A 144,179-nucleotide genomic window follows, 5' to 3' on the forward strand; every position below is an offset into this window, starting at 1 on the left:
CAATATCAAGTCATTCGGTTTCCTTGGTTATGTTAATTTTAACGAGTGTTAGCTGTACTTCTATACTGGTATTATCCTGGTATTACTTGCTCTTAAACATGTTAAATCGAGTTTAGCTCTAATACCGCCACATTATGTAGACTTAGGATTGTTCATTTGAACTTTGTACATGCAAGTATTTTGCACCAATCTTAGTTTGAATTGCACGTTACAGCGTAAAGTCATTTTATACGGGCACATTGACTTAAAGACTGAATTATATACAGGACACGAAATTCCGGACTTTTGAGGGATGCGAATAACTAAGATTTGTTTGACGTTCTATGAGCTGATGGTCACTGTGCAGTGAGTGAAGGTGTTAATTTGAGGGATTTGTCAATGCTCGAGACTCACATTCTACCAATATATTACAAGTCGAAGGTCAAATGAGACGCCTGAAGCGCATGAGCAAAGTCAGCGCAACCTTTTTCCGCCGACAGAAGACGCGCCTCAAGCTAACAGCCAATATAATTGATAAGTAGACCTCAGGTGTCTAATATTGTTATATTCATTGTAACATGGCTTTTGAAGCAAACACGTCAAAATCGAAAGCTGCAGACGATCTAAACCTGTCACTCAGTACCAATATGAACGATAACTTTCATGAACTTCCCAATAATTCCACTCGACATAAGCTCTGCACAGCCAATATCAAGGGCGAATCCGATCCCAAAAAGTCCCGCCATAGGAGCTGATATGCGTGAGATGCAGATATCGGTTTGAGAAAAACGATAATATATCACAGAGACTTCAGGTGACATAGTGTCCGAAAATATTAAGTTCAACGGCTGTTGTCTGAAACATGTAAAATTTGTTTGAGAACAAGACAAACATAGCAAAAGATTATTTGAGAAAACGCCCAGGTTCCTTGGGGATTTGCTCAAAATTCGCTGGACATACAATCTTTGTTCTATCAACGTAAGGAATTTTGTCCATCAGTATCATGTTGAACACCATTGTATGGTGATAAATGTGAAGGACTCGAGGTAGCACGTCGTATTTGACAAACGACTGGCATCTGTCCTAGAAAGAGGCCGCCTTCACAATTAAAACCATGGGCATATGCTTCCCGTGACAGAGTGAGTGAGTGATCGAGTGTCTTTTTGCAATATTCCCTCATTATCACGGCGGGGGAAACCAAAGCATTGGCTTCACACATAACACCCAATGTGGGGAACCGAACCCGAGTCCTCTGCGTGACAAGCGAACGCTTAACCACCAAGCTACCCCACCGCTCCTTACCGTGGCAGAGGGAGAGGTTACATATATCTATGCGCATGACTAACAACTACGCTCTTTCGGGAAACAGTCAATCGGACACACCATACTGGTATTGATGCCAGCTAATGGTCAGCAATAGAAATGGAAGAGAAGGTTAACAGTCTTATCTTTAAATACAATTTGTTTACAGGACTTACCTGGAATTAGCATTATCTACAGCGCTTATCTGGAAATATATTTAGACTACAGGGCATACCTGGACATATTATTAGGCTTCAGGGCTCCACCTGGAAATACCATTTTTACTCCAGGGCGCGACCTGGAATATCATTTATCGACAGGGTGCAACCTGAACAATAATGACGCCTGTATTCACCTTGAAAGGGAATGGTGGTATAACTCAGCGGTTAATGTGTTCGATCGTCACGCGATAGAAACAGATTCCACCACATATGCATTGTATGGTATACATAACCCCGATTGTTAATGTTCACCATAACGACATTACAAGAATATTGCCTAAAGTAGCTTAAAAATCTTACTCACTCTCCCGCTCATCAGAAGTGTTCAATGACAGGCAATGACTAGTAAATGTCTCAAGAATTGTTTATTCTTTTAAGTTGATACATCATTTGTAATCCAGAAACCTGAAAGAGAAAAGATGAATTTGATTACTCTACTAATCTTATAAAAAGCTATATTTCATAGTATCCGATAGAATTACTGAAACAAAAAACGATGCAGCCATAATCATGGCCCAGCATCAGGAATGCATAAAAGTTTCGAACCCGGATTGCGCAAACCGAATTTAAGCTATTAAAGGAAAAGGGGAAGACTTCTGGCAGGATTATAGCTTAAGTATCTTTAGTGCCGCTGTCTTATTCAAACGTACATTGAAACGTTTCTATGTATGCTAATCATCAAACATGTTAAATAATAAATCAATGTAAATATCATCTTTGTGTTTGACGTGACAAACATGGTTGTGAATATCACTCACATAATCCTTGAATAAACCCTGTATTAATCCATCATCACCATCAATAATATTAATGCAAAGAACTCACCTCTAAGAACACTTTGCGTATGAGGCTACGTACAGATCCAAGTTCGTGCAGCGGGCCTTCTCAAAAAGACAGCTGCAAATAGCAAAGCGGTGTATTTGTGTATTGTTTGTACCTGAACATAAGTTAACCATCGTCAATACTTCACAGTCTTTGATGGGCATTTAGAAGTTGGAAGAACATGAATATATGACACATATGTCCTGTGTTCATGTTCAACCAATTTCTAAATGCCTATCAAATACTTCACAGGTTTCTATACACTGTGAAAAAATACCTTGTAGTGTTGTCACTATGTTCAACCAACGACTACAATCGTTTCATCAAGAGGGAAACCAACGGTTGGTCCGTCCAATGAGCGGTGAGATTAGATTGCGCAAACGGCAATTTTTCTAAGCTACCCACTGTTTTAATATCTGGTAACGACAGGGTTCGCACAGAATTTATGCACGGAGTAGGGTTCATTTACGTGAGATACCCACGGCCTCATGCCTTTGCTTGACATAAAATAAAAACCCGTCACTACCACACTATGTCGGTCGTAGTATTTACTGAAACTAGTGGAAAGTGGTGATTACATACCCGTGAATTTTTTAAAATGAATTCAAGGAAACCGAATCGAAATTAATTGCGGTTGATCAACAGTCATTAGTCTACGCTACGTATAAGTATGTTCCAACTGAAGTATTTGATGAGTAATTCTATTTGAATATTTTTTTCGGAAACTGAAGATCTTTGGGAAATCGGTTACTAGAGTTTGAATGTGAAGTTAGATATTTGCCTTTGTTGTGTATTCAATTTCAATATTTTAAAAGAAACGGAAAATATAAAAAGTGTACATTGTTATTTTGTAAATTTATTCTAAATGTTTGCAAATTCCCTAATTGGTGTAGTCTATGGGGAATGTGGCAGACATCCATTGTGTGTTTCTTGTCACACAAATTGTATCACATACAGGTTGAAATTAAGGACAATGCTCACTTACATATACCCCTAAGTGTTAAGACTGACACGTGACCATGCACAGCCTTATTAGAATTCTTATGTCATAAATCTTTTAATAATAATCCTACCGATTTGGTCTCGTGTTGATTTCCCAGAGGGTTGGAGCCACAGCAATATTTTTGAATACGTTTAGACAGAGACTTACTGACTGTGTTGAGCAGAAGTGGCATGGGAACTATCTAATAGGAAGTCGTTATACTCCTGCTCATGCTTGTAATGCACATTTACGACAGGGGTAAATTTACACTGTTTTAACCACAGTAAATTTAGAAAGACGTTTAATTGTTTGGAAGCTCATTTTACTTTTTGGGAATACAAAATGTTATGAAAGATATGTGTGTTATGAAAGATTTCGAGGCAAATATTTTTCATTGTCTATTTTAAGAAACATTACCAACTAATGCCATAATTGCATTACGTAATAAGGCGGTACTCTGTTTGAAGTGGGGTGGTGGAGTAGCATGATGGTTAAAGCCTTGGCTCGTCCCACCGAAGACCCGAGTTCGATTCTCCATATGGGTACAATGTGTGAAGCCCATTTTCCGGTGTCCTCCTCCTTGATATTGCTGGAATATTGCTAAAAGTGGCGTAAAACCATACTCACTCAATCACTGTTTGAAGTATCGCAACTGAAAACACTGTTAGAAAAATATTTACATAATCTCTTAATCCGTGGTGATACGATGTAATTGCTAGAAAAATATTTACACAATCTCTTAATCCGTGGTGATACGATGTAATTGCTAGAAAAATATTTACATAATCTCCTAATCCGTGGTGATACGATGTAATTGCAACCACCTGGAATACTAATTTTGTTTGTGCAGGGTGTATGAGTGAGGGTGCTACCGTATGAGCAGGGCTTGCTTATCCTGTTCGCGAACACGTGGAGTCATCACGAATTTCCAATGATCCATTCAAGTAAGTTTCACCGCTATTTTGCCTTTTACGCCCAATGTAATCTCCCTCCCTGGATAATCGAGAATGATTATTCTCTTGCGTTGACGTTATAAATTGAAATTTGATGTCTACTTTTATTAACTGAGAGTGAGTGAGATGGGTTTAACGCCGCTTTTAACATTATTCCAGTTATATCACGGCGTGTCAGCATGATGTGGGAGGAAAGCCCGAAGTTATGCAGGTCTCAGACGTTTGCCATTTCGGTGAAACCCACGAACACGGGTATGGTACTGACACATCTAGAAACATAATCGGGGCGAACCGGGATTCGACCCCACAATCATAGGTTTCTGGCGTGACGTAACAGCGAATCGCAGCGCCTTAGACGACTCGGCCACCCGTTCCCCCTATTGACTAAGAAGCAGAGAAGAGGACCATTGGATGATCTGATGTACAAAACTATCAATGAGTCAATCAACAACAATAATGATTTAATCCAATTGTGAAAAAACACACCATTTGATCCTTAGTAACAACGCCTCAAGCAAACAAATTCAATACTGCTGTAAACCGTCAGCGACTAATCCTAAAATTACTTTTGAAACTAGAGCACGAGCTTTTTAAAGACATGTGTTGATTCATAAAGATCCAAATCAACTTGATGACGTGAAAACTCATAAACGATTGTGCCAATGATTTAACGAAATGGTCTCTTACAAGTTCATGTAGTCCACGTGGTCGGAACCACACAGGTGTTCCACGTCAATTCCACAGTGTTTGGTGGCCATCTGGGAACAGAAGAACTGGTATATGGCAGAGGTACCGGGAGTTCCGGTTGTACCGGAAGAGGGTGTACACGTGCCATTATGTACAGCCTGAAGAGTAAGGTCCTGACAGTGGGCCTTGGAAAAGAGACACCTGGAAAGTAAAAAGTCAATGTGTGAATGTAGCAGTAGAAGTGGCGGTAGAGGATGCAGAATGACACCAGAAGCAGTGTCTGATCAATAGCAGTTCCTGTAGCAGTGACAGTAGCAGGTTGAAAGTTGTAAATGTAGAAATCGAAGCACAGGGTAAATTAGTTGCTTCTGAAGCAGTAATTGTTGAAGTGGTGGCAGTACATTAACGTCACATTAGCTGTATCCATGTGAGTGAGTGGATGTTGTCATTGTCAGTCAATATCCAGTCATATCACGGCAGCCAGTGAACAATCGCGTCTGGGCCCTACAGACAAGTGGATGAAATCACGGGAATTGAACTCCACAAGTGGGCTACTTTGAAACGTTGACGGTGCCTTACAACCCGATCAAATTTTAGTCGACTCTTACGAACAGGAATTGGGATCTACTGAGACCCGGAAGTCCCACATTGTGCACATGATCATAATGCACAACAACGGCATTCAGCAATGTATGTTTTACCTATTGTCATAGGTTTTGCCGTCGCTACCACACTCTGGGTGATGGGCAAATAAGGAACAGTCAGCGCGGTTGATAGCTCTGCATATGGTCCTGATAGGCGACGTCGTCTGGCTGTAGCAGGCTGGGGGTAAGACCAGTAGATAAATGGATAAACACACAGTACATTTATGGGAACATCATCGATCATCTAGTGTATCATATGGTCATTGTATTAATGCAAATGCTTTGCACCCATTGGCCGCCGTAGTTTCGTTTCAGAAGTGTCGTCACCATATCACTAACTCAGCACAGAATTTCTTTCCTTCAGGGGACATATAGGATTGGATGGCTCTTTCAGCGACTTGCCAGTCGAAAGTACACAAGACAATTTATGGTTGCGAACTGATCCAATGTATTTGTCAGAATGTAGATCAACGAGGATCAGAATATGATAATATTATATAAGGTTACCATGTCCTTCACATACAGCTGTGTGAAGCATCAGGTGGTCGTAAATTCTACTCAACGTGCAAACTTAAATAGCGGCTCACAATATTATTTCAAAATATACAGATTACTTTTGACGGCCTTTTCATGTTGTTTTTATACTTAATTAACCTGCCAAACGTCAGTGCTTGTGATATAAAAACAATACGCTGGGCAAATGTAACAGTGGGTTATGATAACCAAAACTGTATTAATAAATCATTGAAATTGCGATAAAAGGAGTAAAAAGCACCTCACCTACAAACACTGCGATAATTGAGAGTAACTTCAGCATCATGAACGTGAGGAAAGCTGCCCCAGTCTGGAATATGCAAAATGTATGACTTGGACAAGAACCGTGTACTTTCCCAGGTGGTAACCTTATCTGTGACCTACCTTGTAGGTGTGTCGGGACGGCATGTGCTTACTGTGGTGTCAATACAGATTTTCAGTGATCCATTTCTATAATTTTCACCGCCGATTGACTTCCATGCCCAGTGGAATCCGTTTCGGCGAATAATCGAAACATGTTATTCTCTCACGTTCACGTTTTATATTCAACAAAGGGCTGCCTACAGGCAAAGGATTACGCATGGCTTGCTTCACTTTCGCCATATCACAACGGTCTGTAAGCAGCGCCTGGCTCAAACCAACAATTGGCCGTTATTATGAGCCAGGTCCTGTGCCGTCCGCGAACGATTAAACAGGCAACACCTGATCTCATTAAGGTCGGATCTTAGTTCTCGCTACCGCTAAACACAGATACGACGACACACCATTACAGGTCACGTCACAATGTAAGTTCCCGGACTTTGACCTACAAATGAAATAAGTCGACATCAGCCTATTAGACGTTTTCACGAGCCTTTTGGAACTGACTTCAAACTGGCGACATCCATCCAGACAAAGCTTTGAATATTAGCGAATCAAATTTAAAAACCGAACAGGAAACTTCTGCAATGTCTAATAGATAGCCGAGATTGTATGTCATTACTTTTCACAGGCGAAGGAAAGTCTCTTCCGTTGCAAAGGATTATCCCTTTTGAAAGAAACAGTCGTACAATCCGTAACTGTCGTTAGGAATATCCCGTGTTAGCTATTTCGAGGTTGTATGATAAGAAAACACATTCCGACTGTCACTTTTACTATTTGGTAAGCGACATTCTGCTTGGCCGGATGAAAGGTCATTTTGACGTGACCTGTGATGGAATGTCCTCAGATCATTGTTTAGGCGGTAGCGAGAACGAGGATATGATTTTAACGAGATTAGGCAACGCATAGGGCTGGATTGTTGGGGAGTTTTGTAGGTTTTGCATGGATTTATTAATTTGTATTATTGATAAGGAATGTATCGCTTTTGGAAGCACCGACGCTCAGTTGTTCACTGATCAGAGTTGTGTCCCTTAGATATGCCAGAAACCATGGTCGTTTCCAAATAAATCTATGTATTATGCGTCAGTTCTCGTCGCGATATGGCTGAAATATTGCCGATGTGACGTTAAAGTGAAATTGGGTTTAACGTCGCGTCCAAGATTATTGCAGTCATATGGCGACGTGTGTGTGTGTGTGTGTGTGTGTGTGTGTGTGTGTGTGTGTCTGTGTGGCTGCTTGTACTAGTCCGGACTGATGCCGATTTATAGTGCTAGCTCACTGAGGTATCATGCCGCAGTTTAACATGAATACCCCACTCAGACTCAGTATATTGACTCTGAGCCGACCAGTCCTTGTTTTAGCCCCTTAATGCCGAGCGCCAGACAGGGTAACAACAAGTACCATCTTTTTAACGTCTTTTGGTATGACGCGGCCGGGGATCGAACCCCGACAGATCCTCCCTCAATATGTAACGTACGATTACTGTCACAGTGGGATGAATGACCAAGATACGAGACAGGGGGAACTAGGCACTACAACAGAACCGGCGTTATGTTTTCTATGGATGGGAGATAAGGGTAGCTGGTGTGAAACATGGCACTGTGCATTTTGATGCGGAACATATTCATCTGGGATTTAAGGAGGACATGTAAAACACGCTTATTTTAAAGTGGACAGAGTAGATGACAGGATTTCGTTGATATTTTGATGTTGTGATCCATAAATGGCCGAGTAGCTGTTGATAGACTTACACAGCATCTGGCGACATGGTGCCAAGCTGTCCGTAAGTTCACTCAGTTCAATATCGGACACAGGATCAGCTCGCCGGGTAAGTTTCTTGATTCCTTATATGTTAAATGACTTGATGGTTTGATTTCAAAACCTCCCTCAGTTTAGCAAAGTGCACCGATTTCGGGAGCAGATGCTGGTAATCATTTCGATTGAAGGTAACGCTCTATGCTGCCCTCGATCCCATTAAAAGTAGACAGTTCGTATTCTGAACCATCTAATTTGCGGGTCGAAATAAAAAACAATTGCAAAGAATAATGTTTAGTTCACTGGGGCCAATTTCTTCTCATTTTAGCTTTCCTGTATAAATTTGTGAATTCATGTCAAGTTTACTCCTATTCATTGTTTTTTTTATATTTTCATTGGTAGTGTTGATCGTGTTGGCGCACGAGGAACAGTTTCTGGATACACTCGCAATATGAATATTGGAACTTCAATCTGGCCGTATGCAGTTTTAAAGACATCACATGTTTAGGAGTTAAGGTATACGAATAACGCTCCCTGTCAGATCTCCGTTCACTTTAACGGGGTCATTTACTTTGACAGGTGTCAAATGGTCAGACATGTGTGTTTACATACAACGCAGACGTTGTTTTGTTTTTTGTTTATTGCGTTGATTGTAAACTGAAAATCAGGTGAAATAAATGCTTTGTTGATTATAATATAAAATCATGTCGTTGATATGAAACTATATGTCTTGTCTTAAAATCTCTAGTCAGTGCATCATATTTATTTGAGGCTAATTATGAGCGACGACTTATAACATAAATATCACAAGAGGCATTCTGTGTAATCCTCATTTCAGGATGTCAAGTGGGCTAGTTATTTATGTTATTATCTTTGGGTATCCTATGAGGTCATCAAGTAAAAATAGTGCCCATGTACCCCTTCTCCTCCGTGAGGGCCCGTGAAGATCCGGGATAGAATAAGTCTTCAGCAACCCATGCTTGCCGTAAAAGGCGACTATGCTTGTCGTAAGAGGCTACTAACGGGATCGGGTGGTCAGGCTCGCTGACTTGGTTGATGCATGTCATCGATCCCAATTGCGTGGATCGATGCTCATGATATTAATCACTGGATTGTCTGGTCCAGACTCGAATATTTACAGACCGCTGTCATATAGCTGGAATATTGCTGAGTGCGGCGTTAAACAACAAAACAACCAACCAACCAACCTCCGTGAGCGTAACAATGTCTAAGATGATATGCGGAAGGTATGTTCCCCGTGAAACACGACGCTCATACAATTTGGCCCTCACTCTTTAAAGAGTGCTGTATTGCGGAACAACATAGTTACTCAAAAGGAAGGGCAACATGAGCGTACGTATGATCAACGTGCTCTACAGGAACATCAGTTGTGATTTGTTCACAACTAATGTATTCAAACAATATCATCAATGAACGAGAAATGTCTGTTAAGAACTCCCTTAGTACGTCAGTCACGATACATTTATATTTACAATACGTCGTAATACATTTACATCAAGCACAAGACGTGAAAAGGGCCGACACGATAAACGTGACGGGAGAGATTTCCGAAGTTGTTCATGAACCTGTGCCGGTTACATGTATTAGTTATTATTGATCATTTGCCCGATCATTGAAGGGTTATTATAAAAATGTGTCAAACAGATGCTAAGATAAATTCGTAGATTGCTGTAGACTGTATATGTCGGTCTAGACACGGATGGAGACGAACTACGATAGTTTGGGTGTGCATGTCTAGGGTCTAAATGATAGAAAACAACGCTTGTTTATATATTCGTGCTGGTGAATTCCCAGGGTTTTCCCCCGGAATGTGGAAGTAGTCCGAAAGTGTTACTGTCATTTCAAAAATATAGTCTAGTCGTGAAAAACGTTTGGCCGTCAAACTGTGTCAGTCATACACTTACGAACGTCAATTTCGCAGTCATGTTACTAACGTCTCGTCAAATGGAAAAGCCTTGTATCGTGTAAACTTCACATTTATAACAAATATAACAACCCGAACCTTAGAGTACATTAATTCTCGTCATGCATCCATCTGGTGATACAACAAAATGCCATTTTCTGTACTTATTCATTCCTTGTAATTTGGCAAAATAATTACAACTTCTAAGATGGATTTTGCCCTTCCACACGATACCAATGTTAATATCATCGGCGACACCTCCTTTGATAAGAAATCAATTTTGTTTTTGGGGTGTTGTGATGTTTAGAAGCAGTTAGCAATGTGCAAGCCTTTTTCAAGTCTTTATCATTTGCGCTTTTGTGTGGGGGTGTGCGGATGTACACCACGTAACAAGGAGAAAGCTCAACGTTGATGCTTACAGTTTGTTACATTTGTGTTGGGTAATCTCACCAGGAATAGCTGTTTGTACTTTGAAACTATGATCACTTTATCCCATTATAAAGTAGAATTTCGAAGGAGGATGGCAACAAAATGTACAAAAACATCTCTAACGACAGAGGGGCGGTCGGGTAGCCTAGTGGTTAAAGCGTTCGCTCGTCACGCCGAAGACCCGGTATCGATTCCCGACATGGGTACAATGTGTGAAGCCCATTTCTGGTGTCCCCCGCCGTGATATTGCTGGAATATTGCTAAAAGCGGCGTAAAACCATACTCACTCACTTACTCTAACGACAGAAGTTGAAAAGTGATCATAATGCATGAAGTCGCGTTTTGCTTTTCTTTCTTCTGTGATTGTAGTAGCGATTTTGAATCACTTTGCATTAGAATTTAAGAAGTTCCAAATGATCAACAGAAAGACGTTGATTCATTATTACAGTTTTCTAAGTTTCTAAATTTCGGTTTGGTACATTTGAAATAAACATCCTAAATGCATTAACGTTTGACCGATCGATATCATGGATAGAAAGGGGCACTGACGAGGCTTCAAGTTTCTGCAAGATGTCCAGGATAAAAATGAATATATCTAAAAAAATGTTCCCTGGATCGTTTAAGTAATTGCCATTGAAATAACAGAATCGATATCAATTTGACCTTCATGACAATAGTTTTTCAACTTATTGTATAAGTTATGTATTTCTAACAAACAATATGAAGTCAGAGTAAGCTGCAGAATATTTATTCAATGTGATTGACATGATTTTTAACTGATTCCAATCATCAGGTTTCCTCGTGTCCGTTCACCACAATCCGGATATCGATTTTCCGTTGGCTGCACACTGGAAAAGAAAACATATTATTTCTGAAGTTTTGAACTGCATTTCAGTTATATCCTAGCATGTCAGCTTGATGTAGCTGGAATAGGGAAACAAGCACTAAGTGATGCAGGCCTCAGAGCAGGCACGGTGCTGACAAACCTAGAAACAAAATGTGGGCAAAGTCGCGGCGCCCTTGATCATTGGGCATTGGTAGATCTCAATAGCATTGTCGTCAGTAAACGTGGTTAAGATACTAACGTTGATTTGATGCGACCTGAAATAAAGTAAAAGTCCCTACAGTTGTCAAGATGACATTGTTTGATAAAATTAATGATAACTTTGACACCTTTAAGATGATACGTATATCTCTTCTTTTGTTCAGTATTCTTAAAATACAAAAAAAAACTGGAATGAACATGTGGGTTATCATTTCTTTCGGTAGATTATATCAAATTATACTCCTTGTCTTGTGGTTACACAAAATAACCTAACTTCACTACAGAGGTATCGAAGGTCAGTATATGATTCTTAGTATTAATTTAGATACCCATGGGTGTATTAGAGGTGGTTCATACCAGAGACCACAAAAGACGACTTGTGTGTCCAAATGATTGATTAGAAACCGAAAAGAACTAACATCATTCGTGACAGATATTCTCCGCATTCTTGACTATCCGTCGTTTTGTTACACTTTGATGGCCTTAAAGTATAAACAACATATTTTGTTCAATAGTTCCATGCATAATCTCCAACAGTATATGACCTTTGAAATTACCTCCAATAATAAATGTCTGTTTGAAATGTAAGTTTGTAGGTTTGCATTTGTAATTTGGATAACTTATGTGCAAGTGTTATCTAATGTATACGTGTAGTGTCTGATACATAAACGTTTCCATTTCTAGCGTCCAATCTGCTTGCAAGTGCCTCCATTGCGGCAACGTCTTTTATGACACCGACCTTGGCGAAAACAAGAGCAAAAGGTGCTTGTCATTAATATTACTGATTGTGTTAATTCATCTTACAACAGACTGCAGGTCCATAATATCAGTCACGGGCATGTTCATGCTCACTGGTAAAGTAATACCTTGGCCAGGGCATTGACGTATTTGTCTTGTCGTTGAGATTCATGTAAAGAGCATTAATTACATTTTCCTTCAATAATCATTTAAACATATTTTAATGACTACACTGTAAGTGGATTCCACCTCGACAGAACACATCTCCATTTATTACTGTTAGGTTGGTAAAATTAATACCTATATCGACACAACGCGCGCCCGCGTGCGTTAGTGCGTATAGTCGTTGAGAAGCATGTTAAATACAATTATTTAGATTTTCTCTTACTAATAATCTTTTTCATGGCATTTTTGTTATACATTATGAAAAAGGCAGTGTGTGTACATCCCTTTAGAAAGTACAACTAACCCACATTACAAAAGACGGCAAGACATTTCTTAGTATTTGCAATGTATATTTTAAATAGATGACAAATTGGAAGGTATTTGTTGATCAACTCATCTGATGGCCTACAGACATTAAATTCCAAACATCAAATATATATACATGTTTTCATTAATTGCGTTGCACAATCTCAAAAAGTATATGACCTTTGAAATTACCTTTCATAACATATGTCTGTTTGAAATGATCACCTTTCGTAATTTTACATATAAAATTGGGATAACTTGTTCAACAAACAGAAGTAAATATTTCTTCCATTACATTAGGAAGCAATGCCTAGAATGTTCATCACTTTTTTACATCTGTAAACTTTGGGGAATCAATATAGTTAATGGAAGAATGCCTGGGGGCAGTGAGGGGTGTTTTACGTTTATCGTTCACCTATTCTCAGTTTCTAAAACATGGACACGGACACTTACCTATTCTCCTTTTACATGTCCTGCCTCTAAATCCACGTCGGCATAAACATCTCCACCTGAAGCGTCCAATCTGCTTGCATTTGCCTCCATTGCGGCAACGTCTTCTATGACACCAGCCTTGGCGATAACAAGAGCAAAATTTGCTTACTTTCATATTACAGATTGTGTTATTTCAACTTACAACATACTGCAGTCGCGGGCATGTTCATGCTCACTGATAAAGTGATACCTTGGCTTGGGCACCGATGTATTTGTCTAGTCGTTCAATAATCATTTCAACATATTTTAATGACTACAGAGTAAAACAGTGGATTCCACTTCGACAGAACACGTGTTCACTTATTACCGTTCGGACGGCAAAATTAATTCATGTACTTCCACAACGTATTTTCTACGTGGATTCCTCCTTTTTTGGTAAAATGGAGGAAACGATAAATACATAAGAATTCCTGTTCTCTCAATCTGTATAATACTGTATTTCCACGTTGGAATACAATCACGGACATCTTTATATTTTAACCAAACTTCTATTTGGTAGTATGTACTTGTGAACACTGACGTGTGCGCGCGCGTGCGTGCGTGCGTGCGTGCGTGCGTGCGTGCGTGCGTGCGTTCGTGCGTGTGTGTGGGTGGGTGGTTGTTGAGAAGCGTGTTAATTGCAATTATTTAGATGTCCCATTGCCAATAATTAAAAATCTTTTTCATGACACCATTGATATCCACTATGAAAAATGCAGCGTGTTTACATCCCCTTGGAAAGTACAACTAACCCACAATACAAAAGACGGCAAGACATTTTTCATTATTTGCAATGTTTATTTTAAATAGATGAAACATTGTAAGGCATTTGTTGTTCAACTAATATTTTATGGCCTTCAAACATTAAATATTATACATTTTTTCATTAATTGCGTTGCATTATCTCAAACAGTATATGACCTTTGCAATTACCTCTAATAAAACATGTCTGTTTGAAATGATTTCCTTTTCTAAGTTTACATTTAAATTGGGATAACTTGTGTGCAAGTGTTATGTAATGTATACATGTAGCATTTTATATACACATTTTCATTCACACTGGATTGATGGTATGGCACTATTCGTATGTTTTGTCAGTCTCTGAATGTGTAATAATGATGATGACAGTACGAACTTACCTTACACAATCATAACGAAACTAATCGTATACAATTATGTTCAATATTTGACTAATCTCAACTTGTACATGCCATTTTGAAATGATCACCTATCCTCAGTTTATAAAACATGGACCCGAACACTTACCAACACTCTGCTGACATCTCCTGCCTCTGAATCCACGTCGACATAAACATCTCCATCTGAAGAGTCCAATCCGCTTGCAAATGCCTCCATTGAGGCAACGTCTTCTAGGACACCCACCTTGGCGAAAACAAGAGCAAAAGGTGCTTACATATGTAATGTATTCATGTAGCGTCTTTTAAACAATTTATTATTTACACTGTATTTTATGGCACTATTCGTATCTGTTTTGTCATTCATTGTATGTGGAATACATGATGATGAAAGTACGAACTTACCTTACACAATCATAACGGAACTTATTGTATAAAACAATGTTGAATTAATGGCTAATCTCAACTTGATCATGCCATCTTGAAATGATCACCTATTCTCAGTTTATTAAACATGGACCCGAACACTTACCTACTCTCCTTTTACATCTCCTGCCTCTGAATCCACGTCGACAAAAACATCTCCATCTCCAGCGTCCAATCTGCTTGCAAGTGCCTCCATTGCGGCAACGTCTTCTATGGCACCGACCTTGGCCTATAAAAGAGCAAAAGGTGTTTACATTACAGATTGTGTTAATTCAACTTACAGCATACTGCAGGTCCATAATATCAGTCAAGGGCATGTTCATGTGGTTGTTGAGAAGCGTGTTAATTGCAATTATTTAGATGTCCCATTGCCAATAATTAAAAATCTTTTTCATGACACCATTGATATCCACTATGAAAAATGCAGCGTGTTTACATCCCCTTGGAAAGTACAACTAACCCACAATACAAAAGACGGCAAGACATTTTTCATGATTTGCAATGTTTATTTTAAATAGATGAAACATTGTAAGGCATTTGTTGTTCAACTAATATTTTATGGCCTTCAAACATTAAATATTATACATTTTTTTCATTAATTGCGTTGCATTATCTCAAACAGTATATGACCTTTGCAATTACCTCTAATAAAACATGTCTGTTTGAAATGATTTCCTTTTCTAAGTTTACATTTAAATTGGGATAACTTGTGTGCAAGTGTTATGTAATGTATACATGTAGCATTTTATATACACATTTTTATTCACACTGGATTGATAGTATGGCACTATTCGTATCTGTTTTGTCAGTCTCTGAATGAGTAATAATGATGATGACAGTACGAACTTACCTTACACAATCATAACGAAACTAATCGTATACAACTATGTTCAATATTTGACTAATCTCAACTTGTACATGCCATTTTGAAATGATCACCTATCCTCAGTTTATAAAACATGGACCCGAACACTTACCAAAACTCTGCTGACATCTCCTGCCTCTGAATCCACGTCGACATAAGCATCTCCATCTGAAGAGTCCAATCCGCTTGCAAGTGCCTCCATTGCGGCAACGTCCTCTGGGACACCCACCTTGGCGAAAACAAGAGAAAAAGGTGCTTACATATGTAATGTATTCATGTAGCGTCTGTTAAACAATTTATTATTTACACTGAATTTTATGGCACTATTCGTATCTGTTTTGTCATTCATTGTATGTCGAATACATGATGATGAAAGTACGAACTTACCTTACACAATAATAATGCGTATCTGTTTTGTCAGTCTCTGAATGTGTAATACATGATGATGACAGTACGAACCTACCTTACACAATCATAACGAAACTAATCGTATACAACTATGTTCAATATTTGACTAATCTCAACTTGTACATGCCATTTTGAAATGATCACCTATTCTCAGTTTTTAAAACATGGACCCGGACACTTACCAACACCCTTCTGACATCTCCTGCCTCTGAATCCACGTCGACATAAGCATCTCCATCTGAAGAGTCCAATCCGCTTGCAAGTGCCTCCATTGCGGCAACGTCCTCTGGGACACCCACCTTGGCGAAAACAAGAGAAAAAGGTGCTTACATATGTAATGTATTCATGTAGCGTCTGTTAAACAATTTATTATTTACACTGAATTTTATGGCACTATTCGTATCTGTTTTGTCATTCATTGTATGTCGAATACATGATGATGAAAGTACGAACTTACCTTACACAATAATAATGCGTATCTGTTTTGTCAGTCTCTGAATGTGTAATACATGATGATGACAGTACGAACCTACCTTACACAATCATAACGAAACTAATCGTATACAACTATGTTCAATATTTGACTAATCTCAACTTGTACATGCCATTTTGAAATGATCACCTATTCTCAGTTTTTAAAACATGGACCCGGACACTTACCAACACCCTTCTGACATCTCCTGCCTCTGAATCCACGTCGACATAAGCATCTCCATCTGAAGAGTCCAATCCGCTTGCAAGTGCCTCCATTGCGGCAACGTCCTCTGGGACACCCACCTTGGCGAAAACAAGAGAAAAAGGTGCTTACATATGTAATGTATTCATGTAGCGTCTGTTAAACAATTTATTATTTACACTGAATTTTATGGCACTATTCGTATCTGTTTTGTCATTCATTGTATGTCGAATACATGATGATGAAAGTACGAACTTACCTTACACAATAATAATGCGTATCTGTTTTGTCAGTCTCTGAATGTGTAATACATGATGATGACAGTACGAACCTACCTTACACAATCATAACGAAACTAATCGTATACAACTATGTTCAATATTTGACTAATCTCAACTTGTACATGCCATTTTGAAATGATCACCTATTCTCAGTTTTTAAAACATGGACCCGGACACTTACCAACACCCTTCTGACATCTCCTGCCTCTGAATCCACGTCGACATAAGCATCTCCATCTGAAGAGTCCAATCCGCTTGCAAGTGCCTCCATTGCGGCAACGTCCTCTGGGACACCCACCTTGGCGAAAACAAGAGAAAAAGGTGCTTACATATGTAATGTATTCATGTAGCGTCTGTTAAACAATTTATTATTTACACTGAATTTTATGGCACTATTCGTATCTGTTTTGTCATTCATTGTATGTCGAATACATGATGATGAAAGTACGAACTTACCTTACACAATAATAATGCGTATCTGTTTTGTCAGTCTCTGAATGTGTAATACATGATGATGACAGTACGAACCTACCTTACACAATCATAACGAAACTAATCGTATACAACTATGTTCAATATTTGACTAATCTCAACTTGTACATGCCATTTTGAAATGATCACCTATTCTCAGTTTTTAAAACATGGACCCGGACACTTACCAACACCCTTCTGACATCTCCTGCCTCTGAATCCACGTCGACATAAGCATCTCCATCTGAAGAGTCCAATCCGCTTGCAAGTGCCTCCATTGCGGCAACGTCCTCTGGGACACCCACCTTGGCGAAAACAAGAGAAAAAGGTGCTTACATATGTAATGTATTCATGTAGCGTCTGTTAAACAATTTATTATTTACACTGAATTTTATGGCACTATTCGTATCTGTTTTGTCATTCATTGTATGTCGAATACATGATGATGAAAGTACGAACTTACCTTACACAATAATAATGCGTATCTGTTTTGTCAGTCTCTGAATGTGTAATACATGATGATGACAGTACGAACCTACCTTACACAATCATAACGAAACTAATCGTATACAACTATGTTCAATATTTGACTAATCTCAACTTGTACATGCCATTTTGAAATGATCACCTATTCTCAGTTTTTAAAACATGGACCCGGACACTTACCAACACCCTTCTGACATCTCCTGCCTCTGAATCCACGTCGACATAAGCATCTCCATCTGAAGAGTCCAATCCGCTTGCAAGTGCCTCCATTGCGGCAACGTCCTCTGGGACACCCACCTTGGCGAAAACAAGAGAAAAAGGTGCTTACATATGTAATGTATTCATGTAGCGTCTGTTAAACAATTTATTATTTACACTGAATTTTATGGCACTATTCGTATCTGTTTTGTCATTCATTGTATGTCGAATACATGATGATGAAAGTACGAACTTACCTTACACAATAATAATGCGTATCTGTTTTGTCAGTCTCTGAATGTGTAATACATGATGATGACAGTACGAACCTACCTTACACAATCATAACGAAACTAATCGTATACAACTATGTTCAATATTTGACTAATCTCAACTTGTACATGCCATTTTGAAATGATCACCTATTCTCAGTTTTTAAAACATGGACCCGGACACTTACCAACACCCTTCTGACATCTCCTGCCTCTGAATCCACGTCGACATAAGCATCTCCATCTGAAGAGTCCAATCCGCTTGCAAGTGCCTCCATTGCGGCAACGTCCTCTGGGACACCCACCTTGGCGAAAACAAGAGAAAAAGGTGCTTACATATGTAATGTATTCATGTAGCGTCTGTTAAACAATTTATTATTTACACTGAATTTTATGGCACTATTCGTATCTGTTTTGTCATTCATTGTATGTCGAATACATGATGATGAAAGTACGAACTTACCTTACACAATAATAATGCGTATCTGTTTTGTCAGTCTCTGAATGTGTAATACATGATGATGACAGTACGAACCTACCTTACACAATCATAACGAAACTAATCGTATACAACTATGTTCAATATTTGACTAATCTCAACTTGTACATGCCATTTTGAAATGATCACCTATTCTCAGTTTTTAAAACATGGACCCGGACACTTACCAACACCCTTCTGACATCTCCTGCCTCTGAATCCACGTCGACATAAGCATCTCCATCTGAAGAGTCCAATCCGCTTGCAAGTGCCTCCATTGCGGCAACGTCCTCTGGGACACCCACCTTGGCGAAAACAAGAGAAAAAGGTGCTTACATATGTAATGTATTCATGTAGCGTCTGTTAAACAATTTATTATTTACACTGAATTTTATGGCACTATTCGTATCTGTTTTGTCATTCATTGTATGTCGAATACATGATGATGAAAGTACGAACTTACCTTACACAATAATAATGCGTATCTGTTTTGTCAGTCTCTGAATGTGTAATACATGATGATGACAGTACGAACCTACCTTACACAATCATAACGAAACTAATCGTATACAACTATGTTCAATATTTGACTAATCTCAACTTGTACATGCCATTTTGAAATGATCACCTATTCTCAGTTTTTAAAACATGGACCCGGACACTTACCAACACCCTTCTGACATCTCCTGCCTCTGAATCCACGTCGACATAAGCATCTCCATCTGAAGAGTCCAATCCGCTTGCAAGTGCCTCCATTGCGGCAACGTCCTCTGGGACACCCACCTTGGCGAAAACAAGAGAAAAAGGTGCTTACATATGTAATGTATTCATGTAGCGTCTGTTAAACAATTTATTATTTACACTGAATTTTATGGCACTATTCGTATCTGTTTTGTCATTCATTGTATGTCGAATACATGATGATGAAAGTACGAACTTACCTTACACAATAATAATGCGTATCTGTTTTGTCAGTCTCTGAATGTGTAATACATGATGATGACAGTACGAACCTACCTTACACAATCATAACGAAACTAATCGTATACAACTATGTTCAATATTTGACTAATCTCAACTTGTACATGCCATTTTGAAATGATCACCTATTCTCAGTTTTTAAAACATGGACCCGGACACTTACCAACACCCTTCTGACATCTCCTGCCTCTGAATCCACGTCGACATAAGCATCTCCATCTGAAGAGTCCAATCCGCTTGCAAGCGCCTCCATTGCGGCAACGTCCTCTGGGACACCCACCTTGGCGAAAACAAGAGAAAAAGGTGCTTACATATGTAATGTATTCATGTAGCGTCTGTTAAACAATTTATTATTTACACTGAATTTTATGGCACTATTCGTATCTGTTTTGTCATTCATTGTATGTCGAATACATGATGATGAAAGTACGAACTTACCTTACACAATAATAATGCGTATCTGTTTTGTCAGTCTCTGAATGTGTAATACATGATGATGACAGTACGAACCTACCTTACACAATCATAACGAAACTAATCGTATACAACTATGTTCAATATTTGACTAATCTCAACTTGTACATGCCATTTTGAAATGATCACCTATTCTCAGTTTTTAAAACATGGACCCGGACACTTACCAACACCCTTCTGACATCTCCTGCCTCTAAATCCACGTCGACATAAGCATCTCCATCTGAAGAGTCCAATCCGCTTGCAAGTGCCTCCATTGCGGCAACGTCCTCTGGGACACCCACCTTGGCGAAAACAAGAGAAAAAGGTGCTTACATATGTAATGTATTCATGTAGCGTCTGTTAAACAATTTATTATTTACACTGAATTTTATGGCACTATTCGTATCTGTTTTGTCATTCATTGTATGTCGAATACATGATGATGAAAGTACGAACTTACCTTACACAATAATAATGCGTATCTGTTTTGTCAGTCTCTGAATGTGTAATACATGATGATGACAGTACGAACCTACCTTACACAATCATAACGAAACTAATCGTATACAACTATGTTCAATATTTGACTAATCTCAACTTGTACATGCCATTTTGAAATGATCACCTATTCTCAGTTTTTAAAACATGGACCCGGACACTTACCAACACCCTTCTGACATCTCCTGCCTCTGAATCCACGTCGACATAAGCATCTCCATCTGAAGAGTCCAATCCGCTTGCAAGTGCCTCCATTGCGGCAACGTCCTCTGGGACACCCACCTTGGCGAAAACAAGAGAAAAAGGTGCTTACATATGTAATGTATTCATGTAGCGTCTGTTAAACAATTTATTATTTACACTGAATTTTATGGCACTATTCGTATCTGTTTTGTCATTCATTGTATGTCGAATACATGATGATGAAAGTACGAACTTACCTTACACAATAATAATGCGTATCTGTTTTGTCAGTCTCTGAATGTGTAATACATGATGATGACAGTACGAACCTACCTTACACAATCATAACGAAACTAATCGTATACAACTATGTTCAATATTTGACTAATCTCAACTTGTACATGCCATTTTGAAATGATCACCTATTCTCAGTTTTTAAAACATGGACCCGGACACTTACCAACACCCTTCTGACATCTCCTGCCTCTGAATCCACGTCGACATAAGCATCTCCATCTGAAGAGTCCAATCCGCTTGCAAGTGCCTCCATTGCGGCAACGTCCTCTGGGACACCCACCTTGGCGAAAACAAGAGAAAAAGGTGCTTACATATGTAATGTATTCATGTAGCGTCTGTTAAACAATTTATTATTTACACTGAATTTTATGGCACTATTCGTATCTGTTTTGTCATTCATTGTATGTCGAATACATGATGATGAAAGTACGAACTTACCTTACACAATAATAATGCGTATCTGTTTTGTCAGTCTCTGAATGTGTAATACATGATGATGACAGTACGAACCTACCTTACACAATCATAACGAAACTAATCGTATACAACTATGTTCAATATTTGACTAATCTCAACTTGTACATGCCATTTTGAAATGATCACCTATTCTCAGTTTTTAAAACATGGACCCGGACACTTACCAACACCCTTCTGACATCTCCTGCCTCTGAATCCACGTCGACATAAGCATCTCCATCTGAAGAGTCCAATCCGCTTGCAAGTGCCTCCATTGCGGCAACGTCCTCTGGGACACCCACCTTGGCGAAAACAAGAGAAAAAGGTGCTTACATATGTAATGTATTCATGTAGCGTCTGTTAAACAATTTATTATTTACACTGAATTTTATGGCACTATTCGTATCTGTTTTGTCATTCATTGTATGTCGAATACATGATGATGAAAGTACGAACTTACCTTACACAATAATAATGCGTATCTGTTTTGTCAGTCTCTGAATGTGTAATACATGATGATGACAGTACGAACCTACCTTACACAATCATAACGAAACTAATCGTATACAACTATGTTCAATATTTGACTAATCTCAACTTGTACATGCCATTTTGAAATGATCACCTATTCTCAGTTTTTAAAACATGGACCCGGACACTTACCAACACCCTTCTGACATCTCCTGCCTCTGAATCCACGTCGACATAAGCATCTCCATCTGAAGAGTCCAATCCGCTTGCAAGTGCCTCCATTGCGGCAACGTCCTCTGGGACACCCACCTTGGCGAAAACAAGAGAAAAAGGTGCTTACATATGTAATGTATTCATGTAGCGTCTGTTAAACAATTTATTATTTACACTGAATTTTATGGCACTATTCGTATCTGTTTTGTCATTCATTGTATGTCGAATACATGATGATGAAAGTACGAACTTACCTTACACAATAATAATGCGTATCTGTTTTGTCAGTCTCTGAATGTGTAATACATGATGATGACAGTACGAACCTACCTTACACAATCATAACGAAACTAATCGTATACAACTATGTTCAATATTTGACTAATCTCAACTTGTACATGCCATTTTGAAATGATCACCTATTCTCAGTTTTTAAAACATGGACCCGGACACTTACCAACACCCTTCTGACATCTCCTGCCTCTGAATCCACGTCGACATAAGCATCTCCATCTGAAGAGTCCAATCCGCTTGCAAGTGCCTCCATTGCGGCAACGTCCTCTGGGACACCCACCTTGGCGAAAACAAGAGAAAAAGGTGCTTACATATGTAATGTATTCATGTAGCGTCTGTTAAACAATTTATTATTTACACTGAATTTTATGGCACTATTCGTATCTGTTTTGTCATTCATTGTATGTCGAATACATGATGATGAAAGTACGAACTTACCTTACACAATAATAACGGAACTAAGTGTATAGAACAATGTTGAGTATATGGCTAATCGCAACATGATCATGCCATTTTGAAATGATCACCTATTCTCAGTTTATTGAACATGGACACGGCCACTTACCTACTTTCCTTTTACATCTCCTGCCTCTAAATCCACGTCGACAAAAACATCTCCATTTCCGGCGTCCAGTCTGCTTGCAAGTGCCTCCATTGCGGCAACGTCTTTTATGACACCAACCTTGGCCTAAACAAGAGCAAATGGTGTTTACATTACAGATTGTGTTAATTCAACTTACAACATACTGCAGTTCCATAATATCAGTCACGGGCATGTTCATGCTCACTGATAAAGTAATACCTTGGATTGGGCACTGAAGTATTTGTCTAGTCGTTGAGATGCATGTAAAGAGAATTATTTCAATTGTCCTTCAATAATCATTTCAACATATTTTAATGACTACAGAGTAAAACAGTGGATTCCACCTGGACAAAACATATCTTGAGTTATTACCGTTGGGTCGGCAAAATTAATTCATGTACTGCCACAACGTATTTTCTACTTGGATTCCTCCTTTTTGGTAAAATGGAGGATACGATAAATACAAAGCAATTCCTGTTCTCTCAATCTGTAAAATACTGTGTTTCCACGTTGGAATACAATCACGGACATCTTCATATTTTAACCAAACTTCTATTTGGTAGTATGTTCTTGTGAACACTGACGTATGCGTTTCTATCTGTGTGTGTGTGTGTGTGTGTGTGTGTGTGTGTGTGTGTGTGTGTGTGTGTGTGTGTGTGTGTGTGTGTGTGTGTGTGTGTGTGTGTGTGTGTGTGTGTGTGTGTGTATGTGAGTGTGTGTGTGTGTGTTTCTTAAGAAGGATGTTAATTGCAATTATTTAGATGTCCCATTGCAAGTTATTAAAAATCTTTTTAATCACACCATTGATATCCATTATGAAAAATGCAGCTTGTGTACATCCCCATGGAAATTACAACTAACCCACATTACAAAAGACGGCAAGTCATTTTTCATGATTTGCAATGTTTATTTTAAATAGATGAAACATTGTAAGGTATTTGTTGTTCAACTCATTTGATGGGCTACAAACATTAAACATATACACATTTTTTTCAGTAATTGCGTTGCGTTATCTGAAACAGTATATGACCTTTAGAAATTACCTGTAATAAAACATGTCTGTTTAAAAGGATTTCCTTTTGTAAGTTTACATTTAAAATTGGGATAACTTGTGTGCAAGTGTTATGTAATGTATACATGTAGCGTCTTATAAACATATTTACTCACACTGGATTGATAGAATGGCACTATTCGCATCTGTTTTGTCAGTCTCTGAATGTGTAATACATGATGATCACAGTACGAACCTACCTTACACAATCATAACGAAACTAATCGTATACAACTATGTTCAATATTTGACTAATCTCAACTTGTACATGCCATTTTGAAATGATCACCTATTCTCAGTTTTTAAAACATGGACCCGGACACTTACCAACACCCTTCTGACATCTCCTGCCTCTGAATCCACGTCGACATAAGCATCTCCATCTGAAGAGTCCAATCCGCTTGCAAGTGCCTCCATTGCGGCAACGTCCTCTGGGACACCCACCTTGGCGAAAACAAGAGAAAAAGGTGCTTACATATGTAATGTATTCATGTAGCGTCTGTTAAACAATTTATTATTTACACTGAATTTTATGGCACTATTCGTATCTGTTTTGTCATTCATTGTATGTGGAATACATGATGATGAAAGTACGAACTTACCTTACACAATAATAACGGAACTAAGTGTATAGAACAATGTTGAGTATATGGCTAATCGCAACATGATCATGCCATTTTGAAATGATCACCTATTCTCAGTTTATTGAACATGGACACGGCCACTTACCTACTTTCCTTTTACATCTCCTGCCTCTAAATCCACGTCGACAAAAACATCTCCATTTCCGGCGTCCAATCTGCTTGCAAGTGCCTCCATTGCGGCAACGTCTTTTATGACACCGACCTTGGCCTAAACAAGAGCAAATGGTGTTTACATTACAGATTGTGTTAATTCAACTTACAACATACTGCAGTTCCATAATATCAGTCACGGGCATGTTCATGCTCACTGATAAAGTAATACCTTGGATTGGGCACTGAAGTATTTGTCTAGTCGTTGAGATGCATGTAAAGAGAATTATTTCAATTGTCCTTCAATAATCATTTCAACATATTTTAATGACTACAGAGTAAAACAGTGGATTCCACCTGGACAAAACCTATATTGACTTATGACCGTTAGGTCGGCAAAATTAATTCATGTACTGCCACAACGTATTTTCTACTTGGATTCCTCCTTTTTGGTAAAATGGAGGATACGATAAATAAAAAGCAATTCCTGTTCTCTCAATCTGTAAAATACTGTGTTTCCACGTTGGAATACAATCACGGACATCTTCATATTTTAACCAAACTTCTATTTGGTAGTATGTTCTTGTGAACACTGACGTATGCGTTTCTATCTGTGTGTGTGTGTGTGTGTGTGTGTGTGTGTTTGTGTGTGTGTGTGTGTGTGTGTGTGTGTGTGTGTGTGTGTGTGTGTGTGTGTGTGTGTGTGTGTGTGTGTGTGTGTGTGTGTGTGTGTGTGTGTGTGTGTGTGTTTCTTAAGAAGCATGTTAATTGCAATTATTAAGATGTCCAAATGCAAGTTATTAAAAATCTTTTAAATCACACCATTGATATCCATTATGAAAAATGCAGCGTGTGTACATCCCCATGGAAATTACAACTAACCCACATTACAAAAGACGGCAAGTCATTTTTCATGATTTGCAATGTTTATTTTAAATAGATGAAACATTGTAAGGTATTTGTTGTTCAACTCATTTGATGGGCTACAAACATTAAACATATACACATTTTTTTCAGTAATTGCGTTGCATTATCTGAAACAGTATATGACCTTTAGAAATTACCTGTAATAAAACATGTCTGTTTAAAAGGATTTCCTTTTGTAAGTTTACATTTAAAATTGGGATAACTTGTGTGCAAGTGTTATGTAATGTATACATGTAGCGTCTTATAAACATATTAATTCACACTGGATTGATAGAATGGCACTATTCGTATCTGTTTTGTCAGTCTCTGAATGTGTAATACATGATGATGACAGTACGAACCTACCTTACACAATCATAACGAAACTAATCGTATACAACTATGTTCAATATTTGACTAATCTCAACTTGTACATGCCATTTTGAAATGATCACCTATTCTCAGTTTTTAAAACATGGACCCGGACACTTACCAACACCCTTCTGACATCTCCTGCCTCTGAATCCACGTCGACATAAGCATCTCCATCTGAAGAGTCCAATCCGCTTGCAAGTGCCTCCATTGCGGCAACGTCTTCTGGGACACCCACCTTGGCGAAAACAAGAGAAAAAGGTGCTTACATATGTAATGTATTCATGTAGCGTCTGTTAAACAATGTATTATTTACACTGAATTTTATGGCACTATTCGTATCTGTTTTGTCATTCATTGTATGTGGAATACATGATGATGAAAGTACGAACTTACCTTACACAATCATAACGGAACTAAGTGTATAGAACAATGTTGAGTATATGGCTAATCGCAACATGATCATGCCATTTTGAAATGATTACCTATTCTCAGTTTATTGAACATGGACACGGCCACTTACCTACTTTCCTTTTACATCTCCTGCCTCTGAATCCACGTCGACATAAACATCTCCATTTCCGGCGTCCAATCTGCTTGCAAGTGCCTCCATTGCGGCAACGTCTTTTATGACACCAACCTTGGCCAAAACAAGAGAAAAGGGTGCTTACATATGTAATGTATTCATGTAGCGTCTGTTAAACAATGTATTATTTACACTGAATTGTATGGCACTATTCGTATCTGTTTTGTCATTCATTGTATGTGGAATTCGTGATGATGAAAGTACGAACTTACCTTACAAAACTATAACGGAACTAAGTGAAAAGAACAATGTTGAGTGTATGGCTAATCGCAACTTGAACATGCCATTTTGAAATGATCACCTGTTCTCAGTTTATTAAACATGGACACGGACACGTACCTACTCTCAAAGTGAAAGTCAAAAGAAGTTCATTGTACAAAAGGCCTCCGGCCCATATACATGGTAGAAGAAAGAGTTAGGCATATAGATACAATCATAAATGTTACACATTGGGATATACACGTTGTTTGATTAATTCATTTCTTTTGGCTAATGCATGCTTAATATAAAGCGAAAGATTCAATATATTTGATTCGTTCTTTGTCATCAGCATAACTACAAAGGCGTTTATCGGTGACATTGCTATTAAATAATCTTTTATATATTTCTTTCAGAGATCATTGCGAAATGGACAGACGAACACAAAAGGAATTTCATTTTCTATCTCTAGATTACACAATGGACAAATTTATTTCCTTTGTTCAATGGACAGTTTTCTTTCTTCATTTACAAATAGGTCTAGCAAACCAAGTCGATATTTAATTAATTGTTTTCTTAAGTTTTCTGTAGTGAGTACTGATAAATTTATTTCTGGTTGAAGTAAAGTCTTGAAAGTTTTGTAATATTCATAACATGAACTATCCTCTAAAGTGGAGTGCCATTCTTGGTAGAACATACTTATAGACCGATTCCGAAATTCATTAAGAAACAGATTTACATTTCAAACTGACTGACATAGCCATATAAAACCAAAACCATGCGAAAATAAAAGATTTCTAATATGCGATGTCCAAGTATTCTTACCCATGTTATCTAAATGTAGAAGCATGTTATAGGCTAATTTGGGGAGACGTTGTTCATACATATCAAGAATTGTAAACCAGTATTTTAAACATCTGATCTGAGAGTTAATATATAATGGGTATCTACCACATTCACCATAAACCATGCAATTTGGTGTAGAAGATCCGACACACAGAAACTTTTTACATGCTAATAAGTGAACCTTCTCTAAGCAGTCATAACGTTGAAATCCCCATACTTCAGAACCATACAATAAGATTGGTTGTATCTGGGTATCAAAAAGCTTAAAGAAGATCTTATCACATTTTTTTCCAATTCATTGTGTGTAAGAACCAGATTCCTAAATATGAGTAGTGATCTACTATATTGACTAACTGGCCATCGCAGACCATCTCTCTTTCGACGCTATTGGACCACCTTTTCTGAAGATCACAATTTTAGTTTTTTTCAAATTTACTGATAATTTCCATTCTTTCGTGTATGTACATAAAATATGTGATTGCCTTTGTAGACCAACAACAGTATCTGACACTAGAATGACATCATCTGCGAAAAGTAACATTAATATTTCTATCAAATCTGGAAACATTGGGATACCATGTTTACCACTGGCAGCTATTTCGTAATATAATTCATCAATGAAAAATGAAAATAAGATCGGACTCAAAATACAGCCTTGTCTTAGGCCCAAAGGACAATCAAAGAAATATGTTAAAGCTATCCCCACAACGAACACATGATCTCACATTAGAATACATTGATTTTAGAATAGTAAACATTTTCCCACGTAAACCAGCTTTTCGCAGACATGTCCATAGCTTAAAGCGATTGACAGAATCGAAAGCCTTTTTAAAATCTACAAATGCTTCATACAGTTTATGCTTATGCCGTGACAAGGTTTTTTGAATAAGTGCATAAAGTGTAAATACATGATCTTCGGTCGAATAACTTTTTCTGAAGCCAGCTTGAAATTCGGGAATTTTATCACGCATGGTCGCCAATTTGGAAATTCTATTGTTTAATATTGTAGTAAATACTTTTCCTAAAATGAGGGTTACTTACTTACTTATATTGGAGATTTTACGTGCCCTTTCCGACTGCAGCGTATTTCGCACACGGGCCCGGCCAGGCCATTTAATGTGTTTCCGAAAGAGGGAAAAAGTTGTTTGGCAATCCAGTAGGGGTGTTTTAGTGGTTGTTTATATAGAATTTTGGAAACTTTGAGATTTGGAAAAAATGCCAAGAGGGTTTGGGGGGCGAACTAAGGGACCTGAGTATGGAAGTTTGTTAGTTTGATTATGTGGTTTGGTTTTGGTAGTTTATTGGGGTTTTAAATGCGATTTATTAGTCCTGTTTTGATTAAGTATACGCCTAAGGCTTTGAATTTTTCTATTTTATGTTGTGGGTTCAGGATTGCTTCTAGAGTAAGAGCCTTATTTAGATTTAGGGTGGTTTGTAGTGTAGTTCGGTGTGTTAGGTAGTAGGTGCAGTGTATGAGTGTGTGTTCTGGGGTTTCTTGTTGTTTGCAATGTGCAATAGGGACATGAAGCCAATAAACAGGATAAGTGATTATTGTTTGATGAGTTCATAGCAGGCGGATGGGATGAAATAGCCCTGATCTCTGTTGATTGATGGCTTGTGGCGGCAAATGTGGACTGCTTCTGCTAGTTTTCTTTTAGTGAAATCGTGGAGGCTGATTTGCTGTCGGATTTAATGGTGGAGGTTTTATGCTCTTTCATTCTGGCGGGATGTTTCACCTACGTAAGATTGTCCACAGTTGCAGTTCACCCCATCCGCCTACTATGAACTCATCAAACAATAATCACTTATCCTGTTTATTGGCTTCATGTCCCTATTGGCTTCCACCTTTATGTTCTCTGTCCATCGTGTTGTGACAGCATCATCTCTTTGTTGTCAACACATACCAATGTTATCCCACTCATGTATGCAATTGGTGTTACTGTTATTCCTCTATTGTTAATCATCCACCTACTATATATATTCTGAACTATGTCCCTCATTCAGTCTTTCTTGACAACGGTATAAGGATCTATACCGAAACGTCGCTTTTCACAGTATTAAAGAAGTTGTTATCCATAAAATTGTGTATATCTTGACTTCAACATTTCGATAACTACATCATCAGGACCAGCTGCTTTTCCCTTCTTGAGGTGATTTATCGCATCTAATATTTCGTTTTCAACAATGGGTGAATCTAGCAGAACTTCATCAACATCTGTGTCGCATTCACTAAAATATTTTTTGCATATCATCAGTTGCCATAGTGAATATGGCATCATTTGAAAAAAACTTCTTAAAATGACCAAGCCACTATGTTATCTGTAGCAGAGGATCTATTCTTAAGAGATCGTACTTGTTTCCAGAACGAAGAAGGGTTGTAAATACACTTTTTGAGTTTGTCTTGTCTATGTCTACGCATAACAAGTTTGTAAATCCGACAGCAACTTTTATATTTATTCCTACTTTCGCAATATTTCTTTCTGTCAAGACTATAGTACGGGCAGTCCTAAATCTTCGTAGTGCTCTGCGGGCGTTACGCCTTGCAATTCTACATCCAGTATTAAAAGTTTTAGATTTATACATGTTCAGTTTTAATTCTTTTCTCACACAAGCTGCTGAAACTTACCAACACTCTTCCGACATCTCCTGCCTCTGAATCCACGTCGACATAAACATCTCCATCTGAAGAGTCCGATCTGCTTGCAAGTGCCTCCATTGCGGCAAAGTCTTCTACGACACCGACCTTGGCGAAAACAAGAGCAAAAGGTGCTTGTCATAAATATTACTTATTGTGTTAATTCAATAGACTGCATTCATGCATTATTTAGATTTTCCTTCAATAATTGTAATCATTTCTGCATATTTTGAATGACCACAGTGTAAAACAGTGGATTCAACCTCGACAGAACACATTTCTATATATTACCATAAGGTCGGCAATATTAATACCTGGACTACCTCTACGTATTTTCTACTTGGATTCCTCCTTTGTTGATAACATTGAGGAAACGCTGAATACATCGCAATTCCTGTTTTCTCAATCTGTATAATACTGTATTTCCAAGTTGGAATATCATCACGGACATGTTCATATATTAACCAAACTTCTGTTTTGTAGTATTTTGGTGTGAACACTGACGTGTGTGTGTGTGTGTGCGTTCGTGCGTGTTGTCGTTGAGGGCCTACAAACATTAAATATATACATTTTTTTCATTAATTGCGTTGTATTTTCTCAAACAGTATGACCTTTGAAATTACCTCTAATAAATTATGTCTGTTTGAAAGGATTTCCTTTTGTAAGTTTTCATTTCAAATTGGGATAACTTGTGTGCAAGTGTGATGTAATGTGTACATGTAGTGTCTTATAAACACATATTTTATTCACACTGGATTGATAGTATGGCACTATTCGTATCTGTTTTGTCAGTCTCTGAATGTGTAATACATGATGATGACAGTACGAACTTACCTTACACAATTATAATGAAACTAATCGTACACAGCTATGTTCAATATTTGACTAATCTCAACTTGTACATGCCATTTTGAAATGATCACCTTTTCTCAGTTTCTAAAACATGGACACGGACACTTACCTACTTTCCTTTTACATGTCCTGCCACCGAATCCACGTCGACACAAACATCTCCATTTCGAGCGTCCAATCTGCCTGCAAGTGCCTCCATTACGGCAACGTCTTCTATGACACCGACCTTGGCGAAAACAAGAGAAAAAGGTGCTTGTCATTAATATTACTGATTGTGTTAATTCAACTTACAACAGGCTGCAGGTACATAATATCAGTCACAGGCTTGTCCATGCTCACTGATAAAGTAATACCTTGGCTTGGACACTGACGTATTTGTCTAGTCGATGGAATGTATGTAAAGAGCATTATATAGATATTCCTTCAATACTTTCAATCATTTCAGCATAGTTTAATGACTACAGTGTAAAAGAGTGGATTCCACCTCGACAGAACACATTTCTATATATTACCGTTAGGTCGGCAAAATTAATACCTGAACTACGACAACGTATTTTCTACGTGGATTACTCCTTTGTTGATAAAATGGAATAAACGCTGAATACATAGCAATTCCTGTTTTCTCAATATGTATAATACTGTATTTCCAAGTTGGAATACAACCACGGACATGTTCATATTGTAGCCAAACTTCTGTTTGGTAGTAATTTGGTGTGAACACTGACGTGTGTGTGTGTGTGTTCGTGCGTGTTATCGTTGAGGGCCTACAAACATTAAATATATACATTTTTTCATTAATTGCGGTGTATTATCTCAAACAGTATATAACTTTTGAAATTACCTCTAATAAAACATATCTCTTTGAAATGATTTCCTTTTGTAAGTTTACATTTCAAATTGGGATAACTTGTGTGCAAGTGTGATGTAATGTGTACATGTAGTGTCTTATAAACACATATTTTATTCACACTGGATTGATAGTATGGCACTATTCGTATCTGTTTTGTCAGTCTCTGAATGTGTAATACATGATGATGACAGTACGAACTTACCTTACACAATTATAATGAAACTAATCGTACACAGCTATGTTCAATATTTGACTAATCTCAACTTGTACATGCCATTTTGAAATGATCACCTTTTCTCAGTTTCTAAAACATGGACACGGACACTTACCTACTTTCCTTTTACATGTCCTGCCACCGAATCCACGTCGACACAAACATCTCCATTTCGAGCGTCCAATCTGCCTGCAAGTGCCTCCATTACGGCAACGTCTTCTATGACACCGACCTTGGCGAAAACAAGAGAAGAAGGTGCTTGTCATTAATATTACTGATTGTGTTAATTCAACTTACAACAGGCTGCAGGTACATAATATCAGTCACAGGCTTGTCCATGCTCACTGATAAAGTAATACCTTGGCTTGGACACTGACGTATTTGTCTAGTCGATGGAATGTATGTAAAGAGCATTATATAGATATTCCTTCAATACTTTCAATCATTTCAGCATAGTTTAATGACTACAGTGTAAAAGAGTGGATTCCACCTCGACAGAACACATTTCTATATATTACCGTTAGGTCGGCAAAATTAATACCTGAACTACGACAACGTATTTTCTACTTGGATTCCTCCTTTGTTGATAAAATGGAATAAACGCTGAATACATAGCAATTCCTGTTTTCTCAATATGTATAATACTGTATTTCCAAGTTGGAATACAACCACGGACATGTTCATATTGTAGCCAAACTTCTGTTTGGTAGTAATTTGGTGTGAACACTGACGTGTGTGTGTGTGTGTTCGTTCGTGCGTGTTATCGTTGAGGGCCTACAAACATTAAATATATACATTTTTTCATTAATTGCGGTGTATTATCTCAAACAGTATATAACTTTTGAAATTACCTCTAATAAAACATGTGTCTTTGAAATGATTTCCTTTTGTAGGTTTACATTTCAAACTGGGATAACTTGTGTGCAAGTGTGATGTAATGTGTACATGTAGCGTCTTATAAACACATATTTTATTCACACTGGATTGATAGTATGGCACTATTCGTATCTGTTTTGTCAGTCTCTGAATGTGTAATACATGATGATGACAGTACGAACTTACCTTACACAATTATAATGAAACTAATCGTACACAGCTATGTTCAATATTTGACTAATCTCAACTTGTACATGCCATTTTGAAATGATCACCTTTTCTCAGTTTCTAAAACATGGACACGGACACTTACCTACTTTCCTTTTACATGTCCTGCCACCGAATCCACGTCGACACAAACATCTCCATTTCGAGCGTCCAATCTGCCTGCAAGTGCCTCCATTACGGCAACGTCTTCTATGACACCGACCTTGGCGAAAACAAGAGAAAAAGGTGCTTGTCATTAATATTACTGATTGTGTTAATTCAACTTACAACATACTGCAGGTACATGATATCAGTCACGGGCATGTTAATGCTCACTGATAAAGTAATACCTTGGCTTGGGCACTGACGTATTTGTCTAGTCGATGGAATGTATGTAAAGAGCATTATATAGATATTCCTTCAATAATGTCAATCATTTCAGCATATTTTGATAACTACAGTGTAAAAGAGTGGACTCCACTTCGACAGAACACATTTCTATATATTACCGTTAGGTCGGCAAAATTAATACCTGAACTACCTCTACGTATTTTCTACTTGGATTCCACCTTTGTTGATAAAATGGAATAAACGCTGAATACATAGCAATTCCTGTTTATCTCAATATGTATAATACTGTTTCCAAGTTGGAATACAACCACGGACATGTTCATATTTTAACCAAACTTCTGTTTGGTAGTATTTTGGTGTGAACACTGACGTGTGTGTGTTCGTTCGTGCGTGTTGTCGTTCAGGGCCTACAAATATTAAATATAATTTTGTTTTCATTAATTGCGTTGCATTATCTCAAACAGTATATGACCTTTGAAATTACCTCTAATAAAACATGTCTCTTTGAAATGATTTCCTTTTGTAAGTTTACATTTCAAATTGGGATAACTTGTGTGCAAGTGTGATGTAATGTGTACATGTAGCGTCTGATAAAAACATTTTTTCATTCACGCTGAATGTTATGGCACTATTCGTATCTGTTTTGTCGTTCGTTGTATGTGTAATACATGATGATGAAAGTACGAACTTACCTTTCACAACACAGACACTTACCTACTCTCTTTTTACATCTCCTGCCCCCGAATCCACGTCGACACAAACACTTCCATTTCGAGCGTCCAATCTGCCTGCAAGTGCCTCCATTACGGCAACGTCTTCTATTACACCGACCTTGGCGAAAACAAGAGCAAAAGGTGCTTGTCATTGATATTACTGATTGTGTTAATTCAACTTACAACATACTGCAGGTACATAATATCAGTCACGGGCATGTTCATGCTCACTGATAAAGTAATACCTTGGCTTAGGCACTGACGTATTTTTCTAGTCGATTGGATGCATGTAAAGAGCATTATTTAGATTTTCTTTCAATAATTTCAATCATTTCAGCATATTTTAATGACTTCAGTGTAAAAAATCGGATTCCTTCTCGACAGAACACATTTCTATGTATTACCGTAAGGTCGGCAAAATTAATACCTGGACTACCTCTACATATTTTCTACTTGGATTCCTCCCTTGTTGATACAATTAAGGAAACGCTGAATATATAGCAATTCCTGTTTTCTCAATATGTATAATACTGTATTTCCACGTTGGAATACAGCCACGGACATGTTCATATTTTAAACAAACTTCTGTTTGGTAGTAATTTGGTGTGATCACTGACGTGTGTGTGTGTGTGTGCGTTCGTGCGTGTTGTCGTTGAGGGCCTACAAACATTAAATATATACATTTTTTTCATTAATTGCGTTGTATTTTCTCAAACAGTATGACCTTTGAAAATTACCTCTAATAAATTATGTCTGTTTGAAAGGATTTCCTTTTGTAAGTTTACATTTCAAATTGGGATAACTTGTGTGCAAGTGTGATGTAATGTGTACATGTAGTGTCTTATAAACACATATTTTATTCACACTGGATTGATAGTATGGCACTATTCGTATCTGTTTTGTCAGTCTCTGAATGTGTAATACATGATGATGACAGTACGAACTTACCTTACACAATTATAATGAAACTAATCGTACACAGCTATGTTCAATATTTGACTAATCTCAACTTGTACATGCCATTTTGAAATGATCACCTATTCTCAGTTTCTCAAACATGGACACGGACACTTACCTACTTTCCTTTTACATGTCCTGCCACCGAATCCACGTCGACACAAACATCTCCATTTCGAGCGTCCAATCTGCCTGCAAGTGCCTCCATTACGGCAACGTCTTCTATGACACCGACCTTGGCGAAAACAAGAGAAAAAGGTGCTTGTCATTAATATTACTGATTGTGTTAATTCAACTTACAACATACTGCAGGTACATAATATCAGTCACGGGCATGTTAATGCTCACTGATAAAGTAATACCTTGGCTTAGGCACTGACGTATTTTTCTAGTCGATTGGATGCATGTAAAGAGCATTATTTAGATTTTCTTTCAATAATTTCAATCATTTCAGCATATTTTAATGACTTCAGTGTAAAAAATCGGATTCCTTCTCGACAGAACACATTTCTATGTATTACCGTAAGGTCGGCAAAATTAATACCTGGACTACCTCTACATATTTTCTACTTGGATTCCTCCCTTGTTGATACAATTAAGGAAACGCTGAATACATAGCAATTCCTGTTTTCTCAATATGTATAATACTGTATTTCCACGTTGGAATACAGCCACGGACATGTTCATATTTTAAACAAACTTCTGTTTGGTAGTAATTTGGTGTGAACACTGACGTGTGTGTGTGTGTGTGAGCATTCGTGCGTGTTGTCGTTCAGGGCCTACAAACATTAAATATATACATTTTTTTCATTAATTGCGGTGTATTTTCTCAAACAGTATGACCTTTGAAATTACCTCTAATAAATTATGTCTGTTTGAAAGGATTTCCTTTTGTAAGTTTACATTTCAAATTGGGATAACTTGTGTGCAAGTGTGATGTAATGTATACATGTAGCGTCTGATAAAAACATTTTTTCATTCACGCTGAATGTTATGGCACTATTCGTATCTGTTTTGTCGTTCGTTGTATGTGTAATACATGATGATGAAAGTACGAACTTACCTTTCACAACACAGACACTTACCTACTCTCTTTTTACATCTCCTGCCCCCGAATCCACGTCGACACAAACACTTCCATTTCGAGCGTCCAATCTGCCTGCAAGTGCCTCCATTACGGCAACGTCTTCTATTACACCGACCTTGGCGAAAACAAGAGCAAAAGGTGCTTGTCATTGATATTACTGATTGTGTTAATTCAACTTACAACATACTGCAGGTACATAATATCAGTCACGGGCATGTTCATGCTCACTGATAAAGTAATACCTTGGCTTAGGCACTGACGTATTTTTCTAGTCGATTGGATGCATGTAAAGAGCATTATTTAGATTTTCTTTCAATAATTTCAATCATTTCAGCATATTTTAATGACTTCAGTGTAAAAAATCGGATTCCTTCTCGACAGAACACATTTCTATGTATTACCGTAAGGTCGGCAAAATTAATACCTGGACTACCTCTACATATTTTCTACTTGGATTCCTCCCTTGTTGATACAATTAAGGAAACGCTGAATATATAGCAATTCCTGTTTTCTCAATATGTATAATACTGTATTTCCACGTTGGAATACAGCCACGGACATGTTCATATTTTAAACAAACTTCTGTTTGGTAGTAATTTGGTGTGATCACTGACGTGTGTGTGTGTGTGTGCGTTCGTGCGTGTTGTCGTTGAGGGCCTACAAACATTAAATATATACATTTTTTTCATTAATTGCGTTGTATTTTCTCAAACAGTATGACCTTTGAAAATTACCTCTAATAAATTATGTCTGTTTGAAAGGATTTCCTTTTGTAAGTTTACATTTCAAATTGGGATAACTTGTGTGCAAGTGTGATGTAATGTGTACATGTAGTGTCTTATAAACACATATTTTATTCACACTGGATTGATAGTATGGCACTATTCGTATCTGTTTTGTCAGTCTCTGAATGTGTAATACATGATGATGACAGTACGAACTTACCTTACACAATTATAATGAAACTAATCGTACACAGCTATGTTCAATATTTGACTAATCTCAACTTGTACATGCCATTTTGAAATGATCACCTATTCTCAGTTTCTCAAACATGGACACGGACACTTACCTACTTTCCTTTTACATGTCCTGCCACCGAATCCACGTCGACACAAACATCTCCATTTCGAGCGTCCAATCTGCCTGCAAGTGCCTCCATTACGGCAACGTCTTCTATGACACCGACCTTGGCGAAAACAAGAGAAAAAGGTGCTTGTCATTAATATTACTGATTGTGTTAATTCAACTTACAACATACTGCAGGTACATAATATCAGTCACGGGCATGTTAATGCTCACTGATAAAGTAATACCTTGGCTTAGGCACTGACGTATTTTTCTAGTCGATTGGATGCATGTAAAGAGCATTATTTAGATTTTCTTTCAATAATTTCAATCATTTCAGCATATTTTAATGACTTCAGTGTAAAAAATCGGATTCCTTCTCGACAGAACACATTTCTATGTATTACCGTAAGGTCGGCAAAATTAATACCTGGACTACCTCTACATATTTTCTACTTGGATTCCTCCCTTGTTGATACAATTAAGGAAACGCTGAATACATAGCAATTCCTGTTTTCTCAATATGTATAATACTGTATTTCCACGTTGGAATACAGCCACGGACATGTTCATATTTTAAACAAACTTCTGTTTGGTAGTAATTTGGTGTGAACACTGACGTGTGTGTGTGTGTGTGAGCATTCGTGCGTGTTGTCGTTGAGGGCCTACAAACATTAAATATATACATTTTTTTCATTAATTGCGGTGTATTTTCTCAAACAGTATGACCTTTGAAATTACCTCTAATAAATTATGTCTGTTTGAAAGGATTTCCTTTTGTAAGTTTACATTTCAAATTGGGATAACTTGTGTGCAAGTAGGATGTAATGTGTACATGTAGTGTCTTATAAACACATATTTTATTCACACTGGATTGATAGTATGGCACTATTCGTATCTGTTTTGTCAGTCTCTGAATGTGTAATACATGATGATGACAGTACGAACTTACCTTACACAATTATAATGAAACTAATCGTAAACAGCTATGTTCAATATTTGACTAATCTCAACTTGTACATGCCATTTTGAAATGATCACCTTTTCTCAGTTTCTAAAACATGGACACGGACACTTACCTACTTTCCTTTTACATGTCCTGCCACCGAATCCACGTCGACACAAACATCTCCATTTCGAGCGTCCAATCTGCCTGCAAGTGCCTCCATTACGACAACGTCTTCTATGACACCGACCTTGGCGAAAACAAGAGAAAAAGGTGCTTGTCATTAATATTACTGATTGTGTTAATTCAACTTACAACAGGCTGCAGGTACATAATATCAGTCACAGGCTTGTCCATGCTCACTGATAAAGTAATACCTTGGCTTGGACACTGACGTATTTGTCTAGTCGATGGAATGTATGTAAAGAGCATTATATAGATATTCCTTCAATACTTTCAATCATTTCAGCATAGTTTAATGACTACAGTGTAAAAGAGTGGATTCCACCTCGACAGAACACATTTCTATATATTACCGTTAGGTCGGCAAAATTAATACCTGAACTACGACAACGTATTTTCTACGTGGATTACTCCTTTGTTGATAAAATGGAATAAACGCTGAATACATAGCAATTCCTGTTTTCTCAATATGTATAATACTGTATTTCCAAGTTGGAATACAGCCACGGACATGTTCATATTGTAGCCAAACTTCTGTTTGGTAGTAATTTGGTGTGAACACTGACGTGTGTGTGTGTTCGTTCGTGCGTGTTATCGTTGAGGGCCTACAAACATTAAATATATACATTTTTTCATTAATTGCGGTGTATTATCTCAAACAGTATATAACTTTTGAAATTACCTCTAATAAAACATATCTCTTTGAAATGATTTCCTTTTGTAAGTTTACATTTCAAACTGGGATAACTTGTGTGCAAGTGTGATGTAATGTGTACATGTAGCGTTCTTGGTAGAACATACTTATAGACCGATTCCGAAATTCATTAAGAAACAGATTTACATTTCAAACTGACTGACATAGCCATATAAAACCAAAACCATGCGAAAATAAAAGATTTCTAATATGCGATGTCCAAGTATTCTTTCCCATGTTATCTAAATGTAGAAGCATGTTATAGGCTAATTTGGGGAGACGTTGTTCATACATATCAAGAATTGTAAACCAGTATTTTAAACATCTGATCTGAGAGTTAATATATAATGGGTATCTACCACATTCACCATAAACCATGCAATTTGGTGTAGAAGACCTGACACACAGAAACTTTTTACATGCTAATAAGTGAACCTTCTCTAAACAGTCATAACGTTGAAATCCCCATACTTCAGAACCATACAATAAGATTGGTTGTATCTGGGTATCAAAAAGCTTAAAGAAGATCTTATCACATTTTTTTCCAATTCATTGTGTGTAAGAACCAGATTCCTAAATATGAGTAGTGATCTACTATATTGACTAACTGGCCATCGCAGACCATCTCTCTTTCGACGCTATTGGACCACCTTTTCTGAAGATCACAATTTTAGTTTTTTTCAAATTTACTGATAATTTCCATTCTTTCGTGTATGTACATTAAATATGTGATTGCCTTTGTAGACCAACAACAGTATCTGACACTAGAATGACATCATCTGCGAAAAGTAACATTAATATTTCTATCAAATCTGGAAACATTGGGATACCATGTTTACCACTGGCAGCTATTTCGTAATATAATTCATCAATGAAAAATGAAAATAAGATCGGACTCAAAATACAGCCTTGTCTTAGGCCCAAAGGACAATCAAAGAAATATGTTAAAGCTATCCCCACAACGAACACATGATCTCACATTAGAATACATTGATTTTAGAATAGTAAACATTTTCCCACGTAAACCAGCTTTTCGCAGACATGTCCATAGCTTAAAGCGATTGACAGAATCGAAAGCCTTTTTAAAATCTACAAATGCTTCATACAGTTTATGCTTATGCCGTGACAAGGTTTTTTGAATAAGTGCATAAAGTGTAAATACATGATCTTCGGTCGAATAACTTTTTCTGAAGCCAGCTTGAAATTCGGGAATTTTATCACGCATGGTCGCCAATTTGGAAATTCTATTGTTTAATATTGTAGTAAATACTTTTCCTAAAATGAGGGTTACTTACTTACTTATATTGGAGATTTTACGTGCCCTTTCCGACTGCAGCGTATTTCGCACACGGGCCCGGCCAGGCCATTTAATGTGTTTCCGAAAGAGGGAAAAAGTTGTTTGGCAATCCAGCAGGGGTGTTTTAGTGGTTGTTTATATAGAATTTTGGAAACTTTGAGATTTGGAAAAAATGCCAAGAGGGTTTGGGGGGCGAACTAAGGGACCTGAGTATGGAAGTTTGTTAGTTTGATTATGTGGTTTGGTTTTGGTAGTTTATTGGGGTTTTAAATGCGATTTATTAGTCCTGTTTTGATTAAGTATACGCCTAAGGCTTTGAATTTTTCTATTTTATGTTGTGGGTTCAGGATTGCTTCTAGAGTAAGAGCCTTATTTAGATTTAGGGTGGTTTGTAGTGTAGTTCGGTGTGTTAGGTAGTAGGTGCAGTGTATGAGTGCGTGTTCTGGGGTTTCTTGTTGCAATGTGCAATAGGGACATGAAGCCAATAAACAGGATAAGTGATTATTGTTTGATGAGTTCATAGTAGGCGGATGGGATGAAATAGCCCTGATCTCTGTTGATTGATGGCTTGTGGCGGCAAATGTGGACTGCTTCTGCTAGTTTTCTTTTAGTGAAATCGTGGAGGCTGATTTGCTGTCGGATTTAATGGTGGAGGTTTTATGCTCTTTCATTCTGGCGGGATGTTTCACCTACGTAAGATTGTCCACAGTTGCAGTTCACCCCATCCGCCTACTATGAACTCATCAAACAATAATCACTTATCCTGTTTATTGGCTTCATATCCCTATTGGCTTCCACCTTTGTGTTCTCTGTCCATCGTGTTGTGACAGCATCATCTCTTTGTTGTCAACACATACCAATGTTATCCCACTCATGTATGCAATTGGTGTTACTGTTATTCCTCTATTGTTAATCATCCACCTACTATATATATTCTGAACTATGTCCCTCATTCAGTCTTTCTTGACAACGGTATAAGGATCTATACCGAAACGTCGCTTTTCACAGTATTAAAGAAGTTGTTATCCATATAATTGTGTATATCTTGACTTCAACATTTCGATAACTACATCATCAGGACCAGCTGCTTTTCCCTTCTTGAGGTGATTTATCGCATCTAATATTTCGTTTTCAACAATGGGTGAATCTAGCAGAACTTCATCAACATCTGTGTCGCATTCACTAAAATATTTTTTGCATATCATCAGTTGCCATAGTGAATATGGCATCATTTGAAAAAAACTTCTTAAAATGACCAAGCCACTATGTTATCTGTAGCAGAGGATCTATTCTTAAGAGATCGTACTTGTTTCCAGAACGAAGAAGGGTTGTAAATACACTTTTTGAGTTTGTCTTGTCTATGTCTACGCATAACAAGTTTGTAAATCCGACAGCAACTTTTATATTTATTCCTACTTTCGCAATATTTCTTTCTGTCAAGACTATAGTACGGGCAGTCCTAAATCTTCGTAGTGCTCTGCGGGCGTTACGCCTTGCAATTCTACATCCAGTATTAAAAGTTTTAGATTTATACATGTTCAGTTTTAATTCTTTTCTCACACAAGCTGCTGAAACTTACCAACACTCTTCCGACATCTCCTGCCTCTGAATCCACGTCGACATAAACATCTCCATCTGAAGAGTCCGATCTGCTTGCAAGTGCCTCCATTGCGGCAAAGTCTTCTACGACACCGACCTTGGCGAAAACAAGAGCAAAAGGTGCTTGTCATAAATATTACTTATTGTGTTAATTCAATAGACTGCATTCATGCATTATTTAGATTTTCCTTCAATAATTGTAATCATTTCAGCATATTTTGAATGACCACAGTGTAAAACAGTGGATTCCACCTCGACAGAACACATTTCTATACATTACCATAAGGTCGGCAATATTAATACCTGGACTACCTCTACGTATTTTCTACTTGGATTCCTCCTTTGTTGATAACATTGAGGAAACGCTGAATACATCGCAATTCCTGTTTTCTCAATCTGTATAATACTGTATTTCCAAGTTGGAATATCATCACGGACATGTTCATATATTAACCAAACTTCTGTTTTGTAGTATTTTGGTGTGAACACTGACGTGTGTGTGTGTGTGTGTGCGTTCGTGCGTGTTGTCGTTGAGGGCCTACAAACATTAAATATATACATTTTTTTCATTAATTGCGTTGTATTTTCTCAAACAGTATGACCTTTGAAATTACCTCTAATAAATTATGTCTGTTTGAAAGGATTTCCTTTTGTAAGTTTACATTTCAAACTGGGATAACTTGTGTGCAAGTGTGATGTAATGTGTACATGTAGCGTCTTATAAACACATATTTTATTCACACTGGATTGATAGTATGGCACTATTCGTATCTGTTTTGTCAGTCTCTGAATGTGTAATACATGATGATGACAGTACGAACTTACCTTACACAATTATAATGAAACTAATCGTAAACAGCTATGTTCAATATTTGACTAATCTCAACTTGTACATGCCATTTTGAAATGATCACCTTTTCTCAGTTTCTAAAACATGGACACGGACACTTACCTACTTTCCTTTTACATGTCCTGCCACCGAATCCACGTCGACACAAACATCTCCATTTCGAGCGTCCAATCTGCCTGCAAGTGCCTCCATTACGACAACGTCTTCTATGACACCGACCTTGGCGAAAACAAGAGAAAAAGGTGCTTGTCATTAATATTACTGATTGTGTTAATTCAACTTACAACAGGCTGCAGGTACATAATATCAGTCACAGGCTTGTCCATGCTCACTGATAAAGTAATACCTTGGCTTGGACACTGACGTATTTGTCTAGTCGATGGAATGTATGTAAAGAGCATTATATAGATATTCCTTCAATACTTTCAATCATTTCAGCATAGTTTAATGACTACAGTGTAAAAGAGTGGATTCCACCTCGACAGAACACATTTCTATATATTACCGTTAGGTCGGCAAAATTAATACCTGAACTACGACAACGTATTTTCTACGTGGATTACTCCTTTGTTGATAAAATGGAATAAACGCTGAATACATAGCAATTCCTGTTTTCTCAATATGTATAATACTGTATTTCCAAGTTGGAATACAGCCACGGACATGTTCATATTGTAGCCAAACTTCTGTTTGGTAGTAATTTGGTGTGAACACTGACGTGTGTGTGTGTTCGTTCGTGCGTGTTATCGTTGAGGGCCTACAAACATTAAATATATACATTTTTTCATTAATTGCGGTGTATTATCTCAAACAGTATATAACTTTTGAAATTACCTCTAATAAAACATATCTCTTTGAAATGATTTCCTTTTGTAAGTTTACATTTCAAACTGGGATAACTTGTGTGCAAGTGTGATGTAATGTGTACATGTAGCGTCTTATAAACACATATTTTATTCACACTGGATTGATAGTATGGCACTATTCGTATCTGTTTTGTCAGTCTCTGAATGTGTAATACATGATGATGACAGTACGAACTTACCTTACACAATTATAATGAAACTAATCGTACACAGCTATGTTCAATATTTGACTAATCTCAACTTGTACATGCCATTTTGAAATGATCACCTTTTCTCAGTTTCTAAAACATGGACACGGACACTTACCTACTTTCCTTTTACATGTCCTGCCACCGAATCCACGTCGACACAAACATCTCCATTTCGAGCGTCCAATCTGCCTGCAAGTGCCTCCATTACGACAACGTCTTCTATGACACCGACCTTGGCGAAAACAAGAGAAAAAGGTGCTTGTCATTAATATTACTGATTGTGTTAATTCAACTTACAACAGGCTGCAGGTACATAATATCAGTCACAGGCTTGTCCATGCTCACTGATAAAGTAATACCTTGGCTTGGACACTGACGTATTTGTCTAGTCGATGGAATGTATGTAAAGAGCATTATATAGATATTCCTTCAATACTTTCAATCATTTCAGCATAGTTTAATGACTACAGTGTAAAAGAGTGGATTCCACCTCGACAGAACACATTTCTATATATTACCGTTAGGTCGGCAAAATTAATACCTGAACTACGACAACGTATTTTCTACTTGGATTCCTCCTTTGTTGATAAAATGGAATAAACGCTGAATACATAGCAATTCCTGTTTTCTCAATATGTATAATACTGTATTTCCAAGTTGGAATACAGCCACGGACATGTTCATATTGTAGCCAAACTTCTGTTTGGTAGTAATTTGGTGTGAACACTGACGTGTGTGTGTGTGTGTTCGTTCGTGCGTGTTATCGTTGAGGGCCTACAAACATTAAATATATACATTTTTTCATTAATTGCGGTGTATTATCTCAAACAGTATATAACTTTTGAAATTACCTCTAATAAAACATGTCTCTTTGAAATGATTTCCTTTTGTAAGTTTACATTTCAAACTGGGATAACTTGTGTGCAAGTGTGATGTAATGTGTACATGTAGCGTTCTTGGTAGAACATACTTATAGACCGATTCCGAAATTCATTAAGAAACAGATTTACATTTCAAACTGACTGACATAGCCATATAAAACCAAAACCATGCGAAAATAAAAGATTTCTAATATGCGATGTCCAAGTATTCTTTCCCATGTTATCTAAATGTAGAAGCATGTTATAGGCTAATTTGGGGAGACGTTGTTCATACATATCAAGAATTGTAAACCAGTATTTTAAACATCTGATCTGAGAGTTAATATATAATGGGTATCTACCACATTCACCATAAACCATGCAATTTGGTGTAGAAGACCTGACACACAGAAACTTTTTACATGCTAATAAGTGAACCTTCTCTAAACAGTCATAACGTTGAAATCCCCATACTTCAGAACCATACAATAAGATTGGTTGTATCTGGGTATCAAAAAGCTTAAAGAAGATCTTATCACATTTTTTTCCAATTCATTGTGTGTAAGAACCAGATTCCTAAATATGAGTAGTGATCTACTATATTGACTAACTGGCCATCGCAGACCATCTCTCTTTCGACGCTATTGGACCACCTTTTCTGAAGATCACAATTTTAGTTTTTTTCAAATTTACTGATAATTTCCATTCTTTCGTGTATGTACATTAAATATGTGATTGCCTTTGTAGACCAACAACAGTATCTGACACTAGAATGACATCATCTGCGAAAAGTAACATTAATATTTCTATCAAATCTGGAAACATTGGGATACCATGTTTACCACTGGCAGCTATTTCGTAATATAATTCATCAATGAAAAATGAAAATAAGATCGGACTCAAAATACAGCCTTGTCTTAGGCCCAAAGGACAATCAAAGAAATATGTTAAAGCTATCCCCACAACGAACACATGATCTCACATTAGAATACATTGATTTTAGAATAGTAAACATTTTCCCACGTAAACCAGCTTTTCGCAGACATGTCCATAGCTTAAAGCGATTGACAGAATCGAAAGCCTTTTTAAAATCTACAAATGCTTCATACAGTTTATGCTTATGCCGTGACAAGGTTTTTTGAATAAGTGCATAAAGTGTAAATACATGATCTTCGGTCGAATAACTTTTTCTGAAGCCAGCTTGAAATTCGGGAATTTTATCACGCATGGTCGCCAATTTGGAAATTCTATTGTTTAATATTGTAGTAAATACTTTTCCTAAAATGAGGGTTACTTACTTACTTATATTGGAGATTTTACGTGCCCTTTCCGACTGCAGCGTATTTCGCACACGGGCCCGGCCAGGCCATTTAATGTGTTTCCGAAAGAGGGAAAAAGTTGTTTGGCAATCCAGCAGGGGTGTTTTAGTGGTTGTTTATATAGAATTTTGGAAACTTTGAGATTTGGAAAAAATGCCAAGAGGGTTTGGGGGGCGAACTAAGGGACCTGAGTATGGAAGTTTGTTAGTTTGATTATGTGGTTTGGTTTTGGTAGTTTATTGGGGTTTTAAATGCTTCTGCTAGTTTTCTTTTAGTGAAATCGTGGAGGCTGATTTGCTGTCGGATTTAATGGTGGAGGTTTTATGCTCTTTCATTCTGGCGGGATGTTTCACCTACGTAAGATTGTCCACAGTTGCAGTTCACCCCATCCGCCTACTATGAACTCATCAAACAATAATCACTTATCCTGTTTATTGGCTTCATATCCCTATTGGCTTCCACCTTTGTGTTCTCTGTCCATCGTGTTGTGACAGCATCATCTCTTTGTTGTCAACACATACCAATGTTATCCCACTCATGTATGCAATTGGTGTTACTGTTATTCCTCTATTGTTAATCATCCACCTACTATATATATTCTGAACTATGTCCCTCATTCAGTCTTTCTTGACAACGGTATAAGGATCTATACCGAAACGTCGCTTTTCACAGTATTAAAGAAGTTGTTATCCATAAAATTGTGTATATCTTGACTTCAACATTTCGATAACTACATCATCAGGACCAGCTGCTTTTCCCTTCTTGAGGTGATTTATCGCATCTAATATTTCGTTTTCAACAATGGGTGAATCTAGCAGAACTTCATCAACATCTGTGTCGCATTCACTAAAATATTTTTTGCATATCATCAGTTGCCATAGTGAATATGGCATCATTTGAAAAAAACTTCTTAAAATGACCAAGCCACTACGTTATCTGTAGCAGAAGATCTATTCTTAAGAGATCGTACTTGTTTCCAGAACGAAGAAGGGTTGTAAATACACTTTTTGAGTTTGTCTTGTCTATGTCTACGCATAACAAGTTTGTAAATCCGACAGCAACTTTTATATTTATTCCTACTTTCGCAATATTTCTTTCTGTCAAGACTATAGTACGGGCAGTCCTAAATCTTCGTAGTGCTCTGCGGGCGTTACGCCTTGCAATTCTACATCCAGTATTAAAAGTTTTAGATTTATACATGTTCAGTTTTAATTCTTTTCTCACACAAGCTGCTGAAACTTACCAACACTCTTCCGACATCTCCTGCCTCTGAATCCACGTCGACATAAACATCTCCATCTGAAGAGTCCGATCTGCTTGCAAGTGCCTCCATTGCGGCAAAGTCTTCTACGACACCGACCTTGGCGAAAACAAGAGCAAAAGGTGCTTGTCATAAATATTACTTATTGTGTTAATTCAATAGACTGCATTCATGCATTATTTAGATTTTCCTTCAATAATTGTAATCATTTCAGCATATTTTGAATGACCACAGTGTAAAACAGTGGATTCAACCTCGACAGAACACATTTCTATATATTACCATAAGGTCGGCAATATTAATACCTGGACTACCTCTACGTATTTTCTACTTGGATTCCTCCTTTGTTGATAACATTGAGGAAACGCTGAATACATCGCAATTCCTGTTTTCTCAATCTGTATAATACTGTATTTCCAAGTTGGAATATCATCACGGACATGTTCATATATTAACCAAACTTCTGTTTTGTAGTATTTTGGTGTGAACACTGACGTGTGTGTGTGTGTGTGCGTTCGTGCGTGTTGTCGTTGAGGGCCTACAAACATTAAATATATACATTTTTTTCATTAATTGCGTTGTATTTTCTCAAACAGTATGACCTTTGAAATTACCTCTAATAAATTATGTCTGTTTGAAAGGATTTCCTTTTGTAAGTTTACATTTCAAATTGGGATAACTTGTGTGCAAGTGTGATGTAATGTGTACATGTAGTGTCTTATAAACACATATTTTATTCACACTGGATTGATAGTATGGCACTATTCGTATCTGTTTTGTCAGTCTCTGAATGTGTAATACATGATGATGACAGTACGAACTTACCTTACACAATTATAATGAAACTAATCGTACACAGCTATGTTCAATATTTGACTAATCTCAACTTGTACATGCCATTTTGAAATGATCACCTTTTCTCAGTTTCTAAAACATGGACACGGACACTTACCTACTTTCCTTTTACATGTCCTGCCACCGAATCCACGTCGACACAAACATCTCCATTTCGAGCGTCCAATCTGCCTGCAAGTGCCTCCATTACGACAACGTCTTCTATGACACCGACCTTAGCGAAAACAAGAGAAAAAGGTGCTTGTCATTAATATTACTGATTGTGTTAATTCAACTTACAACAGGCTGCAGGTACATAATATCAGTCACAGGCTTGTCCATGCTCACTGATAAAGTAATACCTTGGCTTGGACACTGACGTATTTGTCTAGTCGATGGAATGTATGTAAAGAGCATTATATAGATATTCCTTCAATACTTTCAATCATTTCAGCATAGTTTAATGACTACAGTGTAAAAGAGTGGACTCCACCTCGACAGAACACATTTCTATATATTACCGTTAGGTCGGCAAAATTAATACCTAAACTACGAGAACGTATTTTCTACGTGGATTACTCCTTTGTTGATAAAATGGAATAAACGCTGAATACATAGCAATTCCTGTTTTCTCAATATGTATAATACTGTATTTCCAAGTTGGAATACAGCCACGGACATGTTCATATTGTAGCCAAACTTCGGTTTGGTAGTAATTTGGTGTGAACACTGACGTGTGTGTGTGTTCGTTCGTGCGTGTTATCGTTGAGGGCCTACAAACATTAAATATATACATTTTTTCATTAATTGCGGTGTATTATCTCAAACAGTATATAACTTTTGAAATTACCTCTAATAAAACATGTGTCATTGAAATGATTTCCTTTTGTAAGTTTACATTTCAAACTGGGATAACTTGTGTGCAAGTGTGATGTAATGTGTACATGTAGCGTCTTATAAACACATATTTTATTCACACTGGATTGATAGTATGGCACTATTCGTATCTGTTTTGTCAGTCTCTGAATGTGTAATACATGATGATGACAGTACGAACTTACCTTACACAATTATAATGAAACTAATCGTACACAGCTATGTTCAATATTTGACTAATCTCAACTTGTACATGCCATTTTGAAATGATCACCTTTTCTCAGTTTCTAAAACATGGACACGGACACTTACCTACTTTCCTTTTACATGTCCTGCCACCGAATCCACGTCGACACAAACATCTCCATTTCGAGCGTCCAATCTGCCTGCAAGTGCCTCCATTACGACAACGTCTTCTATGACACCGACCTTGGCGAAAACAAGAGAAAAAGGTGCTTGTCATTAATATTACTGATTGTGTTAATTCAACTTACAACAGGCTGCAGGTACATAATATCAGTCACAGGCTTGTTAATGCTCACTGATAAAGTAATACCTTGGCTTGGACACTGACGTATTTGTCTAGTCGATGGAATGTATGTAAAGAGCATTATATAGATATTCCTTCAATACTTTCAATCATTTCAGCATATTTTGATAACTACAGTGTAAAAGAGTGGACTCCACTTCGACAGAACACATTTCTATATATTACCGTTAGGTCGGCAAAATTAATACCTGAACTACGACAACGTATTTTCTACTTGGATTCCTCCTTTGTTGATAAAATGGAATAAACGCTGAATACATAGCAATTCCTGTTTATCTCAATATGTATAATACTGTTTCCAAGTTGGAATACAACCACGGACATGTTCATATTTTAACCAAACTTCTGTTTGGTAGTATTTTGGTGTGAACACTGACGTGTGTGTGTTCGTTCGTGCGTGTTGTCGTTCAGGGCCTTCAAATATTAAATATAATTTTTTTTTCATTAATTGCGTTGCATTATCTCAAACAGTATATGACCTTTGAAATTACCTCTAATAAAACATGTCTCTTTGAAATGATTTCCTTTTGTAAGTTTACATTTCAAATTGGGATAACTTGTGTGCAAGTGTGATGTAATGTATACATGTAGCGTCTGATAAAAACATTTTTTCATTCACGCTGAATGTTATGGCACTATTCGTATCTGTTTTGTCATTCGTTGTATGTGTAATACATGATGATGAAAGTACGAACTTACCTTTCACAACACAGACACTTACCTACTCTCTTTTTACATCTCCTGCCCCCGAATCCACGTCGACACAAACATTTCCATTTCGAGCGTCCAATCTGCCTGCAAGTGCCTCCATTACGGCAACGTCTTCTATTACACCGACCTTGGCGAAAACAAGAGCAAAAGGTGCTTGTCATTGATATTACTGATTGTGTTAATTCAACTTACAACATACTGCAGGTACATAATATCAGTCACGGGCATGTTCATGCTCACTGATAAGGTTACCTTGGCTTGGACACTGACGTATTTGTCTAGTCGATGGAATGTATGTAAAGAGCATTATATAGATATTCCTTCAATACTTTCAATCATTTCAGCATAGTTTAATGACTACAGTGTAAAAGAGTGGATTCCACCTCGACAGAACACATTTCTATATATTACCGTTAGGTTGGCAAAATTAATACCTAAACTACGAGAACGTATTTTCTACGTGGATTACTCCTTTGTTGATAAAATGGAATAAACGCTGAATACATAGCAATTCCTGTTTTCTCAATATGTATAATACTGTATTTCCAAGTTGGAATACAGCCACGGACATGTTCATATTGTAGCCAAACTTCGGTTTGGTAGTAATTTGGTGTGAACACTGACGTGTGTGTGTGTTCGTTCGTGCGTGTTATCGTTGAGGGCCTACAAACATTAAATATATTCATTTTTTCATTAATTGTGGTGTATTATCTCAAACAGTATATAACTTTTGAAATTACCTCTAATAAAACATATCTCTTTGAAATGATTTCCTTTTGTAAGTTTACATTTCAAATTGGGATAACTTGTGTGCAAGTGTGATGTAATGTGTACATGTAGCGTCTTATAAACACATATTTTATTCACACTGGATTGATAGTATGGCACTATTCGTATCTGTTTTGTCAGTCTCTGAATGTGTAATACATGATGATGACAGTACGAACTTACCTTACACAATTATAATGAAACTAATCGTACACAGCTATGTTCAATATTTGACTAATCTCAACTTGTACATGCCATTTTGAAATGATCACCTTTTCTCAGTTTCTAAAACATGGACACGGACACTTACCTACTTTCCTTTTACATGTCCTGCCACCGAATCCACGTCGACACAAACATCTCCATTTCGAGCGTCCAATCTGCCTGCAAGTGCCTCCATTACGACAACGTCTTCTATGACACCGACCTTGGCGAAAACAAGAGCAAAAGGTGCTTGTCATAAATATTACTTATTGTGTTAATTCAATAGACTTCATTCATGCATTATTTAGATTTTCCTTCAATAATTGTAATCATTTCAGCATATTTTGAATGACCACAGTGTAAAACAGTGGATTCCACCTCGACAGAACACATTTCTATATATTACCATAAGGTCGGCAATATTAATACCTGGACTACCTCTCCGTATTTTCTACTTGGATTCCTCCTTTGTTGATAACATTGAGGAAACGCTGAATACATCGCAATTCCTGTTTTCTCAATCTGTATAATACTGTATTTCCAAGTTGGAATATCATCACGGACATGTTCATATATTAACCAAACTTCTGTTTGGTAGTAATTTGGTGTGAACACTGACGTGTGTGTGTGTGTTTTCGTTCGTGCGTGTTATCGTTGAGGGCCTACAAACATTAAATATATACATTTTTTCATTAATTGCGGTGTATTATCTCAAACAGTATATAACTTTTGAAATTACCTCTAATAAAACATGTGTCTTTGAAATGATTTCCTTTTGTAAGTTTACATTTCAAACTGGGATAACTTGTGTGCAAGTGTGATGTAATGTGTACATGTAGTGTCTTATAAACACATATTTTATTCACACTGGATTGATAGTATGGCACTATTCGTATCTGTTTTGTCAGTCTCTGAATGTGTAATACATCATGATGACAGTACGAACTTACCTTACACAATTATAATGAAACTAATCGTACACAGCTATGTTCAATATTTGACTAATCTCAACTTGTACATGCCATTTTGAAATGATCACCTTTTCTCAGTTTCTAAAACATGGACACGGACACTTACCTACTTTCCTTTTACATGTCCTGCCACCGAATCCACGTCGACACAAACATCTCCATTTCGAGCGTCCAATCTGCCTGCAAGTGCCTCCATTACGACAACGTCTTCTATGACACCGACCTTGGCGAAAACAAGAGAAAAAGGTGCTTGTCATTAATATTACTGATTGTGTTAATTCAACTTACAACAGGCTGCAGGTACATAATATCAGTCACAGGCTTGTCCATGCTCACTGATAAAGTAATACCTTGGCTTGGACACTGACGTATTTGTCTAGTCGATGGAATGTATGTAAAGAGCATTATATAGATATTCCTTCAATACTTTCAATCATTTCAGCATAGTTTAATGACTACAGTGTAAAAGAGTGGATTCCACTTCGACAGAACACATTTCTATATATTACCGTTAGGTCGGCAAAATTAATACCTGAACTACGACAACGTATTTTCTACTTGGATTCCTCCTTTGTTGATAAAATGGAATAAACGCTGAATACATAGCAATTCCTGTTTTCTCAATATGTATAATACTGTATTTCCAAGTTGGAATACAACCACGGACATGTTCATATTGTAGCCAAACTTCTGTTTGGTAGTAATTTGGTGTGAACACTGACGTGTGTGTGTGTGTGTTCGTTCGTGCGTGTTATCGTTGAGGGCCTACAAACATTAAATATATACATTTTTTCATTAATTGCGGTGTATTATCTCAAACAGTATATAACTTTTGAAATTACCTCTAATAAAACATGTGTCTTTGAAATGATTTCCTTTTGTAAGTTTACATTTCAAACTGGGATAACTTGTGTGCAAGTGTGATGTAATGTGTACATGTAGCGTCTTATAAACACATATTTTATTCACACTGGATTGATAGTATGGCACTATTCGTATCTGTTTTGTCAGTCTCTGAATGTGTAATACATGATGATGACAGTACGAACTTACCTTACACAATTATAATGAAACTAATCGTACACAGCTATGTTCAATATTTGACTAATCTCAACTTGTACATGCCATTTTGAAATGATCACCTTTTCTCAGTTTCTAAAACATGGACACGGACACTTACCTACTTTCCTTTTACATGTCCTGCCACCGAATCCACGTCGACACAAACATCTCCATTTCGAGCGTCCAATCTGCCTGCAAGTGCCTCCATTACGGCAACGTCTTCTATGACACCGACCTTGGCGAAAACAAGAGAAAAAGGTGCTTGTCATTAATATTACTGATTGTGTTAATTCAACTTACAACATACTGCAGGTACATGATATCAGTCACGGGCATGTTAATGCTCACTGATAAAGTAATACCTTGGCTTGGGCACTGACGTATTTGTCTAGTCGATGGAATGTATGTAAAGAGCATTATATAGATATTCCTTCAATAATGTCAATCATTTCAGCATATTTTGATAACTACAGTGTAAAAGAGTGGACTCCACTTCGACAGAACACATTTCTATATATTACCGTTAGGTCGGCAAAATTAATACCTGAACTACAACAACGTATTTTCTACTTGGATTCCTCCTTTGTTGATAAAATGGAATAAACGCTGAATACATAGCAATTCCTGTTTATCTCAATATGTATAATACTGTTTCCAAGTTGGAATACAACCACGGACATGTTCATATTTTAACCAAACTTCTGTTTGGTAGTATTTTGGTGTGAACACTGACGTGTGTGTGTTCGTTCGTGCGTGTTGTCGTTCAGGGCCTACAAATATTAAATATAATTTTTTTTTCATTAATTGCGTTGCATTATCTCAAACAGTATATGACCTTTGAAATTACCTCTAATAAAACATGTCTCTTTGAAATGATTTCCTTTTGTAAGTTTACATTTCAAATTGGGATAACTTGTGTGCAAGTGTGATGTAATGTATACATGTAGCGTCTGATAAAAACATTTTTTCATTCACGCTGAATGTTATGGCACTATTCGTATCTGTTTTGTCATTCGTTGTATGTGTAATACATGATGATGAAAGTACGAACTTACCTTTCACAACACAGACACTTACCTACTCTCTTTTTACATCTCCTGCCCCCGAATCCACGTCGACACAAACATTTCCATTTCGAGCGTCCAATCTGCCTGCAAGTGCCTCCATTACGGCAACGTCTTCTATTACACCGACCTTGGCGAAAACAAGAGCAAAAGGTGCTTGTCATTGATATTACTGATTGTGTTAATTCAACTTACAACATACTGCAGGTACATAATATCAGTCACGGGCATGTTCATGCTCACTGATAAAGTAATACCTTGGCTTAGGCACTGACGTATTTTTCTAGTCGATTGGATGCATGTAAAGAGCATTATTTAGATTTTCTTTCAATAATTTCAATCATTTCAGCATATTTTAATGACTTCAGTGTAAAAAATCGGATTCCTTCTCGACAGAACACATTTCTATGTATTACCGTAAGGTCGGCAAAATTAATACCTGGACTACCTCTACATATTTTCTACTTGGATTCCTCCCTTGTTGATACAATTAAGGAAAGCTGAATACATAGCAATTCCTGTTTTCTCAATCTGTATAATACTGTATTTCCACGTTGGAATACAGCCACGGACATGTTCATATTTTAAACAAACTTCTGTTTGGTAGTAATTTGGTGTGAACACTGACGTGTGTGTGTGTGTGTTCGTTCGTGCGTGTTATCGTTGAGGGCCTACAAACATTAAATATATACATTTTTTCTTTAATTGCGGTGTATTATCTCAAACAGTATATAACTTTTGAAATTACCTCTAATAAAACATGTGTCATTGAAATGATTTCCTTTTGTAAGTTTACATTTCAAACTGGGATAACTTGTGTGCAAGTGTGATGTAATGTGTACATGTAGCGTCTTATAAACACATATTTTATTCACACTGGATTGATAGTATGGCACTATTCGTATCTGTTTTGTCAGTCTCTGAATGTGTAATACATCATGATGACAGTACGAACTTACCTTACACAATTATAATGAAACTAATCGTACACAGCTATGTTCAATATTTGACTAATCTCAACTTGTACATGCCATTTTGAAATGATCACCTTTTCTCAGTTTCTAAAACATGGACACGGACACTTACCTACTTTCCTTTTACATGTCCTGCCACCGAATCCACGTCGACACAAACATCTCCATTTCGAGCGTCCAATCTGCCTGCAAGTGCCTCCATTACGGCAACGTCTTCTATGACACCGACCTTGGCGAAAACAAGAGAAAAAGGTGCTTGTCATTAATATTACTGATTGTGTTAATTCAACTTACAACATACTGCAGGTACATGATATCAGTCACGGACATGTTAATGCTCACTGATAAAGTAATACCTTGGCTTGGGCACTGACGTATTTGTCTAGTCGATGGAATGTATGTAAAGAGCATTATATAGATATTCCTTCAATAATGTCAATCATTTCAGCATATTTTGATAACTACAGTGTAAAAGAGTGGACTCCACTTCGACAGAACACATTTCTATATATTACCGTTAGGTCGGCAAAATTAATACCTGAACTACAACAACGTATTTTCTACTTGGATTCCTCCTTTGTTGATAAAATGGAATAAACGCTGAATACATAGCAATTCCTGTTTATCTCAATATGTATAATACTGTTTCCAAGTTGGAATACAACCACGGACATGTTCATATTTTAACCAAACTTCTGTTTGGTAGTATTTTGGTGTGAACACTGACGTGTGTGTGTTCGTTCGTGCGTGTTGTCGTTCAGGGCCTACAAATATTAAATATAAATTTTTTTTCATTAATTGCGTTGCATTATCTCAAACAGTATATGACCTTTGAAACTACCTCTAATAAAACATGTCTCTTTGAAATGATTTCCTTTTGTAAGTTTACATTTCAAATTGGGATAACTTGTGTGCAAGTGTGATGTAATGTATACATGTAGCGTCTGATAAAAACATTTTTTCATTCACGCTGAATGTTATGGCACTATTCGTATCTGTTTTGTCATTCGTTGTATGTGTAATACATGATGATGAAAGTACGAACTTACCTTTCACAACACAGACACTTACCTACTCTCTTTTTACATCTCCTGCCCCCGAATCCACGTCGACACAAACATTTCCATTTCGAGCGTCCAATCTGCCTGCAAGTGCCTCCATTACGGCAACGTCTTCTATTACACCGACCTTGGCGAAAACAAGAGCAAAAGGTGCTTGTCATTGATATTACTGATTGTGTTAATTCAACTTACAACATACTGCAGGTACATAATATCAGTCACGCGCATGTTCATGCTCACTGATAAAGTAATACCTTGGCTTAGGCACTGACGTATTTTTCTAGTCGATTGGATGCATGTAAAGAGCATTATTTAGATTTTGTTTCAATAATTTCAATCATTTCAGCATATTTTAATGACTTCAGTGTAAAAAATCGGATTCCTTCTCGACAGAACACATTTCTATATATTACCGTAAGGTCGGCAAAATTAATACCTGGACTACCTCTACATATTTTCTACTTGGATTCCTCCCTTGTTGATACAATTAAGGAAACGCTGAATACATAGCAATTCCTGTTTTCTCAATCTGTATAATACTGTATATCCACGTTGGAATACAGCCACGGACATGTTCATATTTTAAACAAACTTCTGTTTGGTAGTAATTTGGTGTGAACACTGACGTGTGTGTGTGTGTGTGTGTGTGTGCGTTCGTGCGTGTTGTCGTTGAGGGCCTACAAACATTAAATATATACATTTTTTTCATTAATTGCGTTGTATTTTCTCAAACAGTATGACCTTTGAAAATTACCTCTAATAAATTATGTTTGTTTGAAAGGATTTCCTTTTGTAAGTTTACATTTCAAACTGGGATAACTTGTGTGCAAGTGTGATGTAATGTGTACATGTAGTGTCTTATAAACACATATTTTATTCACACTGGATTGATAGTATGGCACTATTCGTATCTGTTTTGTCAGTCTCTGAATGTGTAATACATCATGATGACAGTACGAACTTACCTTACACAATTATAATGAAACTAATCGTACACAGCTATGTTCAATATTTGACTAATCTCAACTTGTACATGCCATTTTGAAATGATCACCTTTTCTCAGTTTTTAAAACATGGACACGGACACTTACCTACTCTCCTTTTACATGTCCTGCCACCGAATCCACGTCGACACAAACATCTCCATTTCGAGCGTCCAATCTGCCTGCAAGTGCCTCCATTACGGCAACGTTTTCTATGACACCGACCTTGGCGAAAACAAGAGCAAAAGGTGCTTGTCTTTAATATTACTGATTGTGTTAATACAACTTACAACATACTGCAGGTCCATAATATCAGTCACGCGCATGTTCAGGCTCACTTGTAAAGTAATACCTTGGTTTGGGCACTGACGTATGTTTCTAGTCGTTGAGATGCATGTTAAGAGCATTATTTAGATTTTCCTTAAATAATTTCAGCATATTGTAAGGACTATAGTGTAAGACAGTGGATCCACCTCGACAGAACACATTGCTATATATTACTGTAAGGTCGGCAAAATTAATACCTGAACTACCTCTACGTATTTTCTACTTGGATTCCTCCTTTGTTGATAAAATAGAGGAAACGCTGAATACATAGCCTTTCCTGTTTTCTCAATCTGTATAATACTGTTTCCAAGTTGGAATACAACCACGGACATGTTCATATTTTAACCAAACTTCTGTTTGGTAGTATTTTGATGTGAACACTGACGTGTGTGTGTCTGCGTTCGTGCATGTTGTCGTTCAGGGCCTACAGATATTAAATATATACATTTCTTTCATTAATTGCGTTGGATTATCTCAAACAGTATATGACCTTTGAAATTAGCTCTAATAAAACATGTCTGTTTGAAATGATTTCCTTTTGTAAGTTTACATTTAAAGTTGGGATAACGTGTGTGCAAGTGTGATGTAATGTATACATGTAGCATCTTATAAACACATATTTTATTCACACTGGATTGATAGTATGGCACTATTCGTATCTGTTTTGTCAGTCTCTGAATGTGTAATACATGATGATGACAGTACGAACTTACCTTACACAATTATAACGAAACTAATCGTACACAACTATGTTCAATATTTGACTAATCTCAACTTGTACATGCCATTTTGAAATGATCACCTATTCTCAGTTTCTCAAACATGGACACGGACACTTACCTACTCTCCTTTTACATGTCCTGCCCCCGAATCCACGTCGACACAAACATCTCCATTTCGAGCGTCCAATCTGCTTGCAAGTGCCTCCATTACGGCAACGTTTTCTATGACACCGACCTTGGCGAAAACAAGAGCAAAAGGTGCTTGTCTTTAATATTACTGATTGTGTTAATACAACTTACAACATACTGCAGGTCCATAATATCAGTCACGCGCATGTTCATGCTCACTTGTAAAGTAATACCTTGGTTTGGGCACTGACGTATGTTTCTAGTCGTTGAGATGCATGTAAGGAGCATTATTTAGATTTTCCTTAAATAATTTCAGCATATTGTAAGGACTATAGTGTAAGACAATGGATCCACCTCGACAGAACACATTTCTATATATTACCGTAAGGTCGGCAAAATTAATACCTGAACTACCTCTACGTATTTTCTACTTGGATTCCTCCTTTGTTGATAAAATAGAGGAAACGCTGAATACATAGCCTTTCCTGTTTTCTCAATCTGTATAATTCTGTATTTCCACGTTGGAATACAATCATGGACATGTTCATGATATTTTAATCAAACTTCTGTTTGGTAGTTTTTTTATATTAAATATATACATTTCTTTCATTAATTGCGTTGCATTATCTCAAACAGTATATGACCTTTGAAATTAGCTCTAATAAAACATGTCTGTTTGAAACAATTTCCTTTTGTAAGTTTACATTTAAAATTGGGATAACTTGTGTGCAAGTGTGATGTAATGTATACATGAAGCGTCTTATAAACACATTTTATGTTCACATTGGATTGAGTACGGATTGAGTACGAACTTACCTTACACTATTACAATGAAACTAATTGTATAAAACTATGATCAATATTTGACTAATCTCAACTTGTACATGCCATTTTGAAATGATCACCTATTCTCAGTTTCTCAAACATGGACACGGACACTTACCTACTCTCCTTTTACATGTCCTGCCCCCGAATCCACGTCGACACAAACATCTCCATTTCGAGCGTCCAATCTGCTTGCAAGTGCCTCCATTACGGCAACGTTTTCTATGACACCGACCTTGGCGAAAACAAGAGCAAAAGGTGCTTGTCTTTAATATTACTGATTGTGTTAATACAACTTACAACATACTGCAGGTCCATAATATCAGTCACGCGCATGTTCATGCTCACTTGTAAAGTAATACCTTGGTTTGGGCACTGACGTATGTTTCTAGTCGTTGAGATGCATGTAAGGAGCATTATTTAGATTTTCCTTAAATAATTTCAGCATATTGTGAGGACTATAGTGTAAGACAGTGGATCCACCTCGACAGAACACATTTCTATATATTACCGTAAGGTCGGCAAAATTAATACCTGAACTACCTCTACGTATTTTCTACTTGGATTCCTCCTTTGTTGATAAAATAGAGGAAACGCTGAATACATAGCCTTTCCTGTTTTCTCAATCTGTATAATACTGTTTCCAAGTTGGAATACAACCACGGACATGTTCATATTTTAACCAAACTTCTGTTTGGTAGTATTTTGATGTGAACACTGACGTGTGTGTTGTCGTTGTGGGCCTACAAACATTAAATATATACATGTTTTCTTTAATTGCGTTGCATTATCTCAAACAGTATATGACCTTTGAAAGTACCTCTAATAAAACATGTCTGTTTGAAATGATTTCCTTTTGTAAGTTTACATTTCAAACTGGGATAACTTGTGTGCAAGTGTGATGTAATGTATACATGTAGCATCTTATAAACACATATTTTATTCACACTGGATTGATAGTATGGCACTATTCGTATCTGTTTTGTCAGTCTCTGAATGTGTAATACATGATGATGACAGTACGAACTTACCTTACACAATTATAACGAAACTAATCGTACACAACAATGTTCAATATTTGACTAATCTCAACTTGTACATGCCATTTTGAGATGATCACCTATCCTCAGTTTCTCAAACATGGACACGGACACTTACCTACTCTCCTTTTACATGTCCTGCCCCCGAATCCACGTCGACACAAACATCTCCATTTCGAGCGTCCAATCTGCTTGCAAGTGCCTCCATTACGGCAACGTTTCCTATGACACCGACCTTGGCGAAAACAAGAGCAAAAGGTGCTTGTCTTTAATATTACTGATTGTGTTAATACAACTTACAACATACTGCAGGTCCATAATATCAGTCACGCGCATGTTCATGCTCACTTGTAAAGTAATACCTTGGTTTGGGCACTGACGTATGTTTCTAGTCGTTGAGATGCATGTAAAGAGCATTATTTAGATTTTCCTTAAATAATTTCAGCATATTGTAAGGACTATAGTGTAAGACAGTGGATCCACCTCGACAGAACACATTTCTATATATTACCGTAAGGTCGGCAAAATTAATACCTGAACTACCTCTACGTATTTTATACTTGGATTCCTCCTTTGTTGATAAAATGGAGGAAACGCTGAATACATAGCCTTTCCTGTATGGCACTATTCGTATCTGTTTTGTCAGTCTCTGAATGTGTAATAGATGATGATGACAGTACGAACTTACCTTACACAACTATAACGAAACTTATCGTACACAACTATGTTCAATATTTGACTAATCTCAACTTGCACATGCCATTTTGAGATGATCACCTATCCTCAGTTTCTAAAACATGAACACGGACACTTACCTACTCTCCTTTTACATGTCCTGCCCCCGAATCCACGTCGACACAAACATCTCCATTTCGAGCGTCCAACCTGCTTGCAAGTGCCTCCATTACGGCAACGTCCTCTACGACACCGACCTTGGCGAAAACAAGAGTAAAAGGTGCTTGTCATTAATATTACTGATTGTGTTAATTCAACTTACAACAGACTGCAGGTACATAATAGCAGTCACGGGCATGTTCATGCTCACTGATAAAGTAATACCTTGGCCTCGGCACTGACGTATTTGTCTTGTTGAGATGCATGTAAAGAGCATTATTTAGATTTTCCTTCAATAATCATTTCAACATGGTTTAATTACTACAATGTAAAAGAGTGGATGCCACCTCGACAGAACACATTTTCCTTTATTAACGTCAGGTCGGCAAAATTAAAACTTGTACAGCCACAACGTATTTCTACAACGTATATCTCTCTCTGTCTGTGTGTGTCTCTCTGTCTGTGTGTCTGTTTGGGTGTGTCTCTGTGTATGTGTGTCTGTCTGTGTGTGTCAGTGTGTGTTTCTGTCTGTGTTTGTTTGTGTGTGTCTGTCTGTGTGTGTGTGTGTGTGTGTGTGTGTGTGTGTGTGTGTGTGTGTGTGTGTGTGTGTGTGTGTGTGTGTGTGTGTGTGTGTGTGTGTGTGTGTCTGTGTCTGTGTCTGTATGTGTGTATTGCACTGCATTGTACCTCCAATCACACCTAAATTAATAACACGACCGTTGATTAATTAATTACCCAGGGGAAGAGAAAAGCCAAATGAGAACCAGTGATTGCTATATGTACCAGACACCTTTGTCCGAACACGCAAGCATGTAAGATAACTTAAATCTTGATGAAATTGCTGTCAGGCCTCCATATGGCGAATTGCCTTGAAACAAGAGAGGAGAGAGCTGTGGGGTCCAAGATGTATTCAAGGAAGTATCACAATTCATTCATTCATATGTAATAATGGCACATAATAATAATAATAATAATAATAATAATAATAATAATAATAATAATAATAATAATGATAATAATAATAATAATAATAATGCCCTGATTCGGTTTCAATCTAAGTCTGGGAATAAATTCAATATATGTTATACTGGAATACGTACCGTAAATGCGCATAAAGTTATGATACATGAGATGCACTGGTTGGGTTGTGGTGCCTACTTGGGTAACTACGGTAAGAATTATGACTATCGTTAATATTAATTTTATAGAATGAAAAATACATACGTATGGCATATACGGTAAACTGCGCAGAGTGTTCAGATGCGAAATATGCCATATTCATATGTGTAGTTTTAGTAATAATTTTCATGACATAATAATTTCGGCAAATACGATAAGTAAAATGGTCGGTTGATTGTTCAGACACGAAGGTATCACGAAGGCGACGTACGAATTTCGGCCAAAACGGTAATCAAAATAGCAGGGTGATTGATACAAATAAAGACATGAATGTACACGGTGGGAGATAGACCTCACTATTAGCGTGAGAATAGTAAGCTACAGTAGTGATTATTGTGGTGACTACTGTAATGTATCACGCAGGCAATGTTATATTGACGACGTGCATTTCCTATAACTAAAGAGCTAGACGATAACAGATAATGCAGTTAATGCTAATTGTAAACTGCAACGATGCGCGTTTCAATGTAGATTGTCGCGAAATATGAAAGAAGACTATATATGACTTTAAATTAATTCGGTAATGTATTTGGCGTATAGGCTCTGTGTACCGAATGCATACTTCAACGATACGCGTTTGAACGTACATTGTCGCGAAATATACAAGAAGACTATATGTGTATTTAAATGATTACGGTAATGTATGTGGCGTATAGGCTATTTTGTTCTGTATCAAACTGAATAAAGAACGAAACCTATTACAATATCTAAATGTTTTGTAAGGTGATAAACATAAAATACAGAATGCGTTCAACAGAATGGTTATAGCATATACTGTAAGCGAGTAAAGGAGGTACATTTATTGATAGAACATTTGATGAGCTAACTGACGAAAATATGAATGAACGGACCTACCTATCAAACAAATATTGGTTGAAGTTGTCATGTTAAACCAAATCAGAGATGATATAAATTACTGTTAACCCGTTGTTAAACATATGTCTGTTGCCAAGGGAATAGGCTTATATTGACTATGTATTCACGACAGTAGAAGGGGATGGAAGGATGGTTATCACACTATTCCTGAGCCAAGTTGATTTTCATTATAGTTTGGAAGATCGTTAAACATGCGCCTGCTGGGTAGAGAATACACATCGACGTTTGACCAGAGAAGAACGGGTGTGTCGACATTGATGCACCATGCTTTATCTTTGGGTACGTAATTTCAGTTTCACGAAAATGTGTTTACTGAGGGAATGCCGCTGTGTTCGACTAGTGTCGCCATAAATGTTCTATACCGTGCCTGCCGACTTGTAAGGATTTCCGTTGTTGAAAATAATTTGTGAAAATAATAAAAGGTATCAAGAAATATATGCACTGTAACAGTTGCAAGAGGAACCGGAATGCTAAAGTGGCGTCATAGAGAAAATCGACCTGGGATATTTAACAAGCCTAAGTTCCTAAACTGAAATAGGAACATGTAAGCATCACTACATTAATTGTTTCATCAAAGAACTTGGTCTAATGATATATCAAATAATGCCACATATAAGGCCAGTATATGTGAACTGAGGAAGAAATATGCCCAAACCATAAATCAGTACTGTCAACATTTGAATTGTCCATTCCTCTTTTGTATTGGATTCCAAAGTTCCATAAAAATCCGTACAAAGAGAGATATATTGCTCGGTCCAGCAAATGTACCACTAAATCCCTGTCTCAAAGACTAACCATAATCCTAAATACAACCAAGGAAAGACTTTCTTTATATTCACAGTGTTTGAGACAAGTGGAATTAATACCATGTGAATTCTCAAAAACTCAAAGGTTTCACTTGACTGTTTTGCAATCTCAGAAAAGAACCAAGTTCCATAATGTCAAAACATTTGATTTTTCAGCTTTGTTCACCACTATCCCACATGAGAAACTTAAGTAACAACTTCATTCTTTGATCCATGGGACTTTTGTTACAAAACGTGGTGTACACAGATACATTTACGTATCTTTATTCAGAGGTTCAGGACAATTTTTGAAACATGAAAGCAAATGCCATCTGAAGTTTACTGAAAAAAAACAATATGTGAAATGCTGGACTTCCTCATTGATAACATCTACCTAAAAGTTGAGGGTAAGACATTTAGGCAAGAAGTAGGCATCCCCAGGGGCACCAATTGTGACTCACTTCTTGCGGATATGTTTCTTTATGCACATAAATCGGAATTTCTGTTCGATTGGCAAAGTCAAAACAAGGTCATTTGGCCAAGAAGTTTAACTTAAGCTTCTGGTATATCGATGATCTGATATCGTTAAATAACAATCAAATAACCAATTTCCTTTCACTGATTTACACCCACCTGAACTAGAAATAAAGGAGACCAGTGAGACCAGTGCATAAAGATTCAGAGTGATAAAACACTCTCCGCAAGACTGTATGATAAGAGGGATGACTTCAACTTTCCAATGGTATATTCTCCCTTCATGTCGAGCAACAGCCCAACAGCTCCAGCCTTTGGTGTTGTATTGGATATGGAAAGGCTTTGTAGCTTTATTTATCTTCATATAATTATGTAGGCATGTAAGCCTAATGTAGGGACAAATTATTTCTGGTAACCGTGGAAGAAACAAACTAAGAAGCTACAGGCTGTTTTAGAAAGTCTATAGCACAGAATAATACGTGGCATACCCTCTCAACCGTGCTTGCATGAGTTCTTTGGTTAAATTGTGTGGCCCCTTTAATGAAAGAAACTGGACGCTACACGAATATACCACCAGAAGAGAGATATTGCTTTAATTGTACAGACTGGGTGGAAGACGCGTATGTACATACGTATATATGACGACGTGAGGGAGGATCTTCTTAATATCTGTAGTCTCTCGCGACTGGTTGTAGAACTTTGTGTTCATTCTTTATGTGATGTAGTTTAACTGTTTTCTACGAGTGAGACAAAAATAAACTTGTCTGTCTGTCTGCCATATATTGTAGACAGGGACAGAGGGCTGATGCCACTAATTACACCTTAAAGCAATAGACTGATGACCAGGGGAATGACGACAGCCACAGGTAATAGGGTTATGCTGTGGGATAATGACGACATAAAGCTGTTACAAAAGTATTTCTTGCATAATATTTAATAAGGATCCCTGAAAAAAGAAGCGTAATTTCTGTTTTGAGCACATGAAGATGTGTTTACTTTATCAGGCAATGTAAATTAACACATTAACATTTACTTTGCTTTTGTTTTTGTTATTTCAGTATTTTAGTAGATATATATTTATTGACACATCTCCTACTTTATTGGTAAATGTTTGTTACTGTTTAGTGTTTCTCGAGGTATCCTTCTCGTTAAAATGAATTATGACCACAAGAATGTTCTTTAGCCTTTATATCCATGACCTTAGACCCATTTTTGAACAGTTCGTGTAGATGGGTATCGTAACATGTATACGTATAGTCATATTCAGATGATGTATTTGCATATATGTAATGACAAACTTCTTCTCTTACTTAATCAATTTTCCTCTTGGCTACTCTGGGCACGTGGAACAGAAGCTTTAGGATATATTTATTGTAAATATCAAAATGATGTATCAAAGAAATTCTTGATGGTACGGCAATTAGTAGAACCCTCCCCCTGAAATGTATTCTCAATAAGATAACTTACTCATTAAGTAAATGCTGATTATTCCGGGATTCGAACCCACTCTGAGTGAGGGACCTAATCGCCAGCGCATAAAGTCAGCGATCTAACCCACTCAGCCACCGAAGCTTCCACAATAATTTAAGTCCGACCACTGGTAGTCTGGATCACGTACTTTCTATACCCTTCTCACAAGTGTAACAAGTCCCGAGTGGGACTCAACCCAAACATTTACTGTTAAGAATTGAACTGTTTTAGAATTGACCGCATGTTGGTCGTTATGGTCGTTATGAAGGTAATACATATTGTTAATTAATTATAATATACATAATGCATACTTCGATTGAAATTTATGCTGTCCACGTCGCCACGTTTAACTGATTTATTTTGGTGATAGGCCCGGAGACTGATCGAGTCTGTAAGTTTAAATTTAAGTCAGACTCACAGATATTTGATCTGACATAGAAGAGATGCATCTGAAAAAAATGGATATATAGATAAAGGTATTCATTGGATGGAGCTGTGGAAAAAGGATCACCCTGTGTCATTACATCGGCTGATCAGACATAGCGATTGACCACATATCTACTTAAAATTACCGACAGTGGTATTTATATATGAACATTCGCTGTTTTTATTCAACCGTATGCTTGAAAATGAAACTCAATTGAAAAGTTCAACTCCTCTTTTGCTTGTTGGTCTCGAATAAAATAAATACCAATCAAACTGAACAATTCATACCTAGGTTTTCTAAACCTCCAAGATTTACATTTAAATGATATGGTAATCACATGTTCCTACAGATCTACGGACTCGTACTGATCTGTGTACGAAGCTTCACCACTGTCACCAAACTTCAGTCCAGGTTTCTATCAGCAAAAAGTGAATGTGGGATTTTGTTGTTACTTGAGAGGAATGAAGTAGACGCTTGGAATCATTTGTATTTATCTGGCAATTATTAACTACCTCGGGAAGTTATGGTTAAAGCTAAGGGTACGTACTGAAATATGTGAAATGAATATTAAATGTCTGCTTGTGAATAGATATTTAGAGTTGTTTCGACTTCGTCTCATGTAATCTAAAATACAACATATTGTTAATGTTCCCAACTTAAGGAAATTGTAAATGCTCAAATATATACACATATTATGATATGTAATTGGTTCTAGACAGCCACTGTGCCCAGAAACACCTTCGAACTTCAACTGGCTTACTCTGGTTATATTGAGCTAAACTTAGTAGATAAGGTTTGTAATACTCAGTTTTTCTAGCAATCCGTGGACAACCAACATTCCCGTGATTATCCAGCTATCTGGGAATTTTAGTATTGCCTTGTTCAGTCAAAGTGACTGAATCTTCGGTCGATTCGACACGTTTGATATTCAGACGTACTCGTCTAGTTTATTGCCCAAATGACTTATTTCAGGGATAAGCCCTCTGTGTTTAATTCCCGTTATTTATCTAAGCCGAGGTCCTTCAATCATTGACTCAAGTGTTAATTGGTCACAGTCGACTTAATTGGCTGTCTACGCTTACTGATGAAAACGAAAGCACATACCTTTTGGTGGAGTTGTGGTAATCTTGCAGACTGAAGCGAATACTTTGTCCTTAAGGCCTCCTAACTTTTTGAAGTCCTGTACTGTAAATCGATTCTCTTCAATGGGTCTACTGGCTATCCCTTCTAACTCCGCTGTACGCTTCTTCAGTCCAATACCAATGGCATAGATGTGGATGTTTTCCCTCCTGACAGCCTTTGCTTCTGGAATCGTCTTTTTGGAATTCCTGTTGGACAAACCATCTGTGATGACCAAAGCTACATTCATGGCACTTCCACGATCACCTCTTCTTTTGATGAACATTTTAGTTCTCAGTGTTCTGAGACCAGCATATGTGTTGGTAGCTCCTTTTTTGTATCTGATTTTGTCTATTGCCTGGAATAACTCTTTCTTCGTTTTATATTGATTGAGGTGAAACTGAATATGCACACGTTGGTTAAAAGTGACCACACCAACTCGGACTTTACCATCATCTATACTTGCTGTCGAAAGGAAGCTTTTCACGAAGGAAAGCATGATTTTGAAGTTGTGCAGTTTGACACTACCGGAAGAGTCCAGCAGAAAGACCAAATCCAGTTCTTGCCTTGGACAAGCTGTAAAATAACAAGTTATATTGGATCACATATCTCTCATCATCCTAATTATTAACTCATTTTCATAGATTTCTGTCCTTTGATATTTCATTTCAAAAGTGTGTTTTTATAGCTATCCTTGGTGGAACAGTTGTGGAAAAGAGTGTGATAATGTGTCAATGCCCAGCGTCGGTTCCAAACATGCATACTGTGAGTATGCACACTGTCTATCATCACACGAAGGAAGAACAATTACCAAAGGTGTTATGAAGTAAAAGAACATTCAAGTGACTATGAATATATGCCACAGAGGTATGTATAAATGGTCATTGTTTTTTATGCTTAATATTTGACAAATATTTTGCGTAAACGATATACGATTTATGCAGATAATAGAAGAAGAGGGTCTTGCTGCCTAGAGATGCATGATAATCTTGAACCGAACAATCTTGAACTCTTTCGCTGAACATATGTACAAATAATTCTGTATTGCCAACGCTTTGTGCAACCCATACATCCCCAAACACGGGTATGGATATCTGTTTGGACTCATTTTCATCATCTTTGGTCAATATATCATGCATTTTACATTATAAATAGTATGATGTGGATACCTGCCACATTCACCTTAGGCCACTACATTTGCAGTTCTGTAGCATGTGTGAAGAAAACATTTACAAAATTTGCAGTGGACAAATTCAATCGCATTCCATTTTTGGTATCCCCAAATCATTAATTTCCGAACAATGTTTTTATCAAATATATAAAAAGATATCGTGACCGAAATATCATAACGCCTTATTAACAATTTAACTGACCAAAGTGCTTCGCTTGCTTGCTCACATAATGTTTTACAGGCTTTAGTCCAACTGAATTTGGGAGTGAAAATAAGTCCCAAATATTTATAGGCATTAACTGTTTTCATACGCTCACCGTTATATAATACCACCTCTCATTTTTTTACGAGGGTCCTCCCAATTTAAACACAATAATTTTACTCTTCTCAGTATTAATATCTGTACCCCATTTATAAGAGTATAAATATAATTCATTAAGACGTGTTTGTAATTTTAATACACTGTCTGCAACACGTATTAAATCGATAGAAAAATAGGGCAATTATCTTTAACATTTCCTCTGAGATAAGAACACCACCCTGGAAGTTATTTTCCAAACATATAACTAATTCGTTGATAAACAAAGAAAACAGTACTGGACTAAGTGTACAACCTTGTCTTACCCAACATGAACTATCAAAATACTCAGTAATTTTTTTATCATAATCGTATGTTACAGTTGCTTTTACATCATTATACATACCCTGGATGATATATAATGTTTCATACACTACTAAATGTTCGGTCATAGGTAGATGGTAGATTGTCATATTGACAAAGAAATAACATTTCTGTAAATAGTTCGGTGATAACACTGGACTTGTTAATAGCCAGCACGAGAGTGAAGTAATTGGATTCACATTAATGAGCATGGCCGTTACCAAGTGTTCCGTGTAGGCTGCTTGTTGACCAAGATTTTAGTGACGCACTACACTGAATATCTATCAGGTTTTAATAATTGCATAGAGGGAGTACACTTTACTCAAAAGGGATGTGAATATGATGTGTAACTTTAATATAACACAAAGGAGGTCCCAGGTGTTCAAGTGCATGGGTAGCATGTTGTGAACATTTTTAAAGCTGTACACCTTTTCATAATTAAATGACATCACAGTTGCGTTTAGAACAAATAGAAATGTATATACATGTGTATGTTTCAGGAAATTATAACATGTATGTTGCCATAAGAGGACATGCTTTGAGATTCAAGTTCACAATTGATATACTGTATACGAATACTGTAATTATAACAAGTCTGTACATGGTGATTTCATTCTACTCCTTTTCTTGGATTTCTACAAATAACACCAGGATGACGAGCTTTTTTTATTTTTGATATCATGAACACAACTGAAACCCAAACATGAATGATAATGTGGAACATTGGTTCTTACGAGGGATGTCCTTAAAACATAAAATAATTACTTATAATTACGTATAAAACGCTAGGCTCCCAGGCAGTCCATCTTTTAGTAATAGAAGACTGCGACCCTTATCACTTATGTTAGTTAATAATTAGTCATCTAATACGATTTATGTCGTTATAGCAGTTGTGGGCACTTCATCTTCCTTAGAAGACATATAGGAAACTATGCTGTCCAAAAATGTTATTCCTAATAATTTAAACATGTTTTGATCCCTAAATATGAGTGCATCCGAAACTTAATCAGAAATGGTTAAACTTAAAACGTTGACGATTCTAAACATGTCCATAACCTAAAAACGAAGATTACCAGTTGTATCTTGCTCTGCAACCAACAACATCAACTTAAGAGCTTCTTAGTGTCGGTTCACATACAATACGTTTCTACAATCGATGACTCTATATTTATTAAAGCAAACTAATAATTCATTATTTGGAGAATAATACTTAATATCTGATCCCTTAACATTGAAATAAACATTTCTCATCTGACTAATGCCTGATTTCATTGCCCTGAAATGTCCTGGTCTCTTTCATGAGTTGAATATAACGATTGCTACGACAGTAAATTTGTTGCAAATGTACATTTGTTCCTCGTATTGAAAAGGAGGGGGTAACTATTAACTATCGTCACCATTAACTGTAATTCACACTTCCGAGGGCCAACTTAGATTTTTGGGATGTTGAGATCCTGGCCTAGTTCATCTATACTATGTCATCAACGTGTTTATTTAAACAATGAAAAAAACGTTTAACCTTTTGCAACGTTAAGTACCATATATATCTGGCGCCGTCATTATACCTAACGCCTTTAAACCGTGAAGACATCTGCTGACATCATTTTGACACGAGACCGCCTCCGTGGTCTAGTGGGAGATGGACCGCCCGGAGAGCGTTAGGTTCGGGGTTCGATTCCCGACCGCGTCATACCAAAAGATGGTCGGACTTATTGTTACCCTGTCTGGTGCCCGGCATTAAGGGGCTAAAACAAAAACTGGTCAGTGTTTGACGAGCAATTTCAACGATCTGAACGGCGCCCAGTCTACCTGGTGGTTTATTTGGAGTCTTCCTACTTGTCCAGCTCCTAATGTTACAGGTTTCAAAGTCACCAAAGCGTGATAATTGGTAAAGCAATATGGGATTTAGGGGGGTGGACATTTTAATCACTTACTACGATCTGGGCCATAAAAGTAGTTACAGACAAGAACCAGCATTCCACTGTGGCAAATGGGCAAGGTAATTGACAGTTTATTCCCAATTCCCAAAGGGGTCCGTATATGCTGGTTCACCACCTCAACCTACAACACCAAAGAATCAAGTCCACCAAAGAAACAGAAACCAACCACCAGTTACCCTTCCTCAATGTACAACTCGACAACAGGCTTGACCACATCCACACTGCCGTCTACCCCACTCGCACGGAACAGTACATTAAGCACTACATCAAACCCCAGATCAAACAAGCCATATTTGCCAACCTCACCCGGCGAGTCATAGCCATCTGCAATCCGAACAGTCTCGGCAAAGAAATTCAGCATATACTTTCATCGCCCTCAATGGATATCAAAAACATCTGGTGAAAACAAACATACAGAAAGCCCAAGAAATCCAGCATTTCCAAGTCCAAACCAGCCCCATCACCCATCCTCGTCAGCATCTCATACCAATGCCCTACAAGTCACCAGATCGGCAGACTGCTCACCAAAAACAGCCAACATAGACGTAACCTTCACTTCCGACAGGATACTGAAAAACATGTTACACGCTAACAGCAAAGGTCCCACTCAGTCCTACCTAAACCCCAGAGGATGTGAGATATGAGATATGTTACAACTGTGGACACAAGTCCATTGGGGAGACTTCACGCCACATAGCCACCAGAATCAAAGAACACAAGACAAAATCTGACATGAAGTCTGCCCTTTCGAAACTCCGGACCACCAAATTTCCTGGCCACAAACAAAGATACTTCATACAAACATCAGTCATTGGCAAAAAGGGGAAACTTCAAGAAAGTATCGAAATCAGTAGAACGAAGCCAGCCATTAACAGAGACCAGGGTATCTACCTACCCAGTGTGGACTCCACTGTGCTATAACAACATCATCTACCACAATGGATATCTTGATTACCTTATTCCTTGTTACCACTACACCTCCAGCGTATTTAATTAATCCTCTCATGTTAATCTCATTGGCTTCGTCAAAATAATGTTATCTTAATCCTATCCCATCGGCTTCGTCATTATATTGTTATCTTAGTACATTAATCCTATCCCATCGGCTGTGTCATTGTGTTGTTATCATTGTACATTCATCCCACCTTGATATACATATATATTACTCCATGCACTTACTAAGTATACTCTATGCACAGACCATGCCCCAGCCTGGGGTTGGTTAAAACACGAATCGCAGTTAGATTCGCAATAGTTCTCCTGAAGCCAAGAGATGCAAGAGCTACCCGAACGCAGAAACAGAGCAGCAAATGACAATAAAGAAATCATATCAATACAAAAACAAATTCAATGAAAACTAAAACTCGCAATAGATATGTGTCCCCTTCTTCCGAAGAGGGCCAGGTCAGCCGAAATTACTAAGACAGAATGCGACCTCTTAAACCCCTGAAGCAAACAACAACAAGAAGCTACTAAGCAACCACCTGATGAAGGAGCAACAAGTAGTAGCTCTGACACGTCGTATAAAGAATAAAAGAAGTTGCTTTCCATAAAAAATGTCATGTATTCGAATACAAGTTCATGATTTAGACTGGACGTCAAACTTCCATCTACTGGAAATGTTCCCAAGGAGGATGCCCGACCACCGTTAACACCTAAGATGACTTTGCCAGGAAGCAAAATATCATGTCACTGAGCAGTGGGTCAGGTCAGACTGGTATCCAAATCTGTACACATTCATTGAGATACTGCAGGTTCAGCAGGATGATACTGCTATCACAACAGTTAGTTCGACGCTATATTGAAAAAGAAGACATTTCGAAACCTAGATCATTCCTTTAGGAGGGAGCAGAAACAATTCCTCGACAACCAGAAGCCAGTAAACGATTATTACAATGAGGTTTTACTTTTAGCTGGACTGTGAAAAATGTAAATGTTAGATGTGAAGGAAAAACGTATCTACATGTTTGTGTACTTTTGTGTCACAAATCGTTATCAAGGTGTAATAAGCATCCGCCGGTCCCATGCAGTGTTTGGTTGATAATTAAGGTCCTCTACCTCCTTCTCAAACAGATACCTGTATATTTCCACCCCTTTATGTTTGTATGGTGCTCACATGGGGGCAAGTATATGTTATTATGTCCCAGCTATAGGGACAGCTTCTGGACAAGTAAGACGTCACCGTTCATGGTAACCAATAGGATTGTAGTAATAAAATGCTAGTTTCAGATTGTTAATTGATATTTTAATTATTCACAATATCAAGATAAAAGGTGACGTTTCACGCATTAAACAATGTAAACAGTGTTGTTATTTGTGTAGGATTAACATAAATATGAGAAAAAGTGTATCTAGTGTTTTGTTTTTTTACTGTATACTGTGACTCATTAGTCTATATCTGGCCGGATGCACTCCATACATCTATTGTCTCATGTGCACCAATTTTATATTGTACATGTTGTGCATGTGACACTTTAATAAACATTTTACTACTACTACTACTACTACTACTACTACTACTCTTTAGCTGCTAAGAATCACACATCAGCCAATGGAAAGCTTTGTCACGCACCGCTGCGCTGGTAAATTAAGGCCACGCCTACCTAATACTTTTGCTTTGAGTGTCGATCTAAGTTCTAACAGTGAAATGTCGCAGGATAGCGAGCGACAACATATCTACTTAAAAGTACCGACAGTGGTATTTATATATGAACATTCGCTGTTTTTATTCAACCGAATGCTTGAAAATGAAACTCAATTGAAAAGATCAACACCTCTTTTGCTTGTTGGTCTCGAATAAAATAAATACCAATCAAACTGAACAATTCATACCTAGGTTTTCTGAACCTCCAAGCTTTACATTTAGGTGATATGGTAATCACATGTTCCTACAGATCTACGGACTCATACTGATCTGTGTACAAAGCTTCAACACTGTCACCAAACTCCAGTCCAGGTTTCGATCAGCAAATAGTGAAAGTGGGATTTTTAATATTGCCTTGTTCAGTGAAAGTGACTGAATCTTCTGTCGATTCGACACGTTTGATATTCAGACGTACTCGTCCAGTTTATTGTCAATTAGGGATAAGCCCTCTGTGTATATTTCCCGTTATTTAACCAAGCCAGGGTCCTTCAATCATTGACTCAAGCCAATTGGTCGCAGTCGACTTAATTGGCTGTCTACGCATCTAGGGTCTGTATCTTATCAAAGTGTTGTTTTAGCTACTCTCATTTTATTACTGTAATGCAGCTGCTTCGCCTTTACTTTGATATTATTAATCAGTGATCCTTGTCAGCTCAGATTGGGCTTATCCATTCTTTTATTGTCACCTTTAAGTACAATTAGCTGTTTTTAATAAACCTGTGAACCTATTACTTACGTTTTCATCATGACTTTATTTTTATTTAATGACCCCTGGTCATTTGATCACAGCTCCGTGAGACACACACAATGGCCTAGAATTTGATTATGACAAAGCGAAATTTACACAGTACCTTATTACCTTACACACAATTTCAAGGTACTGAAATATGATCGTACCCTCATAACCACTATGTATTGATATTTCACATACGAGCAGAAAATCACTTAGCAATCACCTCATACTTATCAATGGTTTTAACTGTCCTTGGTTTTATGTGGGCAGTTTTACAACTGATGGCTGTTTCCCCTTCCAAAAAGTAAATGACTTAGAATATTTAACTCGGATTTCCGTTGTTGAGAATAATTTGTAGAATTATTAAAGGTATCGAGAAATAAATGTATATGCACTGTAACAGTTGCAAGAGGAACCGGAATACTAAAGTGACGTCATGTCTAGAGAAAATAGACCTTGGACATTTAACAAGCCTAAGTTCCCAAATTGAAACAAAAACATGTAAGCATCACTAAATTAATTGTTTCATCCAAAAACTTGGTATAATGATATATAAAATAATGCCACATATAAGGCTAATATATGTTAACTGAGGAAGAAATATCCCCAAACCATAAATCAGTACTGTCAACTTTTGAATTGTCCATTCCTCTTTTGTACTGGATTCCAAAGTTCCATAAAAATCCGTACAAAGAGAGATATATTACTCGGTCTAGCTAATGTACCACTAAATCCCTGTCTCAAAGACTAACCATAATCCTTAATACAATCAAGGAAGGACTTTCTTTATATGCACAGTGTTTGAGACAAGTTGAATTAATACCATGTGAATTCTCAAAAACTCAAAGGTTTCATAAGTTCCATAATGTACACCACTATCCCACATGTGAAACTTAAGGAACAACTTCATTCTTTGATCCATGGGGCTTTTGTTACAAACGTGGTGTACACTGATACAGTTACGTATCTATATTCAGAGTTTCAGGACAATTTATGAAACATGAAATAATGACTTATTTCAGGGATAAGCTTTCTGTGTTTAATTCCCGTTATTTAACCAAGCCGAGCTCCTTCAATCATTGACTCAAGTGTTAATTGGTCGCAGTCGACTTAATTGGCTGTCTACGCATCTAGGGTCTGTATCTTATCAAAGTGTTGTTTTAGCTACTTTCATTTTATTATTATAATACAATTGCTTCGTATTCACTCTGATATTATTAATCGGTGATCCTTGTCAGCTCAGATTGGGCTTATCCGATCTTTTATTGTCACAGACAACAACACTTACTAATGAAAACAAAAGCACATACCTTTTGGTGGAGTTGTGGTAATCTTGCAGACTGAAGCGAATACTTTGTCCTTAAGGCCTCCTAACTTTTTGAAGTCCTGTACTGTAAATCGATTCTCTTCAATGGGTCTACTGGCTATCCCTTCTAACTCCGCTGTACGCTTCTTCAGTCCAATACCAATGGCATAGATATGGATGTTTTCCCTCCTGACAGCCTTTGCTTCTGGAATCGTCTTATTGGAATTCCTGTTGGACAAACCATCTGTGATGACCAAAGCTACATTCATGGCACTTCCACGATCACCTCTTCTTTTGATGAACATTTTAGTTCTCAGTGTTCTGAGACCAGCATATGTGTTGGTAGCTCCCTTTTTGTATCTGATTTTGTCTATTGCCTGGAATAACTCTTTCTTCGTGTTATATTGATTGAGGTGAAACTCAATATGCACACGATGGTTAAAAGTGACCACACCAACTCGGACTTTACCATCATCTATACTTGCTGTCGAAAGGAAGCTTTTCACGAAGGAAAGCATGATTTTGAAGTTGTGCAGTTTGACACTACCGGAAGAGTCCAGCAGAAAGACCAGATCCAGTTCTTGCCTTGAACAATCTGTAAAATAACAAGTTACATTGGATCACATATCTCTCATCATCCTAATTATTAACTCATTGTCATAGATTTCTGTCCTTTGATATTTCATTTCAAATGTGTGTTTTTATAGCAATCCTTGGTGGAACAGTTGTGGAAAAGAGTGTGATAATGTGTCAATGCCCAGCGTCGGTTCCAAACATGCATACTGTGAGTATGCACACTGTCTATCATCACACGAAGGAAGAACAATTACCAAAGATGTTATGAAGTAAAAGAACATTCAAGTGACTATGAATATGTGCCACAGAGGTATGTATAAATGGTCATCGTTTTTTATATTATTATTACCTTTCGCAGTAATTGCAACTGCTGTGCATATATGACACATATTTCAGTACCTTGAAATCTTGTATGACCGGGTTTAGATTTAGTGTATGTTTCAGTGACAGACAAACAGATATTTGTTTCAAGGCCAATTGATCCATTGTACAAAATACATTTACATCATATTTATCTAGGAGTTACTTAATTGATATTTTGTTTTGTTGTTGAGAACACGTACATTACAAATTTTGCAACATTTATCATTGCATCATTGTTGGATAATTGACAGAGTCTTTCTAAACGAAAATAATGATGATCAACTGTCTTTTCCCGCCGACTTGCATACAGAGGGCAATTGTATATAACATGAAGTTCATCCTCAATTACATGACAGTGTTTACATAATACGGCATCATCCCCAACTTTTTGTCCATATCTAAATTTGGTTTTTAGCCTTCTATATTTACAATGCTTAATATTTGACAAATATTTTGCGTAAACGATATACGATTTATGCAGTTAATAGAATAAGAGGGTCTTGCTGCCTAGAGATGCATGATATCTTGAACTCTTTCGCTGAACATATGTACAAATAATTCTGTATTGCCAACGCTTTGTGCAACCCATACATCCCCAAAACACGGGTATGGATATCTGTTTGGACTCATTTTCATCATCTTTGGTCAATATATCATGCATTTTACATTATAAATAGTATGATGTGGATACCTGCCACATTCACCTTAGGCCACTACATTTGCAGTTCTGTAGCATGTGTGAAGAAAACATTTACAAAATTTGCAGTGGACAAATTCAATCGCATTCCATTTTTGGTATCCCCAAATCATTAATTTCCGAACAATGTTTTTATCAAATATATAAAAAGATATCGTGACCGAAATATCATAACGCCTTATTAACAATTTAACTGACCAAAGTGCTTCGCTTGCTTGCTCACATAATGTTTTACAGGCTTTAGTCCAACTGAATTTGGGAGTGAAAATAAGTCCCAAATATTTATAGGCATTAACTGTTTTCATACGCTCACCGTTATATAATACCACCTCTCATTTTTTTACGAGGGTCCTCCCATTTTAAACACAATAATTTTACTCTTCTCAGTATTAATATCTGTACCCCATTTATAAGAGTATAAATATAATTCATTAAGACGTGTTTGTAATTTTAATACATTGTCTGCAACACGTATTAAATCGATAGAAAAATAGGGCAATTATCTTTAACATTTCCTCTGAGATAAGAACACCACCCTGGAAGTTATTTTCCAAACATATAACTAATTCGTTGATAAACAAAGAAAACAGTACTGGACTAAGTGTACAACCTTGTCTTACTCAACATGAACTATCAAAATACTCAGTAATTGTTTTATCATAATCGTATGTTACAGTTGCTTTACATCATTATACATACGCTGGATGATATATAATGTTTCATACACTCCTAAATGTTCGGTCATAGGTAGATGGTAGATTGTCATATTGACAAAGAAATAACATTTCTGTAAATAGTTGGGTGATAACACTGGACTTGTTAATAGCCAGCACGAGAGTGAAGTAATTGGATTCACATTGATGAGCATGGCCGTTACCAAGTGTTCCGTGTAGGCTGCTTGTTGACCAAGATTTTAGTGACGCACTACACTGAATATCTATCAGGTTTTAATAATTGCATGAGGGAGTACACTTTACTCAAAAGGTATGTGAATATGATGTGAAACTTTAATATAACACAAAGGAGGTCCCAGATGTTCACGTGCATGGGGAGCATGTTGTGAACATTTTTAAAGCTGTACACCTTTACATAATCAAATGGCATCACAGTTGTGTTTAGAAAATAGATATGTATATATGTTTAAGGAAATCACAGCATGTATGTTGCCATAAGAGGACATGCTTTGAGATTCTATGAAGTTCACAATTAATATGTATGTTAACGAATACTGTAACAAGTCTATACATGGTGATTTCATTCTACTCCTTTCTTGGATTTCTACAAATAACACCAGGATGACGAGCTTTTTTTATTTGTGATATCATGAACACAACTGAAACCCCCACACATGAATGATAATGTGGAATATTGGTTCTTACGATGGATGTCCTTAAAACATAAAATTAAATACTTCGACTTCACCATAAGAATTTTGGCAGCAGGTCAAAACTATCAGCATGCAACTAATTAACCTGGAAACTGAACTTACGAATTTAAGGATCCTATCAAAAAATGAACAGGAATATATTTAGTCCGGTTGAGTAAGGCACATTGGGGGTTTCTTTTTAATGTGTTTTCTTTATTATTCTTGTGCATGTTGGAGGTTCATTGCCTTATTGTCTTGCTCAACTCATCGTTGACAATGTTTCTACTCTTACCCTCCGTTGCATGCATGAGAGCATACGTTGAGTCCCTTTAGGAAACTACGACATGCATGTAAAAGACTATCGTTCGGAAGATAAGGCCTAAATCTAACAGTAGGACTAACCTCATTCGCCAAAAATAGCGCAGTCATTAGCACTAGGCTCACATGCAGTCCATCTTTTAGTAATAGAAGACTGCGGCCCTTATCACTATGTTTGTTAATAATTAGTCTTCTAATACAATTTATGTCGTTATATCAGTTGTGGGCACTTCATCTTCCTAAGAAGACATATAGGCAACTATGCTGTCCAAAAATGTTATTCCTAATAATTTAAACATGTTTTGATCTCTAAATATGTTTGCATGTTCTGATCCCTAAATATGTTTGCATCTAAAACTTAATTAGAAATGCTTAGAGTTTAAACGTTTAAGATTCTAAACATGTCCATAACTTAAAAATGAAGATTACCAGTTGTATCATGCTGTGCAACCAACAACATCAACTCAAGAGCTTCCAAGTGTCGGTTCACATACAATACGTCTCTACAATTCATGACTCTGTATTTATTAAAGCAAACTAATAATTCATTATTTGGAGAATAATACTAAATATCTGATCCCTCAACATTGAACTAAACATTTCTCATCTGACTAATGCGTGATTCCATTGCCCTGAAATGTCCTGGTCTCTTTCATGATGTAAATTTGTTGCAAATGTACATTTGTTCCTCGTATTGAAAAGGAGGGGATAACTATTAACTATTGTCACCATTAACTGTAATTCGCACTTCTGAGGGCCAACTTAGATTTTAGGGATATTGAGATCCTGGCCTCGTTCATATATTATATGTCATCAACGTGTTTATTTAAACCATGGAAAACCTTTTATCCTTTTGCAACGTACACATATTCTTAAAAACGTTAAGTACAATATATGTCTGGCGCCTTCGTTATACCTAACCGCCTTTTTACAGTGAAGACATCTGCTGACATCATATTGACACGAGACCGCCAGCTTCTCAATAGGATGATAGTAATAAAATGCTAGTTTCAGATTGTTCATTGATATTTTAATTATTCACAATTTCAAGATAAAAGGTGACGTTTCACACATGAAACAATGTATACAGTGTTGTTATTTGTGTAGGATTAACATAAATATGAGAAATAGTGTATCTAGTGTTGTTGTTTTTAATTGTACACCGTGACTCATTAGTATATGTCTGGCTGGACGCACTCCATACACCTTTTGTCTTATGAGCATCATTTCTATATTGTACATGTTGTGCGTGTGACACTTTAATAAACAATTTACTACTACTACTACTACTACTACTACTACAATTACTACTACTACTACTTATAATAATACTAATACTAATACTAATACTAATACTACGCTTCAGCTGCTAAGAATCACACATCAGCCAATGAAAAGCTTTGCCACGCACTGCTTCGCTGGTAAATTTAGGCCACGCCTAACTAATAGTTTTGCTTTGAAAGTCGATTACAGAGCGCGTGATTTCAGCACTTTTACTTGACCATTTATATACTTTCTACTGATGTTATGATTATCTCTCCTCGGAAATATATCTACAAGGACAACTGATATTCCCCAAAAATCGCAATATATTTTTTTTACTTTACTTGTCTTTAAAATATTTGATGAAAAGTAACACCTCATTTGCCAAAGGTGTAAACTAAATATATTCCTCAACCAGAAGCAGAAACGTGGCGGGACATACGGGTTTGGGACGTCTGTCCGCCGTTATCATTTTATCTGCTACGTAAATATCATACCATGTAATTTTTTTGCAAAATTTCAAATGAATAAAATAGAAAACAAATATTTGCAAAGCCAACGCTACCTTTTCGTCATTTGTCAGAACCACGTCATTGTGTTTTCAGTAATTGAAATACATCACGGCTTGTCAACTTAAGGTACAAGAAAGGGCCAAAATAAGGCGGGTACAATGTAGGAGACGTTCACCACTTTCGTGAGTTCTAGGAACTGTATACTGTTGACAGACCAACGATCATAATCTTAGCAAGATGGGATTAAAATCAACCATCAGGGCGTGGCTTCAGTGCAAACTTGCACTGGGTGTTGTGGCGCCTAAGACCATTCCACGACCTGTGCCGTTTCAAAACAAGAATCAAAATGAAGTCGTGGGTGAATTGAAGTAGTGAGAAGTGTCAACTTACCCAGCTTGGTGGAGGCCTTCCCGAGGTGGAAAAGCCCCAAGATCAGGGACAGCTGCCAAATCCTAAAATAAATGTATGAGTTGTAATTCTTTGAACGGTAATTCTGTAGACGAGAAGACGCCAACAGAATATCTACAGCAGCGTCTTATGAAAAACGTTGTCCCCCGAAGGGTTTCAATAAAAACTGTGTGGTATAATATCATTAACTAAACGACACATCACTGATGCTGTATCGCGACTTTTTAACTGTATGAGACAAACGTCTATTAAGAACACACTGCCAGTATTTTCTTGATCGTACATAAGATTAGCATGCACACCAACGGAGAGACGACAACGGGCCATACTTTATTTCCCTCATTGTGGAATCTGACTTGGAATCAAAATAGGTCCATATAATTTCCACGAACAGCCGACGAAAATTAGCACACTAAACATTACTGACACAACGTCATGATGTTATGACGTTCCGTATTCACAAGCTATTGTTGCAATGCAAACACTGGTCTTTGACCAGGCAAAATTAATTTCCGAAAATAGATCTTTTTGCGGTTTTGAATAATCAGACAACTTTTAATAGCCTTGACGTAACAACGAAACGATTGGGAGAGTACATGAAGATTCAAGGCCATCACAGTTGAGCGAGATCGCTAGAACGCGAGTATTTTGCCAAATATCGGGAGGACGCGAACCTTTGGACAAATATCGCGTTCTTGCGATCTCGCCTTTTCGGACTTTTGGAATTCTAAGCTTGTGTCGAAAGGTCGAGATCAAGAGAACGCGAGATTGACTCACACAGAATTTCAGAGAAAACACACAACATGTTTATCTCCGTGGTACCACACTATAACGTAATCAACGTAAAATACATCACAAGAAGAAGCCAGCAAACTCCGGATATATAGAAATCAGATGTAACGAATAACCTCATATGACGAACCTAAACTTAATGCTGCTATGCTAGTAATGATAACTGTTAATGTGAATGACAAATTTCCAAAGTAACAAACGTTAGTGAAATGAAAAGATTCCGGGCGAAGACACACCAGGGTATTCGATATCAACTTACCTCATGATTAACAGGCGACCCGACGATGCTTACTAGTATATGCTGCGCAGTTTATATATACATGCATTTAAATTAATCGTTACAGTCCCAAACTGTGGCGGATAAAGGACTCCGATTTTACAAGGACAGATTTAAAATGTTTTGCATTGAGTTAGTTTACTACAAAGAGACATCGATCAGATTGTAATTGGAAATTTGAAATTTTCAAAAGTTTGATTAACAAGCATCAGCAGATTCAAATTTGAACGGAACCACAACTTAGTTTAATTAAATTTGCCGCATTGTATAATATCCTTCTATATCGACATTTTGATAACCATAACTACATGTTTATCAACACCATGGCTCATTGATATTAGTATTAGGTATGCACCACTGACTTCACTCTGTTGGAATGAGCCAACAAATAACTTGAAAATTGAATCCATTCAGTGGTTTAGTGAAGGCCATTCAGACAATATATTGCATTACTGATTTTATTTAACGCAAAGAACATAATATGCTGATTTCTATACACACGCTTGAATTATATCCAAGGTAACAGTCACATGTTGCGAAATGCGTAGGTTCCTGCGCACAAAAAGTCCTTTCAAAAATATATTTTTCACAGAATTACAAAAGTGCTTATAATTAATGTTCACAACAGCTGTCAACAGGAAATGTGAACTGAGAAATATTAGGCAACATGACGCAACATAATAGACTTCAATCTCGTAACAGAACCAAGTCCATGTGTCAGTCTTTGAACGTAAGAAAACATTGTGATTGTAAAACATAGCTCACCTTTTCGCGAACACCTTATATCATCGCTATTTGATAGTGATTCTAAACACATGCTCATGATATAGTCGGAATCGTGCAATCGACTCTGCTTTTAGAAAAGATTTCTTATGAATATGGAAAGGGGTTCGTAGCTTGTATATAAATATGACATGCTTAACAACGGATTAAACCCCCAGCTAATTGACAGTGTTAGCATGTATGTATGCTAATGAAACCATTCAAATGCGATTTTACACTTCACTTTATGATCAGTTTGCAAGAACAAACAATTAGAAACATATTTTTTTACAGATACTCCAAGTAATAGTTTCTAACATTTCCAAAACTAAGTTCAAAACCTTTTCCTTCCATACACGGGCCTCATCAAGTTTGCAATCAATGACGAAGTGCCATGCAGTATACGGGTTCGAATCCCGGAATTGAGAAAAGTCAATCCATGGTTTGCAAAAAGAAGAAAACGATTATTATTTTTCGCGGAGGAATGAACCCATGAACGGGCAAAGTGGAACCACCAACACATCAGTATGCGAATATATCACTCCCAACAACAACAGAAGACGTCATGAGGGATTTAAACCTTCACTGAAAACTTCTTGCTGGTGTCATCACTAATTTTCAATGATCCATTCATATTAACAATTTTTCGTTACAATTTTGCCTTTTACGCAGGATGAAATCTGTTTCGGCATATAATTGATCTGAGGCTGTAATAACGGAGCGTTGTTGTCAATTATATATAATTAATGTTTTGTGTGAGTATGCAGTAATGATTAATTATTATTGATTTTCCTATTTTTATGAAACTTCCTGTAATTTAAAATTTGATCTACAAAATGAAGAAATGCAAAAGTAGTAAAACCGCAAATATCTGATTGAGTGTTGCCGACATCCTACAAAATTAATACCAAATATGAGTTGATAATGTCTGCATAGATTGGGATTGATATGTGTGGAAAGAATGGGTACTGCAGCAATTTGGTGACAAGATGGAAACATCGCAAAAACACAACCAACATGACATACACGTGCAACATCACTTGTTGGGGCTATAAAACGTTGCCATCACAATTCTACAGCAAGTGAACAGCCAATCTCATTCGCTGAACAAAGATCTCAGGACATCCCATTACGGGTCAGAACGACCTTTCATCCGACCATCAACGCGTCGTTTACCAGATCGTGAAAGTGACAGTCGGAATGTGTTTTCTAATCATGCAATCTCGAAAATGTTAACACGGGGTATTCCAAACGACTGTTACGGCCCGTATAACTGATTCCGTCAAAATCATCTATCTATCTCATGATCTCGCTTCCGTGGGATAAACATTTGAACGGATGATGCATTGCACAGTACGTGGGAAGCACTGCCATACAATCGCAACCATATATTAGGCATACTGGAATGTTCTTGTGTTCAGTTTTCAAAATATTAATCGAGGACTGTGTCAACATATTTTCAAAGCGTAGTCTGAAATGGAAGTCGCCAGGGTGAAACGAGTGCCGTTAAGCTCGAGAAAGCTGCTTTCTATTTTGCTGATGTCTACTTCTTGTTAGTAGTTTCAATGGTCGGTTAAAGTTCGCGAAAGGTCGTTCTGACGTGACCCGTAATGGGAAGTCCTCAGATCTTTGTTCAGCGGCGGCGAGAGCTCAGATCTGATTTTAATTATATTGGATGAAACTTAAGCGTGATATTCAAGTTCGTCTTTGTATAATCAAGCTTTTGATCCGTGTTTGGGAATTCTATTATACCTAAATAAGAGGAAGGGGAACGATTCCAATCAAGCAGTTTACTATCAGTGATTGCGTAGGGTATCATCAGCCCAGGCAGTGACGAACCGTTTACGCGCCGAAGGTATTCGCGCTAGACGACCAGGTCGAGGGGTCATTGTGACGGACCTGCATCGTCGGCTGCGACGTTAATGGTGTCAAAATGACAGAGTATGGGCACAACTGCGACGGAGACAAGTTTGATTTAGTCACGTTTTATGGTTCGCCGTGCGGATGGGAGACCCCAACTGCATACAGGAAGTGAACAGATTTGTAATGTGATGATGTGGGCAGCCATCTTCTACACTAGTAGAACCGACTTGGTGCAACTTCAAGGGAATTTAACGGCACATGGATGAGATCTTTGGGCCTATTATGCAACAAATGAACGTCATTTCCAACGTCATTTCCAACAAGACAACGTCCGACCTTACACGACAAGACTGACAATATCCAGGTCCTGCCATGGGCCCCCAGGTCTCAAGTTTCTAACCCTATCGAACATTTATATATTGGTTGCACCAGATCAACGACTGCCAGCACATCAGCATAAACCAAAGTACCTCCGACAGTCGGCACAAGCACTGCAGGAAGAGTGAGTGAACATTTCCCAGGCCATCGGGATCTGATTGTTTCCATCGGACGACGATGGCAGTCAGTTTTGAATTGAACACTTATGTGATACAATATATTGAGCACAGACGACCTTAAATTTGAGAATCTACTGTTCCATTTGTGCCAAATTTATATGATATATAAAATAGAAATTTAAAATCACTTTTGCGTTTCTTTCCACGTTTGCAGTAGGAACAAACAGGCATTCCTGTTCTCCTTTGAAGTGAAATTGAATATGCGAGCTTATGTACTTGAATATGTGTGAAAGTGTGACTTGTCAAACGTAAGTTGTAGATGCAAATTTTGATATATTTCACGTGAATACTTTATCTACCGAATTCGGCCAGTAGCGACGCTGTTCTTGGGGAATATGGACGACATAAATTATATACAATTTGCCTCCTTAAATGTATTAAATACTGGACAAAAGTAATCAACATGAATAATAATAGACTACCTAAACAATCATATATGATGATGTGTGGTCAAGACGAAATAGGAAGAACATCATGTGCGACTCTAATTTGGAGAACATTCTATTTCAATATGAATTGATATGAATCAATATATTTTCTTATCTGAATTCAAGCAACGCATGATTGACTCAGAAATACAGAGATTGCATTCCTCTATTTGCTCAAACTCTCAACCACCCAACTACATACTCACGATTGAATTATTTTAATCATCATCATAATCTACTAACATAGCTTAGTAATTTTTTTCATGTTTGCTTTTGAATGTCACTTGACAATGCGGTAATATCATTAACATAGCCTAGACTTAACACCCATTGTTATTTATCATTAATGTATATGTAATTTCCAATAGTGCAGTCAACCATATACATGTAATGTTTCTTCAAATGTACTACTTCGTACAACGTATTGTGTATGTACGTTCAACAGGCCAATTGTCTGAAACTTCATGAATGCATCTAAAAATCTAAAATATAGAACAACAATGCACGCCAGATTGCTGCAGGTCTCAGTATCCTTCTCATGTGTTATGTGTTACGTCTTATTCTGTCTCAAAAGCCTTGTCTCTCTCTCTCTCTCTCTCTCTCTCTCTCTCTCTCTCTCTCTCTCTCTCTGATTTGCTACAATATAGACAATTTGTCTCGATAAAATCTCAGCAAGACAACGATTGTGTAGTGCACGGAGTCAGGTCCTTTTGATTTTATAAGTTATAGACATCGACACGCGGTACCAGGGCATCTCAGAGTCTACCTATGTAATCGCATGTTATGTTTTATGTTACGTCATCTTAGCATCTCCTCACCTGGCGTTCGCGTTTGGTAGACAATTAATTGATAGTAGATCGAAAGGGTTTTTGAAATCAATTGCATACGTTACATATGTGATGTTGGTTACACGCGATCACACGTCCAAGCGGTTTTCTAACTAGATACGAAGGATTATTGTGGTGATTGTTTTATTTGATCTCCCTAAAGATACAGAATCATAATTGATGGCTGGTTCAACTTTCTCTGCCGCCCAGTGGCTGACATTCTCTACCGCCAAGTGTTAGCCTAACATTCTCTGTCGCCCAGTGGATAGCTTTCTTTACCGCCCAGTGGCTAACATTCTCTGCCTCCCAGTGGCTGAGAATTCTCTACCGCCCAGAGGCTAACATTCTCTGCCGCCCAGTGGCTAACGTTCTCTGCCGCCCAGTGGCTAACATTCTCTGCCTCCCAGTGGCTGAGAATTCTCTACCGCCCAGAGGCTAACATTCTCTGCCGCCCAGTGGCTAACATTCTTTGCCGCCCAGTGGCTAACATTCTCTGCCGTCCAGTGGCTAACATTCTCTGCCGCCCAGTGGCTAACATTCTCTGCCGCCCAGTGGCTAACATTCTCTGCCGCCCAGTGGCTAACGTTCTCTGCCGCCCAGTGGCTAACGTTCTCTGCCGCCCAGTGGCTGAGAATTCTCTACCGCCCAGAGGCTAACATTCTCTGCCGCCCAGTGGCTAACGTTCTCTGCCGCCCAGAGGCTAACGTTCTCTGCCGCCCAGTGGCTAACATTCTGTGCCGCCCAGTGGCTAACGTTCTCTGCCGCCCAGAGGCTAACGTTCTCTGCCGCCCAGTGGCTAACGTTCTCTGCCGCCCAGTGGCTAACGTTCTCTGCCGCCCAGAGGCTAACGTTCTCTGCCGCCCAGTGGCTAACGTTCTCTGCCGCCCAGTGGCTAACATTCTCTGCCTCCCAGTGGCTAACATTCTCTGCCGCCCAGAGGCTAACATTTTCTGCCGCCCAGTGGCTAACATTCTCTGCCGCCCAGTGGCTAACATTCTCTGCCGCCCAGTGGCTAACATTCTCTGCCGCCCAGTGGCTAACATTCTCTGCCGCCCAGAGGCTAACATTCTCTGCCGCCCAGAGGCTAACGTTCTCTGCCGCCCAGTGGCTGAGAATTCTCTACCGCCCAGAGGCTAACGTTCTCTGCCGCCCAGTGGCTAACGTTCTCTGCCGCCCAGTGGCTGAGAATTCTCTACCGCCCAGAGGCTAACGTTCTCTGCCGCCCAGAGGCTAACGTTCTCTGCCGCCCAGTGGCTGAGAATTCTCTACCGCCCAGAGGCTAACATTCTCTGCCGCCCAGTGGCTAACATTCTCTGCCGCCCAGTGGCTAACATTCTCTGCCGCCCAGTGGCTGAGAATTCTCTACCGCCCAGAGGCTAACATTCTCTGCCGCCCAGTGGCTAACATTCTCTGCCGCCCAGTGGCTAACGTTCTCTGCCGCCCAGAGGCTAACGTTCTCTGCCGCCCAGTGGCTGAGAATTCTCTACCGCCCAGAGGCTAACGTTCTCTGCCGCCCAGAGGCTAACGTTCTCTGCCGCCCAGTGGCTGAGAATTCTCTACCGCCCAGAGGCTAACATTCTCTGCCGCCCAGTGGCTAACGTTCTCTGCCGCCCAGTGGCTAACGTTCTCTGCCGCCCAGAGGCTAACGTTCTCTGCCGCCCAGAGGCTAACATTCTCTGCCGCCCAGTGGCTAACGTTCTCTGCCGCCCAGTGGCTCTCTGAAACCTTGTTTCATAGGTGGGTTAGAGTGAGGTCTACCTCTGGCTTCACCATCTGCCAGGGAGGAGAAGACAGAAGTCGGGAGGGTGATATGATATTTAGATCTAATTTAGTTGCATTGATGTGTGGTTATCCCAATTTGTTGAATTCTTATCCCAATTTGTGTAACTAGGTTTGACAAATTTCTAAACCGGTTTTCATACAGAGGGTTGAAAAACACAATAGTATGCTGGGTTTGACTTATTGGAATACAATTTAGTGATGCATTGCAGTGATAGATTAATGCGGCATTGTTCGAGGGAAGGTTCATCAGCTTCCACATACAAACTGTCCACAGGAGAGGTCCTAAAAAGAGTCTTAGGACTTGGTGGTGTATTGTGTCTAATATTTCTAAATTGCTTTTGCAGGCTCCAGCATAAACAGTGGAAACATAATCTGGTTTGGAGAGTATTAAAGATATGTACAAGTGAAAGAGGGTTGTCTGATACCCTGCCATTCGGACTTTGAAATGACTTTAACAATTCGAGAGACTTGGGGCACTTTGTCTTTAGATATTTGATGTGTGGTAATAATGTGAGATGGTCATATATGAGGCCCAGGAATTTGGCCTCCTCTAATTCCCCGATAGGAGTACCATCTAAAAAAAAATCTGGATCCATGAGGGGTTTATATTTACGACAAATTTCATACAGTTTGTTTTGGATTTGAAGCCATTTTCGAAGGCCCATTTTTGAACTTTGTTAAGACAGAGCTGTTGCTGTTTTTCTATTATATGCATATTTGTACCACAAGAAATGTTGAAATCATCGACAAAAACAGAACCAACGATGTTGTTTAGTACTTTAGTGAGACTACTAAGTTTGATGCTAAAAAGTTCGACATAGTATGCTGCCTTGAGGGATGCCCTGATCTTGATCAAAATGATAAGACAGGGTAGAGCCCACTCGTACTTGAAATTGTCAGTTGTTTAAAAAATTAGATATGAGCTGAGGTAATATGCCCCTCAATCCAAATTTATGCAAATCTTTTACAATACCATGTTCCACGTTGTATCATAGGTCTTCTCCAGATCGAAAAGGATTGATACAGTATGTTGTTTGTTGACAATGAAATTTTTAATAAATACTTCTATTTATTCTGAACCCACACAGGAGGTTATTCGTCTCCGAGTACAAGACTTATCGATTGTTAGGCATGCACTCCATTGTTTCACAAACAGTGCTAGTAAATGATATTGGATGGAATTTGGACGGATCTGTATGATCCCGTCCAGGCTTTGGTATAGGAATATGAAAAGTAGTGTGCCATGAAGGAGGGAAATTTCCGGTTGTCCATATATCATGAAATATATTTAGGAGCGTTTCAAAACATGATCGGGCAAGTGTTTCAGGAGCTGATAATGAATGTTGTCGGTTGTCATGAGCTTGCCCTAAGGCAGTATGCAATTCATGGAGTGAAATTGTTTCGCTGTAGTCCATACCATTATCCAAATTAAAATTGACTTCTTTCTTTTCCTGTTGTTTTTGAAACCTCTGAAATTGAGGATTATAATTCGATGAGGAATGGGTTGCCAAAGTTTCACAAAGCTTGTTGGCAATTTCAGATTTAGTGGTTAATACGTGTATTACCATCTTTGAGATGGTGAACTCAAGATTGTAATCCTTTGCACTTAGTCTATTGAATCATGTTCAACACCTTTCACATGGGTGTGTTGGAATTGATATGCATACATAGTTTCTCTATGGTTGACGTTTATTTTGTCTGAAGGTACGTCTCTCTTTGGCGCATGTGATGTTAACATTATTCAGGTTGTGGCTGGTTGGATGTTGACGGAAATAATGTTCAGCTTTCTTCCTATTGTTTCTAGCTTGTTTACAATCGTCATCAAACCATGGTTTACATATATGAGCGTTTGCGGAGGACTTATGAATGCTTCGTCTCCAATAGCATTTAATTGATCTTAAAAAAAGTTGCACAGGATCAGGGACATTCATGAAATTGTCAGGTTTTAGTTCTTTCCTGTACATTATGCTTGGAATAAAGACCAATTGGTCTTTGTAAAGTTCCGCCTTGTTGGAGGTTGTTCGTCAGAGGGATTGATAGTTGTTAGTATTGTTGAAAAATGGTCACTTCCACAAAGGTCATCATGGACCAACCATTCACAATCGTCTATAATAGTTGAATCTGTCAATGAAAGAACAAGGGTAGAGTATGTGCCAGTGGCAGGATGCAGATACATGTAAGTATTAGATCCATCATTGGAGATGGATATATCATTGTTTGAGATAAAATCTGCAAGGATTTTTCTCTTAACATTTGTATCAGTACTACCCCATTGGGGATTATGATCGTTTAGATCGCCCATGAACACGCCCCCCCCCCCCCCCCCCCCCCCCTTCTTTATTCATCTCAGCAGGTACAGCATTTATATATACATGTCATGTCAATAAAATTGTGGTACATAGTACTCAAGAAATGTTCATCTTTTTATACATATAATTTCTTGCCTGTAAAGTCAACGTGCTGTATCAGGGTATCACTGTATCAGTTTTTAACAAATGTGGAAGGAAGACCAAAATTTAAAACGTTTGCATAGTTAGAATTTGTGAATGATATTACCTTTGTTGCATTGTAATAACTAATTATCTTTTGCCTTGAAATCCAAACAAAACATTTTCACTGTTTAAATCAATGGTTCCTTCCACAACGTATTTTATCCAAATACACAGTTTCTCCCCAATCTTTCTTACATGTTCACAATCATTCAACATATGGATTATTGTTTCCGGTTGATTTGTACAGAAAGTACACATCGGAGAATCAACATATCCACATTTATATAAATATTTGTTAGTTGTAAGAATGTAGTGAATAATCTAAAACTGAAACAAATATTTCTTTTCTTCACTAGACTTATCCTCATATTAATGTAATGTGTTTTGTATTGTTTCTTTTATGTGTGCCACATAATTCTTATCTTGTAACAAAGAATTATTAAAATTCCAAAACCCTCTTCCCCTTTCCATATCTGATAAATCAAAGAATGATCTGAGTTTATACTTAGATGAATTTCACTATTATTCATGAGTACATGAGGTTTTGTGAGATCTAATCTTGCCTGTTTGATTGGATTAGGTTGTCGCCAAGTGAAACGCCTTGTGTATGGATTAGACTCTCTCCAAGGAGCCTTCAAATCTAATAAATCAATTATTTCAAATACTTCCTTTCGTGCCTTAGGATTATTAATATGCTTATAATTAAACGTATCTGGATCCATATCCATTATCAAATTCCAATCATCACATAAAATAATCCTTTCGCTTTCTAATTTAAATATAATTTCTTTTATTTTCTGAAAAAAGTCAGGGTTGTCTATATTTGGGCCATAAATATTTACTATTGTATACATATGTTCTTGAATTTCTATGTTTAAAAACCACAAAGTTGCCTTTATTTTTATCTCTAATAAATTGTTTTACTTTAAATTCAAAATTATTATTTAGCAATATAGCATTTCTCTTATACGGACTTATATAACATTCTTTATAGCCCCATTGCTGCTTTATTAATTGTTCCTGATCAGCTGTGAAATGCAGATCCTGTAAGCAGAAGATTTGTGCCTTTTTATCTTTTAAAAATGTGAACACTTGTTTTCATTTGAATGCAGTATTCAGACCTCAACAGATCAGGGACATATTTTTTAACTTATCTTTATACATCATATTGCATCGTAATTTTCATTGTGTAACACCTGGCTGCAGCATCAACATCCCCGCGACACCCGGCATCTGCCATTCGCATACCGACACCTCGCACACGTCATGTGCGATATGCCACCACACGATCGACAAAAGCCGGACACAGCAGAGACATGGGCACAGCAGTCCGTATACCTCCACATTCGTGTATTGTTTTTGCACTTTTGACATTTTGAGGTGCTTATTGTCCACCCGTGTATTGACCCAAATAGTCTCGTTAATATACATACTGTACCTACAGAGAAGGGTTTTATTATAAAATGAAATACAGCAGATTAGATAGCCATCTGATAAATGGTCAGTTTCATACCTTTGAAAAGATGCACCGCAACATTCCAGCAAAGATCCATGTTAGTGCCCCGTGCCCCACAGAGAAATCCCGGAAGTGAACAAAAGTCTTATTGGGACCGGAAGTACTTCTGATTAGTTGAAATAAGCATGGTCTATTTTAGGGATAAAACATCCAATGTTTTAAAACAGAAGCACGTGGCTCCAACAAAGTCTCCAACAATTACACATTAGAAATACGAAACTTCATCGAAATCCAAGAACGAGTATTATTGTGTATTTCCTGACGAAATCCACTGAATGAAACATAAAGTTAGCGTCACAAGTACTGTTTGTACTTGAAACTAGGTTAACAGTGTTTTACGTATACTGTCCCAAAACGAACTCCAACGATTTCACAATGAATACACAAACCTCCATAGAAATCCAGACAAAGTAATATTGTATTTCATATCCATGACAGAAATCAACTGAGTTGATTATACAGTCCACGTCACGTGTACTGTTTGTACTTGAAATTAAGTTGACAGCTTTGTACTGTATGTACGTCATATGTTAAACATAAATTACACCACTTCATCCTCCGGGCCAATCGATATCCACTCTGCATCACTGTGTTTCTGTATTGTAGGATAAGAGTTATTCCTTTATCCTGAATTCTGGTATTGTACTGAAATATATTTCTAGTTTCGTATGCCTTGTTTTCTAGTGTCGTTCTGTATTTTTTAAATACAATCGACAAGTCGTTCTAATGGACACGCTTCTCTCTCGAAGCATTACATTGTACTTATAACTCGCTCCGAGCACCGCATCACGGTCCGTCATTGCCCCAAACTTCACTTTGACTGTTTTCGGCTTGTTCGCTGTTATACCCGTCGTGTTGAAACGTGGACATCTGTGTACGTTCACAAAATTCATTTTACTCACATTGGGAAGGACAAGTTTCACAAAAAGGTCTCTGCACACCTTTTCTGGTTCTTCGCTGTCCGTTATGCCATAAACAAGTAGATTTGTCTTACGGTTGTACATTTCCTGTGTTAATATTTTGTCAACTTCTCGGCGTAGTTGAGTCTCCTCGATACGAAGTCTGTCAATGTCCGCCCTATTTGTTTCAATATCCGCTGCATTTGTTTCCACTGAGGGAATGAGTTCCTCTATCTTGAACTTCAAGCCTTCAACTTCTCTCTTCGTATTTTCATGTATGTCTGCAGTATGGTTTTGTAGTAGGTCAACAAAAATGTTTTCACATCATGCGATACAGAATTCGGTTTAACTGGTTTGTTGGAGGATTGGTTTCACTTCATGTCCTGCAAGATTTCCCCCCCAGCCATTGTAGGTTGATGACGATGGATTTTGGTGACAGGTTTTTTTTCCGCCTGTCTCACTTCATTCGCAGCGCCATCGGATGGTGTAGGGCTTCGGGAGCTGATTGTAGAAAGTTTGAATATCTGCTTTGAGGATAGTTGAGGAAGGTGGAAGATACAGTGGTTTGGTTTGTTATTTTACGCCGCACTCAGCAATATTCCAGCTATGTGACGGCGGTCTGTAAACCAAGTCAGCGAGCCTGACCACCCGATCCCGTTAGTCGCCTTTTACGACAAGCATAGTCGGCTTTTACGGCAAGCATGGGTTGCTGAAGACCTATCCTACCCCGGATCTTCACGGGTCTGGAAGATACAGTGAACATAACGGAAACACAATGTTTAAAGTAATACGAACAACAACAGCTTGACGAGTAGTGTTAAGTAGAACGGGGCTGTGGATTATGCCCTGCTTCACCAGGAAAGAAAAACCTCCTGTAGCTTTACCACCAGGATGGGGAGACAAGTGGTAAGAACTGTATTGATGGATATCAAATAGATCTGTTTTTAAGTATGTTTCTTAGAGACAAAAAGCTGACGGTTTAAAATATTGAATTAAAAGTTATATTTCATCAAAAGTCATCTTAAGACCTATGCAATTCCATTGTATTATGATTTGCGTGTTCGTGGTTGTGCTTCGACAGGAGAAATGTCACACGAACGTGAGGACGACTTTGTTGTAGTCCTATTTGTTTCATGTGGAGATGGAGTTGCCTTCCTTATGCTGAATTTGTTTTAATAATATTCTTTCTTTCTTTGTAAGATTACAATTTCTGGTTCTGATTCTGATTCTTTGGAGTCAGAGACTCGACATATTTGACAGTTTCTGGTTTGGCGGGTGTCACAGACGAAGGTGTCACAGTTTATTTTTGGAGTGAGACAGTTGGAAGTGGCTGGACAGACTTGACCCATATCAGATCAGTCGGGCAGACAATAGAGGTAGTAATGACAGGAGGACGAGAGACAGCAGCAGATAGTAAAAATGGTTGCAATGGAAGAGATTTTGTTCAGTCTTTATTTTCATTATCTGTAATCCGCGTTGCTCCACAGCGCTGGATTTGGATGAGGCCGCATGGTTCCCACCACAGTTTGAACACTTCACATCCTTCCTGCAGTCAGTGGCCTCATGTTTGTCATCGCAGCGGTAACAAACAGCGGACATATGGCAGGACTTGGCAGGTGTAGCACTGGAATGGATTTTTGATGTACAAGTCCTCTCCAATGCTACAATTACCGGCTTTGATAGATTGTAGAATTTTCGAACGGGAAAAGGTGAAGAGATAGGTGTTGGTCGGTTCCACCAAACCATCCTTCATGACAGTAAACCGCTTCACAGCATAGTCGCCTTATAGGACAAGCATTGGTTGCTGAAGACCTGTTCTACCCCGGATCTTCACGGGTCCGACTTGGGTCCCCACTGGGGCAACAAGCTATCTTAACAGCTTTTTACCTATGTTAAACAACACAACCAATCCAAATATCTTTGTCTTGCCTTCAGGCACTAAAAGTGTCTGATCCGCCGTAAAAGGTGACTATGATTGTCGTGAGAGGCGACTAACGGGATCGGGCGGTCAGGCTTGGTTGATGCATGTCATCGTATCCGAATAGCGTGGATCGATGCTCATGATGTCAATCACTGGATTGTCTGGTTCAGTCTCGATTATTTACAGACCATTGTCATATATGTCGAATACTGCTGATTGCGGCGTTAAACCAAAGAAAATTTAATCATTTGTGTGCCAATAATATAATGCTAAGATTCTGTTGTGGTATTTAAACAGTTTGCTGTCCCGTTTCTTATTGTATACAATCGATACATTTACTAAATTTTGCTTGTGAACTGCATGAGCGGCAATCGGTTAAGTCAAACATCAATAGAAATTAAGGTCAAATCTTGGAAATAATGGCGAAATTCCACAAACAACGCATTACATGTTACAAAGGTTTCTTTGTGAGCCATCGAGTTAATATCACATCACAATATCGATGACATGTATCAACCAAGTCAGCGAGCCTGACCACCCGATCCCGTTAGTCGCCTCTTACGACAAGCATAGTCGCCTTTTACGACAAGCATAGTCACCTTTTACGGCAAGCATGGGTTGCTGAAGATCTATTCTACCCCGGCATCTTCACGTCTGTGCAAGGTTTACCAGCAGGCATGATTGATGCAATCCTCACAGGGAGATGTTTAACAAAAACAAAACATTCAACTTCTTAACCAGTATTTTTGCTCCACTTTTGAAGAATAATTATAACAAACAAATAGCTGCGCATGGCATATTACTTTGTCTGACGACATCTGGGCCACCCATTCCCCTATAAGAATCGTTGTTTGTTTTGTGTGTTTGTTGTTACCATCGCCCCAACTATATGAAGGTGGTCTGTAGAAAAAACACTATAAAAAGTAGGGGATATTCGAAAATAACAGCTGATTACAGAAATACAAAGGACTAGTTGTAACATGGTAACATACAGAACATTTTGACTGTGTATGTAAGGGTGAAATCAGCCCAGAAAGAGGACAGGGGTGTGTTGTCAAATAATGAATTTGTGAGAAGGCTTGATCAATAATGGGCCATGCACCTGTTTATACGGCATGACATGGTCCGTGTCGTTCTTCCAAATACAGTTTGTTCACTCCTGGTGCAGCGCCTGACCCAGTTCGTCTAACGTAGCGGTTGGCCATTGACGTCGGTGGATTTGCTGATGGAGATAGTCCGTTACGATATGTACAAGATGGGCAAAAGTGAACCAGCGAAAGTATCTTGTCTCGGTAGTACTGTCCAATGACATTTTCATGGACAATATGCTGTGGCATTCTGGCAGCCATATCATTACAGACCTGTCCCCAAAATCTGCCATGTTGCCACAAGTTAATGTTCGCATGTCATGCCTTCAGACGCCTGTGCGGAGAGTCCAGAGTGAAAGTGGACTGCTCTGAAACTCTTACACTAGACCATCGACGATTCCCCTACTACGAACACCACGTCGTCGCAGAACATTAAGATTTCTTATCATCTGCTGAGTAACTTGAACTCTCGATTTCGTAAAGCCAGGTTAATTAATTTATTCTTTCAGATTAATCTATCCTGGACTTGTGTAACCAAGGGCGACATTGACATTTTGTCTTTGCATGGAGCTGTTCGTGCAAAAAAAGGGAGCTAAAAAGAATTACCAAGCAATCCTGAGACGAAAGGTTTCAAGGTTCCATACACGAAGTGAAATGCTAATCATTCAAAAAGAATGTCAGAAAAAGAAAGATGCCGGAAGAAAACACCCATTATGCCATACTGCCAGTGCGGAAGACAGAAATAGGACACTGAATGCAGATGCTATGAGAAATCAGTCAAAGAAAATCTTACGTCAGATTTTCTGCAGGGGAAACAAACTAATACAGAAGCTATGCACCAAGCTGTCAAGATAGTTATAGCTCTCTTTTTTTATAGCTGAAGGTCCAACATACAAATGCCACAGATGACTATATAGAACTTCTCTTTTGTAATACAACCCAGCAAAGTATGATCACGATGTCCTTCTTAAAGTTATGGAGGTGCTATCTCCATCTGATGGTCCAAGACTGTTCATTTATATAACATGTGACAAATACTTCAAGAAAACTAAAATGCCACCCCAAGCTCAGGCCAAGAAGTACCACTTGTTCTAGGACAGTTATGTGACCTTAAAAAACCCAGCATATTTCGAGGATAATTCCTTTCATGAGAATAGTGGCCAACATTGGTTGAGAGGTCCTGTTGTTTTACTTCCCAAGAATATTCAGCATATTGCCTCTGCATTACCTCATAATGTGTCAGATTCTCAAGATTCTGAAGATTCCTGGGTAGAATAGGTCTTCAGCAACCCCACCGTCAAATAGCTGGAATATTGCTGAGTGCGGCGTTAAACAACGAACCAACCAACCAACCTTTAAACGGAGACTGTCTGATCAACACAGTGTCACAAAGTAACTCATTCGACCTCATACCTTATTTCACACAACAGCCATTATGAAACAGTTGCCGCCAAAACTACCTGGGTATCAACCAGTAAAGAAGAAAATCTACAACTTTGGAATGCAGTGACAAATGTTTCTGCTGTTTCAGAAAAAAACTCCAAGGCAGAACAGGAGATTTGCAAGACACTCCTGCTCAACTAAAAGAGACTCAAAACACCATTGAACAAAGTAAAGATCACTTGACAACAGATTGAGAAGATGAAGTTGAGAAAGACATTCCTCAAGGAACGTAGTCTTTCCCGTTCTATAAACTGCAGGACCACAGGAAGGACCTTTGGTGCAGTCAAAAAACAATCTGAATTTAGCTCCAGGTGAAGGTCAAACGCTTGTGTCTATTTACAGTGAGATAAATTGGAAGGCTCTATTATTTACTTGTCTGTTTCCCATTGGAGAGAATTGTTTTCCACAAGAAAGGTCAGTTAAGCTCAGTGTAAAGAAGTATGTGAATTCCAGACTTCTTTCCGGTGACGTCCGTTTTGCTGAAAATCCACAGTACATATTCAGTGTTTGCATTGGGTTCAATCACAGACTGGCAAAAGGCATTGTCACACACGTACATGCAAAAAGAACACCTGTGCAGAGAGTTGATTTTATTATCCACGTCTACTATCAGTGCGTGTGGCACGTCCTCCAACAGGGGAAATAAAACTAGAAAAAAATTCAAGCTGCTATGAAAGTTGTCTTGAAAGTCCTAAACACACTTCTTGATGGTCCTTCTGTTGATACTGACGACCTGACATTGAGCCAATGTTTCAATGGAAGATTACAAAACTGCTTGTTCTGTTTCAGCAAGACGAACAAACATCAAACACATGAACTTTTGATTAATAATTTTCAACCCTATATTACTGAAGGCTCTAAGATCCAACATGGATATTGCAGCTATTTTGGCATGTGTGGCATATCTAACATCATAAATGTGTAAACCTGAAAGATCAATGTCAGAATTAATGAGGAAAGCATCTAAAGAAGCAGATTCAGTCAAAGAGAAGCTGAAAAAATAGGAAATGTCTTCTTGAAATCTCGAGAAGTATCAGAATATGAAGCATTTGGTCGACTTGTTGGAATACCCTTGCAAGAGTCGAACACAAGTTTCAGTTTCATACCCACAGGATGTCCTGATGAACGAACAAGAATATTGAAACCTTCTAACTGGTTAAGTCAGTTTGAAGATGATGATACTGACATTTTTCTTCCCAGAATTCTTGACAAATATTCAGCCATTGAGCCTTGAAACTTTATTTGTGGCAAATTATACAAGAGCGTCTGTTGCTGAGAGTGAAGGTGATGTGACAGATGTTGTCTTTGATTCTGAAACTGCATCAACAAAGAAAATAACGCTACAAAATGGAATTGGATTCATGTACAAGAGAAAAACGCCTTGTCTCAACTTCGAGACAGTGAGACGCACTTCAATAGACTTCTGATATTGGATCACCCATGGCGCAGTGAACATGAACTTTCAGGTAGTTATGAGCAAACCTTTACCAGAGTGGAATTGACCACTGTAGACACATTCAAACTTTTTGAGCCAAAAATTGAAGAAGTTGAAGATGTAGTTGAAAATTTTGATCAAGATGAAGTAGTTCATGACATCTGGGATCGTTTAGCACCAGAAGCACCAGAAGTTGAGATGATGATGAACCCACTGCAAGTGGTGTGCTGGATCCTGACTTAGTGGCATTGATGAAGAGGAAGATGGTAAAACTGCAACACAGCCACGTAGGAAGCATTATACTCTTGACAGTCAACTGAGAGTACAAAGCCAAGATGACTATCTGAGAATGATGAGAACCTTAAATGCAGAACACAGAGAAGTTCATGATTACATTTTCCAATGGACAACACATTTGCGCCTTTCCAGCATTACTCATTATATTGCCCAAACCATTTAACATCTTCCTTAGCGGAGGTGGCGGAGCAGGCAAGAGCCACACTATAAAGGCTCTCTACCAGAGTAAAGTGAGGGCGTTGCGACATCCGGAGATGATCCAGACAAACCAACTGTCATTCATCTACCTGTCAGGAAGAAAGGCCAGTCCTACAATTATCACAAGCCTTCGGCTGAGAAATTAACCACAATGAGGTGCATGTATAGTAATCTGAAAATCATCATGGCAAATGAGATCTCAATGTTTGGAGGACAAGGCTTAACAAATCTGAACTTGACCTTGCAGACTGTTTTTGCCAACGAACTGCCCGACCACCAACACTACAGATGACCGACCACATAGTGGAAGACCAAGGGTCACCACCCGACGCCAGGATCGCTGATTGTGCGACAGCATCTTCAAGATGGCTTTGTTACTGCTGCTGAAATTGCTATATATATATATATATATATATATATATATATATATATCATATATATCATATAAAACATTGACATTCAAGTGTCACCTGTCAGCTTGGTTGGGCGGCCGGTGTCACGAAATATATTCGCCCCCAGAATAAAGTCTCCCCCCGGCGAATTTATACCGGTACAGTTCCGCCCCTCTCGAAATAAACTCTCCCCCACCCTACGAAATAAAGTCTCCCCCCAGAATATTTCCTCCCCCGGTCGTTTTATAAATACTTGCCATGCAGTTCAATAGTTGATGTTTTTTTTGGGTTAGGTAATGTTGTAATCTATTTTTAGCCATTGATTCCATTACTTTGCATAAGTTTGAAGTTGAGATTTTGGTCGATATGAGTTAGCTTGATTAGCTGGTTTATTAGGTTTAGGGATTGGTATGGCTAGGGCCTGTTTCCAGGGAGTAGGGTATAGTTTTAGGTTGTTATTTTTAATTATTTGTTCAGAAGTTAGGTCTAATCCTGGGACTGTGCCCTTTTTCCTGTTTTGGATTACGTAGAGGAGCTCCTCCATTTTGTAGGGTTGGTTTATTTCTAGATTGTTATTGTTTGGTTCTTTTGTGTGTTTGTTTTTTGTTTTAAGTTTATCTTGGAATTTTTGGCTGAAGTTGGTGCTACTGATAACGGCCGAAAAGTGGTTGGCGAGATTATTTGCTTTTTGGGCGGGGTTGGTTGAGTTGTTAATGTTAGTTTTTTATGTCGTTTTAAGCCTCTAATGGCGTGGATTTTGCGCCAGACCGTTCTGGCATCTGTACGGTTATTTATACATTCGCAGAATTTTTTCCAGTCTCTACTTTTGGCTATTTGGACTAGTTTTTGAACCTGGTGGTTTAGTTCGTGGGCTAAGTTTAGATGTGTGTAGTCGCGTTTTGCTTTATTGAAGGCTGATTTACGTTTTCGTCTAGTCTGTTCTATTTCCTCATTCCACCATGGTACCGTGGGTTTGCCTGATGTTTTGAAGGGGATGGAGGTTTTGGCTGCCTTTATTATATATTAGTCTGTTAGGTTTTTACAATAGGTTTCTGGGTAATTATTTTCTATTTCGTTTAAGTTAGCTTCGTTGCAGATATCTTAGGATTGGTCCCAGTTAGCTTATTGTAATAGAATTTTGGTTCTTGGTTTTCTGTTTGGATTGGTACGTTTGTATTTACTATGGTTATGTTTATCGGGAAGCGGTCACTACCTAGCGGGACGTCGTGCACTTCCCATTGAGTACTTTGAGATAGATCTGCGGTGCATATGGTTAGGTCGATAGCCGACATTTTTTGGTTTATCTTATCGTAACTCGTGGGTTGGTTGTTATTTAGGAGTACTAGGTCGTTTGTTTCTATCCATTCGGAGATTAATTTGCCATGATTATCTATTTTATCATCTATGCTCCATGTAGGATGGTGAGCGTTAAGTTTCCTAGGAATATAGTAGATTTATCGCTTATTTGAAGTAGTTTGTTTAGATCCTCAGGTTGGACTTTTTGTTCCGCCCAGTGGTATATATTTATGATGTTTATTTTTCGGTTATTTAATGTGATTTTAATGCAGTTGGCTTCTAGGTTTGGCGTGTCTATTTTTATTTCTTCGTAATTTATATCTTCCCTGATAAATATGATTAGTCCTCCTGTGGCTCTTCTTCGTTTTTGGTTTAGCTCTGTCAGTTCTAACTTAGTTGTAGTTAGGTAGTGTGGATTTGGATTTTTTTGAGAATTTGGTTTCCTGGATACAAGCAATGTGAGGGCCTTTATTTAGTTTAAATTTAGTTTTTAGTTCATGGCCGCGGGGGTGAGTCCGTTGGCGTTCCACTGAAAAATATTTAGTCCTACCATTATTGGGTTCGGGTGATAGGTGATTTAATTTTTAGTTTTTATTTTATTTGGTGACTTCTTTTAGGTGGAGGTTAAAGAGGAAGAAGGAAAGATCGGTTAATTTTATATTGAAAGCTACTTTGTGGAAGGATTTCATGACAGCTTTTGGTGAGTTTTGACTATGCATGTATACTAGGAGTATTTAGGAGGTTATTTAGGTTTTGGGTGTTGGCTGGTTGGGGAGTTTTGCGGTTTAGTTATTTCTTCCTTTTTGGGGCTGAGAGGGAATTTTGGTTTGTTTTAGTTGGAGTAGTGTCTATTGTTTCCTCAGTAGTGGAGAAATCTTCATCATCGGTTAGATTAGGTTTAGCTGTTTGAATTTCCATAGGACGAAAACACATTAAATGGCCTGGCCCGTGTGCGAAATACGCATCAGTCGGAATGCGCACGTTGAATCTCAAAAGTAAGTAAGTAAGTAAGTCAATAGTTGAGGGTATTGCCTAAAAGTCGGGCCAGCCGGGCCAAGACGGACCAAAGTGTTATTGGCTAATTTCTTCATTATCGGTGATCATACCTACATATCATTGATGCAACATAGACACATGAGATTTATGAACAAGCACCAACCAAAAATGAGATGTAAGCGTCGCTGATCTAGGTAACATGTAAAAGATCAATCGTTAAACGAAATAAGATTTGAAATGTATCAAATACTTCCAGCTATCCTGATACAAATTTCCATCTGTCGGCGTGGCGTTTATATTTATAGGAACGTACTATTGCTAAGTAAATACCACTTTATAATGTCACTGTTGATCGTATTTAAAGCAGACACGTTTGTTATAGTAGACCTCTTCTCCCCATACTCTCAACTGTCTCACAAGTGTTCGGTCCGACTTGGCCCGGGCTGTCAAGATCAACTTAAACCTCACAGATGTAACATGAAATGGACTCATACCTATAGACTAGTATTATATCTACCTTAATACCACTTTATAGTGTCTCAGATCTCGGTATTTAAAAAAATAACGTGCTCAAAGTGAAGCGCTTTTCCCTCTACATTATCAACAGTCTCTATCAGAAGTGTTTGTGTTCTGTCCGACTTGGCCCGGGCTGTCAAAATCAACTTTAAACACACAGATGTATCATCAAATGTGTTTACATCTATAGACAAGCAAATCACTTCTGATAGAGACGATGTTTAGTTTATATGCTAGTCGTTAGGTACAAAGATTGTTTAGTAACTTTAGAAGTTATTAACACGTGTCGTGTCAGCCCTATGACATTCGATTGTCCACTTCCAGAAAACATCCTGTGTTGGTTTAACATGAATTAGTAAAGGTTCATTAGGGATGCCCAACACGTTAATTAATGAAAGACGAGTAGTCAAAACACTGTCATTTCCTGCCCAGGATATCACACCCCTACACACTAAGGTCGGTGAGAAACATTCTCATCAAAGAAAACAGTCAAGACTATAGATTCCCGTCGTCTAGCTACACATCCTGTGATGAATTAAAGGTTGAAGAATTAAAAACTGAACTGTCCTAAGTTTATATCTAAAATTTTGGAATTGGATACAGTGATAAAGTCTTATATACTCATAAATATTGGTTTTATGTTTTAACGGAGATATGATATTTTCTTATGAAATATCGCGTATTAGTGTAATATGCATGCTTAACCATTCATTGTACCGTTCTAAACCATGTAATATCAGTCAATCGGGTGGGAAAACAGGCCTATCCTCGCTCTATAAAGGACTATGTCAATCATTTTGCAAGTTGAAATGACCCCTGATACTTTATGAATACTTTATGACAGTTTATGGAGTCAAAATCAATGCTGATTTTTCATAAACTTAATGCTTCGTACTATAGGCATGGTGCCTCTTCAGTGCTGAATAAAGATTGAAAATACATCAGTCAGTCAAAGATGAAGGAGTTCTTGAGAATTAGTTCATGTTTTGTTCTTAGACTTACATTTCAACCATCGATTGTGTTTTTAACAAGGTGTTCTTCATTAAGATTCACGGCCAGCCCGATTGTAACAATTACATGTACACTTTGCTTTGACGATGCCGGTTGATGTTATTCAATACAGGCTGGGGTGGGTTTTTTTTAAAAATCTATTCTACATGCTTATCATTTCGGGAAGATGATACACATTTCTCTATATTTTGGGTTACTTTGCTTATCTAATTTCCGATTATCATTCTTAGTTTTACTTTTTCTCTTCGGCTGCGGTGATATCCATCCGAATCCAGGACCTTTGCATAGTCCAGATTTAAAGATTATATATCTAAACGTACGCAGTCTTAAAGACAAAGTAGATTTTATCAGTGCTGAATTAGATAGTTATGATGTTGTATGTTTAACAGAAACCTGCTTGCACCATGATATTCTAGCCACTGATATTACACTGATACCATTTTCAAATCGTAGCCTGTATTAAGGAACATATTTTAGATCTTACATCAGAGTATAACGGACAGCCTGAGCTGGAGGCGCGCGTGGATATGTTGACAGTTTTTACGTAGTTAGTGGTAAAACCGAATGTTTGCGAGGATTAATAAGATTTCTGAATTCTGTTACAACAGTAACCGTACATGTATTTGTTACATTAAGTCATTTCATTCAAATTTGTTTGGTATGATTATGTCTTATAATTATTTTAGGATGGAAGGTACAGTTACCAAATAAAATATGCTGAAATATCAATTCATTATGACCATATTTCATAATCTATTTTTTAAAGAAACCCTCCTTACATTAGAGATAACTATTTCAAGAATATAGTACTTAAAGACATTGCAACAAACCGAATAATCAGAGGGGAGACTTTATACTGAGGGGGGCGCGAAACATATCCGCCCGGGGGAGATTTTATGTCAGAACAGATTCTCCGGGGGAGAATCTGTACCGGTATAAACTCTCCGGGGGGAGAATTTGTACGGGGGAGAGTTTATACCGGGACACCGGCAGTAATCAATTAATTTCTTAATTAAGTAATTTCTGATGTTGAGGTTACATGTTGCAGATGAATAAATACGCTTTTGCGAAACTTTGTCTTGTCTGGAACAACTGGAATCCTGACCCTGCGACGTTGTGTACAATTCGCAGGAATTGCAGAGAAATAGAGCACACATTATGTGACACAACTAGCACCTCATCCACAAATACTTTTCGTGTGTGTACCAACCATGTTTTCATAAATACTGTGGGAACTACGTTTTGGGCTTTGCGTGTCCTACTGCAGTTATATAAACGTATTGCCGTTCCACCCCATCATGGTCAATGTAAGCCATTTCTCTACCCCCCCCCCCCCCCCAGGTGGGCGATTAAACATCTCTTTATAGATTTTCTGAAGCACTCTGTTTAGTTTTTCACTTCATTTTTCATTTCCTTCCAGCCTATCTGGCGCCAATACTTTTATTCGATCAATGAAGCTATTGGGATGGTAAACACTCATTTAATGGGTTTAATTTGTAACATTTTAATACTGTTTTTGTTCAATAAAATATCAATTAATGGGTAAATGCATACTTAGCCGACGGTGCTCGTCAGCATTTATCACATCAAAAGCAGAGTGTTTAACCACTTAGGAAAGCTGGTACATGCATATTATCAGGGGCTGGTATGTAAACAGAGTACACGAAATAATAAGTAAAGAAATGAGAACATGTAATCTTCAACAGCCGAGAACATACCAAGTGACCAGTGTTTGTATATATGAATGCGATGTTCCAGAGAATGGTTTCTTCCACTTGAAGACACTCGCCATCAGATGTGTCCACAGATTGCTGTCTGCCAAATCATTTTATACATCACGACTGACAAGATACATACGTCAGCCCAGTTACAGGTATGTCATGAAACTTGTCTATATATTTTTTTTGGGGGGGGGCCAAGCTGATTATATCAAATTTCAGGATAATCACTCAAGTTATGAAAAAAGCATCAAATGTGGCATTGGTACTGCTGTTCGACAATTTTTTCGAACAAGCGTGTTAGCCACTCAAATTTCAAAATGGCGGCCATTTCCAAGATAGCTGATATTTCAGAAAAATATGAGACGTTTACGATAACATTTGACTGGATAGTCCGATTTGAATAACCATAGGTTCAAATACAACTGTTACCATCATTGAGAAGCTAAAGTTGCAAAATCAAGACCTTCTCTGGAGCATCTCACTGTCATATTGAGAAGAAAAAGAGTGAATGTCGAAGCACATCCAGGACATTAATGGGACATAAAGGCTGGGAAACTCAGCATGGGGTTCAGCTAAATAATCACTGCACATGGTGTAGTTAAATAAGTCTCAAATTTATTTTTAAATTTAGGCATGTGAACTGAGGCAGCCAATCAAATTACAGCAATGGTACTGTCCTTTTGTATGATAATTTTCAGATTTGGACGAAATGTCTTGGTTAAATCAATAATTCTGAACGTTTTAAGTGGGAAATTGCGATCTATATTAATATATTGAAAATATGGAACTTTATGGATGTATAGTGCTAGGTTACGAGCTGTATCAAAGATTTCTTATGCATATATTTTGGCATTAAACATCGTGTCCGAACCGAGAAATCGAGTCGAGAAAGCCGAGATGTCATTTGACATTACACGCGATCGCACGAAAATATTGAAATAATAACTTAGATGTCAGTTTAGCAACCTTTAGATATATTTTTGTTGATTTTATTTATTATTTTGTGTAATATATTTAAAGATTTGCTTGACACGTCTTTATTTTACTGTTTGACATTTTCGATGAGGACCCTTGTTGAAGTGTCTGTCCGAGAATGTTTTTTTTAATAACATTGCAGAAATTAGTGAATAATGTTTTACTCGAAATTGAAATGGAATACGTATTTCAGACATTGCGGAATGTGAAAGAATTAATTAATTAATAATATGACAGGAAGATTAATGAAATTATATACTATTTTGACGTGACTTGGCCGGTCTTCCTGCCTTCGGTGTCTGGTGTACCGGCCAACAGTGTTGACAGAGTTACACTGGTCACCACTGCGCTTTGCGTTGACAAGCTTTGGTGGTATCAGAGAAGGATATCAGACTGAATTCCCTTTGTTTTAAACTCGCAGAGGAAATGAATGGGTTTTTTTGTTAACTTTTAATGCATGTTTTAAAGTAAAGATTGGCGGTTATGAAAAAAGGAGTAATTTATATTTTATTTTTTGGTGCTGACAAACCTAGAAACATAATCGGGTGAACCGGGATTCGAACCCACAATCATAGGTATCTGGCATGCCCAAGTGACGCAACTCTGTGATATTTGTAATGACGATGTAAATCTTATTGTGCATAATATTAACATTTTTTCAATCGCAGCAAAATCAGCATTAGGCATGAATTGTGTCAGTCTCGTATCCGGATACAATAGATCTAAGTCCTGGTTCGGACGGACCGCCTCCGTGGTCTTGTGGTAGAGCGTCCGCCCGGAGAGCGGAAGGTCCAGGGTTCGATCCCGGGCCGCGTCATACAAAAAGACGTTAAAAGATTGTACTTGTTGTTACCCTGTCTGGCGCTCGGCATTAAGGGGCTAAAACAAGGACTGGTCGGCTCGGAGTCAGTATACTGTGTCTGAGTGGGGTATTCATGTTAAACTGCGGCATGGTATCTCAGTGAGCTAGCACTATAAATCGGCATCAGTCCGGACTAGTACAAGCAGCCACACACACACATACACGTGCATGCACGTCGCTATATAAGTGCAATAATCTTGGACGCGACGTTAAACTCAATTTCACCTCACCTGGTTCGGACGCCAACGCACGATCAGTGGGGGGCGGTATCACCAGTCGTTACAGGACATCAATAAAGATAAAAGTTTACAAAACAACACGCAACTGTAGTTGACGTTATAAAATAACCTCAAATTCTACAATAGTCATCACTTCATATTGAAAAACAATATATTTCTAATTTACTGATAAATGACACACGCTCATTTTGTAAACTGTTAGGTCAGAAAGATAATGACTCAAATTTGCAAACTATCGATACAGTTTTTGACTATGCGGACAAAAACAGAAATGCAGATATTGTACATTCTATCCCTGATGATTCAACTGATCTTAATTCAATTTTGATGTCAATAATTGTAATGATATTTAAACACTGATATTAGCGAACACGAAATCGAATGCGCCTTTAAACTATACACAAAGAGAAAAGTTAAGCACACCCCTTTTTCTGAACCATGACAAATGGCAAAAATCATGGCATGGGATGACTGACCACAGGAGCTGGGCGATACCAATGTCATCGGATAGAACAAACATTTAACAAATAACGAAGATATTGGTGGGTTGTGATTGAAATTTACTGACAAAAACATCATGGTAACACAGGTACTGTTTGTGACCTTACACAATACCTCAAAAGTATGGAGCTGCAGGATTAAGTAAGCGAGTTACGTTTGATGTTTCATGTGAAAATGTTCCTTAAAGTCTCTACTTGACATGACACGTGAAACAGATAAGTAGCGGGTATAACCACCACGTTCCCGGATGACGCATTCCACCCTACGTCACCCTGCCTCCAGTCAGACGTTGGATATGTTGATGGGACTCCTGATGCAATGCTGCTTCCAATTGGCGTAAATCTTGTACAGGAGGAACTCGTGCCTATATGCACCGCCCCACAATATCCCAACCATGTTCAAGGGGGGTTTACATCTGGGCTCATTGCTGGCCAGGGTAGAGTCGTTATTGCATTGGCCCTCATGTAATCCACGACTGCATGCGAACGATGAGGCCTTGTATAGTTATCCATGTACTGAGGTCGAGAAGCAAGAGGGTGGTTGTCAAAATTAGGAACGACGACTAGCCTCAAAACGTCCCGGATGTACTGAGCCCCTGTTAAGTTGCTCCTTATGGTGACCAAATGCAACCTGCAATCATGAAAGATACACCCTCAAACCATTTTGTTAGCCCCCGCCGCATGCAACAGTCGGTTTAATGTTCCTGGGATGTAGGCCGTGTTCCGGTGCCTCCAAACTATCGTTCTTTCATCAGTGACGTGGAGCAGAAAGCGACTTTTGTTATGCATGCGATTATTTGCCATCTTGTGGCATTTGATAATCGCCATTGTGCCATGGTCACACAATGTCATGGAATAACTGTTTAAAACCGAGCTTAAGAAAGCAATTTTAACGTTTGGATATTCTGCTTTTAGAGATACACGAGGGTAGCATGCTGCCCGGGCATACCATACGGGCACATGAGCTTTCGCCACGCATGACCGATTACACCATCTCGAGAAAACATAATTCCTCCCGTAATTATGTCATTCATCGAACAAACAATAATGAAATATATTAGGTGTGCTTAACTTTTTTCTTTGTGTTTATTAAAGACTAAGAAGGCATGTGACCAGCATAACATTATCAATGAATATATTAAATCTTCAGTGCAAACATTCTTACCCTTGTATACTAGACTACATGTATTTAATCTTACATTTGCCACTGTGATGTTTCCCTAACAATGGTTATGAACGGAATTATTCGTCCGATCCACAAAGGTAAAGGAAGAACAGAAGTCCCTGGAAAGTCTTAAAAGTTGCCTCGGAAAAGTGTTTACCTCACTTCTTAATAAATGATTAAATGGTTATGTTGAAAGTAATAACATTCTGTCAGAATCACAAGCGGGTTTTAGACATGGCTACTCCACAGATGATCATATTTTACCCTATATGCACTTTCTGATTTACAAAAAAACTAGAAAGAAAGAAACGTATTGTGGTTTCACTGATTTCCAAAGGCTTTCGACAGTGTTTGGCGTTTAGGTTTATGGTAAAAATTATTAGCACAAGGTATCGATGGGAAACTTATTCGTATTATTGTTAATGTGTACGATAGCATTAAATCATATGTGTGTACAAAGGTGAATATTCAGAACAATTCCCTTGTCTAGGTGGTGTCCATCAAAGAAAAATTATGTCTCCAATGCTGTTTTCATTGATGCTAAATGATCTGGAACCATTTCTATATTCTCAAAACTACCCTTGTGTTTTTATTTAATCTAAGTCACCTCATGGTATTTTAGATCTCACCGTTGTTTTGTTAGCATTACTTTATGCAGATGATACTGTTTGTAATCATCCAAATTTACAAAATATGCTTGATATATTTTCACTGTAAAAATGGAGGTTGTATATCGTCACTAGTAAAACAAATATTTGATACTCAACAACATAAGTTCCTGTGACCCTAATATTTAAGTGTATTTTTCAAACAAGTTAAGTTTGGTTTTCAATATTGTAGTACATGTATGGAATCAAGTAAAAAAACGCAACTGCAACAGAAAAGCATGCATTCCATGCAAAAGTGTTATGCAAGCCCCATGCATTTCACTACCCAAGAATGAGTATGAAAACATGTGCGTTAACGGGATTACATATGCATTGTTTAGCATCGTGCTGACAACAACCACTCAGAAAAACAACAAAATTACGCAATTATTCAACATTACTAAATGCCACGCCTGTCCGAAAATGAGCGTCTGAGTGGGGTGTTCATGTTAAACTGCGGCATGGTATCTCAGTGAGCTAGCACTATAAATCGGCATCAGTCCGGACTAGTTCGAGCACACACACACACGCACGCACGCACGCACACGTGCATGCACGTTGCTATATAAAATGAATAATCTTGGACGCGACGTTAAACCCAATTTCACCTCACCTCACCTTTCATTTATTGGACTATTTTGCCCAATACAGTGGTGTGTATTTGTTTTAGTATTGGGCATAGTTGTCTAACGTTATGCGTGTTAATCCCATCTTGTTCAGAGGCTGCATATTACATTGTTTATGGGTTTGATGTTTGGCGTAAAGTTCAACAACACGGCGTCCCTGGGTTGTTTCAGTTCACGTGGTGATCAATTATAATTATTCAATGTTGCTTTCAGAAATGTATGTAATCAGTTATAGTATAAAGAGTTTGCCCAAGAGCAATAATTATAAACGATAATATGCACTTGTCACGATGTGACCCTCGCCAGCACTATTGTGCCAGGTATAATGATATAGCTATCAATATATATCGTAGTCCTTAAGAGCATGTTGTTCAAATCATCAATTTGAGTCATTAGAAACATCACGCCTCTGATCAATATGACATTTTCTTTTACTGGTTACCAAGCCTTGTTGGCATGACACTTAAACCAGTTTTAACCTCATACATTGCTTATGTATCTATGGGATTATGTTGTGTTAACATATAATCTTAAGAATCAATCTTTTCTCAATCAAGCTTTGAAAACATTATCTTGATAGAAGTAAAACGATACGGGACGTTGCATTAATATTCTGCTTATACTGTAACCTAACCAAGCCATCAATGAGTATGTAAACAGTGACTATTGATGTCCTTCTTTATAGACCAGGTCGTGATCAACGGCGAGAGGACAAGGCCGGAGTCTCTCCAACACGATCGTTGGCATAAGGAACTTCTGACTACTATTCAAAACTGAAATATAGCTCATTCCTTTGTCAGTACATTAGAGCACAGATCCGACAATAATATACGTCAAATACTGGTTGATTGCTGACAGGAATGTTGTTACAGGAAGTCATCACAATTATGTCTTGGATTGTTTATCGGGAGTTTGCAGAAGGTGAGTTGAATAACAGGAACGACATTCAGGCATACCACAGCTGTGAAGCAGGTTACGCAAGTCTATATATTCTTTTAGAACCGTAGCTTCACTCGCGTGCAACGGTATGGTGCACACAAACAATGGCTGATAAATGTGACGAATACGGATCCACGGACCATGTCATGTATGAGGGACATAACTCATTGTTGTTGGCTGCATTAAAAGGATAAGATTCTACCACCTGTTTTATCCTTTTTCCACACATCAGCTGTCACGCGGTTACATAACTTAAATGCCGTTTAAAACATCGTTGAACACAATTTACTTAATCAGTTTGCCACCTTGGCCACCCGTGCCTTTTACTGAAAACAAAGGGGTGCAAAGGCAAAAAATATACGAATGGTGCATATGCGTAGAAACGACCGGGATGGGCAGTGTATCCGTAATAAGCAAAGCTTTAACGGTAGGAAAGTATATACAGATTATTACTATAACAATATCGGGAATACCATGGCCCATCAGAGAAGATGTTCAAATAGATTTGTGAGATTACTGTTCAGTTATATACGGACTGGGGGAAGGATGCCGTATTTATATAAAATACACCTTGCACAGAAGGAAACGATGGAGAATATATAAAAAGCTTAATACCACTGAATGTCAAAAAGTATTTATATCACGTATGACCATGTGACTCTTTCTACAAGAAGAATGCTCACTACGATGCCAACAACAGAAAAGTAACATGTACATAACCATGTATGTTTTCATGTTACCTTTTCTGTTCAGGATATATAGTTGGATCGACAGGAAAGCAAGCTCGTGCCAGCACCTTCTATCCTGACAAGAGGCCAGAGATGGCTGTTGATGGGAACACCAACGCCGTCTGGCCAAACCTGTTTCACACATTTGAAAATGATTCGTCTCCCTGGTGGCAGGTTGACTTGGCTGAGGAAGTATTCTCACTTGAAGTGACGGTCTACTTTCGCTCAGACTGTGAGTGACAAAAAGTCATAAATATTATATTTATTCTGTATTTTCCCATTCGTATCAAACCTGAAAGCAGGAGTGTCTTTCAGGCAGACTGAAAGTAGCTCTGACAGAAAGTGTTTTTTTACCCGACGAAGTTTACATGTTGTTCACTCCGGTGTGACATCAATTGTATTTTCATATAAACAGTATCAAACAGTTCAATTCTGTTCAAAGTGGCGTTAAATCAAACTCACTCACTGAATATGTTGACTTATGTGAACTAAACGCAGACATGCAGCAAACCTAGATATGTACATATCCAATAATTAGTATTACATCGATGATTTAGATGCAGTCGCTGAGTGGTGACTCTCGTAAGCACTTTTGTGCATTCATCGTTTTATTATAAACTGGATTTGTATTGATTTTGAGCGTAGAAATTCAGAAATCGCATTCTTTAATTAATTTCAATGTCCATTGGATGTTATGCTGCATTCCACCCATTATGCATATTTATTTTGGGTCATGGTACACATCTTCCGGGGTCTAATGTCTCCTTGAATCCGACAGATGGTCTTCGCCGTAATGGAGTGAAGATATCACTTTCACCATCTAATTCGACAAGCGCTGCTGTATGCCACACTGTAACGGGGATGGCTGATGGATCGGACATCCCAACTGTCTACACCATCCGCTGTTACGACAGGGGGCGCTACTTGACTTTGTCAACCCACACTGATAATGGAGATGGCATAGTCCTCGACTTTGGCGAGGTCAATGTTCATGGTAGGATATAATAACAATATAATCTTGTTTTCATTGGCTGATATGTTGACTTGGTTACAACGTCAATCTACTATATAATCTCAGCTAGGCGGCCATACAGATACGTCAATCAATAGTAAATTTAAAGGTGTTGCTATTCCTCTTAATCCTACAAAATGGGCATATAGAGCTTCTGATCAAGATGAGTTCAGTTTTCTTCACTCAGCAATTATCAGGTTATTGCTGGGTTTGCCTTGTATTTGTCAATACATCTCTGACGAGATTTACTGATAATTGATAATGGCGTATCCACAAACTACCTATTCCAACCATATCGAAATCCATATTCACACACAGTTCTTTAACCTTGAAGCCCAATAATGTTTTCCTATTTGCTAACCCATATTGAACTTAATACATATATTTCGAAATAGCATTCTCGTCTTCACTAATTAACCACTGCCAATACTTAATTATTGGAACATATTGGGTTACTTTTAATATGAATATATCTAATTCATTTCTTGCTGCAATGTTGGGAACATTTCTTGACAAATGTATGTCTATATAAAACCTTGAGTGTTAATAATAACACATGATATATGAAAATCCCAAATATCAGTAGCATACATCAAAATAGGTAACACCTTGACATCAAATATATGCATTATTACATTGATGGACAGATTGTTAAAACTAATTATCTGTGCTTTAATTATATTTATAACTTTCAATGCTTGAAGTGATTTTGTATTTTACTTTCCACAAAGATTCAATTTCCATTATATTCTGAATATGTTGACAGTATTTCTCATGTGTATACCTTACAAGTGGAGTCAAATAGAATAATGGCATACACATTATATGTATAAACATATTCAAAAAAGTTAATTTGAATTCAACGCTGACATCTGCACTAATATCTAATATCACAAATAAAAAATAAAAAAGAGGAAGGGAGACAACTGACAGCCCTGTCTAACTCTAAACATACATTCGAAGAAAGGGGTACATCCACCTGACAGTGCTATGCAATATAATACCTGTTTTTACATACTATTAATTATCTTTACATTACATGTCCAAAGTTTATAACCGTTCTACATAATGACTCAAATGCTGCTTCATGGTCAATGAAGGCACAGAACCAACGACCTTCATGTAAAGATAAATATTTAGTATCAATACATGATTCCTGCCAGGAGTCGATCAATTCCTTGATTCCTGGCAGCAGTTGGTCAAGTCCGTGATTCATGGCAGATGTTGATAAGTTATGATTCCTGGCAGGAGTTGAACATTCTCTTCGTGCCTGTTGATGAGTCAGAAGTTGATGACAATGCAGGTGTAGCATGGTGAAGTCTCATCAAAACGATGAAAAGTGGCGTTTAATTATGAATCCCCAACTTCCGAAGATTACTTATAGTGGCAATGCCATTGGGTTGGATCTGTGGCCTTTTATCAAAGCACTTTCTCCTTTTAAAACATAACAAAACGAGCAACATTTGGTTGGTTTCTCATAAACATTTACCAGGTTCAAATACAATATGCCATGTAAAGGTTTTTATGTGAAAGAATCCAGGTCGGAAAAACCCCAAAAACGTTTGCTTTTGAGTGTATGTTTCTATGTACCTAGGATGTTCTGCTATGACGTACGGGTCTGGATGTGACATTGACTGTCACTGTAATGGCACGACTTGTGATCCTGTGACGGGCGAGTGTCCTTCAGGATGCCAGGAGGGGTGGACAACAGAGTCGTGTGGCCAACGTAAGTTATTGCATCCTTGCGAACTGCTTTACCAATCTGGTTTTTAATAAAGTAAAGTTCCCTCCCTGATGATGATTTAGGAATGGCTAACACGGTATTTTAATATGTGCCAGTTGAAAAGTATGATAAACTATAATAATATAATAATATAATAAACTATCTGTTACATTGTCATTGCAGTGGAGAAGGCAAAAGACGTCAGCGTCTACACAAAGTACATTACCTCATGTCCAATCAAGACAACTTTTCACAAAACCACCGTTGCTATGGCGACCTTGAGGGAAATGGAAGTGGTGCGCCTCTTATCGAGAATTGACTGCATGCATGCCTGTGATGCACTGACTCTGTGCACACATTTTGGTTATGACATTGGCAACTGTTCGTTGTGGAGGTCCGGGTCCGCTGTTGGTGTTGATGTGGAAACACGAGAACTGTGGAAGAAGGAGAACTGAAAGTTCATGTGAGAACACACAGAATGAAACCTTTACCTTGTCTTTAAGGACTCCGAATATAACCGATTTCTTGTTACAAGAACGCTACTAACATTGTTGGTTTAAAGCACAGCTTATACTACATTTTGTTTTAATTTTGACAGTGAACATTATACAGTTTGTGTACCTTTCAAGATGGTGTAGTTTGATAACTCTTTAAATCTTCTTATTCTATAATCATAGAGACGAGACCTGTGTATTTATTGCCTCTCTTTCGCAATTTCTCTCTCAACCACATGTTCTGGTGATCTTGTAAAGCAGTTAATATACCAATGATGAACGGATATATATTTTAATCTTATGTTCTTGGAACTTTATTGTAACCAGTGTGAAATATTTGCCACAAACAGAGTTGGCTGTCTCCAGCCTGTTCTTATTGTTGTGATGTCAGTGATAAGGTTGTGAGTGTGTGATTGAGGTTTAATCCGTTTGCATTTGGCAATGGAATCACGTTAAACCGTTATAGGCCATGAGCCAGATGTTGAAATTTCGCATATTGGCATCATTTGGAGGGACCAAGTAATAGATTGATATTAGTTGCTATACGTATATACATTTAAAAAAGTGATGAGCTTGTCGGAGTGTTAGCTTAGTCTTAGAACGATGCTCAATCCAAGATAGCCACCCAAAAATCTATACGGTAAACAACGTTTATAACAAACACGCTTATAACGAACTTGCGGACATAACGAAACTATTTTTGCTTCCGGCCATTTGCTGTATATATGCTGCATATATGCTTATGACGAACTACGGTTATATCGAACTAAAATCGGTGGTCGCTTTGAGTTCGTTATAACCATTGTTCACTGTATTCTTACAAAATAATTATAATGCTGTATATGTCATTCCGTATATATCATGTTCTTCAATGCAAGGGTTTCCTTGAAGTAAAGTTCTTCACAATCTCTGAGAATTGTGGTCATCATCAGGATCATCGTCACTCTCTTCCATTTTGGAGTCCTCGTATAAATTGTCTGCAGGTAACACGTGTACATGCATTCTAGTCCATTGGCAACGCACTGACAGCTGGGCAACGTGCACACAGTCGTACATTTGGTAGAAATGAATTCGAGGACAGCATCTGGGGCAAGATGCCCAGTCATCCATTTCCTGCACACCACCATGACCATCAGTCGGACTCCGGATCCTTTCTTTGCCACGAACAGCAGGAACCGCAGCCTGCACAAATTGTTGAATAAAGTCGGCGTGTGAAGGTTTGAATAATGTCTCTTAAAGTTGAAGATACGGACCACTTCTCCCTCATTTAATTTCATGTTCTAAATTGAGGCTTGTGTTAATCCTGCGCAAGATATTTCACGTGGTTGCTTTCTGAGGAAGGTCTTGATCTCACCATGAGTTTTCTCTACAAGACTCATTCCATCAATGGATGGCTGAGTGATTGTCTCTGCCGAGGAAGCATTATTTCTTGAGATGCCTTGCCAATTCACCGTGTACCATCAAACTGCCAAGTGACCAGGGCAAAGGACCAAAGGGCAGAGCCAATACCTCTCGCATGTCCAACTTCTTACTTTGTGCAATGAGCAACATGTGATCAAGTAGCTTTCAGTACTGTCGCTATATTTGACCCTTTTCTGCTTATTTACACGTGTAAACGTGTTCAAGTTAGGTTTTTGAAGAGGTAAACTGAAATTTTATCTAACTTCTTTGTCCGTTTTTCAATCCTGTCCACTGAAAAGTGTTGCTGTTTTGCTTGAAGAAGATCAGGAGGAGCAACAGAAGCTGTGAAAATGCTGATAAATTTGGATGGGTTTCTATTAAATGGATTGATCCACTCGTTTTCCATCACGTTTGTAATAGCCTTAACATTTGTGTCATCCTATTGAATGCGAGTTGGCTCAAGATCATTGTGGACGATTCCAAGTGATTGAGTCCTATGAGGTGTTGCAGACACATGCTTCTATATTCTGCAGATATTACTCCAAGTCATACATGTACATATCACGTGCAACACATACAAAACGTCTATATACCGTGTCTGTATGGCATATTACCACGTTCAAAACATATTCTTCTCATTGGGCCTGGTCTCTATGCAACAGATACATGTGGTCTGTGGACCATTTGTCTAAACCATACACACCAGGCCAAGTCCTCCGAAAATATAGTGCCTATGGACCAATACTGTACCTCGTACATCTCCTTTACATACCACGTGTACCTACTGTCCTTGATAGGAATACATATCACGTGCATCACCTGACCTTGGAAGGCACAATTAACATCTCCTGTCCTTGGAGTGAGTGAGTGTGAGTACATGTAAATAATAATTAATTAATAACACAAATGATAATTCGCAACGGTATTGTTTCAGGTATGTATACATAACAATGAGAAGTTATGGAATTGAAAACGTGTAATAACATTTAATATATATTTAAAAGCAATCTGACCGCCGTCATATAACAGGAATATTGCTGAGTGCGGCATTTTACAACAAACAAACAAACCAAGGGATCCTTACAATCCATGCAATCACATGATGGGTTTGAATGACTGAAATTTATTGATGTAAGCAGACATAGTTTAATACAGCGTCGTTGTGACCTCATATTCCATGCAGACCATCAACAACTTCGTGGCCTTTGGCCTTATTGATGTATTCAGTGTATTTATCCATGCTGCTTTTGAAAGCTCCAGTTTTGAGGCTAATAGTTATCTGCACAGGCAAAGGAGGCACAAAAAACACGGGAACATACATGTATAGTACGAGTCAACATAGTGAAACGCATCAAACATCATGTTTGTGATTGACGCATCAAATTTGGAAATGTCCTACACCTTTTTGAAAGCTTTACAAACGCCTTGAATGCTGTAACCCTGATCAAACAACTTTTGAGAAACCTTTGAGGACCTTTGATGTTTCCCTGGAAACACAATGCTCAATTGTACTTCAAAAGTACTGGTTGTTGGAAAGTTGATGTCATCTGTTTTGCTCTTACGCCCTGTGGATATTTTTTGTCATTCTGAATATTTATGCATCGATCTAAGTATGAATCAGATAAGGAGGTTTTCACAACCTATGTCCCAAATAGCCACACATACCACGTGCACCTCCTGTTCTTGGTAGGTTCCGAAGGTGAGTGGTGACTGGTAGGCGTGTGTAAAGTGAAGAGTTGCAAGGAGGTCATAGTACCCCGTCATCAGCTCAATGCCAATGGCTGACAATGTATACTAGCCACATAAAGAAACTGTGCACGGAGAAAATATAGATATAAGGGCACACCGTCCATATATGAAATATAGGTTTGAACACAGCAATTATTGGAGACATTCAAACGCTCATGCACGTGCCATGCGATATGACGTCATTGATGGGGGCCTATGGACGTGCAATGTGTTACTGCACGTGCATCCTGTGCAGCTGTACACAGCATGTGCAACTCAAAATTCGCTGTCACTTTGGAAAGCATAATCTGTGGTCATTCAAAAATGAGGCGTTATCAGAACACAAAGACGTTGCCGACCACCCACGTTCAGGACGTGCCCGAGTAACGACGCCAAGACAGGACAGATGGATTCGAGTTACACATCTCCGACACAGGTTCCAAACGGCAGTAACGACGACCCAGACAATTCCTGGACTGCGCCGTATCCATCCCAACACTGTCAGGAATCGTTTACGTCAGTACGGGATTCGACCATGACGCCCTGCCATACGTCCAGTCCTGACACACCGTCATCGAGTCAACCGTCTAAGATGGCGTCGAAATCATGTTCGCCAACCTCGAATATGGTGGAGAAATGTTGTCTTTACAGATGAATCGAGGTTCAACATTTCCCACAGTGACGGGCGCCAACGTGTCTACCGGCGTTTGGGAGAACGTTATGCACGCAACTGTATTGTGGAGAGGAATCGTTTTGGAGGTGGCTCTGTGATGATTTGGGGTGGGATAACAGCACGGCACCGAACCCCTTTGGTGGTTGTTCAGGGCAATCTCACCGGTGTTGGCTACAGAGATCAGATTCTGAGGCCTGTGGTCATTCCTTTCCTGCAACTTCATGGCCCGGGATTGACATTTCAACAGGACAACGCTCGTCCTCACACGGCTAGGGTCGCAAGGGATTTCCTTCACCATAACAATGTCATGTTACTGCCATGGCCTGCAATTTCTCCAGATCTCTCCATCGTCTTCCACATCCTCCAGATAACGTCCGTGACTTGGCACAGGATTTGAGGAGGATATGGCAGGCCATTCCCCAGGCCTTCCATGCCCATTTGGTGGACTCCATGCGTCGCCGATGCACTGCTGTGATTCACGCACAGGGTGGTCATACCCGTTATTGACTTTGTGACTTTCTCGTTTGACCCCCTACTCCATTTTGATCTTCTGACGTCATCGTAACAGATGTTGTTCAGGTCCCGTTGACATTTTCTTATGGTCCGATCATTCAGCTGCTACAGCGTCTGCATCATTTTGTTCTTGCTGTGTTGTATTTCAATCCAGAATATATTTTCTCCGTGCACAGTTTCTTTATGTGGCTAGTATATATATGAAACGTGACGTGATAGCGGTTAAAACATGCTTAAAGTAGATAGCGGATGTGTGATGGCTACATACATAGTGGAGAGCTCGGTTTAGAGAAGATTTCACAGTGAACTGATGCGCCTATTAAGTCATTCAGACAGATAGACACCTACCCTACACCTACCTATAGTGAGATATAGCCATATACTGCTTATTGTTACATCTTATATTGAACTTTTGGCATCTACTGCTGACTGTTACAGCTATATAGAAATATAAACATTTACTGCTGCTTGCTGTTTCTTTTTCCCCCGGGTGTTTCCAACAGCTGAGGCACTCTGTGGAGAGTCTTGACTGCGTGGTGTACATTTAACCTAGGTACTTGAATGAGTGTGAGTGATAATGTCAAAGTTAATTTCGCATCGGGCAATATTTCAGCCTTACAAAGACGATGTTTTGTATTTGTAGAAATATATTCAGATTCAATGTAAAACCAACTAGATAGAAAACGGTAAAACACATCTTGAAGAATATATTAACTTTAATTCAAGCATGGAATATATACAAACAATTTAATAAAATAATTACAATTTCTGTAGGATAAAGAGAATCAGATATATCAACAGAAGTCTTGACGATGAGTTTTAAACTCACTGACGAGTGGATACATTTGACATAAAAAAGACAAGGGGGGGATTCTATTTACCATCAAGAATCATTCTACTAATATTACAGTTTATAAACAGTAAAAAGCAAGTGATGTATGTATGTGTGCTTGTCTGTTGGTAGGTGAGTGTGTGTCCGTAGGTGTTACGTGGATATAATCTGAGAGGAAAATAGAATCCAAAGTTATGGAAATCATCTAAACGACCATGTTTGCATGTAGTGTCATATGTATTGTCGAGCCACTTGGCTTTCGTAAAGTTTCTTCTTGATAATGAATGACTTGGTTGGTTTGTTGTTTAACGCCGCACTCAGCAATATTCCAGCTATATGACGGCGGTCTGTAAATAATCGAGTCTGGACCAGACAATCCAGTGATTAATATCATGAGCATCGGTCCATGCAATTGGGATTGATGACATGTATCAACCAAGTCAGCGAGCCTGACCACCCGATCCCGTTAGTCGCCTCTTACGACAAGCATAGTCGCCTTTTACGGCAAGTATGGGTTGCTGAAGACCTTTTCTAACTCGGAGTCTTCACGGGTCTGATAATGAATGAACATCGGTTGGAGTTTTCAGAATGATTAAAAAATGGCCCTTTTCAAAAAGGTCGTCATGTTCATTCAGCAGATCTGGGTCTGCAAGAGAGCAATCAAACGTGTACATGTACAAAATGTCAATACATGTTTCAATTATTGTTAAATATACATCAATAATTGTTAAAAAAGCTTCCTGTCACTGCTTGCATTTGTACTAAAAAAAGTACTGTCCGAAACGCTAGAAAACTGATTTTTGCGTGTTAAAAAAGGAGATAACTTTTCACAGACTGTTGTTATTGAAATATCGAGTAACTACCGATCGTCCTACCTGTGGTTTGAAGTATTTCAGTTACAAGGAGAAGTTTACAGGAGACAAATTCGAACAAAAACAGGAAGTTTACATTTATTTTAAGTCCAATGATGGCAGTCTGAAACAAACAAACAATGTACCGAGAACCGACCTTTTTTGTGGGAACACATGCTTCCGAGAGATCGGCATGTTAAGCTCGTTCGGCACATTCATGTGCAATTCACGGGTCAGAAACACCTCCACCCCCAATAAAGAAAACCTATCATATCATAACTAAAATAAGAAATGTTAGACTGTTTCGGCTAAGGACATATTAATAATCAGTATTTCATCAGATTGCCCAAGGTAACATCGCCTACAGAGAGACTTTTAAGTAATATAGGCAAATTATATAATACTCAAAAGAAATTCAAGAACACTCTATTCTTTCACATTACCGTAGTTAATCTGTCATGCCATGTTTATCTTATCGGCAAGCGTTTATGTGTTATAAATAACCTATTCGAGTCACAATAAGACTGAAATACTGATGACATGACTTTAAGTTTTTAATTACTTATTTATTAATGTAAAATTATGTATGATAGCTTATCATGAATGTAGACCATTTGACCAAAGATAACAGTACAACATGTATACATGTAAATTAACATCTGTCAATCTCCCGTCTAGACTATGAGCTTGCAACACATGACCTATTCTGTTCAGTCTGGTATTCACTGACCTAGGACCATGTTTGGGTTCGTAGTGTTCATCATCGCGTTGACGTTTCTGACATCATCGTTGGGGAAGACGGTGGAATTGTATGTGTCCCCAAACGGCTCCGACTCCAATACTGGGTACGTCTGTTTCTACAACATGCTTACAAGACCGATATCCTCCGACAGACACATGGAATATTATTGAACGTACATGTAACATGTATTGCAGCCACGGTAATATAAACGAGTCTTCATTCATTCTTACGAGCAGGTATCACAGGAATTCAAATATTACCTCGAGTGGCTTTAGGAATCTTGTAATAGGGCATGAAATCTTCTGCCTCAACCAGTGGGAATTCCATGATTGAATAGGGACGAGGGGCGAGCCTACTGGTTAAAGCGTTCGTTCGTCACGCCGAAAACACAGGTTCGATTCCCAACATGGGTACAATGTGTGAAGCCCACTTCTGTTGTCGTTACTGGAATATTGCTTAAATTGGTGTAAAGCCATTTCCACTCACTCAATGACGGAATACGTCCCCGGGAACCTATGCCGGTCGTAAGAGGCGACTGAATGGACCGATTGGTCAGGTTTGGTGACTTGATTGATTGTATATCATCTTAGCTGCCGGCGTGGGACTGGATTGTCTTTCTCGATTATTTACAGTCCGCCTTCATAAAGCTCGAATACTGCAGAGTGCAGCGTTACACAACAATCAAACACATTGGACGGTCCCTACAGTGGCTGTACGTCAGTGTGTTATAAAGCAAGACTAGGTCATACACAATGTACCTACTTTGTCAGTCAAGGTATAAGGTCATATTGCTACGATGTCTATTGGTCACATTCAGTGTACTTATGAATATTTCTCAATTACCAACCTCCTATTTGTATTTCTCGGGAATTTGACTCAATCCCAATGTGCTCGAATATGTGAAGCACAAACTTATAAATAAGTAAATGTTTGACCTTTTACCCATTGAAGCCGTCATTTTATTTTACAATATCTTACAGAATTTGTTCTATATGAGAAATTGTGACAATTTGTATAAATTGTGTTCGTTTATTGTTCATGTAGTTCATACATTTAGGCTAATTCCTCTAGATATGTTTCACCGTTACTTGTTTATTAATACATTGAATCTGTTATATATATCTTCCTCTTTTATTGTACAAACATGTTATGAGTGTATAACCTATACTCTGCTACATGACTTAGATATTGCCGATGCGATCACTCACACTCAATCACTAACAAACATGTACGCAGGCTTGATGTACACTATCCAGTCAAGACTCTCCACAGAGTGCTTCAACTGTTGGAAACACCCAACATAAAAGGAAACAGTAAGCAGTTATGTCTTTATTATGCTTCTAAGTGAGATTGACCAATCACAGAGCAGAACTACTGACCCAATATGAGCCCGTATACCGTCAATATAAAACCAACATTGTTGATTCTGACCTAATGTGAGACCGCATACCATAAGTAACAGACAACTTGGATTTTCCAATACCCCACATCACATATTGCACATCCAAATTCTGGTACAGAAATTCGTTATTCGACACTATTTTGTGTTTCAAATTATTAATCGGGATGTGCAAAGACATTAATCTTTTAAGAAATCACGTTCGTGTTTTTATTAATTAAAATTTTAGAGTAGCCTACGAAGTAGGACAGTTGAACAGATCGTGGGTTACTGCAAATGATAATGACCTGAAAAATAACGTTACCGTTATTATAGCTAATATGGATAGAATGTGTAGCTAATCCCTTGTTTAGTGGCCGTATACGATGTCATATTAGGTCAGCAGAAAACTATTTTGACACCGTACACGGCAACTTAAGACACAATGACTAATAATATATCTATATAGCTGTAATAGTCAGCAGTATATGTCCATATCTCTATGTAGTTGTAACATTACGCAGTATGTGGTTATATCGCATAGTTGAAACAGTAAATAGTGTATTTCTCTATATCTATATTAGCTGTACCAGTAAGCAGTTCGTGGCTATAGTCGGCACAGTAAAATGTACCTCTGACGTGCAGGAGCTCTCCACTATGTATGTAGCCACTAGATCATTCACTGTTTGTAACCATAAGACATCCGCTATCTACTGGAAACATGTTTCAACCGCTAACTAGTCACAAGCCATGTTTCATACCCACCTTGACAGCCATTAACGTGGAGCTGATGACGGGGTACTATGACCTCCCGGCAACTCTTCACTTTACACACGCCTACCAGTCTCCAGTCACCTTCAGGGCTTACCAAGGACAGGAGGTGCACGTGGTATGTATGCCTACCAAAGTCACGAGATATACGTGGTATGTAAACAACAGAGAAATGTTTCAGACCGATGATCTGGACACATATAGGGATATATACCTGGGGACGTCGTTCACAGGCTGACTATATGTGGAGAGTGTTGTATGTCTGTCCAAGACACATGGTCCATGGCCCTATATTTTCGAGGGAGATGACCATAGACCACATGTATGTGGGGCACATGATAAGAGGAATATATGTTGCATATGTTATACCGTGGTAACATCGTCCAAATGCCAAGCATATGCGGAACCGTATGCTTTTGTCGGCTATGCTCTATACAAGCAACAGGGGTCTGATTTGAATGAAGACAGTATGGATCACGAAGAAAATATACAATAGACACATTGTCAACAGACCGTCTGCATAAAGGGCACACACTTTTGGTTCAATGGATGACACTTGATGTCAATTTGTATCATTCAATGGAGTGCCTGTGTTGTTTCATATTTCTTGTCTTTTAATATCCCTATCCATAAGCATAAGAAATCTCTGCTGAAGCGGTCCACTGTACAATTCCGACAAGATCATGAATACCTGTTTATGAATCGAAAAGGCGTCACAACCATGTTCATGTACCCTGCCCGACGGGTAGCACCCGTCACAAACACAGGCAAAGTCAAGTCAATTGTTCACCTGGAAATATACGGGCACATTTAGTACGTCAAAACATAATTTGTGTCAATAATGCGTCAAAATCTCCACATGTTTATGATAAAGGTTTTTGAAAGCATTACTTAGGCCTGGAAGGTTGTAACCCTGATTAAACAATTTTTATCTGCCGAAACATGCCATAAGCCATAAAAGGCAAAATAGCTGTGAAAAATGATATAAATGGATCAGTGAAACACCGTGTTTGCGAAAAAGTAAGCATGTCCGGATCTTGCCTCACCTGTGGTATGATCGATTGTACCTCACATGTTGTGAAAGGAAGACGCCAAAGGCTGGAGCAGCTGAAATACTGCTGGACATGAAGACAAAGTTGACTATTGGAAAGTTGAAGCCCCTCTAGACATAAGGTCATACGGAGTGTTTCGTCACTCTGAATATTTTTGTATAGATCTAAATATATAACAGATGAGGCGATTATATTGGCCTCTTTTATTTCTAGTTGACGTGGGTAAATCAGTGGGAGGGAATTGGCTGTTTGACAATTATTGAACGGTATCAGATCATCGAAGCTTAAGTTAAACTTTATGTCAAAACTCCCTTGTTTTGATATTGCCAATCCGAGCAGACATTTTGACATAAAGAATTTTCTCATAAAGTCTGGAAATTCATGCGTAAAGATCGGCAACGAGAGGAGCACAATTGCCAACGTCTTGCCTAATTGTCCTATCCCAAAACGTCAAATAGATGTTTACACTGAGGAAGTCCAGCATCTCACGTGTTCTTTTCTCAGATTGTTCAGACGACTTTTGCTTTCATTTAAGAGATGTAACTATATGTATAGTCACCACGTTAAGTGGCAAGTGCCCAATGAATTAATGAATCAAGGAATTGAGTTTTTCAAGGAGTTAAGTTGAAAAGCCCTTATTCAGGTCTTCCTTTACTGAATGATGATAGTATCAAACTGATTTTGTTGATTTAGACAGGAGGACGTCGTCTACCCGTCAATCATTTTAAGGGCGTCACAGACACAGCACTTTTACGTTTATGGGGCAAAGAAGCTCAGAGACATGTGAGTAGGTAGCGGTTTGGGAACAGCTTGAACCCTGCCAAAAATGATTAAATAATCACTAAAGTTTTTTTTTCCAAATTTGAAATAGTTAATTAAAGTCTTGTTAAGGAGTCAAATAGTGGCATGAATGATGGCAAACTCTTCGTTATGACATGTAAATATTCCACTCAGATCAAGCAGATTAACCTGCCCTCTGTGGGAATCTCGGACTACGGCAATTTGTCCTCATATGGTTGGTACGTCTACAGACAGGCCCCCTTGGAGCTGTTTATCAATGGTCAACCCCTCACCCTGGCCAAGTGGCCGAATCACGTAAGACATGTACACCGGTCGCTCTATCTAAATGATGACACAATGAATCAGAGGTAAACTTCAGTCACCCCTTTGTACGTGTCAACGGCAATATTGCAATTACTGCGCGTGTCACAAAAGCAAACGTGGTCATTTAATTGGGCGGAAATGTACAATCACATCCACACATTATGAAAATGAAATGCTAGGTAAAACAAATTCAAAGCTATGTTTAAATTACGCAATATAATGCAATATAATAATTGTATTTTGATTTATGTGCCGCAGGATTTTATAGATATCACGGCTGTGCAAAGTCAGTATGGATACCAGTTCTCGTACAATACGAATCGTGATTCGAGGTGGGCAAATGAAAAAGAACCATGGGCATATGGATTCTGGTAAGTCCTTCCCACATTGCCATGTAAAGTGACAATGGGATGTTTCCGCTGCTTTTGTAGGTTTATTCACACAAGGAAATGAGCGGCTGTCACAATGGAAAAGGATATCAGATATATTTATGTAATGCGTCGTTTCCGAACGGCATTCAGAACAGCCAGTCCTTGGGGAAGGCGTGTAAATATGTGGTATAGCATTAGTAATAGCAACCTATGCCGGTCGTGAGAGGCGAGTGAATGGACTGACTGGCCAGGCTCGGTGACTCGGTTGTTTGTGTGTCCTCATGGCCCAGCGGCTTTGGACGTTGCACATAATGTCACTCACTGGACTGTGTGGTCCCGACTCGACTATTTACAGGAGGCCCTCATATAGCTGGAATGTTGAGTGCGGCGTTAAATATCAAACAAACAAGTGCGAAGAAATATATGTCATGCATATAATTCTTATTATAGCTGATCCAACTTAGAATAACTTTAGAATAACCTCGCGCCATAAGTCATGCTGTTCTGGATATGAACATGTTCGGGGACTGACAATTGTTTCCTAACACGAGTACAACATACGTATGTGAGTATCAATGCATGTGCCATACATACATTGCATGTTGGATCCATCATCAGGTACTGGAGCTGGGCTGACCTTTCGTTGAAGATACGTAAAATAGATACTGTGAACCACACCATCACTCTGGCTGCTAAAGACCGCCATGGCATGCGAGCAGGTTAGTTTCAACGACAAAGAAAACACAACCATTGTTAGTATAACTACTGTCAGTCGTGATGGATAAACAAAGTATGAAATGTCCTGCAGATTATTTCGCTGCTGCGCTTTGAGCATACATGTAACTGTTCCGAGGGGTGTCTGGCCTCAATGTGACATGATTGTACAAAGATTGATAGAGTGTAGATATTCGCTGTTGCATCATGTCTGGCTCTAAATCGATTACGGTTAAACTGAAATACTGCTAACGTTCGATTTCAAAACCATGGACAACCCAGTCGAAACCGTCCTCACCAAGGTATAACCAAAGCTAACCTTGGTTAACCATGCTAACTGATGTACGTCACACTTCGGTTGACCTAAGTTCCTCCTACCTAATGCACCACTCTGGTTAGCAGCCTCCAAGTGACGTTATCGTCAAAGCTTATTACTTTCATTTATTTGTATAATTATCTAGGTATTGATAGCCTTTATGTGTTCTGATATATGTCAGGGAAACTATCGATCTTTGTATATACATACTTTAAAATCAGTAATGCAACTTCGATGATGTTTCTTCGTGTTGTTTTTAACTTTTTACAGACATAAAATAATAAATGTACAATGGCAATTTTGTCTTAGTAACTTCTCATACATGTGTCTTATAGTAATAAAAATGGCTACTGTGTTTTTCCTTTTCGTGGCAGCTATTTTGTTGCATTTTGTACGTCACATTTCGGGTTCTGCTGAGTCATCCTTTGTTTACACTGGTTACGTCTCGCCAATGTTATTTAATGCTCAAATCACTGGACCATTCTGGTCGCACCACATGGGCTACTCACATTAAGAATATTTTGTTTAAATTAGGTTTTGGATATGTATGGTTAACACAAGATGTTGGCAATGTGAAGGTATTTATTCATCTTTTTAAGCAAAGATTATTTGATAACCTTCAACAATCATGGTGTAGTTCTATCAATAGTATATCTGATACCTTTTATTATAAACATTTTAAATCCCTGTTGAATGTAGAAAAATATCTTACACTCCCCATACCAGTACATCTGAGAATATGTATTACTCGTTTCAGATGTAGCAAGTTTAAACTTGCAATTGACTTGGGGAGATACACAAATGTCCCATACACTGAACGATTATGTAAATATTGTATAGAAAATGGTATATCTTTTATTGAAGATGAATTTCATGTTTTACTTGTATGTGAGCGTTATTCAGCCCTAAGAAATATGTATCTTAAACAGTTTATCAAGTTTCAAACTGTAACATCTTTTACTGAAATTATTTCATCAGAAAACTTTGATGTTGTGTATAACACATGTTTATATCTATATAAAGTCCAACGGCTAAGAGAAACTTAAATCGACTACTTCCTTGGCATGCGTAGTTCATGCAATCAACCATTGTCTGTATTATGGGCCTATGGCCTTCTTACTGAATAAACTGTCTGTCTGTCAAGTGGAATCCAGCTCGTCAACCCTGCTTGCCAGAGAGGGAAAAGGTGGCGAATTCGGCTGAAGCGCCGTAATTCACTATGCAAAGTTGCGTCCCTAGGGCACGCAAGAAGCCTTTGATCATGGGTCCGAATCCCGGTTCACCCCGATTATGTTTCCACGTTTGTCAGCACCATCCATACCCGTGCTCCTGTTTTCCACCAAAGTGGTAAACGTCTAAGACTAAGATTGCTTCGGGCTTTCCTCCCACATAAGGCTGACATAAGGCGATGTGGTGTAACTGGAATATGTTGTTCAAAGCTTGCCAGAAATATGGAAATATTAATAATCAAAGGCACGCACTGACTATGGAGTAAACACCTATTCATCAGTTCTTTATCTATGAGTGTATGCAGAATAATGATAATACAATCCTTGCAGGTGTCTACAACCACGGCAACTTGACGGGAATTACCGATCAAGGCGGTTACTTCAGAGTGATGAACATGCTCTCGGAACTTGATGAACCCGTGAGTGTCACACTGGACATTGTACTTAAATATGGAATATGCTTTGTGTCCATTTCTAGTCAAGGACCGACACACTGATCTTAGACTATTGTAACTCCTATACTTTAACATAGATTCACACTAGTTCTAGAGCTACGATGGCTTCGTGCGTGCGGGACCAGAAGCAAACATTGTATTAAGAAATTAAAATGACAGAATCAGGGGACAGATGATCTGACGTCATCAGATGTTGTGTACTTGCAGGGGGAGTACTACATAGACAGAAGTACGGGGATATTGTACGTGTGGCCCAATACACCGACTGGTGCACTGACGTCATCAGATGTTGTGTATGCGTCAATGGTAGATGACTGCATCAAGTAGGTCTGACTATGAAATTTTTACATCCCTATGTATTCATGCCATGCACTTTCCTCCAACCTTGAAGTTTATTAAATCAATCTGGACTTTACTCTACTGCAACGAACACGCATAAGATATGTCGTAAATGCACGTTTTGTTCTGTCTCACCTAAAGTATGAATACATGACAGTTTTTTTATGGATCGCCACTTCTTTTATTCTTTCGTTTCAGAGCTACTTGCTGCTCCTTCAATATTTTCACCTGAGGAAAGGAGCAAGAAGTAGCTCTGAAACGTCGTGACAAAGAATAAAAGAAGTTGCTATCCATAAATAGTGTCATGTGTGTATGTTCTTCTAACTTCTAAATCCCTATCAAAGACTTTACCTGAAATATCCTCCCAGATTAGACCCCGGCGTGTCCAACCTTAGATTTGAGGACTTTACCCTGGAAGCATGTCGAAAGTTCGGCATCAACGCCCAAAACGTGTCCAATCTAGAACTGCGGCAACTTGAGCTGAAGAATACAGGTAACACATTGCCAATCAGTTCAGTGCTGGACAATAGACTTTAAATGACTGAGCATGATATTTGCGCCTGCGTGTCGTTTGCCAGCTGTATCACTGTGGGATTGCAAGCACCAATAGTGGGCTTCAATCACTGTCAACAATGTGTGGAATCGGAACGTATTCAACCATAATACTACCTCACAACCACACCTGCAGCTGTCTTTAAATATTTTAGGACTGAGTGTTGTTGTTGACATATTTGTATGTAGGTGAAAAAGGCAAAAAGACAAGATCTCAACTCAATTCCAAAGGAAAGGCACACCTTAGATTGCACTGTTACGTCATACTATGTTAAGAGTGCACTGTGACGTCAAAACAGAGTAACGGTATTACTGTACTCTTGAAAATCACATGCGTGAAACCGGTTGAGTAAATTATACAGCTCACCTTTGGACTTTTGTATTTTATCTATATAATGGATATATATATATATATGTCGTTTTGGGACATTTCATACTTTAAGGTGTGGGCTTCTTTTGGAATTGAGTATATATTTAATCGAACATATTCAGTTATAAAATTCATGTAGTCTGCGCGACATAATCTTCAAAACTGAAGATGAGACCTTCCAGCCTTTACTCCTTCATCACAACTTAACTTGTTCCTACAAGTACGCCTTCGTCCCTTCAGTTCCTTGACACTTTTTTCTCTCCTCAACTCAATTTGTCATTTACCAGGTTCCTATGTATTCCACTGTGGAGGAGACTGTCGGTCCGTCACCGTGTCGAGGTGTGAAATACACGATGGAGATGGAGGCATAGATCTATTTGGTAAGTATTGTACCAAGTATTTTTCTCACCTACATGCATATTTATCGGCAGTTGAAGGTGTATTATCGATTGCTTTGAAATGTAAATAATAAAAGCACATTTTTAATTTGAATCATGCAATGTGATTTCCCGTACAAAAACCATATACTGTCAACAGTAATATACGTCTGCAGGTGGCGACCGCGTCAACCTCATCGCCTCCGGTAACGTGGTTGAAGACAATCATATTTGGAGGTACAGTCGAGAGGGGGCAGTTGGACAGAACGCAATACACAGTGTTGGTGTCAACAACCTCATACGGTACAACCACATCCACGACGGACAGTATGCTGCCATCAAGTTCGATGTATGTACTTCGTGATGAGGTTCTGTTCCAGAGAGAAAAAGATTTGTGAAAGATGTAGTAAAAGATGTCAACACCATATCTGACATGAATATCGGGCGAATTAATTTAGTCTCGCCGAGCAATTCAATACACATTTTACACTGAATGGCTAACCACGTCTATTATTCCATTGGTTAATTGTGAACCTACTTCGTCGAAAAGAAGTAACGACTACGTCATCCATTGTTCATAAAGTCACTGACGACTTTTGTGGCGTTGTTTAATAAATATAATGACCGAGCTGATGACAATGCGATGAACAAGCCCTTATTTCTAAAGTTCCTTAGAAAATGTAATTTATAGAATAAACACAATTCAGAATTATCTATCTCTTATGAAAGACACAATGGTGAAAGTAATATATGTGAATCAGTCTGAACACATATGCCGTAATTCCTACTTATGTTTTGACAAAGTCCGATTTTGTCTTTCTCTCCAGGGTAACGACCACGTGATGGAGTATAATCACGTCCACCATAACTGCGTTAATGCGAGTGACTGTGGTGCTTTACATGCAACAAGGAGTTGGTCTTTTGTAAGTTTTCACCATCAGTATTATCCCTGTTATGTTTTCTTAGTCCCGATACAATTACACAATAGTGAGTTTAGGTTTAACGCTGGATTATTTTACGTGCGGAGTGTTAACTAAATGTAAGAAGAAAGCCCAACGTATCGTTAGGCGTATCGATCTGCCGCTATGGCGAAACACACGCACGGGAATGATGATGAAAGATGAAAGATCACAATTGTCACGAATCTCCAATTCAAACCAACGATCATCATGCCTAGTCTGGTAGAGGGAAACTCTTCACAACGAACTGCGACGCCTTAGATCCTCACAACAGTGTAAGTAAATGTTCTTTATCAGTACAGAGTAAACGTGATTGTCAGTAGCAATAAATTACTGAAGCGCAGGTAAAATGTCGAGCGCATATGGCACAATCGGTGGCCATATGTCAAGTCGCAATCTGTGGCAGCGAGTGAGGGGAATTTAGAGTTACCTGCTCTGGCTGTTGATGATTGTTCGATCGCGAGAAAGTTCGGGATGTGACAGTTTTTAAATGTCCGGCTGTACCTGTATGGAAGCCACTCAAGGCCTTTTTTACATGACTTGATCTTATATACTCGCCAAGTGCGGATTGGATAGGTCGTTGTAAACAGTGAATTCCTGCCAGCTTCTGACACTATTCCGGATTCAAGAACAGGGACAGGCATATTTCAAGTCATACAAGTGATAACCATAAGAAATAATACAATAAGACATGTCTGCTGAAGAGAGAATCCATTGTACGATTCCCACAATATCATGATCATGTGTTACGAATCGCTTTCAAACTGTGATGGAACCAGGTGTTCGCAAAGGTTAGCGTATCCTGTCCCACTGATGACATTCTACAGGGACAAAATACTGGACTCTCGTGCAGTAACATATTATAGGGCCTATGACTTATTGACTTGTTTGATCCATCTCATTGCCTGTTTTGATTGTGAATCTATAGCTCTGTGTTTCAATATTATTTATTGATTATTTATTCGTGGGTGGTCTTTTTCTCTTTTCACAATTTAGTTCTGTACCTAACCAATTTCTTAATTAACCTTTGCGTTTCAATTTGGAAATCACCACAAAATATACAAATATTGCCAGTTCCATTGGTTGAATCAAAGAGTAAAAGACACAGCGTCTATATACACCCAATGGAATCTGTTCGGCCGACATTCGAGAAAGTTTTCTCTGGCGTCAACGATTTGAAGTTACTCGCATTTGTATAATAAGTGCATCTTGTTTCAGATTTGTATGTGCCCCTAAATGTTTTCTTCTAACCAGGAAATAATAATTATGTAAAGGACATTTTCATACCTCATGTGTACTACTGGTAGCGAGGCAACAAGGTCCGCTACAACCATATCCACGATACAATCAGGCTGATGCCAGGATCAGGTGTTAGAGGCGTCATGCTTGACGACCAGTACTCCAGCGTCACCATTGAACACAACGTCTTCTACCGCGTGAGTCTTTCGTACTTTAACAATATCTACACAGCCAGCGTCTAAGCATAGTAAAATACAACGTAAATTGCAAGACCTGCTCGTATCTCGATCGGATAAAAATAACATGCGAGCAAAATCGAAACAGCTGGGGACAAAAGGTGTGGCACACGTGATCTACATAATTTCTAAAGGTTAGAAATTGCTATTATTTCAGCATATGCATTCTTTGGACCAGTAACAACTCTTAATGTATGGGGAAATAATTGTGTAAAACAAGGTGATGTCAGACGTTTTTAGGAAGTGTTTCTGAGTATTCGTAGTTTAATGTCCAAAGCCCAAAACTGACAAGTGTACGTAAGAAAACGACTCGACATTAGCCATTTGAACATATCTGAAAAGTACAATACATTGTGCAAATATTTGAAAGTGATCCGTGAATTGACAAGTGTGCCCCTTATCGCACCTCGTCCTTTATAAATGACTCAAAAGTCATAATGAAATGATGACCCGATTCGGAGGAGGGGACCGTGTGTTCGTTAGTGTCCTGCACTACTACTACCGCCTGTGTGAAGGTCAAAGTCGGCATATAGTTCTCGATCTACCAAGTACAGACTATTTGGGAATCAGATGTGGCAAGGCATAAGGTTTAATTGCCAGGTTTATCACTCGGCCCTGGAGAAAAACGAAATATTACTTTAAGACAAGCGTCATGAACACAGTGCAACCATCCCCCCACACACCATCCAACCTCCATCCCATCCCATCACCTTCTACCTTATGAAGTATTGAGGAATAGAATTGGTTTCTGACATTGCATCCAACGATATTTCAGGGTATAGTATTCAAACTCCAAAAGGCTCAATGGTTTTGCACCGACAGAATATCCTTCCTTCATTCAAAGTAATCTGATCTTTCATTGGCATGTTAATCTGATGTAATTGAGATTTTTTTAATTGTAGAATGACATTCATGCAAACATTGGTGGCGGCCGTGACAACATCATCCGCTACAACGTCATGTACGACAGTGTCTCGGAGAGTATACAAGTAGACGCCAGAGGGTCATCGCCACATTTTGACGTCCATAGAATACTTGACCGAGATCTCGCTGTAAGAAATGAGCTGCCTCTATTGTATTGTTTTCAGATCGACGTGACTACAACCAGACCTTGCCGTGGAACATCTACATGCATGTTGTGTTATAACGATTGTTATGTCTCGGTGTTTGAAGGAGGTGTTTTAAGGGGTGTACAATGCACGCATCTACTATAGATCGTTCCGATTGTAGTGACATAATCTGTTTGTTACATTTTCATTTTACAAGATAAAATGCTGATTCATGTATGAGTTCACCTGGATAAGAGATAAGTGCCTCCGCAAATTTCGGCCATGATATCTGAAAACTGCACTTTTCCCAAATCTAAACATTTGCTATATCCAGAAAGAGTAATTCTCTGGACCACAATCATGATATAATATTGGTATTACTAATATTGGTGTACATTTAATTGACTGTATAATTGGCAAAATTGGAACGTGGTTCAATTTAGGTGCGACAGAGTGCCCTGGACAGTTGTACTGTGCCAAAACTGACCATCATGGCCCATACAGTTTCCCGTGACAAGACTATCTAGAGTGCGTAGATTGGCGACCAGTGGGTCCACCTGTTGTATCTGGCCCCTGGACCGCCAGAGAATAGTATTGATTGTGTTTTGCTGGAGTAACCCTGAGTCTTGTTGTGAACCGTGGGGTCTCGCGATATCATCCATTTTGACTGGTCTGGTAGCCAAGGGATGGTTACCAAAATAGGGTACAACGATGTGATCCAGGATCTAACGCCTGTACCAGTCACCCGTGAGATTCCCCTGCACTTAGCCCATGGCATGGGAAAGGAAGTGACAAATGGTGCTGAGCCGTTTTGACACCAGAACCGAATACGCCCGTCTGCAAAAATGACCTGCTCTCATAAGACCTGTGGATCTTCTTCCATGCCTCTGGTTCCAGCCACGTCTCGCCAAACACCATGACAAACTATCCATGTGATGGCGATCTGACAGCACTGGATGCTTGATCAACCTCCTGGACCTCCAAACCAGCTGATTTGAGTCGATTTCTAAATGTCAGCGACAACAATTGTTTCTGGGGCATCACCTTCAGACAGGTGCCTGCAGGAAAAGTTTGTTGCGTGACCAAGTGGAGCAAGTCGCGATCTTCCCGTGATGACGTTACACCTTGGACGTTCCTTTACCTCTATACATGTTTCTGTGACTGTCTGCTTATAACCGATTGGTGGTAACCAAGCTGACCATTTGTAGGATATTCCTTCATTAATCATGCATATTATTCACCACCTTTCGATGTCAGATAATCTCTTAAGAGCCACGTTGGGATAAGAATAAAGACTACAGAATATTTTCAAATCGTGCTTTGATTATGGGGTGACTGTGGGTCGAGTGGATTGCTTTACATGTCAGAACCGTTAGGAAACATGCACATTTTACAAACGTATAACTGTTTGCGTTATTACTGAAATGATTTTACGAAAAACATTAACCTTACACTGATTAACCTATTCAAAAGGCGATTTCCTTTTCCCCAGGTGTATATTATTATTCATCTACACCACATGCACACTTTCCGATAACTTTGGAATGCCAGTTCAGCCCTTAAAAGCTCATATTTGTCATGATAGGCCACTAAAATAGGAGTCGGATTATCAGGCTGAAAGGGGGACATCGTACCCAATGCCGTGAAATATTGCTGATGCTTTCCGCGTCCGTTACTGGCCTCTGACTCATTTACAGGCCGTATTTTTAGCTGGAATATGACAGTAGCTCACTCACTCATGCACAAAAGGAAACCCACAACTGGTTTGTAAATGTACTGATACTGACATCATGCTGGGAGATTAGTATGTTTCATTTAAACATGTATTGACAACTGGACATTTAAAATATGAAAAGATAATAACATCCGGTTCTATTTCAGTCTGTTCCATACCAAAATGATCTGTGGAGATCAAAATACCCTGAAATGAGTACGTTGCAGACTGGAACGCGGCTCTACCCTGAAGGTAACCCGTGTAATATATGTACAATTAGTACAGTTAGGAAGCTATTTCTCCCAATGTGTGTGTGTAGTGGAGGGAATTCGTGTATCTCTCCCGAGGCCACCAAATTCGTCCTTCTTTCCCTACATGTTATGCAGGTATCCCTGCATGCCTTTCCATAGGTATGTACAGAAAGACATGTAATGAAGAAAATCCGTCGATCGCACCTCGCATATGGGTGCAGGTAGATATTTAATCCGGCAGATTTGTCTTTCTCAACCAACTTGTTTACAGTTAGACACCAACCGACCAATGACTGCATAACTCCTCACTCGTATCCACAGGTAACCAGATCTACAAGAACATCTTCTGGAACAAAGGAAATCAAAAGGGGATCCTTTACTTTCAGCCAAATTTTGCCTACAAGAGGTATTTCGATGTCAGTGATAACCATATGGTGAGCAATCATTTATACACATGTAAATAAGGACCGACCATTTGATACTCTGGGTCGGAGGGGCTTCAGCTTGGATTATCGGAAAAATAGATTGTCCCAGATAATGCTTAAAAATAATATTTATGCTATATACTGTAAAAAAATAACTTGTACAGCAGAAGAAATACTCTGTTACACTGACAGGTGTTTTTTAATATGATTAAGGCCCCCCCCCCCCCCCCCATGAAGATGCACAAATGATATCATTGTCCGTGTAACATTTTCTCTTTAAAATGTGCCTTGCACATAAATTAACATAATAACATATACAAATGAGGGTATTATGTGTTCAACGGCTTTCCTTTTTCAAAGCAGTAATCTGTATGATTACATGGTAACATGCATTCACGATACGTGTCTGACGCATATCTCTGGTTTCTAGGAACTTCAAAAGTCGAATTTTTACGCCCCAGATGATAGCGATTTCCGACTTCGTTGTGGTGCCAAACAATGGGCGAATGGTGTAAACTTTGAAGAACCAATATCTCTGAAAGATGTTGGCCCTCGTCAAAGTACAGGTCCAACGTATATGAAGACAGGTTAGGTCAACCACGCCGTTTCCGCTCAACATAGTGTTAAAATATTTGTTCGTCTGGAATCGAAATAACACGTTTTAGTTATTAAATCGACCATGGTACAATTATTTAACTCAACTTTTAACTTTGCATATTTCTTCCTTCAATAAGTTGTGTTACAGAACACAAAATAACGGTATCTGAACTATTTCATTAACAAAATATAACGACTAATTGCCGTTATATATCCTATCACAGCGTTGCCGATATTCCAACCACTTCCGACTCCACAGCCATGTGATCAGTCTACTGTTGCCCCGGAAACAAAGATTCCTGCAACTCCATATATATCTGACGGATCTGGACCGAATGCTTTATACCCAAACATTACAGATGGTTAGCTAATAAACTGGCTTCTCTATTAGTACATGTTGTAAACAGTGATGGGGAAATATTTAATCATCCTGGGGATTCAACACCACTAAACAACCCAACCCCACTCCTTAACAGAGCACCAACTCCTCATCCCATTGCCATGTAAATACTGGATTGGTCACTTTCAGGGTGCTGGTTCATCACTGGCCAGTGTCCGAGACATCCTCGATCCCACATGTTCAGGGATACAGGGGAACAGAAGAACGCCTCCATGTGGACGAGGGAGGCAAGGTGTCTCAGTCGGGCTGTTGACGAGTGGAAATATTGTGGCTCCAGTAGCTCTCATCACGTCACGGCTGTGTTCGGGCCAACAGGTAGGTACCATGCAGGAAGGTGTGTGGGATCGTCGAAGCAGGGTATGGGCTAAACTAAATCTGATGTCAATAAAACGCTGGTGCAGCCGTGTCCATTGAGACTCCTGAGAAAGATCTTCTTGAGTCGCTCAAGTCAAAACAAACTGTCCTCAAAGGTTAATGCAGTCACTCAATCAATTAATACTGAGCAATGGACTAACCATTTTATGTCTCTTCTTTTTAGGCAGGATCTTGCACTTGATAGCAGTATGTACCATATCCCTGACAATAATGATCTAACAATTAACATTCCTATTCTAGCACAAGAAATATCAAGTCAAATAAACCAGCTTGGGAATAATAAATCCCCTGGGCCTGATGGTATTGCTGCCGAATTTTTAAAGTCTTCAGAGAAACAAATTACACCTATTTTAGTTATTACATTTAACAAAATCTTTGAGAGTGGTAACTTTCCGGGTGTGTGGGGGAAAAGTATCATCTGTCCTCTGTTCAAGTCTGGTGATATGAATGATGCCAACAATTATAGAGGCATATCACTCATTGATACCATATGCAAAGTATTTACATCTATTCTTAATGCTAGACTACAGAGGTGGTGTGATGATAACAATATCATTGACGAATCTCAAGCTGGATTTAGACCCAACTATTCCACGACAGATCATATATTTTCACTACAGGCCATTATCCAAAAGTATGCATGTAAAACGAAAGGAAGGTTCTACTGCTTATTTGTAGATTTCTCAAAAGCTTTTGATAATGTTGATCACAATATGTTGTTACAGAGTTTGGCTGATATTGGTGTCTGCGGAAAGTTTTTGTCTATTATTACATCAATGTACAATAAACTGTGTGCCTTTTTTAGAACACCTACTGGGTTATCCAAATACTTTAAGTGTAATATAGGTACCCGTCAAGGATGCATCCTCAGCCCTCAGATGTTTTTAATATTCATAAATAAACTTGTAAATTTTATGGAAAATTATGGAGGACAAACTGTCTTTATTACTAAAGACTGCCTTGCAATATATGCACTTATGTTTGCTGATGACGTGTCATCTATTGCTGATACACCTTTAAATTTACAAAAGAAGATCAATGCCTTGGAACATTCTTGCAATACCACAGGCATGAAGGTAAACTTGAAGAAAACTAAAGTTATGGTATTCAGAAATGGCGGACCCCTTAGACATTATGAAAACTGGAAATTTAATAGTGTATGTATTGAAACCGTGTCGTTTTATAGATATTTGGGTATTGTATTCACGCCTAAACTTGTTTGGACTAAGGCACTAAATACTCTTGCTGCACAGAATAACAAGGCCATTATGACATTATATAGATATCAAAAGAAAGTTGGTAATATACCCTGTCAAGATTTATTTAAGATATTTGATGCTATGATTGTGCCTATTGTGTGTTACGGCGCAGAAATATGGGGCATCTCATATTGTAAAATTATTGAAGATGTACAGAACAAAATGTGTAAATGGTTTCTAAATACAGGTAAAACAACAAACAATGCAATGGTTTTAGGAGAGTGCGGAAGAGCCCCTCTCCAACTTGTGTATACCACAAGGGCCATCAAGTATTGGTGCAGGCTACTGCGTTTGGACGAGCGCTGACTGCCTCGCCAATGTTATTTAATGCTCAAATCAATGGACCATTCTGGTCGCACCACATGGGCTACTCACATTAAGAATATTTTGTTTAAATTAGGTTTTGGATATGTATGGTTAACACAAGATGTTGGCAATGTGAAGGTGTTTATTCATCTTTTTAAGCAAAGATTATTTGATAACCTTCAACAATCATGGTGTAGTTCTATCAATAGTATATCTGATACCGTTTATTATAAACATTTTAAATCCCTGTTGAATGTAGAAAAATATCTTACACTCCCCATACCAGTACATCTGAGAATATGTATGACTCGTTTCAGATGTAGCAAGTTTAAACTTGCAATTGACTTGGGGAGATACACAAATGTCCCATACACTGAACGATTATGTAAATATTGTATAGAAAATGGTATATCTTTTATTGAAGATGAATTTCATGTTTTACTTGTATGTGAGCGTTATTCAGCCCTAAGAAATATGTATCTTAAACAGTATATCAAGTTTCAAACTGTAACATCTTTTACTGAAATTATTTCATCAGAAAACTTTGATGTTGTATATAACACATGTTTATATCTATATAAAGTCCAACGGCTAAGAGAAACTTAAATCGACTACTTCCTTGGCATGCGTAGTTCATGCAATCAACAGTTGTCTGTATTATGGGCCTATGGCCTTCTTACTGAATAAACTGTCTGTCTGTCTGTCAAAGGTTAAATGTATATTGCGGTCGACGAGAAAGTGAAGGTATATCTTAACCAAAAATTACATCATAACTTGTGCAAAGAAAACCAACACTACTAGGCAGAAATTAACTTGCAAAATCCAATCCCAGACATGTTTTAGAAAGCAAATGTCATCCACTTCAAACTGATAAACGCTTTCAGTTCTCATAGAAAAGGCAGCTTCATGCTTCTGAATGAATACAAACTTTTCATAAGAACAAGTTACGTTTGTCTTGGAGTATACGTGTTTCACATAGTAGCAGATATTGTAGGACGGCAGTACTGATCTAGAATATGATATCTATTTTCAGGTGCTATGACCATTGCCGGGAGTGGTTGCTACAATGCCTTTGAACAATGTCCTAAACATTACGCCCCTCCGGGTCTTCATCACGATGTTTATGCAGAACAAGCACAGAATGCAAGTACTGACGTCGAGGGATGTTTATCCCGAGCAAGGGCTCAGTGGGCGTACTGCGGATCCTACCGCCAGTATCCCGTCACGAGCATATTCCTGCCAACAGGTTGGTGCCCTCACTTTCTGTGTACCCCACTGATATTATCAGAATCAGGTATTCGGATATGAATATGCTGTGTGGATGATAAAAACATTCCGTATAAAAGACCTTTTTTCAGGGCCATAAAAGGTTTGTGGAATTGTTAAATTAACATAGTAAATCTAGCTTTCGAATAATTTTTTTAAAAACGTCCGAATTTTAACAGATGACTTATCTTTCCTTAACTCAAATTATGTCGCCATTGTTGCCAATGTGATGTCTTGCTTTAGAAATCACAGCACAATTTTCCACAATGTATTCATACTATCCATCATTCCAACTTTTCAGCATTCTGTTCAACCAATTTTGTATTCTTATGTGTTGCATATTTAAGACACACGCATTCTATATAATGCAGGTAATTCTGTTTACTGGTATTTTCAGGCCTGCGATATAATATCACCTTATTACCATCCTTCACTTCTGTGGAGCTTCCTGGAGACAAAATATATACTCATAACCCACTGTTCGTCATACAGTTCGTTTAACAATTGGAGCCGATAGCATATGACCTGTGTTACAGGACCAGATGATGGTGACCTGTGTAACAGGAACTGGATGGTGATGTCCTGTTGACAGGTGCCGGACGTTGATGACCCATATTACACGTGCTCAATGTTTATGTCCTGTATGACAGGTTGCGGATATTGATGTCCTGTATAACAGGTTCCGGATGTTGATAAACGCTACGACGTACCTATTTTTGATGACCTGTATGACAGGAGCCGTTTGTTGGTGGCCAAAACAATTGGAGCCGATTGTTGATGACCTGTATTAAAGATGAGAGATGCCGATGTCCTGTATGACAGCTGTTGGATGACCGATTGCATATTGCAGGTACTGTCCGAACTGCAGGTGGTGGATGTTGGATCAAGATATCTTCCTGCCCAGCTGACAAACAGCTGAAACCATTTTTCTATGACGCATGGGGGGCCACCAACATAGGCTCAGGTGAAACTTTCAGTCGTGTCAGTAAAATAAAAGATAACATTAATACATGTATCTTGTTAAAATTGTTGACAGTTTTGGTTCGATGTTTGATTGATCAATTCTCATAAATATATCATTTTGTTGTGAGTGACAGTGGTTTTCTACCTGTGAAATTTCTCAAATGTCTAAAACATTTGAGAAAATAGAAGGTAAAAATAGACCATTGCCCCCACATTGACAGTGTAATTCTGTATTTTATCAACAAAGAGACCAGAACATTTTTGCAGGTCCTCACAGAAATTAGAGGAGGCTGACACCTTTGTCTAATCATGAAGCTGATCAAAATTAAATAATTTTATTCCCAGATGATCTTGATGATAATTGTTTTGAGAGGGCGACCTACTTCTGGCAACACTGTGGCTCTCACCGGAACCTTCCTGTCACTGCCTACTTCCGGCCGCAAGCTACTGAAAGAACTGTACCAGCGAGCATTGAAAGGTCAACAGACATTAAATAAACAGAAAACTATGTTCTTGGTTTTTGGATATTTTATTAATATAATGGATCTTATAGCGGTATCACGTCAGATTGCACTGAAAGTGACTGTTGTTTAACGCCAGATTTACCAGGGCATCCAGCTAAATAGGTGACTGAAATAATTAGTATCAATCCACGCCATCAGTGACGTGTCACTTTCCACTGGATTGTAAGACCCGTTTCGCGATGGACTTAAA

At 38.2% G+C, this 144,179-nt stretch overlaps 3 protein-coding genes across 36 annotated transcripts; 1 reads left to right on the plus strand and 2 right to left on the minus strand.

Annotated features, from left to right (window-relative positions):
- Positions 1-1,852: 1,852 nt before the first annotated feature.
- LOC124137804 (follistatin-like) lies at positions 1,853-6,528 on the minus strand. The gene is made up of 5 exons (XM_046504254.2): positions 6,371-6,528; positions 5,648-5,768; positions 4,947-5,147; positions 2,328-2,399; positions 1,853-1,907 (listed from the first exon to the last, which is right to left on the minus strand). Exons 1-4 carry the CDS (start codon positions 6,408-6,410, stop codon positions 2,330-2,332), a joined length of 432 nt encoding a protein of 143 aa, XP_046360210.2. The 5' UTR covers positions 6,411-6,528; the 3' UTR covers positions 1,853-1,907; positions 2,328-2,329.
- A 4,796-nt stretch (positions 6,529-11,324) lies between these two features.
- On the minus strand, positions 11,325-83,309 carry LOC124137803 (neurogenic locus Notch protein-like). Of its 34 annotated transcripts, none has more exons than XM_048385330.1 (56): positions 83,291-83,309; positions 82,222-82,283; positions 76,741-77,331; positions 68,267-68,857; positions 61,933-62,049; positions 61,236-61,352; positions 60,196-60,312; positions 59,242-59,358; positions 58,183-58,299; positions 57,101-57,217; positions 56,142-56,258; positions 55,069-55,185; positions 54,110-54,226; positions 53,036-53,152; positions 52,065-52,181; positions 50,997-51,113; positions 50,038-50,154; positions 48,968-49,084; positions 47,998-48,114; positions 44,691-44,807; positions 43,621-43,737; positions 42,649-42,765; positions 39,029-39,145; positions 37,954-38,070; positions 36,880-36,996; positions 35,913-36,029; positions 34,839-34,955; positions 33,880-33,996; positions 32,806-32,922; positions 31,736-31,852; positions 30,766-30,882; positions 27,033-27,149; positions 26,631-26,747; positions 25,227-25,349; positions 24,825-24,941; positions 23,429-23,551; positions 23,027-23,143; positions 22,549-22,665; positions 22,071-22,187; positions 21,593-21,709; positions 21,115-21,231; positions 20,637-20,753; positions 20,159-20,275; positions 19,681-19,797; positions 19,203-19,319; positions 18,725-18,841; positions 18,247-18,363; positions 17,769-17,885; positions 17,291-17,407; positions 16,813-16,929; positions 16,335-16,451; positions 15,857-15,973; positions 15,010-15,108; positions 14,584-14,607; positions 13,300-13,416; positions 11,325-11,440 (listed from the first exon to the last, which is right to left on the minus strand). In XM_048385330.1, the coding sequence occupies exons 1-56, from the start codon at positions 83,293-83,295 to the stop codon at positions 11,382-11,384; spliced, it is 7,176 nt and encodes a 2,391-aa protein (XP_048241287.1). In that variant the 5' UTR covers positions 83,296-83,309; the 3' UTR covers positions 11,325-11,381. The 34 variants fall into 34 exon arrangements, with proteins under 34 accessions (XP_048241287.1, XP_048241273.1, XP_048241279.1 ...); XM_048385316.1 differs by having other exon boundaries at positions 14,584-14,700; positions 14,986-15,108; XM_048385322.1 differs by lacking the exon at positions 58,183-58,299 and having other exon boundaries at positions 14,584-14,700; positions 14,986-15,108.
- A 40,026-nt stretch (positions 83,310-123,335) lies between these two features.
- On the plus strand, positions 123,336-143,977 carry LOC124137802. The gene is made up of 23 exons (XM_046504249.2): positions 123,336-123,501; positions 124,635-124,711; positions 125,550-125,665; positions 127,293-127,382; positions 127,554-127,694; positions 127,962-128,074; positions 128,693-128,793; positions 130,664-130,752; positions 130,996-131,111; positions 131,496-131,620; positions 132,337-132,429; positions 132,603-132,775; positions 133,254-133,349; positions 134,693-134,821; positions 135,763-135,912; positions 137,791-137,875; positions 138,196-138,308; positions 138,730-138,886; positions 139,121-139,258; positions 139,426-139,611; positions 142,270-142,482; positions 143,353-143,466; positions 143,811-143,977. The coding sequence occupies exons 1-23, from the start codon at positions 123,395-123,397 to the stop codon at positions 143,960-143,962; spliced, it is 2,874 nt and encodes a 957-aa protein (XP_046360205.2). The 5' UTR covers positions 123,336-123,394; the 3' UTR covers positions 143,963-143,977.
- The last annotated feature ends 202 nt before the right edge of the window (positions 143,978-144,179 follow it).

This window comes from Haliotis rufescens, unplaced genomic scaffold (assembly GCF_023055435.1).
Source record: "Haliotis rufescens isolate VD_foot unplaced genomic scaffold, xgHalRufe1.0.p SCAF_57, whole genome shotgun sequence".
Classification (NCBI taxonomy): Eukaryota; Metazoa; Mollusca; class Gastropoda; order Lepetellida; family Haliotidae; genus Haliotis; species Haliotis rufescens.

What these genes read in the sequence shown, in the direction of transcription:
- LOC124137804 (XM_046504254.2), bottom strand. Translation starts at nt 6,410, where the DNA reads ATGATGCTGAAGTTACTCTCAATTATCGCAGTGTTTGTAG. An exon ending in AATTATCGCAGTGTTTGTAG is followed by an intron (nt 5,769 to 6,370) that starts GTGAGGTGCTTT and finishes TCTTACCCCCAG; the next exon opens with CCTGCTACAGCCAGACGACG. An exon ending in GGCAAAACCTATGACAATAG is followed by an intron (nt 5,148 to 5,647) that starts GTAAAACATACA and finishes TTTACTTTCCAG; the next exon opens with GTGTCTCTTTTCCAAGGCCC.
- LOC124137803 (XM_048385316.1), bottom strand. An exon ending in GAAGGCCTCCACCAAGCTGG is followed by an intron (nt 77,332 to 82,221) that starts GTAAGTTGACAC and finishes GTTATTTTACAG; the next exon opens with ATTGTTCAAGGCAAGAACTG. An exon ending in GACATGTAAAAGGAGAGTAG is followed by an intron (nt 61,353 to 61,932) that starts GTAAGTGTCCGT and finishes GTTTTCGCCAAG; the next exon opens with GTCGGTGTCATAGGAAACGT.
- LOC124137802 (XM_046504249.2), top strand. Translation starts at nt 123,395, where the DNA reads ATGTTTGGGTTCGTAGTGTTCATCATCGCGTTGACGTTTCTGACATCA. An exon ending in TCTCGGAACTTGATGAACCC is followed by an intron (nt 130,753 to 130,995) that starts GTGAGTGTCACA and finishes GTGTACTTGCAG; the next exon opens with GGGGAGTACTACATAGACAG. An exon ending in GAGCATATTCCTGCCAACAG is followed by an intron (nt 142,483 to 143,352) that starts GTTGGTGCCCTC and finishes TGCATATTGCAG; the next exon opens with GTACTGTCCGAACTGCAGGT.